We start from the raw sequence: 144,179 nt of genomic DNA, 5'->3' as shown, positions 1-144,179 counted from the left end.
AAATGTTGCCGTGAAGTCACTTAAAGAGGAGAATAAACTGAGTGTTTGAGGTGAGGAGGTTTAAACTGTGCTTTAACCTGGATCGCTGTGATTGGCTGATTCTGAACCAATCAGCGGCCGCCGCTCAGAGCCTTCCGTACATTCACTCTGTGTGATTTAGCGCACACACATAGCGGAACACGGTAAGTGTCCTGACAAGCTTCACCCGTCTGTTAAATTAGCAATTTTACAGCTAATTACCCATCATGTGACTTTATTTCTTCAACGATAAATCCGTAAACAGTTTAGTGTCTCCGATGTGACACTAAAACGACTTCCGGCTCCACTGTGGCGAATTATTTCTAATGAGTAAAATAGCTTTAGCTTACAGGCTAGTTGCCTGGGTTGAGCCGCTAACGTCAGCTAATGACTAACTACTGAGATCTCGACACAAACATGGTTTGTGGTTCAAGTAGATTTATGTCAAACTGTATCTCGCTCGCTTTCATGTGTGTAGTAGTTTATCCGCGTGTTAGTGGGAAACCAGGCTACCGCCCGAAAACTCAAATATTTGCTAGATAAAGTAAAAAAAGAGATATGAGAGTTCAGCTTGATGCTAACTGGCTAGCTAACTTACTTAGCTAGCGGCGTTAGCCAAACAGTTTTGTGAACCGTAAGGCGACTTTAAAATGGAGTTTAATGTTTGTTAGACAAAAGCTACCGATAAACTGTAAACTCAACTTGTTTCTTCTGCCGAGCCAGCGTTAGTCCACGCCGAGTTTGTGAGACACAGCTCGCTATGTCTTTTTCCAGGCTAACACCCATTAACGCTAGCTAACGTTTACCAAATGTTGCTAGCTGAATGCTAACAGTTGACCAGTCGTAATCGAGCGACTTTTTCATGATCGATTACGACTTCTCAAACTTGACGTTAAATTCATATTTAAGTCGTGTTGAGTCCTTAACGCTGTCGATTTTGTGTGCTCATTGTAAACGGTGTTTACGATCACAGTGTGTTGCATTGGGAAACTAATAGCCACACCCTTCCTTTCGAAACCAACTACGCGATAAGTTGTCACGAAGTAACTTTATATTTGTTTATTATTTCAAACTCCAACATAACATTACTCGACTTCTAAAGTTATGCTTTTACAAGATAGACTTTTATAAAAGTTTATTTGAAGTGTGTTGGTGCAGTTATGCTAAGTTAAAATACATTTGCCCCCTTCTGGCTCATACAAGATCGAAGAAGTTTGACAAACTTAGTCCAGTTAGCCTTAAATTAACCCTAAAAGAACAAAATCCACCAGATTAGTGATGATTTTATCAGAAAAACGTGTGTATTTTGTTGTTGTGTAATGATCAGCAACAGGTCTCTCAATGAAAACGGTTTGTTTGTTATGTAACATGTGACAACTCACCTCCTGACTCTATAAAGTAGACACCTACAGCACTTAAATTAACATTTTAAGTCCTCCTGTTAAACGCAGCGTCATTATCGTGTGACTGAGCCAACACTGAGCAGCAGATGATTTTGTTGGCTGTTTTTACAGTGTACTCTGGTGCAAAGTTTGCCTGTTAAAATGTTATTCTTACTTTTTCTTCTTAATATGAATTTCAATTATAAAAGCAAGTTTTTGAGTTGCGTAGCAAATTAATCCAGTTTAATTCAAACCAGTGATCTGAATGTAAAAACTTAAATATTTGTTTTATCCGGGGCCAGCTTCCCGCCTTAACAGTTTAGTGAAGCCTAGTTTTCTGGGTCATAATCAAGCAAATTTTTGAATATCGGTTATGACTTCTCAAACTTGATATTAAATTCACATGTAAGATATGATGACATATTGTGAGTGCTAACTTTGTGTGGTCATTTCAGATGGTGTTCACGGTCTCTTTGGGAAACTAATAGCCACACCCTTCTGTTTTAAGCCAACTACACTTTTTGCAAATTAAGTTAATATTTCATTTAATTTTCCAAATGCTAACATAGCACTGCTTGTTTTACTTATAGAGTCGGAGTTTTACAAGATAAACTTTTATTTAAAGCATAGGCGTGTTTGTGCTCTTCTGCTGAGGTAAAAATTAATTTGCCCCCTTCTGACGCTGACTTTGTCAATCTTATATGATGTGTGTCAAAGAACGTAAGCCCAATTCGCTTTAAATTAACCCCCAAAAAAGCAAAATCTACCAGATTTGTTATGAATGTATTAGATCAACTTGTATTTTTATTGAATTTTCATTTTCATTTTATTAATCTGCCTGTATGAACATGTAAGCAAAACTTAAAAGTTGTGTAGTACATTAATCCAGTTTAATCCAGAGCAATGATCTGAATGTAAACACTCCAATATTTGTTTTAATTCAGGGCCAGCTTCCTGTCTAAACAGTTTGGTGTAGCCTAGTTTTCTGGCTCCCAACTGACGCTCAGCACCTGCCCGCTGACATCAGTGCACCTGAGGATCTGCCGGCGCCCCCCTCCCCAGATGTAGAGGGAGTTGTCATCTGCAGCAGCCGTGTACACAGTAGGTTAGGCTGTTTTCTCAGCATGAATGTGCTTCTTGTGTCACTGCACATATTTTTGTGCAGAATACTCTCTTGTGTAAGGCATTGTGCACTTGTTTCACATTTTATTTCTTGATCAGGAATGTGAGCGTTCATTGGTTAGCAACAAGGAGGCACTGTCATCAGAAAAGCGATCAAAAATTCATGGGTAGGTTTGGTGAAGGTTGTCAGCTCAAGTGTTTTACACTTGAACTGTTTGAGCCCGGACTCATATCTTATCGGGGAAGGCTTGGATTTCTTATCTGATGTCACGGCTTTGAAGCATGTTTTGTGACACCCACATAAATTTCCATTAATAAACCGTAATAAACCGACATATTTGCGGCCAACAGATGCATAAGGTACATGTTGGCATCACCCTTAGGTGCTCCCCCCTCACCCCGCTAATGATCTCAGTGCAGTGGTCACGCACGCTTTCTCTGATCTCCATTTTCTGTTTGTATGGTGTACTTGAGTAGAGGAGGGTCATTACAATGGCGCTTTGTGGAGTGCCTCGTGTGCCTGTCTCACACTGTGGGTTTCTGGTGGTGCTTCATACGTCCTAGTTAGAATTGCAAATGCCAGTCGAGTGTGACAGAGTGGTTTTTGTATTGTTTGTCTCAATGTTTGACAAATGTCCCACGGATCTTTGTATGATTATTGGATTCAAAGAGGTTCGTAAATGAGATTTTAGCGTGCACCACCCCCTCTTTGACATTTGAACATCAAATGACGATTACATTTGCATTTAAAACAACAAAAAAACAATACTTAAAAACTTCACAGCATATATACCTCTGTACTTGTTTGAGAACAGTATTGTTATGTGATTACTTTCTGCCCCAGATAAATGCAATTTTTTGTGTTGCTCATTTTCTCTGAACATAACCTTAAAATCAGATTTAATTTAATATTTTAGAGTTCACCTTAGTATGAAAATTCTCCCCATTAAGTCAAATCTATCAAAACACACAGCAAATTTGGCAGATCAACTCATGTTTTCTCTGAAACAATAACAATGACAAGTTTGATTATCAGTTGTAGGTTTGTGGCTTTCTGAGCGTTCACAGTTGCACATTTTCCATGTTTACATACAACAAAACATGAACAATAAATACAACTAATGATGGAAAATGATACCACAGAAGAAAATCTTTTTGTGTGACTCAAGGGCTTTATAATGCATCTGTAATTTTTATTATTGTTAAAATTGATGCAGTTGTCAAAGATTTTCTCTTTTTATTTATTGATTGATTACTTGATGTTAACAGATTGCTTTAAAAAAGTGTCTTCATCCTAAACATTTCCATGCCTGTGACGGTTCCCCTGACTGATAATATTTTCTGGGCCACATGCCGTCTAAACTGTGTCAGCGTGATGGAGGTGATGAGAGGTTATTCTCTGTGGCCTTTCTTTCTCATATTGTAATGAGATTAAGTTATTTGCAGCACTGGGACTTTTTACCTACTGACTCTTTATGCTGCCATTTTCAGGATCTATTGCACTTTTTTACATCCATGGCTCCACATTTCATATTATGGGTCAGATGTTACAAGTTTGTACTAAAAAGGTGCTTAATTATGCTTTGATGCCAGTGTTACTACTGAGAGGTTTGAATCTCTGGAGTTACTGTAAGAAGCATGTCTCTGATTTCCGTCAGCTCTTCTTGATTTTATTTTTATTTTTAAAGGCGACGCCCCCCGTCGTCATGACAGCTGAAGTCCCATGGTAGTGGGTGGGAGAGAGAGCTCATTTTTTGGCAGAGGAACTGCGTTTCACTGTGCTGATGTCAGCGGTGATTTTTCATTGTTAGACACTGTACTGACAGGGTGTTCACACTGACATCAGTTTACTCGATTGCTTCATTACTGTGGTTACTGTACATCATGATCAATGCTGAAGGTTCTGGTTTTGGTTTGCAAAAAAAGTCTTTGATTGCAAACAGAATCAGCCTTTATTGGCCAAGTGTGTGTACAGGAACAAGGAATTTGATTAATGTCAAACAATGTACTTTAGATCTGCAACTCACAGTAATTTTTATTTTCCATTAAACTGCCGTATATTTTCATGATTAATTGATTAATCGTTTAGTCTGTAAAATTATGGGGAAAAAAGCTCATCACAATTTCCAGAGCCCAAAGTGACAAATTCACTTTGCTTCTTTTGTCCAGCCAGCAGTCTAAAAGACTTTTCATTTTCTATCATAAATGACAGTGTTTTGAAAATGATCACTTTTAAGAAACGTGAAACAGCAGATGTTAGACATTTTTGCTTAAAAAATAATTGAATTGATTAATCGATTGTCAAAATTCTGTAAATCGACTAATCACTTATGTATTATGTTCTTATGTAATCAGAGAGTGTTAGTACAATAAAGAAATAGACATGCAGCTATAAACAAGGACAACAAGCTGGACAAAGACAGGTAAAAATGAATAAAGAACTGCACAGGGTTTCCCACACGCTTATTTATTTGTGGCAGTCCGCTATGATAACTACATCTGCTGCCACATACTGACCGCCTATTTTTGGCGCGGGACTGATGGTTGTTTTGCATAATCTAGACACAGACAGACAGACAGACAGACAGGCAGAACAGCAGGCACAGTGAAAGTGAAACCTCACTGTTAATCGCGCTCTGTCTGTTTGATTAAACTCACCTCTGCAGTAGCTGCTCCTCTCATGCATCAACATAAACTGATCAGCCCTGATCGGATTGACTGATCAATTATCAGCCTCAACTCAAACCCCACAAACTTCTGTTGAAAAATGAACTCAAAGAGTCCCACCTGCGCTGCGTTCAAGGACCCGCAAACATGTCTGAATTTAGAAAGGGAACACAGAGCGATACAAAGGGACATGCATAAGAATACGCACAAAAAGCAACATTGACCAACAAAAATAATAGAAAAGATTTCCAGTGAGTTGCCTTTGAGGACAGTTTAAAGGCATTGTTAGGGAGATTTTTCTGTCAACACCTCGATTCAAATGAAATATTGTAATAGATTATTGTAGAATATTATGGATGTGGAATAAATTCATTTCAGGTTATTACAGTTATTCTTGATCCTTGTCCCTCTGTCTCATCCTGTCCTCTCTCAGACCCCTGTGCTGTCCAGTGAAGTTGCCCACCATGCGTGAGTACAAGCTAGTGGTGCTGGGATCAGGAGGCGTGGGAAAATCTGCACTGGTGAGTAAAGGCTGCTGCAGCACCAACAACTGGAACAACTGAGTCAATATGTTTATCACAGTTATGTAGTAACGTGTTATTGGCATGGTTATAATGTCATTTATAATCACTTAAGAGTGCTTTAAATGAGAGACAAATACATATTTATAAGATTCTTCGTGCTACATAAACTGCATTGTGGTACAAAGCTTTATTCTGTACATAATGTATTCTGGGATGTAATATTTCAAAGGACACAATAAATAAAAGAGACTAGTAGGCAAGAATACGTGTGAGTCATGGGCTGTGCCGCCTCGAGAATATAAATTATCCTTGTTAAGAAATTAAATTGGCTTCATCAACATTCAGAGATGAATGTTGAAGATGAATCATAATATTTGAAGTGTGTTTTTTTAAAAAAATATTTTTGATGAATAGATTTGGATGAAGTAATGCAAAAAGTGTTCCAGTTTTTGATTAATACTGATGTTTTCCTTTGATTCATTTGTAATTCCAGACAGTCCAATTTGTGCAAGGCATTTTTGTGGAGAAGTACGACCCCACAATAGAAGACTCCTACAGAAAGGTGAGCTCAGAAACACACTTTGAACACTTCATTTAACCTCAGAGTGTCCGGCTGTTTTAATGTCGCCACTTGTTTTCTAACAAATGTTTGTTTTACTCCGACAGCAAGTCGAGGTCGACGGGCAGCAATGTATGCTTGAAATCCTGGACACCGCTGGAACAGTAAGTCAAGTCAGACATGGACACCAGATGTGTGAGTCTTACAAGACAAATGTGGACAGGCTGCTGATGGCTCCTCTTCTCTGTTATCGATCTGTAGGAACAGTTCACAGCTATGAGGGACCTGTACATGAAGAATGGCCAAGGTTTTGCTTTGGTGTACTCCATCACAGCGCAGTCGACGTTTAATGACCTACAGGACCTCCGGGAACAGATCCTGCGAGTAAAGGACACAGAGGACGTGAGTGTTACACTCTTTCAAAACATTATAATTTTTATTTCCACGTGTCTTTTTTCAGTCACATTTACTGATCAGTCAACTTATCAATGAATGAGTAAATATTTTTTTAAGACAAAAGATTCCCAACAAGACAAAAACATCGTAGAACATTACATATAGAAGTTGCAGCGGTGTGAACTAGCGGGTTTCAGCTCCCACAACTCAGTTCGCAAGTCGTCAGTGGCTGGTTTTAGTATGTAAGGCGCCTTACCTGCTTCAACAGCCAATGAGCTTGTAGCTAAGTCAACTGGCCAAGTCACAGCGGCCACAGACGGCGTGTTTGCTCGCTGCGGCGTTCTCTGACAACAGCTCTCCGTCCTCGGGTGTGTCGGTGTCAGACGGTGGATCTCTCCTGCTGCTTTCTGCATGTGCTCATGTTACAAGCACACAGCCTACTCATTGACTGATTAAAACGTGCCGGTTATTTAAATTATTTTGTCATATTTATTATGAATATTGTCCATCTGAAGCTCAGTTTATTTTGTTATGTTTTTGCCGTTTCGTCACTAATTAAAATGCAACTGTGGCTAGTATCTCACTATCACAGTCTTCACTCATTTTTTAAGAAGCTGCAAATTTTGTTCAGTGCTGACATAAGCCTTAAAAAAAACTGGAAATCATAACGGTAGGGCATTTTGTTACTATGTAGCCGATACATTGTCTTGTCGAGTTGCGTGTATGTAAATCGGCGGGCTTTTAGAATGTTACAGACAGGTCCGTGCAAGTAAGTGCATGTTTAAACCCGTCTTGTTGCAAATCTCCGGTTTGAAGTGGACTTTACAGTAATTGTAAGCATGGCAACAAAGCATTATCCCCTTAAAATACCACTGCATTCATGTAGTTAAATATAAAGAACAAATATTGACCAGTAAATGTTGATATCATTTATATATTTTTTTCATAAGATTTTGCACTTAGTTGCTATCCTGTGTAAACCACATATTTCTAAAACATTATTTTGATTATTTCCATTAAGGATTTTTTTTTCATTAGTTGTCGGACGATATAACATCAAAGTTGGACTTAGAAGGTATCAAAGTATTACATTGTTCTGGAGTATGTGGAATTGTCAAAGGTATGATAACCAAGACGCTGTATTTCGGGGATGTGCTTTAGTGCACAGCACGCACCACTAGATCTCAGTCTCTGTTTGTGGAGCAAGCAGCTTAGCTGAAAAAGATAACAACTGTGAATGATAAAAATAAAGTTACAGGATTAGTGGAGAAAAAAAAGCCTGTGTGTAGGAGTATTGCCAGACACAACTTCTTCCAACAACTAATGCTGTTTATTAGCCACATGATTTTATTTGACACAACATCTCCGTTCAGCCCACCGATTTGTCGGCATCCGCTGTGTCATCGTCCAGAAAGAAGAGCACTTGCAGAGTGCCCCAGGAATGAATCCTAAAACCCGAAAATGAGTTGGCATCTCAGCACTTACAGTTCTCTTGTCTCAAAGTCTGTGGGTTTTTTTGTTTAGACGTGTAACTTAAAGTCTGTGGTTAACACAAGCTGAAGAGACTTTCACATTTTGTTCTACCACATAAAGTACATAATTTATTACCCCACTCTTGAATTTTGAAGCTTTTATGTTTCTTAAAAAAGGTTGCAAACAAGGGGCTTAATGAGATTAGAGACAATCGTAGAGCTGAACGCGGCTTTACAGCCTCGTTGTGGTGGTGACGTTAAGTCATGCGACAGTAGTGTACTTTTTTAATAGCAGTGGTTCCCAACTGGCCCAGTCTTGGGGTCCAGATGTTTCCCCAGTCATCATTTCAAGGTCCACTCTTAAGATAAAATACAATACAATACAGTTTTATTTCATAAGCTATAAACAACATGTTGGCTTAGAACAAAAAAAATAAAACATCTTGCAAAATTAAAAAACAGTAATAGCTCTTCAAAATAAAAGCTCTGTGCTGATAATGTACCGTACTTCAATACTTCAAAATTAAGTATTTTTTTTACAAACTTGACATGTTGTTTAGTCATTAAGAATGGCCCTGCGACCCAGTTTTGGACTGCGACCCATCAGTTTGGAACCACTGGTTCAGAGCACAGTGTTAGCTTGGTAATGCTCATTTTTGAAGATTATCTCACTGAACAAACCTTGTAAGTATTATAAACATTTGTCTTTCCACAGAGCTTATTTTCTGTCGTTATCCAAAATCCCATGGAGAAATCTCATAGGCTTTTTGACGAGAGAACCAGGGCAAAGCTAACTCCTGCGTGAACCTAAAGAAAACAACAGTATGGAAGTAGATTATGCCTTATGTATCTGTATTGAAATTGAAGTGACTTTTTTTCACCTGCTCCTGTAATTCTATAAGGCACCTCCTCAGAGTGTGGAGCGTTTCTCCTCAGCGATAACCTTTCATCGGTGTCTTCTCTGTAATCTGCCTGGTGTCACCTCTCAGGCTCATCACTCCCTCATTAGACTCGACTCTGTGGGAGAGAGGGCAGAGCGAAGGGGGGGCAGGAACTTTGACAGGGTGGAAATGTCAGAGCTGTTGTTAGATGCTATCTACCACTTTAGTGTCTTCATTTCAATTTTGAGAGAGGATGTGCTGCATGCTGAGTGTCTGCTTTATTTATTCATAGCAGGTTGCTTGATTGGTCTTGTGCTCTTGGTTAAAGGCTCACTCAACATTTTGCGTGTGCGCTAACCGAACACAAGACCATAAACCAACTGAATCATTCATACTTGGCTGTGTGAAAATGAAAATGCTGTACCAAGTTAGACGTTGCGTTGCAGTGTGACCTTTTTTCTGTTGATCAATCAGGTTCCAATGATCCTGGTGGGAAACAAATGTGACTTGGATGACGAGCGTGTGGTTGGCAAGGAGCAGGGTCAGAATCTGGCCCGTCAGTGGTGCAACTGTGCCTTTTTAGAGACTTCAGCTAAATCAAAGATCAACGTTAATGAGGTAAGGACTACTACTATGCTACATACACTACTTCTACTAGTTAGTTTACTAGCATATAAGCCTGGGGATACCTGAAAAATGTTACATTTACGACAATAAAAACTAGAGGTTGACTGATTTATCAGTTCAGACTGTGTTGATACGACGTTTTACAAGATTATTGTCAACTATGGTCCGGTGGTTGCCAATCACTGCCCAGAGCTGAAAAGGGGAGGGTTGTATTAAATGATCAGTGGGAACAGCTCCAGAGAAAGCAGGTCCTTTTTACAGTGTGAGTGTGTCTAGGTCTTCATTTGAGCATGCATTTACATAAATTAATCATCAGCTGATTAATGGGCTGTCTGCTTTTTCCTGTTTCAAACTAGCATTATTTTAACCACCTTTAAAAATCCTTTGGTCGACCTTAACTAAAAGCATAGTTTGGGGACTCAAAACTATTCATAAATGGAGAATGTGAAGTTGATGTTATGTGCTGTTAAATGTTTCAAACGGGTACGCCATCTTCAGAGGATTCACTGCCATACCTGTGCCTGCTGCGGAGGGTTGTGCAACAGTATTTGGACAAACTACAGTAATCACAATAAACAGCATAGATCTGTATGATGTGGTGCAGGACTACAGACCCTGATACACGGCCTTCACTGATATACCCAGGCACCGTAAACTATCGAGTCTTTGGTCTGCGTGCATACGTATGTTAACAGAGTGCATACCAAAAAAATGGTGCCCCCATCCCACACAGCGTGACCTACCTTCACATTCTCTATAATTTGACATGAACCTTCACCCATCCTCCTGCATCTCTTTTTAATATCTGCACCACATTTAGTGTCTCATATTTGCACTCTATTTTATCTTTGTTTTGTAAATTGTATTTTGGATATTTATTATATTAAGCAGGATGACAAAGCATCCCACTGCACAATGTAGACATGCTGTATATTGAGTATGCAACAAAAAAACATAAAAAAAATAGTTGCAGATTAATTTTCTGGTGATCAATTGATCCATTAATCAAGAAATTGTTGCATTGTTATGTCCTTCTGACTATACTATACATACATTTCTGCTTAAAAAATGTCAATAAAAGACAAAATATTTATTTTTACAAGATATGTGTTGATAAGAAAATAAATCAAAGTGATTTCGTTGCTTATTTAGAGCTACAAACCGTCTGTATTCCCTATCAGGTCCTCTACTTCTGTTTTAGGAAAAAATGGCAAAATGGCATTATTGACTTTTAAGACACTGTTTTTTTGTGATCGCTGAAGCATCATTGAACTTTCTTTTGTTGTAGATTTTCTATGATCTGGTGAGACAGATCAACAGGAAAACACCGATGGAAAAGAAGAAGACAAAAAAGAAGTCGAGTTGCACGCTGCTCTAAAATGCCCTCCCACAGCAGCTCCAGGCCAGGTGAGTGGGTGTCCAATCTAAATTTATTCCAGACATGAGCAGGGCTCCTCACAGAGCTCTGGGTTGCTTATTTAGCAGTAATAAATAAGGAATTCATTTCATAAATTTTGACTGCAGGCAAGCTTGTATTGTGTTGCAGGATAAACTCGATAAATGAGGTTCAAAGAATCGCTGGTGTCTTCTGAAACGATGATGACGGATAAAGTGTTTCTGTGGGTTAAAGAGTTAATCCTCTGTGGTACCCTTTTGCCTCGTGGTGCCATCAGTTACACCTCCATCTTTTTTTATTTGAAATGATGAAAGGAGGGCTGTTTTGTCATAAAAACCTTGATCTAATGTCTTGTGTCAGCCACGTAACTGAAACCTAAATGTGTGAAAATTCATATCAGGGCTTCACCTTTTACTTTAATCAAAGATGACTAATAATGTTTTATGTAAATGTCTCAAGGTGTAAGTTTTTGATGAATGTTGTGGCTCCACCTGCTGTTGGAGCGTTGTACTTCAGTATACCAGCGTCACTGCAGGTTCTGGCCCATTATCTTCAAATAATTTATTTTTCTCATGTGCTAGACTCTGCTAATAGCAGCCACTGTTTCCCAAAAGCCTGTAATTTCTCACTGGATTTATGAATGTAAATCATTTGTTTACAGCCCTCTCACTTGAAACTCAACTTCTGGTTTTTAGATTTTAAAAAATTTCATCACGGGAAAAATCTGCATTTGTTGCTGTTAAAAGCGTTGTTCGCACAGGACTAGTATCCCCTAGAGACCATATCCAGAATTTGTCAACTGAAAAATACACCACAGATTACCTAAATTATTTTGCCAAACACACAGGTAATGTGATAATATAGTCCTGTGCAAAGCTGTATCTCTGTGATTTGGGGTCCTATTTAGTTTTTTGTTTTTGTTTTTTTCGTGCATCATTTTAGCCTTTTTCCAGGTTGAGAATTTTGTAGGCTGCCTTGGCATTCAGGAATATTTTGACAGCATTTTGAAGGGTGCATACAGGTCCTTAAAAGTCTTAAAATATCTTCCTAAATCCTACATTTAAATATCTTCAAACCTTTTATCCATTCTTATTAATCAATAATTCATTTTTTTCAAATTGAGTCTAGTCCACATTTCTAATGTTACAAGTCTTTAAACCTACCGCTGAACCACGTACGGTCTTCCTGCTTTATACTTGTGCCGAACTGTTGGCAAAATGTAGATTAACCTAACTTACTCGAGTACCCATAAACCCACATAAAGCCTACCTCTTTACTGGAGCACATATATACACTATGCTACTATATATTTAACCACAATTCTTGGACAAACAGTCAATCATTTTCTGTAACCGCTTGTCCTCGTAAGGGTCGCGGGGGGGCTGGAGCCAATCCCAGCTGTCATTGGGCGGAAGGCGGGGTCACCCGGGACAGTTCGCCAGACCATTGCAGGGCCGACACATATAGACAAACAACCATACACACTCACAGTCACACCTAAGGGCAATTTAGAGTCACCAATTGACCTGAGCTGCATGTCTTTGAACCGTGGGAGGAAGCCGGAGACCCCAGAGAGAACCCACGCAGACACGGGGAGAACATGCAAACTCCGCACAGAAGGGCCCCCGCCCGGACCGAACCCCGTTCCGCTTGGACAAACGTTGTAGTAAATTTTGTATTAAATTTTGGAAAAAGAAAAAATAATTAAAATAAGCATGCAAAAACTCAAATCTGTCAGAGCATTGAGCGTTACAGCTCGTGGTGTTGTGCTGTGTTTCTGCCCATCATATCTGGGGGATCCCGTCTTCACTTATCCCATGTGGATGTGTTGTTTGGAAAACAGATGTCGGGGGGGTGTCATTTCTAAATCACACGAGCTCCCTTGGTAATACTAGTCCTATATCAATATGGCTTAAAGTTATTTTTTCAGAGTGTTTCAAGGCAGAGTAGTTTCATTTGAAATGTTTGCACAACAACAAACACTGTAATACTCAACCACATTTCAATATTTTTAAAGTCTGTCTTGAACAGTAATCGGGTGCACGGCTGCCTGTACTACAACAGGTCTAACTTCCTGTAATTTTCCTCTCTCTTCACACCACAATTTCAGTCTTTCAATTAAAAAATCCCCCTTTGGCTTACCATTCCTCCACTGCAGCTGAACAACAAGCACTGAAACACACACGAGGGATGTACTAAAGAGACTGCAACTTTGGGGAAAAAATCTGATTTGTCTAACTCAGACTGCCTTTACATTGTGGCTCCGACTTAAAACATTTTAGCACAATACAAATACTGAGGATTTAGTCCCCACACGGGTTATTCATTCTTGACCATCCATCCTCTCCTCTCTGTGATATGTTCAGTGAACTTGTAGAAACTACTGGAGCCACTGATGATCTATTCTGCCCTCTGCAAAGTCCCCAAACCTGCCCAGTTAAAGCAGATTACGGCCTCTGTGTCTGAATTCAGCCCGCAGCAGTTTTTTAATGTTCCCCACACTTGTGTTTGTTGTTGCATCCGGCATCCCCAACCAAGTGTTAAAACAGCGAGAACAATGTGATCGACCCAGCTGAGTTTGAGTCTACGTTTCTGTGAAACTGAGGCTCCTTTGTGTCCTTCATTATGTTTAATATGTACTGACACTATTTTTTTCTTGCTTGCAGAAACATGTAATGATTAACTGTTTCCCAGTGGATCGTGCCAGCATTCCAAGTCCTCTCCCGAGCATTTTGAAAAAGGCCGACAGATAAATCACCACTCGCAAAATGGCAGGAGACGGCACATATTCTCAAGATGCTCTTCTCTGCTCTTTAATGGCAAAGAAATCCACCTTTTTTGTATTGTCAGCCTGATGACAACTCTGTTTTTTGTTGTTTTTTTTCTTCTTCTTCAAGGTGTCTTTCTTTTGGAAATATCAGTGTAAAAGAAGAGACCTTGGGTTTAAATCCATATATGGGAACTAAAATGTTTTATTAAAAGTAACATCAATCTTTGGCATATTGTGACAATACGTTTGCAAAAGAAACCATGTGAAATGTTGGCCTTCTCATACATTTCTGCACTAACAGTGTCAACGAAGATGCATCATTGTCCATAAGTTACTCGCTCCTACTTACAAGGATGTGTATTGATGAGATAACATCTTTCCTAAGTGACTTTGTTTTTTATTGAGAGCTGAAAGCCTTCCATATTTCCCATAATATATTCTACTTCCATTTTTGCATAATAAAGCTAAGGAAATTAGTATTTTATAGACTGATGGGGGAAAATGGTGCGTTCTGATTTGTGTCTTGAGGCTGAAAATATATTGTACTAAACCAACTCTAATATTGCTGTCACAGATGATTTTCCAGCTTTTATGAATGATTAAATTTTAGTACATTTTCATTATTTTTGTCTTGTTTTTTCCTCAATGTATGTAAGTGTTGGTAAATGTTTTTATTATTGTTTGTTAATTACAGGGTTTGTACACTCAAGAAAAACTTGAGAAAGTTTGTGATTTGCAAAAGGCAGTTTCCAGCCCTGGTAATGTTTTGGAAAACTAAATATACCCTAAATTTCTTTCTTAAAAAAAAAAATCACAAAAATCTCCAGTTTATTTTTATTTAATTGCCAAAAACATTTAAGGAAAAATGTTTTTTCCGCATTTAAGAATCACTGAAAAATCTAGAAAAAAATGTACACATTTGTTGCTATAAAATTGACAGAAAAAGAAATTGCCAAAAACTTTCCCATTTAAAAATCACCAATTTTTTAAAGAATAAAGAAAAGGCAAAAAAAAAATCTCCAATGCTTAACAACAGCTAGGGAGTATCAATGGTCATTTGCCAGAATATGTGATCTTGAAACTTTGCATCAAAGTCATTGTAAAAAAATGGACATTTATTGGTAAAAACATGTGTGAAAAGATTTGTAAAAGTACTTTATGATGAGCTAAACTTCAAATGCACTTTCTCCACAGCACACAGCAGCTGGAGCTGGTAAAGTATTGCTCAGGACACACAGTACTAAGAGGATCAATACCTTTAAAGAGAGCTTTGAGAAGCTGAAAGTCTAACCAATGTTTCCTGTTGGCAGAATGAACGCCTCACCCCAAGTCACCAGGGCTTTAGCCGAGGAGCTGATTGAGCCGACCCGCAGGAGCGGAGAAAGAGGAACCCTCCGAGGTGGAGGCAGCAAAGCAGAAGAGAAACTGATCAGAGGGGGAGTCTGGCTCAGTCAGCTGATCCAGAATGACGGTGAGACACAAAGGTCTCTTTAAGAAGTCATAACATTTAACTGCAGATATAACCTCGTGACTGGATGTATAATGTTTTATATGAGAGCACTCTGGTGCAAATGTCAATTCAGTCATGTAACAAAGTACATTTACTGCAATTTTGAAGCACAAATATTTAAAGAGACAGTTCACCCCAAATCAAAAACATATTTTTCCTCTTCGCTGTAGTGCTGTTTATTAGTTTAGACTGTTTTGGTGTGAGCTGCAGAGCATTTGAGATATCAGCGTAAAGATGTCTGCTGTCTCTCCACTATGATGGAAGTAGATGGCACTCGGCTTGCTGGGCTCAAAGTGCTAAAAATAAATTTGTAAAACTCACCAGAAATGTCTCTTTTCAGAAATCATGACTCTGTTACTCAAGATCATCCAAAGACCTTGTTGTGAGCAGTTTCATGTAGGAACTATTTTCCTTCAACCAGTCTCATCCACCAACTACATCACCCTAAAGAAGGAAGTGTTCACTTCCTGCCAGCTCACCTGAAACCTCTGAAGTATGAATTAGAGGTACTTGTACTTTATTTTCATGCTACTTTATACTTTTAATACATTTCAGAGGGAAATATTGTAGTTGTTACTTCATTACACTTATATGGCTGCTTTAGTTACTTTACAAATTAATATTTTTTGCATGACAGACATAAGGGTTTTTAAAATATGATGTTAGTTATAAATTAAACAGTTTATATAGAGGTACAGCTGCAAAAATTAGAATCAGTCGATTCACAGAAAATTCATGGCTAACTATTCTGATAAACATTGAAGTCTTTCTAATTAAAAAAAATAATAATTTTGCGTGTTGGGGGGTGCTATTTAGTTTATAGTTTTGAGGGTTTTTTTAAAAAATATTTTTTGGTAATTTTGTTTGTTTTATAATTTTGATTTGGTGGTTGGTCTTTTTTTTTTCCAACTTTGTAAATTATTTTTTTGGGGGGGGCTTCAAAATTTTTTCATTTTTGAGGGGTTTTTTTTTTTGAGGATTTGTTTATGGTTTTGAGTTGGTTTTACATGTTCTTTGGGTAATTTTTTTTAAAAAATAATTTGGAGTTCTGGGATGTTCCATTTGCTATATTGGTGTTATGTTTACTTTTCAAAGATTTGTGAGTTTTGGGGGTGTTTTTCTTTTTATATAATTTTGAGGTTTGTTTCGTCCACTTTTTATAATAAATATTGGTTTGGGGGTGTGTTTTTTTTTCAATTTTTTAAAATAATTTTGAGCTTTTTTTTGGAAGAATTCTCTGCGTTGAGTACTTTTACTTCATACTTTAAGAACATTTTTACTGATTACACTTAATTTCACTTCAGTACCATTTTCAGTCCATGACTTTTTACTAAAAACATAGTATTTTTGACATAGTGGTCTCAGTACTTTTCGGCTACCAAAGTAAAGGATACACCGCTGATGGGGGCGCGTGTCGACGTGCTGTGTCAGTAGAGCTCGTGCTACCTGTGCGGGAATATGAACGATAATAACCTCAGGTACGATAATAACCTCAGGTAGCAGCTGCAGAGAAATCCTTGTTATTATTATTTCTAAAAGCATCAGACGGTCGCAATTAAAATCCTATTTCTCTCCATTATCTCTGCTGATTGATGAGCGGCGGTGCCTCCCCATCTCTCTCACCTCCCCTGGTCCTCCTCCCTGCCCCCTCTCCCCTCCCTCTCTCCCACACGCGCACACAGACCGACAGGCTACGCGACCCCCTCCCCCCCTCCATCATTTTCCCATCTCTTACTCACTCTCTTCCCTACAACAAACATGGCCGCGAAATCTGATGGTGCACCCGTCTCTCAGCGAAACGAAATCCCACCCGAGTGTCCCTCCAGGTCGGACCCGCGGCGTCCCCAGCGCCGTCCCGCTGAGCAGCGCTACTCCCTCCCGGACTGCTGCTGGACGCTGTGCGCCCTTTTGGTGTTCTTCTCGGACGGGGCCTCAGACCTGTGGCTGGCCGCGGACTACTACCTAAGGAGTGAATACTGGTGCTTTGCACTGACTCTGGTCTTTGTGATAGTCCCGTCCGTGGTCGTGCAAGTGCTGAGCTTCCGATGGTTCGCCTACGATTTCGCGGAGACCGTCGAGAGCGGCACGGCTGCGGCAGCCGTGGTGGCGGCGTCAGGAGCGGAGGAGAGCGACTTCAGCATCAAGGACAGCGGCGAGCGGGGCGCTGGCCGCTCCGCCGCCACCGGGATGCTGCCGGGGCCGGGCACCGGGGGTGGAGCCCGGGGCTGCTGCAGAGCCTTCATGTGGCTCTTCCAGGCCATCATTCACATCTTTCAGCTTGCACAGGTCTGGAGGTAAGAATAAACATAACCAGGTCTGAGAAGTGGGGAAACTACACATTCTGCCTTTGTGTGTGTTGTGTGTTGTGTGTGTGTGTGTGTGTGTATGTGTGTGTGTGTGTGTGCGCGCGTGTACGTGCACATGCATTCTCCAAAGCCCAGCATCACTCCCTGTAGCTAAACGCTTATGAAACGTAATCATTCAGGGAGGAGTGTGCCCAAAATGCCAGAATGTCTTTTTGTATTGTTTGACGTTTCTCTCCAGCACTGAAAGGGAGACTCAGACTCCACCCACCCCACACCCCCCAGCCCCCTCACGCGCTTTTAGGTCAATCATCAAATCATCAACTCATCCACACCAATCGCCTTATATAGGAAAAATAAAAAAATAAATCCCTTTGTCTTTAGGGTTTTGGGGCAAGAAGCAGCCTGAGTGCTGAAGAAAATGAATAAATGTCATGGGAGTTGTTCCCTGTTTACACTGTAAAATCTGATAGGTTGATTTTGTATATATTTATTTATATAGATAGATAGATACATATATACTCAAAGTGCGTTACATAGACAACAGATGACAGAAAATTTGAGGACATAAGTAGCATATACATACAGTTGACAAGAGCAGTTATTATCAGCATCAACATAATAACAAAGCACAGAAACATCAACACAATCAAGTGTGATCTAATGAGTACACACACACACACACACACACACACCACAAGCCTGGGAGAACAAGACAGTTTTAATTTTGTTCTTAAATGTGGACACGGTTGTGCTGGACCTGGTGTCTTCAGGCAGCTTGCTCCAGCAAGCAGGACCACAGTAACTGAAGACACCTTCACCAGTACTGGATCTAATGCTGGGAACAGATTTTTTTCTAAAACCTGATGACCTGAGAGGCCTCACAGTTTTATAATCAGTGATCTCCTAAATTCATCATAGCCAAAATCCTCTTTGTCAGACAAACTTGGTTTACTGAAGTTAGAAACAACACAGTGATTTCACTTCCACTTTCAATTTCAAGTGAATTTTACAATTAGATATAAAGTAAACATAAATAAAGATTGATTGTTATATTTACTCATTTTTTAAACCGATTTCCAAGATTATTTTCAGTGAGATCAACTTGTCAGATTTTACAGTGTGCGATCTCGCCTCCCTTTCACTGTTTATTGTATTTTCAGTTCTTATAGCTCGAGGCCGCTGCTCTTATGTTTGCAAAAATCCATAATCTCAAATCTCCCAGCAGTTTTTAGATTCAGTCTGTTGCTCTCAGCTGAGCCCAAACATGTTTAATTACCAGGCTCGCTCTGAGACTCAAAACAAACCAGTGTACACTTTACTCTCACACGGATTGTAGTAGGTCTGTAGGTCAGCTACTCAGTCAGCGATGGTGAGGCGGCGCTCAAGCTTAGAGTGCTCTGATTGGGTTTGACAGGCTTGAAGTGCTGCCAGCCAGGAGGAGGCATCCAGCTGAACTGTGGTGGGAGGACGGTTAGACCAAACATGATGATATTTAAAGATAACTTTAATAGACATACCTTAATCCTTTTAAACCTGGATCAGCATCAGTTTTCTTAATTTAGATGCCGTTCACAAGCTATTTGACCCCTTTGAAACCTTAACAAATTGGTTTTATTGCTTTTGAAAACATGGAAAAAGGTGATGACCAATGTGGCAAGAAATGTCCCACAAATTGCTAAAAATGACCTTAAAATTAGTTTTAAAAAAGGGGGATTATTAGAAAATGATCACAAAAAGGGGAAAAATGTCCACAAAACTATTCTTATAATAGTTTTATATTTAAATGTATGTTAAAGATGTTTTTTAACACTTTATAGTCATTTTTTGGGCCATGTGTTGTCAAGTTGATGTTGCCTTCTCCCCGTATTTTTTGAAACAAATCAAACCAGTTTGCACAAGTTTGAAAGGGTTTTGGGACAAATGATCTTGAATGATGAAATCAGATGCAAATCAATTGTTAGATTCATCTGCAGGCCTGTAATCTCCCTGTCTGTGTCTCTCTTTGTGGTCTCTCTCTTCCTGCCTCTTTAGACAGCTGTATGAGTAATATATATTGATTCCTTACTTCCTCCTAGAGACTTCTATGTGTGTGTGTGTGTGTGTGTGTGTGTGTGTGTGTGTGTGTGTGTGTGTGTGTGTGTGTGTGTGAAAGAGAGAGAGTGTCCAGGAGCACATTAAAACATTGTGGCGGCACAGAATTACCGGTAATGCCATTAAAGCTGTTGTGTGTGCTCCGCTCATTGCCGCTGCTCTCAGGCCAGCGTGTCTGCACATTAAGAGGATTACCGCTGTGTGTTTTACCCTCAGCTGTTAACTCAGGAATGATCCGTCACTGATACACTGTTAGTCAGGTGAACCGGGATCAATTTGGGCCAGCTACCAGAATTAAATGTCAGCGCACAAGAGATGGGATGTGGCGTTGTGTTACAGAGCGAGCGATGAAACTCTGCCTTTGTGTGTGCGTGTGCATGTGCGTGTCCTCCTATGAGTCTTTGACCCTCATTACTGCACATATGCTCTATTTTCTCAGTGTGTTACATCCCAAGGCACACTTTGTGTAGCAGGAAGCAGAACAAAAAAGGGTTACACAAACTCCCTTGTGGTTCACCGGGCTTGTTGACATAGGGCTCCTCTGACCCTTCTCCCCAAGGCAATTACTGACATATTTATAGCTTCAGTCCTACGTGATAACCACTTACATTTTTCAAACAGTTAACCCTTTGAAACCTGAGCAAAACGGTGGATGTCTTTCAAAAACATGGGAAAAAGGCAATAAGTAACTTATCTTACAAGAAATGTCCCAAAAATAGAAATAAATTGGTAAAAAGTTATAAAAAAGAAAAGAAAGAAAGAACAAGACCTGAAGATAGTGCTAAAAATAAAGTATTGATTGTTTTTTTTTTTTAATTATTATTTGTATTTTTTTTCTGTAACATAATTTTAAATATATTATTATGGGTTTCTGGACATTTTTCCCTGTTTTATTTTTTTACATCTAATATTCCCCACAGCTAATTTTCAGGTAATTTCTTGTCCCCTTTTACAATTTAATTTAATTTTTTTTTAAATCTTGTATTGGTCTTTTGTTTTTTTTTTTTTTTGGGTTTTTGGGGGGGGGGTCCAAAGGTGTAAATAGATGTGAAAGTTATCTGAACGCAGCACAAGTACACTGATGTCGTACATGTGTTAAAGGGTTAAGTGCTGTGTAATGATAAAGTTAATGGCGTACACATTGTGTGTTTGCATGGTACAAATATGTGTCCACACATTTGTGCAGAAACATGTTTACACAGCACATGCATGTGAACCGGTGTGTCTACAAAATAATGTGTGTTGGTTATACAAGGTCATTATAGAACAAGCTGAGATGGGGGTTGGACTGAATTTCAGCAAAGCTCAGGAGTTCAACGAGGGATTTATAGTGAGCTCTTTCTCCCCTCTAACCTTCACCTAGATTGAGAGCATTTATTTGGATTTCTTTTATCATATTTCTCCGCAGCCCTCTTGACTTATTTTATTTGAAGAGAGATTGCAGACATGCTCTACATTCACCCCCTCCGACGCCTGTTAAAACCACAGAGCTTCTTAGTTCCGTTTGAGTCTCGTCGAAATCCCGGAGGAGCAAGCAACCAGCTTTTTGGCAAGAACTTCTGACAGCTCCCAGAGTTTGGAATAATGAGTTATGACTTCTGAGAGTCTGTGTTTGATGTCCAAAAGTTTTTGAAGCGCAGTATTTAAGACCTAAAATTCTCTTCAGTCTCACTTTTTTCCCCACAAAACCTGATTCACTGAATTGTGTCTTGTCTCTGACGCACAGGTATGTCCATGCCCTGTATCTGGGCGTGCAGAGCCGCTGGCACAGAGACCCAGAGCGCCGTCACTACTACTGGCGCATGATGTTCGAGAGCGCTGATATCAGCATGCTGCGTCTGCTCGAGTCCTTCCTGAAGAGTGCCCCTCAGCTCGTGCTGCAGCTCAGCATCATGATCCAGGCCAGCGAGGTGCTGCCCCTTCAGGGTGAGTGTCCCAAAACGACCAGTCAGTCAGTCACACGTCTGCAGCCCACGCTGTGCATGATGAGTCACTTGTGCTCGCCTCAATCAGGCCCCCACAGAGCAGAGTAATGTATATTCTCGCTGTGCTAAATGGCGAGACACCTCAGAGGCATTTCCATCCTGTCATTTCTTTTTGCCTTCATTTAAGCAGGTTTGTCCCATTGAAATAAAATATCTCTTTCATAAGGGAGACCAGACCAAGAATAGCAGCAACACAGAGTTTCAACAACAAATAAAATTCACATAAAAGAACACAGATATGAGTAACACAGAACAATCAGATAAAACAGTTCCACACAGACAGCCTGGACTCAGTAGATTTCATGCTTTTAAACTCATTCAAGGTCACCATGTGTTGAATTTTAAGATCATGTTGCAGATTGTTCCATGCTGTAGGTGCAGAGAACCTGAAAGCTTTTTTTTCCTAATTCAGCTCTGACTTTTGGCAAACAAGATGCAAAAAGTGCTGCGAATGGATATTATAATTCCCATATTTCATATTCAAAAGTGAAGATAAGTAGGTAGGAATTTTACCAAGAATAGCATTGTAAATAAAAATTATACCAGCGCCTGAGGCGGCGTGTACATAAAGCAGGCGAATTCTCTTTTGAGTACAAGTCACGATGGTGAGTAAGAGATCCACAGTTAGTAATGAATATCAGAGCCCCATTATAAACACTGTCCAGCATTTGAAGACAGTGAGCAGCAGCATTCAGATACAGCCCATCATCATAACCCTTAACAATTTCACAGTTCCTTTTCCCACAAAAAGAAAATCAAGACTTTTTACTGAAATAAAAGCCAAGTGAAAGCTTCAGCTTTTTCACACTATACTGAATATGTGCCTTAAAAGACGGGGGGTCATTCATTTATAACCCAGGGAATTTGAAGTAGATACCGGCTCAATATGTCGACAACATCTGGTTACACTTTTCTCAGACAATTTTGAATTTCCTGATTTTGACTATCAGACACGGAAGTAAACTGTAAGCGCAGCTTGACAGGTGCACAGAGACACACAACCGAATGGTCGTCATTCTGGTTTCTGCATTTAGGACAGTAGCTCAGTCTCTCTCCTCCCTCTGTCTCCTCAGGGCTCTCAGCTTCTGCCTCGCTGATGTCCCTCGCCTGGATGGTCGCCTCCTACCAGAAAGTCCTGAGGGACTCCCGAGACGATAAGCTCCCCATGACCTACAAGGCCGTCATCGTTCAGATTCTCTGGCACCTGTTCACCATCGGTGCTCGCACTCTGGCCTTCGCCCTGTTCGCCTCCGTGTTCCAGCTTTACTTTGGCATCTTCATCGTGGCCCACTGGTGCATCATGACGTTTTGGATAATTCAAGGAGAGACGGACTTCTGCATGTCCAAATGGGAGGAGATCATCTACAACATGATGGTGGGCATTGTGTACGTTTTCTGCTGGTTCAGTGTGCGAGAGGGACACACTCGCTGCAGGATGCTCATCTACAGCCTGACTGTGTTCATTGAGAACGTGGCGCTCACCACCGCCTGGTACCTGTACCGCGGCTCTCGTACCTCAGACTTCTACGCCGTCATCATGGTGTGCATTGTGGCCAGCAGCTACGCTCTGGGCACCTTCTTCATGTTTGTGTATTACTGTCTGCTGCACCCAGACGGCCCCGTCTCAGGGTGGGCTCATATTGTAGAGAAGGAGGTGCCTGTGGAGTCACTGGCCTCCCCGGCGACCAGCCTCCCGCCTGACCTCGTCAGCAGCCCCCCCAGGACCCTTCAGAGAACTAAAGGGTCAGAAAGAGAGCAGGGGTCTGCGGTAGACGGAGATGTATTTCAGGTACGACCACCTCGGGGAGCTCAAGCCCCGGTGCCCAACCTCACACCCAGGACAGAGGGGCCTGTCATCCGCATTGACCTGCCCAGGAAGAAGTACCCGGCCTGGGACGCTCACTTCATCGACCGACGGCTGCGTAAAACCATCCTGGTGCTTGAAAGCGCCGCCCCGGTCACGCCAAGGATTCAATACCGCTGTCTGGGCACACCCAAAGAAGTGATGGAGTATGAGACCACCGTGTGATGTGCTGAAGGGGCTGTGACTCAGCTCGCTGCCGTGTGGACGCCCTGCCCGTAATAAAACGGCAGGTGGATGACTCTCTCTGAGCAGTCTGTTTCAGCTCCACGCCCACTTGGTTGCTCTCTGTACTGTGAGGCGGTGAAGACGAACAGCCGCAGGACGGAGCGTGGCGTCTTTATTTTCTACAAAGGCAAAGTGCTGTGATGTTGTCTAATGATGGTGCATATTTGGGTTTCTGTATCATTTCTCAGGGCAGGGTGTGGTACAGGAAGAGGGTAGCAGCAAAGCTCGCTGTGCGCTGAAGTTAGAGAGAAGCACAGGTTGGCAGAGAAGTGGAGGTGATTATCAATCAGAGGCAGAGTCCTCCTCAGTGAAGGTGCTTCAGCACATCCTCTCAAGGCGGTCGACACAGAGACGAGCCTTCAACATGCATGATTATTTATGGCAGCTACAACTTCAACATCACTGAACAGGATGTAGAGGAGTGAGAGGCGTTTAAAGACGGCGAACTCGCACTGTCATTTTAAACACAATCTACAATAAATCCAACACGGGCACTGATGACCATGATTTTCCATAACTACTCACTCATGTTGAAGGAGTCTCTGAGACGCTGCTTCGTATCTGAAGGGCAGTTTAAAGCAACATTTGAGTTGAATGTAAAAAAACTGTTGAAAATGTGATTATTTGTGAAAAGGCTTTGAGCATTTTCATGCTGTTAGTGGGATTTACAACATTCCTGTGGTACTATATTTGTTTTTCGAGGTAAGCTAGAACAAAAAAAAGAGATTTGTGTGTGTTTACAAGCAATCTGTTGTTTATGGGACATGCCATCACTATTATTCTAATAAGACGCACCTTCATTCAGAATGTGTATGTGCTGAACAATATGATTTACATTTACAGGATGTATTCTACTGATAGGACTCTCAACAGTTGTATTTTCATACTGCATCCATCTCACACAGCAAAGGAAACAGGACATTCATTTCCATGTAAATTAAACTGTATAATGAAGAGGACATTACAGAGGGACAGCACTGTCTGTAAATGTACTGTATCCATACTTTGTTGTCTGAATAATGTAGGGGAAAAATAGCTGCAGACTCCAGACTCGAAATAGCTTTGATATTATTGATGGTACAGGCATGTGGTACTTGTTGTAGCACTTTATTTTGCAGGTCCGTCATTTCCGTATAATTTGTTTAAAACTATCCTAGGAGGAAACGTTTAATTTGGTACATAAGACGGTTGAGTAATTGATTTCAAGAGAAGTTTACTCAAAAAGGACCTGTTTAAACCCAAAAATAATTAATTCATCATCCATTAATTATTGGAAGATTTACTTTATTTCATTTATTTCATGTGACTCAGCACCATGATCACATAGTATAGAGCACAAACGTAACATATAATAACAAAACAATGGCACACGACATGGCTAAAGTGCAACAAATGTTACTTAATTGTACATTAAAACAAAATACGATATTCATGTCCCGCACAATTGTCATTACCGAGGTTGCAGATTATCTGGTTTCTATCAAGCCATTTATACCCTCCAGTAACTTCAGGAATTCTGGTGTTGTTCACTCTAAAATTTAAAATATCTGTCTTTACTTTTGGTTTTCATACAACAGATATTTTCCCACTTTGGGCTCTTTGTTTAAATTCTACATTTAATGTCAACCAGTTGTTTCACTTCTGTGTGAGCCAGATGTACGACAAACCGTCGTCCAGCATCGGTATCTCTAAATTTTCTCCACTGCACACAAATTTCAGTCAGCTATTGTCAGCTTTTCTGCACCCGAAACCTTTTTTTAAAATCACCATTAATCTTTAAATTCTATTTCTCACAGAAATTGAACAAATGGTCCATTGCTTTCTTCTTTTGTTGTAGACATATGAATTGCTTCACCTGCGTGCATCAGTACCATAACCTACATACAACCAACGTGAAAACATTAGAAGAGTACACAATTAAAACAACCAAAGAGCTAACATAACAAAGGCCAGCTCACCGAATTAGTAAAAAAAGAAGACTGTGACGTATGTATGATGTTAAAAATGAAAGGAACTGACAAAATTGTATCCAGATTGCTAAAAATAACAGGAAAACTCCCATCAATGTAATTTTTACAGGAAATAATCTGTTAAAAATGTATCAAAAATGCTAATTTTACATAAGCTCACTGCAGTTATGTATTCACAGTCAATTTTCCATAAATGTTATTGTTATGGATTGAATATAGTGTAAAATAACCATAAATATGTCACTTGAGGGGACGTCAGTTTACTCAATGACAGAAAAGGGGTCCCTTCAGGAAAAAGGTTGTGAACTGCTGCTCTAGGTCATTGATGAAAAATGAAAAACTACACTGGTGATAATTTTTCATGCTGTCAAACTTCTGCAAGGCTTGCAAAACACTCAGATTTAGTCCCTCTGACAATTACATATCATATATTCTTCATGTATAACGAATGGCATACTCACCAAATTAAACATTTTTGACCTGCTGAACACTGAAGAAATCAAGGCTACATTTGCTTAGCATTTAATTTGAATTGATTATTGTGTATTTATTTAAATGTAGTAAGTGAGAAATAACAAAGTTCTTTCCAGGATGCTTTTTTTTATGAAATTACTAAGAATTTGTGGACCTGTAAAATGAAGCGTTACCGTACGTTCTTTTATCAGGGTTGTTTTTCTATAGCGTAGTCACAAAAGGGACATTTCTGATCTGTGTGTGTGTTTGTGTGTATGTGTGTGTAAGCTCACATACCAGCATGTGTATGAGTGTATGTGGGAGGAGGCGGAGTCCTGCCATGTGCATTTAAATTAATTTGAAAAATGTGTCACTGAGATAAGACAGTTTTGTTGTAAACACTGTCCAGTCAGCTCAGTTCTCCAGATGACACTGAAGTGAACAAATAGCCCACAGAACACCTTTACCACCCCTGTTACAGTAAAAAAAAAAAAAAAAGCCAGAGAGGCTGCAATTATGGTGCTAACTGTTTGAGTCCATCACGTGACAACCACACGGTGTACCATAAAATGAGCTCGTTGTGGCAGGAGTCGGGCGGGGCTGTACCTCAAAATACAAAGCTAGAATCAAAAAGCCTTAAACTGGTCATGCCAGACTGTTGCTGTTCAAAGCAAGAAAAAAATTAAGAAGGTGAAGACAATTTCATTGTTGTTGTTGCTAAAATAAAGAGCAATGTGTTTACCTGACTTTTCCGGTTAGTGACTTTTTACACAGAAAAACAAAAGATTGATAAATTGATTGATTGTTGTGATTACACCGATACTAAATCCCATCTCTGTGTTGCAGTGAATCGATGGATCAGTGGATCAATGGATTGGCGGCACTGGACTTCACCACTGCCTCCTGTACATCCACAAAGGTCAGTAGCCTCTCAACAGACGAACCTAAATACACTCTCTGTCCGGCTGTTATCATTGTAATTAAACTGAACTGAAGGATTTCCATCGTCTAATTCTATTGATCGCTTCCACTCAGACGATGGAAAAGCTTTCGTTTCTGTCTGAGAGACTCGAGCTTCATGTTTGCAAGTCAATGGGGTGTGACAGGAAATAATCTAAATCCTATGCAAACTGTCCCACTAAATCCTACTGCTGCGGTAAAATGAGAGAACAAGTAGCTCACCTGTGATCCCACATCGCTGTTTCACTGACGTGTTCACAAATGCAAAATAGAGAGCTGGTTCAGTTTTCTCAGAACAGAAACACAATGTAAAACATTTCTTGCCTGCCTGTTTTTTCCCTTAAATCCATCAGAAAGACACTTAAAATGGACTGTTAGATCATCCAATAGGGGAAGTTATTGGGGCATCTGGACCAAAATCTATTTTTGACAACTTATTATCACTGACAGCAGCTGACTGGATGGGTTATTGCAAAGGCAATGTAGTGACGTAGGTGATTTAATAACAAAAAAAAAAACAGAGTTGATGGTTTATTACAATGTGCATGATCATTTTTACCAAATTTATTCATAACTGCATCGTTATCAACAGGGTCATTGCAATACCAGTATTAATGATATCCATTATATTTAAAGATGAAATGTTGGTATCATGTCGATAATACATTTATTGATTTATTATTTAGGATAATTATTTACACAATATGACATCATGTAAATAATGATAAGGGGGATGTGTGGGACAGATTTAGCAGCTTTCAGACCTTAATTTGAATTTGGAATAATTTCAAGAAATAGTAATAATAACAATTTAAGTAAGTAAGAAATAATAACAATAACAAATAATAACACAATAACATAAATAATAATAATAATAATAATAATAATAATTATTAGAAACTTTATTTATAGAACACTTTTCAAGCAAAACACAAAGCGCTGTCTAAAAACCAAAGGCAATAATTATAGAACATATGCATATACATACACCTACATATACACATAAAGACATACAAATACATACAAATATGCATGAACACTTACACAGATACATATCTGCAGATGCATATTAATGCGCAACTCAATAACTCAATTAGAAGCAGTAATACTAAGTAAGTGAAATAGAACAATAAAATAAGGTAAGGTAATAAGTTTCTTTTACAATATATTTGAGTTTTCATTTTCCAGAGATAGAGGGCAATCAGTACAATACAAGTATCATCAAATATAACAGCCCTCCCCACCACCATACACCCCCCCTCCGGCACCCCAAATAGTAAAATACACTTTATAACATAATAGCAAACTTATAATAGTAACAGTATTGAGGATGACAGTAATAAAATCGATAGATACACAATTAAATATATACACAATATATAAATATACACAAAAATAAATAAATAAATAACAATAATACATATATACAATTGTACAATTGTAACAGATACAAAAAGGAAGGACACACATACTCAACAAAAGAATAAAAAATAATACAGAGAAAGACAACACACACCAGGAAAATAAAAATAAATAAATAAAGGAAAAGCTAAATGTTAATTATTGTAACTACAAGAGATTGTTGTGCTATGTGCATAGATTATAGTATTATAGATAATAGATTTGTATGGAGTTGCAGTGCACCCGGCCATATAAGGTTCATGTCTGACCCTGGACGTCATTATTAACAGGTGCAGTGATTTCATCAGTTAGCATGAATATGAATTCATAATTTTAATTTAATTGTGGAATTTGGGGAATACTTTCTTTGTTTCAAGACCATCGCCCACTATTCTACTACACCCAATCAACTGCGAGTAAAATACATAATTATCAAAACATCCAATCAGCGCACAGGGGGGCGGGGCTAATACGGTCTCTCGTTGCCGTCGCTTTGAATGACCACATTTCAAACTAGAATGGCGACCGCTGTCTGCGGTCTGCAGTCCACCGGCAGCAACAGTAAACCGGCCAAAACACACCGAGAGCACCGGAGGAAAGCGAAGGACTCCAGGAGGAGACAGGCGGCTTTGTTGTTCCTCAGTAATATCTCACTCGACGGACGGCCCCATTGTCAAAACAGCGATGAAAACGTCGACCAAAAAGCCGCCGAGGAGCAGCGACTCGGGGACAGAGACGGCGGCTCTACTGTGGTCCCCCAGCCGGCGGACGGCCAAGAACCGGTCCTCCAGGTGACAGAGCCCACCACGGCCGGCAGCGGCTCATCCTCCAGTTTCCCCGGGGTACTCAGTCCCATCGGACCTTCTTTGGTAATGTCTCCGGGACCTGCCGGGGCAGCTGTTGTGGGAGCAAACGAGGTATTTTTGGAGGGTGGCAGTGCGGCCGAAACGCTAACCCCGGACACCCCTCTGTCTCCTGTGCCCACCGGGCACCAAGCCTGCTCCCGTGTCAGGTCTACGCCCGCCGCCCTGAGCCCGGTCCCGGCCGGCAGCTCACTGGATTCACGGCAGAGGTGAGCACTGTGTTGTTCGTTGGTTGGGCCTCTAAATACGCTATTCGCTTCCGCATAAAATGAAACCAGCAGGTGTTTATGAGTGAAAGGCAATGTTATTGTCATTGAGTTTTTGTTCCAGTAACTGTAGTTTTAACCTATAAGGTGTATGACATGTCAAATGAAAATAACGTGGGATAAGGGACTGTTCTTTATTTATCATGATGATGATAACATGACAATTTTAAGCTAATATTTGTTGTTTTTGTTTCCTTTTTTCTGACGAAAGCCATCCTTGCACATGATGTGTCCAAGAACCGTTAAAATGTGAAAATTCAACACTGACTTTTGCTTGTACAGTTTCTGGCTATGATAAATGGTGTTATTTTGGCGATTCTTTGAGAAAACATGCGACTTATAAAGACCACATGACAGGCATGTTTTCATTAAAAATCGTCTGTAAAATAAGTACAAAAGTACAGCAATTTAAAAATGTATGTCCATCCCGAAACCAAAATAAAAAGCATGAGTCTCTTCCCAGTGCTTAAAAAATTTTGACACGCCTCCCCCTTTTTGCACCACCACCTCCCCTCTCATAAATAACAAACAGCCCCTAACATCTACAAAGAAATATCTGATCTGGTCAGTATTATCATAATTTGGAGTAAATGTCACATTCATTCATGTAAAAGCAAAAATCAGAAACCCTCATTAACGTGGTTTGGTGATGTAATAGATAGGTAATAGCTCCAACAATAATTTCTGTTTTCAAAGTTTCTGGCTAAGATTAATGGTGTCAATATGGTCATTTTTAAAAACAAAAAATGGCTTCTTTAAAAATCTGCAGTAAAATAAATACAAAATACAGCCATTAAAAGTGATATTTCCCTCCACTAAGCCAAAATGAAAACAAAAATCTCTCACCAGTGTTAAAAAAAATATTTGACATGCCTTCCCGTTTTTGCACCACTGCCGCCCCTCTCATAAATAAAAACAGTCCCTAGGCTGGAATACATAGGTGTACAATAGTGTGGTTTAACTGTATTCTCTGATGTTGAACACGGTTGCCTGGTGTCTGGTATTATTAGTGTCTTACATATAAATCACAGTGACTCGCCCGCTTTAAACCAAGACATAACTCGTGTATCAGTGGTCAGGTTAATGACGTGAGGTGTTGTTTGGAGAAAACATCTAATAAATCATGTCTCTCTTGTAAAAAGATGGTTGAAATTGACCTTTTACCTTTGCTTTACCTCCAAATCTGTGATGTTAATGAGGTTTACATCATAAATTACTGATTGAGCCACATCATGTTAAGGCCCTTTACTTTGTTTTGTGCATTAATTCGGTGTTTGTTTTATTTCTACTCAGGTTGAGGAATGTCTCTGGTTCTCCTGGACCCAAAGTGCCAAAGAAAGTCCACTTCATCAAGAGTATGAGGCAGTATGATACCAGGGGATGTAGGTGAGTCTCAAATTTACACACACAAATACATTTACATACAGTAAACACAACAGAGGAACCCACGAGGAATGCTGCTACACTATGCTTCCTGTCAGAGAAATGAAAACCCCCACAAATGCTTCTTTATTCTGGACTCTGAAACATGCCTTTAACTCACAAGCAGTGTTATACTCCCCCTGCAAGTATTGTAATAAGCTGCTTAACTCTGGCACAGAGACTTAGTTTGGCCTGCAGAGGAATAACAGCAGCACAGCTGCTGCGTGGCGACTGCTACAGTAAATTTAATCACCCCTGGAAGCTTTGCAAAAGCCAAAAGAGGTGCAGTGTAGAAAGTGGAAATGTAACACCCCACTGCAGCAACAGTGAGGTAACCCCGATGCGAGGGAGGACTGAAATATCACACTGTTGTCGGGCTGCTTGACCCGCGTTAGAAAACAAAAGTATAATATTTGTTTGGATTTCGGATAATTCCTGCAGTGTTTTTCTTGCTCTGTCTGTAGACACTGAAAATGACATCATATTGTGTTTTTTTCCCCACCAAACAAATCACATGTTTTTGACTCCATTTCATTTTTTACATTTTTCCTTCTCCTTACCTACATTTCATGCCAACATACACAATCATGCGTTTTCTGCGGGTGTGTGCCAAACAGTGATGGAGCAATCCTTGACTGCCACGCAGGTCTGACTTTCTGTTCCTGTTTGAGGAGGTGCATGTTACTCACTGAGCTGAAGAAAAGCTATCTAGATTATATAACTAAGCTAATTAAAACAAGAAGATTTATGTGTTGCGATATTGTCCCCTGTAAGAGATTTGATACGTCTCCCTGAGACCCAGAGACTGCTGACTGTCTGGTACTGATCTGCGTGTTGTGAGGAGCTGAACCTCCTGGTGTTTGCAGTTTAGCTGCCAAAAGCACAGTTGTGTCCAGTGGTTGCAGACCGATTGGTTTGTCCACATTTTTGTCAGAACAATAGAGTTTTAGTGAATGTGTGCTGTGTTTGTTTGTTACTTCTCCCTGGTTTCAGTCACTCAGGCTCTCAGCACCAGTTTACACCTCTGATCTCACAGAGTTGCAGAGACAAGCATCAGATTTTTCTAAATATATTTAACCCACAAACTTAAAAAAACCAAGAAGATTGTCTAATAACCATTTCTGATGCAAGATATTTTCACAACACAAAGTGTGTTCCTGCTGCAGACCTGCAAGAGTAAGTTGATCAGCAGGATATTCATTTGCTAATTTACATTATAGCAATCTGGTCATGTTTGAGTTTGGACCATTGATCTAACAACAAAAGCAATTTGAAGACATCACTCTGAGCTCTTGGACATTTATAGTATCCAATGTTGTAATGCAACCAAGAAAAGACAACATTAACTGTGTCACAATGTCCAAAATAGAAGACGATATCAGGTCTTATAACATGATATCACTATAATATCAGTATATTGCCAGCCCGATGCACATTAATTAAAATAATGTGCAGCTGCTGCCTAAATCTGCTTTATGGTTTAAATAACTTTAAACCCATTTAAGTTTAGCCAGATATGATATTAATTAGATGTCACAATATTTTTGAACAAATACTACGATAACGATATAGTCCATATTGTAGCATTGGCTATTGGTACTTCAATAGAATATTTACACAGTGGATTTTTAATAAATTTGGAAAATGTTGCAGACTAATTTAAAGCAACACCCCATTAAAATCTTTTAAATCCAGAATAAAATAATTCGAGGTAGATTCCTTAAGATGGCAATTGTTTTAACTCACCTGGATAAGAAACACGTTTTTTATCAAACCTCAATTTTAAGTTATGTCTTTCTTTTGCTTAACTTTCTTTTTAATAAGTCTATTTCTGTGTTTTTTTTCTCCTTTGAAAACAAAATTATTAGTCTTAGTGGGACTCTCCTGTTGAAATAAATGTTAAATGTTTTTTTTCTGATTAATTCTCTTTTTAACGACTAATCAATCAACAATCTACCTATTTCTGTGACTGGAATGCAATGATAATACACGAGAGGCACAAACTGGGACTTGTCGTCCTGCTTTGAGCTTTTAATAGTTGTTGATAGCTGTTCAGCTTCGGCAGTGACTCAGACCGACACAGCAGTGGCTCTGTGACAGATTCCTCTGTCCGTGCAGCTCCGGCGACGATGAACATCGTGAGTACAGTAGCAGTGACTGTAGCTGTTGCCTGTAGACTGACACACCATCTGTTCTGTCTGCCTGTACTTGATGTGTCCTGCAGGATCGTGCTGATTTGTGCCAAGCGGTCGCTATACGCTGCTTTCTCAGTGCTGCCCTATGGAGAGAGTGCTCACCTCAGGTACAAAGAAAGCACCATCCCAAGCAGAGAGCACCCACTCATCACCACTTTTATGTTTTCATCAATCATCATCATCCTCAGAAAGGGGCAGTGGGAGTTCATCGTGTGTTGAAAATGACATAAATGTGACTCTTTCCAAACAGCGATCCTAAGCTGGAGGCTCAGAGACAAAGGCTGTCCTCTGTAGTGGCTGCTGACCTGCTTCCTTCCTTGGAGGGGATGGAGTTTGGAGACTATGGCAAGGTAAATGTTTATTTGAGTACTACATGTGTGATGAGCAGGATTACCACGGATCCTTAAAAAAAGTCTTCAATGCATTGAATTTATTTATCTAAAAATAAGGCCTTCATTGGTATTTTCAAAAGAGTTAAAAGACATTGAAACTAGGAAAACTAGGATGTTATGAATGGCTTTTCTCTGACATTGCGTTGTAAAATCACAAAATAATTGGTTCCATTTAAAAAAATTAACATTTTTTTTTAACTGAATTCCTCTTTTTAACTCTTTATAATGGGAATCAAAGCAGTGGAATAATACCATATACAGAGTGAAGCACACGTAATCAGTAATAAAGATCACTAAGAAATGCCAGGTATTAATTATAACCAGATCAGACTTTTTCACTGGACCAAAATGTAATTTTTTATGTTACAATAAATGTTTGGGCAAAATGTGTTCTTAACTCTGTAAAAAAGGTTTGTTCTTTTTTTTTTTTTGCAGTTTAGGTTATTGTAAAATTGGTCGTAAATTTTATCCTTAAATTTAATTAGTCTTAAGCTGTAGGAACCCTGATAATGAGGAATAGAAAAACTGTTGTTTGATACATCTGCCTGATTTGAAGGTTGCCGTCTGTCTCATTTTCCCTCCTCAGACGGTGTCATACGCTCAGTTCCTTTATCCGACCAATGCCTTGGTGAGACAGAAGAGCGGTGCACCAGAAACCGGCACGACTCAGACCCCTCTGTCACGTTTCCGTGGCAACGGGCAGAGGAGCTTCACCCCAGCTCGTCTGAACAACAGTGTGACACAGGACCCATGTATGTCTCCAATTTAGACCAACAGACCAACACTTGCTTTTTCACCATTAAACTGACAGCATTATTAGTAGTTGAGACTGATATTTGGAACCGATCATTAAGATAAAATGCCAATACAGATAACCGGCAAAATCCAGAATATTGGCCCCAATAATCGTCCTGGCAGATAATCCGTAGGCCCCTACATCAGGTGTTGTTAAACAGTTTTTTGTGTTTTTTAGGCATAGAGGAGGTGGTGGAGTACGATCCTAACCTGCTCAGTGACCCTCAGTGGCCCTGTGGAAGACACAAGAGGGTTCTGATATTTGCATCATATGTGGTGAGAATTTGCTCTTCTTGTCCAGTGTGTTTACATGCAGTCAAATATTTGAGACAAGGCAGTCTTTCTCCAGTAAAGCCATTTCTTAAAGGTAAAAAGAAAAACATGATGTGATTATACATTTAGGCAATATCGTTCCAACACGTTTTCGATCGTACAATCTGCATGATCGTGAATCAGGCATTAAACATTCCATATGGTATTAAAAGGGTCCTTAAAAAGTGATCAATTTCACTGAACACAAAGTAGGCTCCAGAGGTCTACAGGTAGACTATTTTGCACCTGCGAGCTCTGTCTGTCTTTTTTCAGCGTTTTCTGTCACTACCACAAGTGAAATAAGAAACCAATGCTGTTTTTTTAGTGCGGTCATGTTCAAAGTCCGGTCGGGCGCCAGGTGGGGGCCTCAGATCAATTTTAAACAGCCCTCGGCTTGTCCTTTAAAGTATACTATATAATTAAGACAATATTGGCTAATAAAGCAAGATAATGTTGGATTTATTACCTTTTATCTCATGGTGGCAGGACAATCATTCAACAGTTTGTTGAAATGCATCAAATAGGAACTGCGTAGGTGAAACTAATGTGTTTTCATAAAGATAGTCAATAAGCAAAACTAACAGTTACCCAACACCAGATATTTCCTATAAGGCAGTAGACATGGCCACGGCAAAGAAGCACCAAGTTACTCAGTCACTTAAAGATAAAACTGTAGCATTTGTGTCATTTGTACGTAATTTTTTTAAATAACCTGTATGATGCGAGAAGCAGCTGGCTCCTCTAATCTGTCCCCAATGCAAAAAGAGTCTGGACATCCCTTCTTTAGTGCACACATATTGTTTCATACGGACTGTATTTGTATTGTATTTGCTTCAGAAATCACTGACAGGGATGTTCAATTTGACCTGTAGATTGCTCTGGTGAACTTAAAATTAAGCAGATCTCTACTTCTGAACCAATCTCCAGCCCTGTCAGAGAATAAAATACTTCCATTATGTGGCATCCACATGACTTTATTGTTGCTGAGTAGATCACATCACAAGACTGTAACCTCTAGCATGAGTGTGTATAAAACAGTTTGTATTGAGAAAGCAAAACTGAACTTTATTGCAGCTGTAATTCATGCTGAAATAAGTCACCTCTGTGCTGACACAAATGTTTGTTTTTCATCTCTGTAGACGACTGTTGTTGAGTATGTGAAACCATCTGACCTAAAGAAGGACATGAATGAGACTTTCAAAGAGAAGTTTCCTCACATCAAGCTGACTCTCAGCAAGATAAGAAGGTACAGATAGAGTACGGTTTTAAAATGTCCTCTGAGGCTGAACCTTGTTGTGCCTCCTCACATTTCTACTGTCTTAGAAAACTGATCAGTAATTGTGACCCCTCCTCTCCACCAGCCTAAAGAGGGAGATGCGCGCCATGAGCGAGGACTGCAGCCTACAGCCCGTCACTATAGCGATGGCTTTTGTTTACTTTGAGAAACTGGTGCTGCAGGGTCGCCTCAACAAGCAGAACAGGAAGCTGGTGGCGGCGACGTGCGTGCTGCTGGCTGCAAAGATCAGCAGCGATCTGCGGAAGCCAGATGTCAGCCAACTCATTGACGTGAGTAAAGTTTCCACTGAAACAGACTTCAGTGTAGAATCTTAAAATGAAGCACAGCATGTTTACTCTTAACCTGTAACAACCCTACACTAATAAGAGAAAAGTTAACAAAGTAGACAAACCTGTAATGCATGTAGTGCTTTAGATATAGTATTGTTAACAGTGTACACCAGAATAATGTACATGATGAAGTAATGATAGTCTTTCTTAAAATTTAGAAACATAGTGTATAATGTAATAAAAAAGTATGACATGTCGAAATATATAATGTCATATAGAATAATGTGGACTACATTATTTTTTTAATTCCCCATAACAGGAAACAAGTGCTTCAGAAAGACAGTAGATAAAAGCTGAATTATGAAAACTAGTTAATATTGTAGAAACAAGTCTGAAGAATTGCATCTTCTCTAATTCAACTGCTGCTGAGCAAAGTAAAAGTGTAAGAAAACGCGTTCCTGAATGCAGCGCTCAATCAGTTTACCTGTTGCCTCGCCTGCCTGCCTCCAACTCACTTATCTTGTCAAATCCCTGCGAAATGCCACAGCCTTCCGTCCCTGACTGCGAGTTCTGCCTTTGTCCCTTGTGGTTTCTGGTTGCCTGCTTCTGTGGCCGGTTGGCGGGCCATTTTGTGTCCCATTGTCCAGCAAGGCTGTGCTCATCAGTAGATAGGGAGTTATTGGTGAACTGAACCTCTTTTCCATCCTTCTCATTCAAAAGACCTCTGCTTCACACCAAGCTTCTCCTGCCTGAAACCTCACTTGTCCTTTCCCCCTTCATTGACTCTGGGGCTGACGCTATCATCGATGAGGAACTGGCTTGTCAGCTGGGTGTCGGCCGAGTGCTTCTTCGTAGCCCTGTCCCTGCTCAGGCTCTTGATGGTTATCTCTTGGGTATGGTAATACATCAGACCGTCACAGTTGTCCTCCTAATGTCCAGTAATCAAGAGTCCATCCAGTTCAACATCTTGCCATTCCTCTGATTTTGGGGTACTTTTGGCTTCGGTGTCACAATCCATACATCGACTGGTCGGCTGGGGTTATCTGTGGTTGGAGTGCGGCTTGTCATCAGGTCTGTTTGAAGCAAGCTTTTGCTCCTCTTCACTCACCACCACACAGTGTTCAGCCTGATGTCACATGGGCACCGCCTGAGTACTATGACTTTAAAGAGGTATTCAGCAAAGCCAAAACCACATTGCTACCTCCTCACCAGCCCTACGACTGTGCCATTGACCTCCAGCCTGGCATGTCACCACCCAAGGGTCACCTGTACTCTTTGTCTGTTCCCAAAAGAGAAGCTATGGAGACCTACATCAATGACTCCCTGGCTGCTGGCATCAACCATCATCGACTACAGGGGCCTCAACGACATCACCATCAAAAACTGGTATCCTCTTCCCCCCATTTCCACTACTTTTGAGCTGCCTCAAGAGGCCACCATCCTTTACTAAGCTCGATCTCTGCAACGCCTACCACTTAGTTCGCGTCAGAGAGGGAGATGAATGGAATACCACATTCAACACCCCCACCAGCCACTACAAGAATTTGGTATTCCCTTTGAGTTGATGAGCACTCCTGCTGTCTTCCAAGCTCTGGTTAATGACATGCTCGGTGACATGCTCAACCCCTTTGTCTTTGTCTACTTAGTTGACATCCTTACATTCTCTGAGTCATGAGAGGACCTCGTCCACCATGTCCAGTCCATCTTACAACGCTTGCTTGAAAAAGTGCAAATTCCATTCAACATCAGCATCCTTCTTGGGCTTCATTGTGCCTGCTGGTAGCATGAAGAAGGATCCAACCAAGGTTGCAGCTGTCTCGTCCTGTCCCTGACTCTCGCAAACAGCTGCAAAGTTTCGTGGGGTTTGCCAACCTTTACCACTGTTTCATCTGAAACTCGAGAGCTGCTTGCTGTCAAGTTGGCCCTGGAGAAATGGTGTCACTGCCTGGAAGGAACCAAGACCCCCTTCCTTGTATGGACAGATCACAAAAACCTTGAGTAAATCAGAACTGCTAAATGACTGAACTCCCTATAGGCACGATGGTCATTGTTCTTCACCTGTTTTAATTTCACCCTCTCTTACCAACTCGGCTCACGCAACATCGAACCAGACGCCCTGTCCTGCCAGTTTTTAGTAGAGGATTTTCCTGCCAAGCCCACTTCTATTCTGCCTGCTCCCTGCCTGGTTGTCACACTTACCTGGGAGGTCAAAGAGAGGGTAAAAGCTGCCATTGAGGGACAGCCTGGTCCCAGTGCCTGTCCTGCTGATGGTCTGTTTGTCCCTCCACATCTATGCTCTGACTCCAATGGGCCCGTGCTTCCAAACTCTCCTGCCATCCTGGCATTCAGCGCACCAAGGATGTCTTGCTGCAACGTTTCTGGTAGTCCATGCTCGATGAGCATGAATTTGTCAATGCCTGCCCCATCTGCAACCAACGAAAATCATCACATCAAACCCCTCCTGGTTTCCTTCAACCTCTTCCAGTCCTTCATTGTCCATGGTCCCACATTTCCCTGGACTTTGTTACTTGCCTCCCTCCGTCTGACGGCAACACTGCCATTCTCACTGTCGTGGACAGGTTCAGCAAAATGGCTCACTTCATTCCTCTGACCAAAATCCCCTCTGCCAAAGAAACTGCTGAGATGGTGTCTATCCACACCTTCATTGGATCCCTGTTGATGTGGCCTCTGATCGGGGGTTCCAGTTCACCTCCATCTTCTGGAGAGAGTTTTGTTCCCTCCTTTGGGCCACCGTCAGTCTGTCTTCCGGCTTCCACCCTCAATTTAACAGGCAGACTGAAGGTAAAAACCAACAGATGGGGAGTGCTCTCTGATGCCTGGTCTTACAGAATCCTTCATCCTGGTCCAAGCAGCTTGTGTGGTTGGAATATGCCTACAACACACTAACCAGCTCTGCCACAGGCCTCTCATCTTTCCACTGCGCATATGAGTTTCAGCCTCAGCTCTTTCCAGCCCTTGAAAAGGAAGTCTCCTGTCCCTCAGTTCAAGCTTTCATCCAGTGTTGCCACTGTACCTGGGCCCAGGCCTGCAACTCACTCCTCAGTTCTGCTGACCGGTATTCCTCTGTCGCCAACTGATGCCGCTCTCAGGTTATAGCCTTTCAAGTTGGCCAAAGGGTCTGGCTCTCCTCCAAAGACCGAGCCCTCCAAGTGGAATCCAACAAGCTGGCTCTTATGTTCATCAGTCCATTCCCCATCCAACAAATCCATTGACCCCACTACTGTGGGGCTGAAACTCCCCAGGTCTATGTGCATCCATCCCACCTTCCATGTCTCCAAGATTGCTGCTTGGCATTACCCTGCCTCGATGTTTGTGCGTGAGTTCACCTGTTTCGTTACCTGTTGGATTCCCCTTGTGAAAGATTGCCATGCTTTCACTTGCACCAATCCTCTGTGTGGGTGTCCCTGTTTCCTTGGTGGTTGGACTTGTGGATTTGAAGATTCCTCTGTGATTAATTGCTTTCCTGCAGTGACCCCACATTGTTCCCAAGCCCCAGAGACTTTATTCAACATTTTTAACTGTGCTGATTTTCACCTGCCTAAACTGCGCAATAAAGGTCATTACCAACTTTATCTTTTGTCAGTTGAGCTGCTCTTGGGTCCTAAACACACCCGTTTTAGTACAATCTGGCCAGTCATGGACCCAGCGCACAGGTTTTCCCCCCTCAACCGTTTTGAGAGGATCGAGGGAGTCCTCCAACAGCATGAAGCCCTTATGGCTTCCGCTGCTACTGGAGCTACTCATAAACAGGCGCTCTCAACATTTTGAACTATGCTGACTTATGCTGACTTTCACCTACCCAAACTACGCAGGAAAGGTCATTATCAAATGTATATTTGTCCACCAAGCTGTCTACCATAGAGAACATTTCCAAAGTATTCACAGTTGTAATCCTTAACATTAGGGGAAGGGAAGGTCCGTTTGAATCATAAGATGGTATGTCATGAAAAATGTAAGATGAAAAGTCAAAGCAAAGTTAAGCATCGTTCAACATGCTATATTATGATGTTTTTGCATGCTATTCTATGTGGTCTTATGTGGTTTTCTGCTGTTTTTTGGACATGCCATATTTTCAAATTTTTCCCATACTATAGTCTTGCTTTTTCTGTCATTTTTTCAGTATTCCATATTATGGTGTTTTAGATCGTTTTTGCAAAATCTTTTGCTATGGCATGTCTTGGCATGCGATTTTATGTGGTTTCATGTGGTTTTCAGCAGTTTTCGGGAAATGTCCTTTTATGACATTTTTGCTACACGATAGCCTTGCTTTTTCAGTGATTTTTTCAACATGCTATATTATAGTGTTTATGGCTGTTTTGCACCATGCTTTGCTATGTCGTGTCTCGGCATGCTATTATATTTGTTTTTAAGTGGTTTTAAGCTGTTTTTTGGACATGTCATGTTTCAACATTTTTTGCCATGCTATAAGCCTTAACTTTTTCGGTCATTTTTTCAACATGCTATTTTATGGTGTTTTGGGCCATTTTTGCAAAATCCTTTCCTATGGCGTGTTTTAGTATGATATTTTGTGTGGTTTTATGTGGTTTTCAGCAGTTTTCTGGAAGGGTCATTTTTTGACATTTTTGCCTAGCTTTTTCGGTCTTTTTATCAGTATGCTATATCATGGTGTTTTTGGCCATTTTTGCAAAATCCTTTGCTATGGCGTGTTTCGGCATGCTGTTTAACGTGGTTTCATGTGGTTTTTAGCAATTTTTTGGAGGGGTCATATTTTGACACTTTTGCCATACTATAGCCTTGCTTTTCCTGTCATTTTTTCAACATGCTATTTTACGGTGTTTTATGCCATTTTTGCAAAATCCTTTGCTATGGCGTGTTTCGGCATGGTATTTAATGTGGTTTCATGTGGTTTTTAGCAGTTTTTTGGAAGGGTCACATTTTGACATTTTTGCCATACTATAGCCTTGCTTCTTCGGTCATTTTTTCAACATGCTGTTTTATGGTATTCTTGGCTCTTTTTGCAAAATCCTTTGCTATGGCGTGTTTCAGCATGCTATTTAATGTGGTTTCATGTTGTTTTTAGCAGTTTTTTAGTGGGGTCATATTTTGACATTTTTGCCATGCTATAGCCTTGCTTCTTCTGTCATTTTTTCAACGTGCTGTTTTATGGTGTTTTTGGCCATTTTTGCAAAATCCTTTGCTATGGCGTGTTTCGGCATGCTATTTAATGTGGTTTCATGTGGTTTTTAGCAGTTTTTTGGAAGGGTCACATTTTGACATTTTTGCCATACTATAGCCTTGTTTCTTTCGGTCATTTTTTCAACATGCTGTTTTCATGGTGTTTTTGGCCATTTTTGCAAAATCCTTTGCTATGGCGTGTTTCGGCATGCTATTTATGTGGTTTCATGTGGTTTTTAGCAGTTTTTTGGTGGGGTCACATTTTGACATTTTTGCCATACTATAGCCTTGCTTTTCTTCGGTCATTTTTTCAACATGCTGTTTTATGGGTGTTTTTGGCCATTTTTGCAAAATCCTTTGCTATGGCGTGTTTCGGCATGCTATTTAATGTGGTTTCATGTGGTTTTTAGCAGTTTTTTTGGAAGGGTCACATTTTGACATTTTTGCCATACTATAGCCTTGCTTCTTCGGTCATTTTTTCAACATGCTGTTTTTTGGTGTTTTTTTGCCATTTTTGCAAAATCCTTTGCTATGGCGTGTTTCGGCATGCTATTTAATGTGGTTTCATGTGGTTTTTAGCAGTTTTTTGGAGGGTCACATTTTGACATTTTTGCCATACTATAGCCTTGCTTCTTCGGTCATTTTTTCAACATGCTGTTTTATGGTGTTTTTGGCCATTTTTGCAAAATCCTTTGCTAATATGGCGTGTTTCGGCATGCTATTTAATGTGGTTTCATGTGGTTTTTTAGCAGTTTTTTGGAAGGGGTCATATTTTGACATTTTTGCCATACTATAGCCTTGCTTCTTCGGTCATTTTTTCAACATGCTATTTTATGGTGTTTTTGGCCATTTTTGCAAAATCCTTTGCTATGGTGTGTTTCAGCATGCTATTTAATGTGGTTTCATGTGGTTTTTAGCAGTTTTTTGGAAGGGGTCACATTTTGACATTTTTGCCATACTATAGCCTTGCTTCTTCGGTCATTTTTTTTTCAACATTTTCATGGTGTTTTTGGCCATTTTTGCAAAATCCTTTGCTATGGCGTGTTTCGGCATGCTATTTAATGTGGTTTCATGTGGTTTTTAGCAGTTTTTTTTGGAGGGGTCACATTTTGACATTTTTGCCATACTATAGCCTTGCTTCTTCGGTCATTTTTTCAACATGCTATTTTATGGTGTTTTTGGCCATTTTTGCAAAATCCTTTGCTATGGCGTGTTTCGGCATGCTATTTAATGTGGTTTCATGTGGTTTTTAGCAGTTTTTTGGAAGGGGTCACATTTTGACATTTTTGCCATACTATAGCCTTGCTTTTTCGGTCATTTTTTCAACATGCTGTTTTATGGTGTTTTTGGCCTATTTTTGCAAAATCCTTTGCTATGGCGTGTTTCAGCATGCTATTTAATGTGGTTTCATGTGGTTTTTAGCAGTTTTTTGGAAGGGTCACATTTTGACATTTTTGCCATACTATAGCCTTGCTTCTTCGGTCATTTTTTCAACATGCTGTATTATGGTGTTTTGTTTTTGGCATTTTTTGCAAAATCCTTTGCTATGGCGTGTTTAGCATGCTATTTTATGTGGGTTTCATGTGGTTTTTAGCAGTTTTTGGAAGGGTCACATTTTGACATTTTTGCCATACTATAGCCTTGCTTCTTCGGTCATTTTTTCAACATGCTATTTATGGTGTTTTTGGCCATTTTTGCAAAATCCTTTGCTATGGCGTGTTTCGGCATGCTATATTTTAATGTGGTTTCATGTGGTTTTTAGCAGTTTTTTGGAGGGTCACATTTTGACATTTTTGCCATACTATAGCCTTGCTTCTTCGGTCATTTTTTCAACATGCTATTTTATGGTGTTTTTGGCCATTTTTGCAAAATCCTTTGCTATGGCGTGTTTCGGCATGCTATTTAATGTGGTTTTCATGTGGTTTTTAGCAGTTTTTTGAAGGGGTCACATTTTGACATTTTTGCCATACTATAGCCTTGCTTCTTCGGTCATTTTTTCAACATGCTGTTTTATGGTGTTTTTTGGCCATTTTTGCAAAATCCTTTGCTATGGCGTGTTTCGGCATGCTATTTAATGTGGTTTAATGTGGTTTTTAGCAGTTTTTTGGAGGGGTCACATTTTGACATTTTTGCCATACTATAGCCTTGCTTCTTCGGTCATTTTTTCAACATGCTATGCTGTTTTATGGTGTTTTGGCCATTTTTGCAAAATCCTTTGCTATGGCGTGTTTCGGCATGCTATTTAATGTGGTTTAATGTGGTTTTTTAGCAGTTTTTTTGGAAGGGTCACATTTTGACATTTTTGCCATACTATAGCCTTGCTTCTTCGGTCATTTTTTCAACATGCTGTTTTATGGTGTTTTTTGGCCATTTTTGCAAAATCCTTTGCTATGGCGTGTTTCGGCATGCTATTTATGTGGTTTCATGTGGTTTTTAGCAGTTTTTTGGAAGGGTCACATTTTGACATTTTTGCCATACTATAGCCTTGCTTCTTCGGTCATTTTTTCAACATGCTGTTTTTGTGGTGTTTTTGGCCATTTTTGCAAAATCCTTTGCTATGGCGTGTTTCGGCATGCTATTTAATGTGGTTTCATGTGTTGGTTTTTAGCAGTTTTTTGGAAGGGGTCACATTTTGACATTTTTGCCATACTATAGCCTTGCTTCTTCGGTCATTTTTTCAACATGCTGTTTTATGGTGTTTTTGGCCATTTTTGCAAAATCCTTTGCTATGGCGTGTTTCAGCATGCTATTTAATTATGTGGTTTAATGGGCAAAAATGTGGTTTTTAGCAGTTTTTTGGAAGGTCACATTTTGACATTTTTGCCATACTATAGCCTTGCTTCTTCGGTCATTTTTTCAACATGCTGTTTTATGGTGTTTTTGGCCATTTTTGCAAAAAATCCTTTGCTATGGCGTGTTTCGGCATGCTATTTAATGTGGTTTCATGTGGTTTTTAGCAGTTTTTTTGGAGGGTCATATTTTGACACTTTTTTGCCATACTATAGCCTTGCTTCTTCGGTCATTTTTTCAACATGCTGTTTTATGGTGTTTTTGGCCATTTTTGCAAAATCCTTTGCTATGGCGTGTTTCCTACATGCTATTTATTGGTTTAATGTGGTTTTTAGCAGTTTTTTGGAAGGGTCACATTTTGACATTTTTGCCATACTATAGCCTTGCTTCTTCGGTCATTTTTTCAACATGCTGTTTTATGGTGTTTTTGGCTTTTTTTTGCAAAAATCCTTTGCTATGGCGTGTTTCGGCATGCTATTTTAATGTGGTTTCATGTGGTTTTTAGCAGTTTTTTGGAGGGTCACATTTTGACATTTTTGCCATACTATAGCCTTGCTTCTTCGGTCATTTTTTCAACATGCTGTTTTATGGTGTTTTTGGCCATTTTTTTGCAAAATCCTTTGCTATGGCGTGTTTCGGCATGCTATTAATGTGGTTTAATGTGGTTTTTAGCATTTTTTTTTGGAAGGGTCACATTTTGACATTTTTGCCATACTATAGCCTTGCTTCTTCGGTCATTTTTTCAACATGCTGTATCATGGTGTTTTTGGCCATTTTTGCAAAATCCTTTGCTATGGCGTGTTTCGGCATGCTATTTATTGTGGTTTAATGTGGTTTTTAGCAGTTTTTTGGAAGGGTCATATTTTGACATTTTTGCCATACTATAGCCTTGCTTCTTTCGGTCATTTTTTCAACATGCTGTTTTATGGTGTTTTTGGCCATTTTTGCAAAATCCTTTGCTATGGTGTTTCGGCATGCTTATTTAATGTGGTTTCATGTGGTTTTTAGCAGTTTTTTGGAGGGGTCATATTTTGACATTTTTGCCATACTATAGCCTTGCTTCTTCGGTCATTTTTTCAACATGCTGTTTTATGGTGTTTTTGCCATTTTTGCAAAATCTTTGCTATAGCGTGTTTCGGCATGCTATTTAATGTGGTTTCATGTGTTTTTAGCAGTTTTTTGGAAGGGTCACATTTTGACATTTTTGCCATACTATAGCCTTGCTTCTTCGGTCATTTTTTCAACATGCTGTTTTATGGTGTTTTTGCCATTTTTGCAAAATCCTTTGCTATGGCGTGTTTCGGCATGCTATTTTAATGTGGTTTCATGTGGTTTTTAGCAGTTTTTTGGAGGGGTCACATTTTGACATTTTTGCCATACTATAGCCTTGCTTCTTCGGTCATTTTTTCAACATGCTGTTTTATGGTGTTTTTGGCCATTTTTTGCAAAATCCTTTGCTATGGCGTGTTTTTTTCTACATGCTATTTATTGTAGTTTAATAATGTGGTTTTTAGCAGTTTTTTGAAGGGGTCACATTTTGACATTTTTGCCATACTATAGCCTTGCTTCTTCGGTCATTTTTTCAACATGCTATTTCATGGTGTTTTTGGCCATTTTTGCAAAATCCTTTGCTATGGCGTGTTTCGGCATGCTATTTAATGTGGTTTCATGTGGTTTTTAGCAGTTTTTTGGAGGGGTCATATTTTGACATTTTTGCCATACTATAGCCTTGCTTCTTCGGTCATTTTTTCAACATGCTGTTTTATGGTGTTTTTGGCCATTTTTGCAAAATCCTTTGCTATGGCGTGTTTCAGCATGCTATTGAATGTGGTTTCATGTGGTTTTTAGCAGTTTTTTTGGAGGGGTCACATTTTGACATTTTTGCCATACTATAGCCTTGCTTCTTCGGTCATTTTTTCAACATGCTTTTTTGGTGTTTTTGGCCATTTTTTGCAAAATCCTTTGCTAAAAATGTTTCTACATGCTATTTTATTGTAGTTTAATGTGGTTTTTTAGCAGTTTTTGGAAGGGTCACATTTTGACATTTTTGCCATACTATAGCCTTGCTTCTTCGGTCATTTTTTCAACATGCTATTTCATGGTGTTTTTGGCCATTTTTGCAAAATCCTTTGCCAATGGCGTGTTTCGGCATGCTATTTAATGTGGTTTCATGTGGTTTTTATTGCAGTTTTTTTGGAAAGTGGGGTCACATTTTGACATTTTTGCCATACTATAGCCTTGCTTCTTTCGGTCATTTTTTCAACATGCTATTTTATGGTGTTTTTGGCCATTTTTGCAAAAATCCTTTGTATATAGTGTTTCGGCATGCTATTTAATGTGGTTTCATGTGGTTTTTAGCAGTTTTTTGGAGGGTCATATTTTGACATTTTTGCATACTATAGCCTTGCTTCTTCGGTCATTTTTTCAACATGCTATTTTTATGGTGTTTTTGCCATTTTTTGCAAAATCCTTTGCTATAGCGTGTTTCAGCATGCTATTTAATGTGGTTTCATGTTTTTTTAGCAGTTTTTTGGAAGGTCAATTTTGACATTTTTGCCATACTATAGCCTTGCTTCTTCGGTCATTTTTTCAACATGCTAAAACCACATGGTAAATGGCCATTTTTGCAAAATCCTTTGCTATGGCGTGTTTCAGCATGCTAAAAAATGTGGTTTCATGTGGTTTTTTAGCAGTTTTTTGGAAGGGTCATTTTTGACATTTTTGCCATACTATAGCCTTGCTTCTTTCGGTCATTTTTTTCAATCTATATGCTGTTTTATGTGTTTTTGGCCATTTTTGCAAAATCCTTTGCTATGGCGTGTTTAAAGCATGCTATTTAATGTGGTTTCAATGTGGTTTTTTTAGCAAAAATTTTTTGGAAGGGTCACATTTTGACAATTTTTGCCATACTATAGCCTTGCTTCTTCGGTCATTTTTTCAACATGCTGTTTTTATGGTGTTTTTGGCCATTTTTGCAAAATCCATTTTGCTATGGCGCGTTTCTACATGCTATTTTAATTGTGGTTTAATGTGGTTTTTAGCAGTTTTTTGGAAGGGGTCACATTTTGACATTTTTGCCATACTATAGCCTTGCTTCTTCGGTCATTTTTTCAACATGCTGTTTTATGATGTTTTTGGCCTTTTTTGCAAAAATCCTTTGCTATAGCGTGTTTCGGCATGCATATTTTAATTAAATGGTTTAATGTGGTTTTTAGCAGTTTTTTGGTGGGGTCATATTTTGACATTTTTGCCATACTATAGCCTTGCTTCTTCGGTCATTTTTTCAAGTTTTATAGTTTATGGTGTTTTTGGCCATTTTTGCAAAATCCTTTGCTATGGCGTGTTTCGGCATGCTATTTTAATGTGGTTTCATGTGTTTTTAGCAGTTTTTTGGAAGGGTCATATTTTGACATTTTTGCCATACTATAGCCTTGCTTCTTCGGTCATTTTTTTTCAACATGCTATATATTATGGTGTTTTTGGTGGTTTTTTGCAAAAATCCTTTGCTATGGTGTGTTTTCGGCATGCTAAAAATTGTAGAAGCATGTGGTTTTTAGCAGTTTTTTTGGAAGGGTCACATTTTGACATTTTTGCCATACTATAGCCTTGCTTTTTCGGTCATTTTTTCAACATGCTATTTCAAATGGTGTTTTTGGCCATTTTTGCAAAAATCCTTTGCTACCAGCATGTTTCGGCATGCAATTTAATGTGTTTAATGTGGTTTTTTAGCAGTTTTTTTGGGGGTCATATTTTGACATTTTTGCCATTACTATAGCCTTGCTTCTTCGGTCATTTTTTCAAAACATGCTGTTTTATGGTGTTTTTGGCCATTTTTGCAAAATCCTTTGCTATGGCGTGTTTCGGCATGCTATTTAAGTGGTTTCAAGTGGTTTTTAGCAGTTTTTTGGAAGGGTCAATTTTGACATTTTTGCCATACTATAGCCTTGCTTCTTCGGTCATTTTTTCAACATGCTGTTTTTTATGGTGTTTTTTTGGCCATTTTTTAAATCCTTGCCAAACATGTTTTAGCATGCTATTTTATGTGGTTTCATGTGGTTTTTAGCAGTTTTTTGGAAGGGTCACATTTTGACATTTTTGCCATACTATAGCCTTGCTTCTTTCGGTCATTTTTTCAACATGCTGTTTTATGGTGTTTCCAAAAAAACTTTTTGCAAAAATCCTTTGCTATGGCATTCCGTTTTCGGCATGCTATTTAATGTGGCCATGTGGTTTTTAGCAGTTTTTTTGAAGGGGTCATATTTTGACATTTTTGCCATACTATAGCCTTGCTTTTCGGTCGGTCATTTTTTCAACATGCTGTTAAATGGTGTTTTTGGCTCTTTTTTGCTAAATCCCTTTGCTATGGCAGCTGGATTTTGTGTTTCGGCATGCTATTTAATGTGGTTTCATGTGGTTTTTAGCAGTTTTTTGAAAATGTCACATTTTGACATTTTTGCCATACTATAGCCTTGCTTTTCGGTCATTTTTTCAACATGCTGTTTTTATAGGTGTTTTGGCCATTTTTGCAAAATCCTTTGCTAATATAGTGTTCAAAAAACACATGCTATTTAAAATGTGTTGAAAATGTGTAAGAAAGCAGTTTTTTTGGGAAATGTCACATTTTGACATTTTTGCCATACTATAGCCTTGCTTCTTCGGTCATTTTTTCAACATGCTGTTTTATGGTGTTTTTGGCCATTTTTGCAAAATCCTTTGCTAATGGCGTGTCACGGCATGCTAAAAATGTGAAAAAATGTGGTTTTCAAGCAGTTTTTTGGAAAATGTCATATTTTGACATTTTTGCCATACTATAGCCTTGCTTCTTCGGTCATTTTTCAACATGCTGTTTTTATGGTGTTTTTGCCCTTTTTTGCTAAATCCTTTGCTATATAGCGTGTTTTCGGCATGCTATTTTAATGTGTTTCATGTGACCGAAGAAGCAAGTTTTATGGAGGGGGTCATATTTTGACATTTTTGCCATACTATAGCCTTGCTTCTTCGGTCATTTTTTCAACATGCTGTTTTATGCCATAGCAAAGGTTTTTGCCATTTTTTGCAAAATCCTTTGCTATGGCGCATGTGTCAGCATGCTAAAATGTGGTTTCATGTGGTTTTTCAGCAGTTTTTTGGAATGTCACATTTTGACATTTTTGCCATACTATAGCCTTGCTTCTTCGGTCATTTTTTCAACATGCTGTTTAAATGGTGTTTTTTGCCATTTTTGCAAAATCATTTGCTAAATTTGTTTCGGCAAATTTAATGTGGTTTAATGAGGGTTTTTAGCAATTTTAAAAAGGGTCACATTTTGACATTTTTGCCATACTATAGCCTTGCTTTTTCGGGTCATTTTTTGTATGCTGTTGAAAAAATTCCGAAGAAGCAAGGCTATAATGGTGTTTTTGGCTATTTTTCCAAAAAAAACTGCTAAAAACCACATGAAAACCACATTAAATAGCATGCCGAAACATGCCATAGCAAAGGATTTTGCAAAAATGGCCAAAAACACCATAAAACAGCATGTTGAAAAAATGACCGAAGAAGCAAGGCTATAGTATGGCAAAAATGTCAAAATATGACCCTTCCAAAAAACTGCTAAAAACCACATAAAACCACATTAAATGGCATGCCGAAACACGCCAATAGCAAAGGATTTTGCAAAAATGGCCAAAAACACCATAAAACAGCATGTTGAAAAAATGACCGAAGAAGCAAGGCTATAGTATGGCAAAAATGTCAAAATATGACCCCACTAAAAAACTGCTAAAAAACCACATGAAACCACATTAAATTGCATGCTGAAACACGCCATAGCAAAGGATTTTTGCAAAAATGGCCAAAAACACCATAAAACAGCATGTTGAAAAAAAATGACCGAAGAAGCAAGGCTATAGTTTGGCAAAAATGTCAAAATATGACCCCCTCAAAAAAACTGCTAAAAAACCACATGAAACCACATTAAATTGCATGCCGAAACACGCCATAGCAAAGGATTTTGCAAAAATGGCCAAAAACACCATAAAACAGCATGTTGAAAAAATGACCGAAGAAGCAAGGCTATAGTATGGCAAAAATGTCAAAATATGACCCTTCCAAAAAACTGCTAAAAACCACATAAAACCACATTAAATTGCATGCCGAAACACGCTATAGCAAAGGATTTTGCAAAAATGGCCAAAAACACCATAAAACAGCATGTTGAAAAAATGACCGAAGAAGCAAGGCTATAGTATGGCAAAAAAATGTCAAAATATGACCCACAAAAAACTGCTAAAAACCACATTAAACCACATTAAATTGCATGCCGAAACACGCTATATAGCAAAGGATTTTGCAAAAATGGCCAAAAACACCATAAAACAGCATGTTGAAAAAATGAAAAAAAAGAAGCAAGGCTATAGTATGGCAAAAATGTCAAAATGTGACCCCTCCAAAAAACTGCTATGAAAAAAAAAAAAAAACCACATTAAACACATAAATAGCATGTAGAACATGCGCCATAGCAAAGGATTTTGCAAAAATGGCCAAAAACACCATGAAATAGCATATGTTGAAAAAATGACGAAGAAGCAAGGCTATAGTATGGCAAAAATGTCAAAATGTGACATTCCAAAAAACTGCTAAAAACCACACAAAAACCACATAAAATAGCATGCTAAAACATGCCATAGCAAAGGATTTAGCAAAAAATGGCCAAAAACACCATAAAACAGCATGTTGAAAAAATGACCGAAGAAGCAAGGCTATAGTATGGCAAAAAATTTCAAAATATATGACATGCCCTCCAAAAAACTGCTAAAAAACCACATGAAACCACATTAAATAGCATGCCGAAACACGCCCATAACAAAGGATTTTGCAAAAATGGCCAAAAACACCATAAAACAGCATGTTGAAAAAAATGACCGAAGAAGCAAGGCTATAGTATGGCAAAAATGTCAAAATATGACCCCTCCAAAAAAACTGCTAAAAACCACATTAAACCACATTAAATTGCATGCCGAAACACGCTATAGCAAAGGATTTTGCAAAAAATGGCCAAAAACACCATAAAACAGCATGTTGAAAAAATGACCGAAGAAGCAAGGCTATAGTATGGCAAAAATGTCAAAATATGACCCTTCCAAAAAAAACTGCTAAAAACCACATGAAACCACATTAAATAGCATGCCGAAACACGCCATAGCAAAGGATTTTGCAAAAATGGCCAAAAACACCATAAAACAGCATGTTGAAAAAATGACCGAAAAGAAGCAAGGCTATAGTATGGCAAAAATGTCAAAATATGACCCCTCCAAAAAACTGCTAAAAACCACATAAAACCACATTAAATAGCATGCCGAAACACGCCATAGCAGTAGTAAAGGATTTTGCAAAAATGGCCAAAAACACCATGATATAGCATACTGAAAAAATGACCAAAGAAGCAAGGCTATAGTATGGCAAAAATGTCAAAATATGACCCCTCCAAAAAACTGCTGAAAACCACATAAAAACCACATTAAATGGCATGCCGAAACACGTTATAGCAAAGGATTTTGCAAAAATGGCCAAAAACACACCATAAAACAGCATGTTGAAAATATGACCGAAGAAGCAAGGCTATAGTATGGTAAAAAATTCAAAATATTGACTCCTCCAAAAAACTGCTAAAAACCACATGAAACCCACATTAAATAGCATGCCGAAACACGCCATAAGCAAAGGATTTTGCAAAAATGGCCAAAAACACCATAAAACAGCATGTTGAAAAAATGACCGAAGAAGCAAGGCTATAGTATGGCAAAAATGTCAAAATATTGACTCCTCCAAAAAACTGCTAAAAACCACATGAAACCACATTAAATAGCATGCCGAAACACGCCATAGCAAAGGATTTGCAAAAATGGCAAAAACACCATAAAACAGCATGTTGAAAAAATGACCGAAGAAGCAAGGCTATAGTATGGCAAAAATGTCAAAATATGACCCTTCCAAAAAACTGCTGAAAAAACCACATAAAACCACATAAATAGCATGCCGAAACACGCCATAGCAAAGGATTTTGCAAAAATGGCCAAAAACACCATAAAACAGCATGTTGAAAAAAATGACCGAAGAAGCAAGGCTATAGTATGGCAAAAATGTCAAAATATGACCCCTCCAAAAAAACTGCTAAAAAACCACATGAAACCACATTAAATAGCATGCGAAACATGCCATAGCAAAGGATTTTGCAAAAATGGGCAAAAACACCATAAAACAGCATGTTGAAAAAATGACCGAAGAAGCAAGGCTATAGTATGGCAAAAATGTCAAAATATGACCCTTCCAAAAAACTGCTAAAAACCACATAAAAACACATTAAATGGCATTGCCGAAACACGCTATAGCAAAGGATTTTGCAAAAAAATGGCCAAAAACACCATAAAACAGCATGTTGAAAAAATGACCGAAGAAGCAAGGCTATAGTATGGCAAAAATGTCAAAATATGACCCTTCCAAAAAACTGCTAAAAACCACATTAAACCACATTAAAATAGCATGCCGAAACACACCATAGCAAAGGATTTTGCAAAAATGGCCAAAAACACCATGATATAGCATGTTGAAAAAATGACCGAAGAAGCAAGGCTATAGTATGGCAAAAAATGTCAAAATATGACCCCACTAAAAAACTGCTGAAAACCACATGAAACCACATAAAATAGCATGCCGAAACATGCCATAGCAAAGGATTTAGCAAAAATGGCCAAAAAAACACCATAAAACAGCATGTTGAAAAAATGACCGAAGAAGCAAGGCTATAGTATGGCAAAAATGTCAAAATGTGACCCTTCCAAAAAACTGCTAAAAACCACATAAAACCACATAAAATAGCCATGCTGAAACTCGCCATAGCAAAGGATTTTGCAAAAACAGTCAAAAACACCATGAAATATAGCTTGTTGAAAAAATTACCGAAGAAGCAAGGCTATAGTATGGCAAAAATGTCCAAAATGTGAAATGTTGAAAACCATGTTAAACCACCACAAAATCGTAAAATAGCAAAACGCGCCATAGCAAAGGATTTTGCAAGGTCTGACCGGCGTCTTAACCATCTGACCCAAAACCACCAGGTGGTGAAAAAATGACCGAAAAAGCAAGGCTATAGTATGGCAAAAAATGTCAACAAATACGACCCTCCAAACTAAAAGCTCGAAATCAAACTGCGGCCTAGGGTGTCCTGATGCCAAGTGCACACTTGGACACCCTTTTGCCTGAACATGGTGTTCGTTATGGAAATCTGTGACCAAAACAAGTCTATAATAACAAAACACAAAATGTTGAAAAAAACATGGGGGCCATTCCTTCCAATCACGCCCCTCCAGGTCTCACTGTTGTTGCCAACATGAGTGTTTAAGTCCCCCAGCAAATAAGGGAATCCCCAGAAGAAGCACTCCCCAGCACCCCCCCAAGGACTCCAAAATGGGTGTCCTCCAAAAATACTAAATGAGCTGCTGTTTGGACCATAGGCACAAACAAAAGTCAGGATCCATCCCCCCACCCCAAGGCGGAAAAACCCTCTCGTCCATGTTGAAAAAACTCCAACATACAGCAATTGGCTATAGTGGCAAAAATGTCAAAGCGGACCCTTCCCAAAAACAGCTTCCAACCTCTCTTGAGAAGACTGGTTCAGGAAATGCATGTGTCGAGGTGATGCCCATAGCAAAGGATTTTGACTATAACTACTCGGAACTTGAAAACCTCACGAACCAGCTCAGGCTCCTTTCCCATGGCAGAGAGATGACATTGCATGTCCATAGAGCTAGCTTCTGCAGCCGAGGATCGGACCGCCAAGGTCCCCGCCTTCGGCTGCCACCAAAAACTTACATTGCAGTCGGCCCCTTTGGGAAGGAGGTCCCACGTTACCAAACTTTGAGCTGTGCCCAGCCAGGCCCCATGGGTAAAAGCCTGGCCACCAGGCGCTCCACATTGAGCCCCACCCCCAGGCCTGGCTCAAAGGGGGGGGACGCGTCCGGAAAAAATGAAACAAAAACAAGGCTATGTATGGCAAAAAGGGCTACAATTTGACTGGTCCCTAAAAAAACCCCTAAAACCTGTTTGCCATGGGTGACCGAAAACCAGGGGCATAAAGCCCCCGAAATGAGCCAAAAACACCTAAATCATGTTGAAAAAAACCCCTCCACCACGAAAAGCAAGGCTAGGTAAGGCAAAAATGTCATAATATGAGATTTCCAAAAAACCTGAAAACCAAAGAAAACTATGTAAAATAGCATGCCGAAAACACGCCATAGCAAAGGATTTTGCAAAAATGGCCAAAAACACCATAAAACAGCATGTTGAAAAAATGACCGAAGAAGCAAGGCTATAGTATGGCAAAAATGTCAAAATATGACATTTCAAAAAATGCTAAAAAACCACGTGAAAACCACATAAACTGCATGCCGAAACACGCCATAGCAAAGGATGTTGCAAAAAAAGCTAAAAACACCATGAAATAGCATGTTGAAAAAAATGACCGAAGAAGCAAGGCTATAGTATGGCAAAAATGTCAAAATATGACATTTCCGAAAAAATGCTGAAATCCACCTTAAACCACATAAAACTGCATGCCGAAACACGCCATAGCAAAGGATTTTGCAAAAATGGCCAAAAACACCATGAAATAGCATACTGAAAAAATGACCCAAAGAAGCAAGGCTATAGTATGGCAAAAATGTCAAAATGTGACCTTCCAAAAAACTGCTAAAAACCACATAAAAACCTCATAAAATAGCATGCTGAAACACATGCCATAGCAAAGGATGTTGCAAAAATTGCAAAAAACACCATGATATAGCATGTTGAAAAAATGACCAAAGAAGCAAGGCTATAGTATGGCAAAAATGTCAAAATGTGACCCTTCCAAAAAACTGCTGAAAACCACATAAAACCTCATAAAATAGCATGCTGAAACACGCCATAGCAAAGGATTTTGCAAAAATGGCCAAAAACACCATGATATAGCATACTGAAAAAATGACCAAAGAAGCAAGGCTATAGTATGGCAAAAATGTCAAAATATGACATTTCCGAGAAAATGCTGAAATCCACGTTTAAACCACATAGAACTGCATGCCGAAACACGCCATAGCAAAGGATTTTGCAAAAAAAGCTAAAAACACCATAAATATAGCATGTTGAAAAAATGACCGAAGAAGCAAGGCTATAGTATGGCAAAAATGTCAAAATATGACCCTTCCAAAAAACTGCTAAAAACCACATAAAACCTCATAAAATAGCATGCCGAAACACGCCATAGCAAAGGATTTTGCAAAAATGGCCAAAAACACCATAAAACAGCATGTTGAAAAAATGACCAAAGAAGCAAGGCTATAGTATGGCAAAAATGTCAAAATATGACATTTCCAGAAAATGCTGAAATCCACATTAAACCACATAGAATAGCATGCCGAACACGCCTATATTACAAAGGATTTTGCAAAAATGGCCAAAAACACCATAAAAACAGCATGTTGAAAAAATGACCGAAAAAGCAAGGCTATAGTATGGCAAAAATGTCAAAATATGACCCTTCCAAAAAATTGCTAAAAAACCACATTGAACCACATTAAATAGCATGCCGAAACACTATATTACAAAGGATTTTGCAAAAATGGCCAAAAAAACACCATAAAACAGCATGTTGAAAAAATGACCGAAGAAGCAAGGCTATAGTATGGCAAAAATGTCAAAATATGACCCTTCCAAAAAACTGCTAAAAACCACATAAAACCTCATAAAATAGCATGCCGAACACGCCATAGCAAAGGATTTTGCAAAAATGGCCAAAAACACCATAAAACAGCATGTTGAAAAAATGACAGAAGAAGCAAGGCTATAGTATGGCAAAAATGTCAAAATATGACCCTTCCAGAAAACTGCTAAAAACCACATAAAACCTCATAAAATAGCATGCCGAAACAACGCCATAGCAAAGGATTTTGCAAAAAAAATGGCCAAAAACACCATAAAACAGCATGTTGAAAAAATGACCAAAGAAGCAAGGCTATAGTATGGCAAAAATGTCAAAATGTGACCCTTCTAAAAAACTGCTAAAAACCACATAAAACCTCATAAAATAGCATGCTGAAACACGCCATAGCAAAGGATTTTGCAAAAATGGCCAAAAACACCATAAAACAGCATGTTGAAAAAATGACAGAAGATGCAAGGCTATAGTATGGCAAAAATGTCAAAATATGACATTTCCGAAAAATGCTGAAATCCATGTTAAACCACATAGAAACTGCATGCCGAAACATGCCATAGCAAAGGATTTTGCAAAAAATGGCCAAAAACACCATAAAACAGCATGTTGAAAAAATGACTGAAGAAGCAAGGCTATAGTATGGCAAAAATGTCAAAATATGACATTTCCAAAAAACTGCTGAAAAACCACGTTAAACCACATAGAATAGCATGCCGAAACACGCCATAGCAAAGGATGTTGCAAAAAAAGCCAAAAAACACCATAAAACAGCATGTTGAAAAAATGACCGAAGAAGCAAGGCTATAGTATGGCAAAAATGTCAAAATATGACATTTCCCAGAAAACTGCTGAAATCCACATAAAACCACATATAAAGTAGCATGCCGAAACACGCCATAGCAAAGGATTTTGCAAAAAAATGGCCAAAAACACCATAAAACAGCATGTTGAAAAAATGACCGAAAAAGCAAGGCTATAGTAAGGCAAAAATGTCAAAATATGACCTTTCCAGAAAACTGCTAAAAACCACATAAAACCTCATAAAACAGCATGCCGAAACACGCCATAGCAAAGGATTTTGCAAAAATGGCAAAAACACCATGATATAGCATACTGAAAAAATGACGAAGAAGCAAGGCTATAGTATGGCAAAAATGTCAAAATATGACCCCTTCCAAAAAATTGCTAAAAACCACATTGAACCACATTAAATAGCATGCCGAAACACTATATTACAAAGGATTTTGCAAAAATGGCCAAAAACACCATAAAACAGCATGTTGAAAAAAATGACTGAAGAAGCAAGGCTATAGTATGGCAAAAATGTCAAATATGACATTTCCGAGAAAATGCTGAAAACCACACGTTAAACCACATAGAACTGCATGCCGAAACACGCCATAGCAAAGGATGTTGCAAAAAAAAGCTAAAAACACCATGATATAGCATACTGAAAAAATGACCGAAGAAGCAAGGCTATAGTATGGCAAAAATGTCAAAATATGACCCTTCCAGAAAACTGCTAAAACCACATAAAACCTCATAAAATAGCATGCCGAAACACGCCATAGCAAAGGATTTTGCAAAAATGGCCAAAAACACCATAAAACAGCATGTTGAAAAAATGACCAAAGAAGCAAGGCTATAGTATGGCAAAAATGTCAAAATGTGACCCTTCCAAAAAACTGCTAAAAACCACATAAAACCTCATAAAATAGCATGCTGAAACATGCCATAGCAAAGGATTTTGCAAAAATGGCCAAAAACACCATAAAACAGCATGTTGAAAAAATGACCGAAGATGCAAGGCTATAGTATGGCAAAAATGTCAAAATATGACATTTCCGAGAAAATGCTGAAATCCACGTTAAACCACATATAGAAGTGTATGCCGAAACACGCCATAGTAAAGGATTTTGCAAAAATGGCCAAAAACACCATAAAACAGCATGTTGAAAAAATGACCGAAAAAGCAAGGCTATAGTAAGGCAAAAATGTCAAAATATGACCTTTCCAGAAAACTGCTAAAAACCACATAAAACCTCATAAAACAGCATGCCGAAACACGCCATAGCAAAGGATTTTGCAAAAATGGCATAAAACACCATGATATAGCATACTGAAAAAATGAACGAAGAAGCAAGGCTATAGTATGGCAAAAATGTCAAAATATGACACGTCCAAAAAACAGCTGACAGCAACATAAAACAAGATAAAACAGCATGCCGAGACATGCCATAGCATAGGATTTTGCAAAAACAGCCAAAAATACCATAATAAAGCGTGTTGAAAAAATGACAGAAAAAGCAAGGCTATAGTATGGGAAAAATATCAAAATATGACATTTCCAAAAAACAGCTCAGAACCACATAGTAAAGCATGTTGAGACACATCATAATATAGAATGTTGAAAAAACGTCCAAAAACAGTTATATAACTTGTCAAAAAAAACAAGCGAAAAAATGCCATACTACAGTACAGCGAAGAATGTGAAAATATGACATGTTCAAAAACAACTACAGCTAAAAACCCCATAAAATAGCATGTCAACACAAGTCATAATATTTAATGTTGAAAAAAAAGCCAAAAACATCATAATATAGCATGTCCAGAAATTGACCTAAAACGTCATATTATAGTATGTCGAAAAAAGTCAAAATATGACATGTCCAAAAAACATCTGAAAACCACATAGTTTAGGATGTCGAGACGCGTCTAAGTATACAATGTTGAAAAATCATCCAAAAACAACATAACATGTCAAAAAAACCGACCGAAAATACTACTAATACTATGGTATAGCGAAAAATGTCAAAGATTGACATGTTCAAAAAACAGCTGAAACGCACATAGAATAGCATGTCGAGACACGTCAAAGTATAGAATGCTGAAAAAACATCCACTAACGTCACAATTTAGCTTGTTGAGAAAACGCCATACTATAGTGTGGTGAAAATTGTCAAAATATGACATGTCTGAAAAACAATGAAAAGCACATAGAATAGCATGCCAAGACATATCATAGTATAGGATGTTGAAAAAAACGTCCAAAAACATCATAATGTAGCAAGTCCAAAAAACGACAGAAAACGCCATACTATAGTATGGTGAAAAATGTCAAAATATAGAATGTTTGAAAAATGTCCAATAATATCATAATTTAGCATGTCGGAAAAAAACAACCTAAAACAGCATACTACAGTATAGCGAAAAATATAATAATATAAAGAGTGACATGCAAGAAACAGCTGAAAACCACATAGTGTAGCATGTCGAGACACGTCATAGTACAGAATTTTGAAAAAAAAAACATCGAAATATATCATGTTTGATTGCTCTATCCATTCCAAGGAAATATCAGCTAATTTATTGGCCTGACCCAGCTGTCATGTGTTTTGACAGACGTCTCTGCCAATATTGAATTTACCCTACCACAGTGATTTATCAGCCTGGATTGGCTCTGAGGGCTAAGGTGTTTGCTTTGTGACTCCAAGGTCGTGAGTTCAAATCTTGCGTGGCACAGGTATATTTGGAATGCTGTTGTTTTAAGTACAGAGCCAAAGGAAACTTCGAAAACAGTTGAAGTACCGGTAGGATTACCTCTGAGGGCTAAGGTGTTTGCTTTGTGACTCGGAGGTCGTGAGTTCAAATCTTGCGTGGCACAGGTATATTTGGAATGCTATTGTTTTAAGTACAGAGCCAAATGAAACTTCGAAAACAGTTGAAGTGTCGGGAGGATAAACTCTGAGAGTTAAGGCGCTTGCTTTGTGACCCAAAGGTCTTGAGTTCAAATCCTACCAATCTATACCAGCTGATATATCTGACCGCTCTGTCAATATAAGGGTTATGTGGTGTTGAAACATAAAATTCTGTCAAAAACTCGAATGATATGTGAGTCAGGCGGATCATTGACTAAGTTCTTGGCAGGGAAAAATATTATTAAATTATTATTAAATTCAATTATAAAACAAACAGTTGATTTATCGGGCATAACAATATAACTCTCAACTATAAGTGCCTTTTGTTCTGCAATATCACAATCAGTGTCTAAACTAAATGAATCCATAGCCAAATGACATTTTATGGCATAAATAAAATAAAATATCGGCTGACGTGTCTGTCTGCTCTGCTGATATAAGGGTCATATGGTGTTGAAATGGAAAATTCAGTATCAGCAGTGACGTCTGTCGAAAACTCAGCTGATATATGAGTCAGGCCAATGTCCTGATTTTGATAGACACATCTGCCGATACTGGTTTTACCTGTTTCGGGACCACTTCACCTGATTTATCAGCCAAAATGACACATCACTCAACTTAACGTGCTGTAATTTTTTCTGCAACATCACAATGAGTGTCTAAACTGTATGAATCTACACCCAAATGATATTTTATGGCATAAATAAAAAATTCTGCTGATATAGCCGTCTGCTCTGCTGAAATAAGGGTCATATGGTGTTGAAATGGAAAATTCAGTATTGAAAGCGACGCCCTATTTTTACCTCTTATACTCTTATCCTCTACCTTCACTCAACCTCCTGTCTCTCAACTTCACTTGTCTCTTGACTGTCCTTCCTGTCTCACAACCCAACTGCTCGTAACTTCACTGACTTTCCTGTCTCTCAACTCAACTTCATGTATTCAATGTTCCCTTTAGCTCTGTGCTTTGGACAAAATTCACCTGTCCCAGATAAGACTTGAAAAACCAACTTCAGGCATGCAAACCACCTTGTTTACTCACTGTGCCAAACCTTCAAATGCATTGCATGTTTTTGATGTTCCCTTTAGCTCTGTGCTATGACAGCAGTCTTCAAAAGACATCTGTCCCAGATAAGACTTGAACCAGCAACCTTAGGCATACAAAGCACCTGTTTTACCCACTGAGCCAAACCTCCAGACACTTTGCATTTTTTTGACGTTCCCTTTAGCTCAATATCTGCAGTGATGTTTGTCAAAAACTTGACTGATATTTGAGTCAGGTGGACAATCAACTAAGTTCTTGGCAAGGAAAATTCAGTATTCAGTTTATGCAAATTCAGGAGACGAGACAATTTTATGTTCTTTAACTGTTTTAAGTGTTCGTTGCAAGGTATGTCGTCAGTGTCGGCTGAGCAGACTGATGTATCAGTCGATATTTTATTCATGCCATAAAAGTCAAATGAAACCTGTCCCAGATAAGACTTGAACCAGCAACCTCAGGAACACTAACCACCTGCTTTACCCACTGAGCCAAACCTCCTGACTTACACAAAACATCACAATGTCGTCAAAAATGACTCAAAATGGCACAAAAATATCACAGTATAGTATGTCGTCAAAAACTACCCCAAAACATCATAGTATGTCGTAAAAAAAATGACCAAAAATGACCCAGAATGTCACAAAAATGTCATCATATGTCGTCAAGAATGACTCAAAAACGACATATTAGAGTAAATCGTAAACAATGTGTCAAAAAAAATCATGGTAGAGTATGACGTCAACAATGTGTTAAAATCGTCATAGTGTAGTGTAGTCAAAAATGTGACGAATACGTCATTCGTCAAAAATGTGTCCGAAATATCATAGTATACTATGTTGTCAAAAATGTTGAGAAAATATCACAAAAATGTCTCAATAGTATAATTTGAGTAAACACATCATATTATGTAACAATTTTCACTTTTCTGTTTTTGTTTTTTCTGTTTACGAGCAGAAGCTGGAGGAGCGTTTCCGCATCAACAGACGAGAATTAATTCCTCTGGAGTTCCCTGTGCTGGTTGCCTTGGAGATGGGACTTTACCTTCCCGAGAGCAAGGTCATGCCACACTACCGCAGACTCGTGCAGCAAGGTTAGACCGGATACGGTCATGTCTGACAATCTACTGGTTTCATTGACAACATCAGCAAGTGTGAGTTTTTAGGACTGACAGTGTGTGTATGGATCGACCAGTTTATAAGCTGTGGTATTTTAAACAAATTATTCTGGTACTATTTAATTCCTGTGATGGTCTTGACTTAAGTTACTCACTGTATACAAAGGATAGTTTACACTCACGTATTTTAGACTTTATGGCATGTGTGTCTCCCTGAATGTCTTTTTGTACATGTGACCATCTGTCGATGCAGTCATGAACTCTATGTTAGAGATGTTCAATGAGCACGTTAATTGTGCTTTCATTCTGGTGTCTTGCGACCTTTGTCTTTAGTTACTAGTATTTCTAACCTTGTATTTAAACAAAACGTACGATGTGATGTTTGTGTTTGTGAAAGACTCATCTCATGCACCTTTCTCACTACTATACACAGCCTGTATAGTATTATTACGAATGACAAAGAACCATACTGTTGATTTTGTAAATGCCTCTTTAAACCCACTGTGATACTGAAGCATTTTTAGCTATTAGACTAAAACATGATACTGTAGATTGTTGGTAAAAAAAACATGATTTTAGTTTGTCATTGGGGAAGTAAGTGGCTTTTAAGTTACAGTCTGTTTGAATGTCTGTTTTTTCTTGTGTAAAGAAAAAAAGTAATAGTTCAAACCCCGTTACAGTTGCGAGTCCAGACAGAAACAGAATTACAGAGGCATATTATTTATAGTAAATGTGTTTTTTCATCATTCATGTTATTCAGGGATATGTTTTTATAAAAAAAAAACACACTGCACTGGAATTTATCCCTTGTAAGTTTAGCTCGTTGCATTTTTCAGTTCTCAGGATTTTTACTTTCTCATATCTGTGAATAGCTCATAAAATCTAACCCAAAGAAACATTTTTAAGTTATTTCTGTAGCCTTTGTGACTGAAACCACTTGTGCTCCCATTATAACTGAATTGGAGGTAACTGATTGTAGAGCATTGACTTAAACTACAAGTACCACACAGTATTAACCTGCCTGCAGTGCTTATTGTGTAGTAAATCTTCTGATGTAGGTGTACAAGTATGTTTAAAAAAAGTGCCTAAGACCACAGTGGCAGTGAAATGGTTAACCGTCTTCTAACAAGTGATATTTAATATTAGCGTTTCTGAGTCTTGCTACTGTAGAGATCTTTACATGTTGAGGTTGTTCTTATCTGGGAAAGAAAATCACAAACTTTTTGTCTGCAGTGGTAAAAAATGTGGTAATGATAAACATGCAAATCTGTGTATCTGCAGAAAATGTGCTTTCATGGTTGGTGTCAAAAGGGTGAATATTCATTGTTTTCATACTGTAAAATGAATGTTTTTCAAATATATTTTCAGACACTGAAAAGTCATCAGTTGATTTTTTTAAGTCACCAATTCATATAAAGCTGTTTTAATCTCCTTTGCATGGAATCGAAATTGAGTATAGTCTATGTGATCATTTAGAAAACCATACGAAAAAAAAACCGCACAACAGATGGCCACTTTTTTCAACATTTTACTGTTCGGTTGTGTTAGGACAGCTCAGATTAGTAGCTGACATGCAGGTAGAGTACATCTTCAATCAGTTTATATTAATTAAACACACTGCTGGAGGATGAACGGCACGATCAGCGAGGGAAGGGAGTCTTAGTGACAGTTTAAACATAATCTTTATCCCTAATGTTTAATAGTTACAAAACAGCAGGAGCAGCTAAATAAATACCTTAAATGATAAACTTCAAGAGGTCTTAGTCCAGACTCATGTCTTCATCGTCATCTTTCTTATCTTTGGAGTCTCCTTCCTGGTCTGACTTTGTCTCCGTCTCCATGGCTTTAGCAAAAGCCTCGACATCTGAAGGGATAGAAATGTCCAAAAATTAGTGGTGCGAAAAGTGACGTTTTATTACATGTATAACGGCATAGAAAACTAGAACATGTTCATGGAAATTTTGACGACATACTATACTACTTAAGACGTTTTTGACACATTTTTGAAGACAGACTATACTATGACATTTTTGACACGTTTTTGACGACATATTATTGTATGCAAATAACGTCATACTTTACTATTATGTTATTTGCACATTTTTGAGGACATCGCATAGTATGATGCTTGTGACATTCTTGAGGACATACTGTACTATGACGTTTTTGACTCATTTTTGACACATTTTAGACGACATACTATACAATGACGTTTTTGTTTTCACATACAGAACCTTTAATTGTAGCAACATTTATTTATCAGCTTGTAATAATTTTTAAGACCCCGCGGACACCTTGTGTGTAAACATGACAATTTCATTTCTAGCAGTAAAACAAACAGTTGCAGTTTTCTCTGCTTGATGTGGGCAAAACACTGACCTCCTTTGTTAGCAGCGTCCACAGCCTCTGCCGGCAAACCGAACTGGTTCATCAGAGGCCCCAACTGCCCGGACGCCAGGGCGCTGCTGAACATGCTCATAGCCTGCAGAAAGACAATAATTACCAAGAATGAGGACAAATACTGCAACAAGACGCAAAATACCAGCAAAAGAGAGAGAAAGACCCATGATGACCAGAATATACTGTTTTATCTAACTGCCAAAGGAAAGAAAAATATTAAATGTAAAACTCTGGAAGAGCCAATATGAGTTTGTGAGTTTATCAGATACAAAGGCAACAAAAAAAGAGGGTAACTGTTAAAAAGGTTATTTGACCTTAAATCTAAAACGTGGTCTTTGTATGTCCACATCTCTAAAAACAAAGAATTACCAGGATGGTGTAAAAGGCAAGTGAGGAAACAGAAACACAACATTTTCACAGAATTTACCAGAATTAAACTGAACCTCATCGCGCATCCAGCAGCGAACACGTTACCTGCTGAAACTGCGGCGAGCTGAGTGTGTTGTGCAGCTCCTCCGTGCTCTGCGGCAGGGACTCTCCGGAGGGCAGATAAGGCATCAACCTCTGCTGCACCTCGGGGTTGACGAGGATGGGAGCCATGATCTCGGGTGTCAGGACGCTGGCGAGGTCGACTGCAGGTAACAAACAAAACAACTGACTGAAAACATCCTTCACATTTTCTTACGAGCCCTTCTACACGGCCCAAGCCCTTCTTCATTTTCACATTTTCTCAAATGTGCAGACTCTGTTTTTGTATTTTAGCTTTCATTTTAAACAACGCTTTCTTTGTCCACTTGGGGGCGAGCTATTAACGCAACACTGACACATAATCAACTTTTAGGTTGATTTGGTGAACTGTTCGCAAACAAACGCTTATCACACTAACAGAAGATATCGAGCAACTTTATCGTTCATTTTCGAGTCGTGTTTGTGTCTCTTTTAGTTCTGTTTGTGAAAACAGTGAGCGACTCAAAACAGTAAAGTTGTAAAATGAAAACAATTAGCTCAGCATCACTGTAAGAGCAGTCACGCATGCACAAAATCAACAACATCTACACGAGTAAAAACACAGCACTTTTTTGGAATATTGAGTTTAGCTGCTAAAAAAGCCAAATGCTCCATCTGTAAAGAACTCAATCAATCAATCATTTAGGAAGTTTTTGTAATTGAAGGAATCATTTTTTCAATGAGGCGTCAGGAAACTAAATTTGAAGAATTTTAGAAGAAGTGGAAATTGTATCTTTCCCCGAAACACCCCTTTTGTTTAAATATGATAACTCAACTCTGTGTTTTTACTTCTATTCGTTTATCTTAAATTCTGTACACCTTATGTTCTATTTTTTTAATCGTTGTTGCTTTTAATGTTAAAAAACCCTGAAATGGTCCGCTCTGTAAAATGACTTAATTGAAGACGATTGTATGACGGCTGTTGTGAAGTGAAGATAAATAACCCCACATCAGAGATGCTCCCTTTGTGGCAGTGAGTCTGGAGACATGCATGGAATGCAAAAAGATGGAAAATGTACCAAGAGCATCATATTTTACAGCAGGTACCCGCTCTCCGTGTGAGTCACATGCAGCACCGCCTATGTTCAGCACAGCAGTATAACCTCGGTCACTTGCCTGCGTTTGCTGATGTGTGACTGTGCACTAAAGCTGCAGAGCTGCAGAGTCGGGTGATAATTCTCTGCAGATTTATCACTACAAGCCTCGCCTTTATCATGGCGCTCAGAAAGAGTTAAAAAAATCACTATAGCTGCTTTAACTTAGTTCATAGTACTTATAACACCACATCTAAATTTGATCACCCGTCTTCTTTATTTGTATTCTACAGTTTTTAATGTGAATCTGTCAGTAATGATGATGAGTAAACACGGTGCAGAGTTGTGCCTAATGTAGTGAAACGAAATCAAAACCTGCGTCACACTGCAGTTGGTTTCTGCGTCTGCAGCAAATTAAACGTATTGTTTTAAAAGTGACTCAGTATTACAGACACTGTTGTGTTCACGATGCTAATTATTTCCCACATAATTACTTGTGAAATGACACTTATTGGGCTTAATTATGTATTTTTCCTCTGCGTTCTGAGGAGCGTCGCTGCTGCTCACCTCCCTGACCGCTGGCGGGCACGTTCATGGTGGCCAGGATGCTCTGCAGGTCTCTCAGCTGGATGGGCTGTGTGGGGTTGGCCGCGCCCGCCGCCGCAGAGGACACGGCGGGGGTGGAGGGGGTGGTGGCTGTTGGGGAGGCTGCCGAGGTGGCGGAGGGGGTGATGGGGGTGGTGGGCACCTGGGTGGAGCCGAGCCGACTGGCGGTAGAGGTGGAGGTCGGGGTGACGGCCGTGGACGGACTGAAAGAGAAAAAACATCATTCATTCAAAGATCACTGAGCCATAATTAAAACTTCCAACATGAGGCAGTAATACACACCAGCTTTTGATATTTTATGTAATTTTGAGATGTTTTTCTCTATTGTACCCATTTTTCTTTAAAAAAAAAAAGTAACTCACTTTTCAAATGACCATTTTATGTCAATCAATCAAACTGTGGTACATTCATTTGTGAAGAAATCTTTCTTTTTTCGTATTGAATGTGTCGAACAGCTGAAAATTTCAACCAGAAAACAAATTATTCCACTTACCTGGTGTGACTACTTAGTATTCTGATTTATTAATCTAATTACAACTAAAACAATTAGAATAATGGAGTTAATCAGCAACTGTTTTGGTAAAGTCTATAAAGATGTATGTGACCTTTGATAATAATGTACCGACATTAAAACCTGACACATGGACATGAATACAGAACATGAACTGATTCTGCTCTGCTCTTCTTCCTCCAGTCTCTTATTTTTTCACATTACGCTTTTTTTGTTTGGCAATTTAAAAGAAGAACAACAAAACAACGCTGTTAAACATCTAAGAAACCCCGAAACACACGGTGCACACCAGCAGCTGTTTTAGACGACAGACCGAGTGTTTAAAGGTAGATTTTATTGTGTATTCAACAGGAAGCAGATACCTTGTGGAGGAGTTACTGGCTGCAGGGACGCTGCTGCTGCTGCTGCTGCTGCCCAGGAGGTTCGCCAATCCTGGACCAGCCAGAGCCCCGAGACCACCTGATGTTTGATAAAAAAACAAAAAACCCCGAGTCATTATTCCTCTGAAAGATTTAACTAAATATGACATCTGCTGTGTGATCGGTGCACAGAAACGTACCGATTCCTCCCAGTCCAGTTGGTCCAATGAGCTGCATGAGCTGGTTGTGGCTCATGTTACCCAGAAGGCTCTGCAGGCCGCCCTCACCTTCACATGAGAGAACAACATCCGCCCTCCGAATTAAATTCATATTTAAGATGTTTTCTGACGGCGTGTTTCAGGTTCTTGCACATTACAGGAAAACAACCGTTACCTCCGAGAGCGGACAGATCGTGTCCTCCGCTGCCCCCGCTGCCAAGAGCGCCGGGCATCGGAGGGTTGTTGAGATACTCGTTCACTTTGCGGCAGTGCTCCTCGTCCTTGTCAGTCTTCGGTTCCTGAGATCAGAAAAAACAAAACAGGAACATTTCATCTGGCTCAGATTTACTGAATCACTGGGGATGCATTTCTGAAAAAGAAAGCATTAATTCAATGTTTTTGTGTTTTTTTTATGGGGTTTGTTGACAATAAGAAAAATTCATAATACATCTAGCCTCATCCTTTTATTTCATGACATACACCGGGGAATTGCTGCATGTTTTCAGGTGAATATAACATTTCTGTTTGGATGAAACACTAAAGTCGCTGGTAAAGATGAATGAAACTGCAGCGTATGCATCAGTGTCATTACCTGCATGATCACGGTTTCTTTTAAATGAACCTTCATGATTGATATTAATTGAAAATCAAAGCTGTTGCAGCAGACTGTCGTCCTGTTTTTACCTGCATCCAGAAGAAGAGTCGTTTGGAGCCGGCTTTAAACTTCAGCACGTAGACTCGTCCGGTGGTGCACTGGTTCACCCGTTTGAACTCACAGTCATCGGGGAAGATGATCAGGTCCTAAAACAGGACATGGAGAAGGATTATTATTAAAGACTCAGAGGTGGAGCCAGTTTTACATGCAGACGGTGTCACCTACATCATCCACGTTCCCGGTCGTCCGATCCTTCCAGCAGAAGTGGATGAGGGAGTCATCGGTCTGCTGGATGTAGACTTGACCTTTGCGCTTGTCAGGGGTCACCGTGCTGCCCTTCATGGTCATCTTACCGGCCCGAAACTCCACCAGGTATTTACTGGAGGAGCCGCGGGACCCAGAGACCATGCTGGGGAACAAAGCTCCAGAGGCCATGATGAAAATGAGAGACTGCTGCAGCACAGAGAGGAGGAGGAAAGCCTCAGACAGTTAGAAACACATCATAATGATAATAATAATAAGTAGAATAACTTTATTTGTATAGCATAGTTCATAAAGCAAGTGCAACTCAAAGTACTAAATATGATAAACTTAGAAAATACAGATAAAAGACAATAAGATAAAGTAAATATAGGTACACAGACTCATAAACAAATAAAATAAAAATAAGATTTAGGTTTGATATTAATTAACCCTTTGAAACCTGAGCAAATTTGCTTGATGTCTTTGAAAAACACTGGAAGAAGGTAATGGGCTACAAAAAAAGAACCAAATTTTTTTTTTTTTTTTTTAAAAAGGGAGAAGTGAAATAAAATAAAATAAAATAAAATAAAATAAAATGATACAAAGTTCAGGCTACAAGAAAATTACCTGAAAACATTTTTTCTGTAACATAATTATAATTATAATTGTTAGAAAAATAGTCTTCGTGAGACTTCCTGAATTTATATATTTTTTTTAAATTAATTTAATTTCTAATGATTCTCTCTCTCTTGACTAATTTTCGTCTCATTTTCCTGTCACATTTTACTAATTTCTTGAAAAGAAATCAAACCAATTTGCTCACGTTTCAAAGGTTTAAATACTTGTGAAATGCATCTGAAATTATTTACTCACAAATCAGCACAAGAAAAGTGATGTCACTGCAGGTTTCAAAGGGTTAATATGAAGCTAATATTCAGAGGATGGAAAGGTTTTCCAGGACTGACACTAAAATAACAAACCGAACAGATAACACGATAAAGAAGCACATTTGAAACGGAACACAGGACTGGAACAAAGCTCATCCCAGTGCTCCCATAATAAAGCAGCTACTGGAGCAGCCAGTAGCCACAGATGACTCTGCATCCTGGAGCGAGCCGCCTGTTTCCTGCTCAACGCGGTCACAACTGAGCTGCGCTTTAACATTAAACACACGTGGATTTAAACGCTCACCTGTTACTGTGTCGCTGATTCATAAATATACACGAGAAAAATGATGTTTATACTCACATTCACTCACTGAGATATCGTCCTGCCGGAGAACAGGCAAACACACCGAGGATGATGCTGATTGGCTGAGAGACGCCGGCGCTTCTCTGTGATTGGTCAGATCGTGTGTCAATAATGAGACTTTAAATCTCCGTGCGCATGTTCGGTAGAGATGACACAGCACTGTCTGTTTACTCCACTGAGACTATTTAATAAATCTGATATGTGAAGGAGAGGTTATTTAATAACATTTAAATTAATCAGAGTGACTTCTGAGATTTTGCTGGATTGTCAAAAATCTATTGGATGTTTGCAGATGATTAAAAAAAAAAAAAAGTAAAAACTAAACTTTATAATTATCATGTATTTGTATTTTATGTCACTTTATACTCCTTTGCTGAGGCTGAGCAGTAGGTTGTTCTCCACCACTCTGCAAGATTGTTGATTTCCTCCCAGTATGAATTTATATTTGTTTGTAATGCGGCCGATGACGGTGGTGTCGTCTGCATACTTCACAGTAGAGTTCTCCTGATGTCTGGGAGTGCAGTCGTGGGTGTACAGTGTGAACAGAGGGGGGCTGAGCACACAGCCCTGGGGGGCTCCGGTGTTGAGCACTAATGTAGAGGAGGTGTGACTGCCAGTTCGATCTCTCTGGGTCGGCATGTGAGGAAGTCCAGTGTCCAGTTGCAGACTGTTGTACTGAAGCCCAGAGTGTCAAGTTTTCCAATCAGCTTCATGGGAGAGATTGTGTTGCATGCTGAGCTGAAGTCAACAAACAGCATCCCGATGTAGCTGTTCTTATTCTCCAGGTGAGTGAAGACTGAGTGAAGAGCAGTAGAAATGGCGTCTTCTGTGGATCTGTTGGTTCTGAAAGCGTACTGGTGAAGGTCCAGGCTGGCAGGGATGTTGTCTTTGATGTGCTGGAGAACCAGTTTCTCAAAGAACATCAGGATGGGGGTAAGCGCCACAGGGCGGTAGTCAATAAGACTAGACACTGCAGACTTTTTAGGTACAGGGACGATGATGGCTGTCTTGAGGCAGGAGGGGACAGTCTCTTGTGAGAGTGAGACGTTAAAAATGTCCGTTATAACATTAACAAGCTGATCAGCACAAGTGTTTAGTACACGTCCAGGAATGTTATCGGGGCCGGCAGACTTGTTTATATTCACTTTCAGCAGGAGTTTTCTCACATCTGCTGTGGTCACTGAGAGTGGCTGGTCCTCCGGAGGTGGAGTCAACTTCACAGCTGAGTCCTTCTCGAGGACGTCAAAGCGAGCGTAAAATGTGCAGCTCGTCCGGCAGCATGGCTTCACATATGACGGTAGCTCTCCTGCTCTTGTAGCTGTGACATTTTGAATCGCTTGCCACATATCTTTAGAGCTGTTGCTGTTGAGGTCTCTCTGTCTCTTGAATTATTGCAAAAATAAACAGGCGCAAGACAAAAAAAGCCAAATACTGTTTTTATACTACGCTAAACGACAACACTAAAATGCTGATGTGTAGCAGGTAATGATAGCAAGCTGAAATTTGGTAATTAGCACTGTCCACTGTTGATCACTGTACAAATATATTTATAAGCAATCTGCCATAATTTCATCCATACTGGTGACCTGTTTTTGTAATTGCATACATTATATTAAATGGGATTGAACCTTATTTAAATCTTACTGTCGGCTTTTTATATTTGCTATATATTTACTTTTTCTGCTTCGTCATTTTTTTTTCTCTTTGTATCTGCACTCCTAATGCAACTGCTGCACAACAATGTCCCTCAGGTTAAATATAGTTTTATCTTATCTTATCCAGCTGAAGGTGATATACAGTCTATTTTATCATCAGTTTTGCAGGACATTTAGTCATAAACTGAAGTGTTGAGCAAATTACGACCTGATGATAGCCCTTATTGATCAACAACGTGATTATATTTCGGTTTATCTCCAACCTCTTTGCTCTCTGTGTGAATGTTGTTCAGTATTTCTATGGTTAAATTTTACACGACCATCACAATTACAAAATAATCAGATAAATTTTGTTTTTCCCCACCTATTTATTTATTTGTTCTACTTTATTTTTTATTATCTTTTTATTGGTTTATTTATTCAATTTGTAATTTTACATGATTGAAATGCATATTTGTTCATTCTGTTTTAATTTTTTTCTTTAACTCTTTTATTCAACTACTTTCATTTTTTATGTGACTGACAGGTCTTCATGTTCATGTTTTGTTTTTCTATGTTCACATAAACCAATAAAAAGAGAATTACAAAAAAAAATAAATAAAAATATTAACAGGGGTCTAAAAACTAACTTTCTACTCATTCTCATTGAAGATAGGAGTCCAACATGAGGTATTTAAACACGAGACACTTTAAAGCCTGAATAACATTGGTAAATATTGTGGTTTAGTGGTGCATAAATTATTTTTTATGTTGCATTTGTACTGCGTGTTGCTTGATATTTGTGGTGTGTGACTATTGTGGGCATTTGCTTGTTGTTTTTTGTTGTAACGTTTATGCTGCCCTCTTGAAAAAGAGATTTTTAGTCTCAGTGGGACTTTTATCTGGTTAAATAAAGAAAATATATAGTCCCAAACAAAGTTAGAATTAATAAAATTTCAACAAACCAATTAAACCAATTAGGATAGGACATACCGTGAATTGCAGTTGTTTTTTTACAGTAAAGATCCTGTGGATTTTATAAACTATAATGAATCATTGTTTACAGGTGACCACTTGTCACATATAACATTAAAGTTAGTGAGTTGTGAGTACTTGTTTCTTCTAAGATTGTTTGTTTTGAATCATTTTAAAGGCCGAAAGAGGTAAATGATTGCCAAAAAAAAAAGAGAATACACACTGGTGTCTTAAAATGCCCATAAAGTGACTGTTCAAATGACGACAGGGCTGTTAATTTCAATAGTCCATAATTTATTTCTCAAATATGCCGTGTATGCATACGGTTGTATGTGGATAACAATATGAGGAGAAAAAAACGAGCTCAATGAACATAATGTAAACATTTTCAAATAGATGCTCGGTGAGACATGAGGGTAAAGAGTGTGAGATCAGAGTGAACCTGCAGCTCTGAGAGTCCGCAGGTGTCACAAAGTGCTATGAATTTGTAGTGAAGTGAAGAGCAGCCGAGAAAAGACGTGATGAAGGAGACATTTTCACTGTACAATATGTGCGTTGGACTGTGAGCGTTCAAATGTGCAGTTTATGTGAGGTTAGTGCTCGGAAACTCAAAGGAACATTTAGTATATACTGTCTCTAACATGTGCTGCATGTATGCAAGCGTTATATCATCAGCACACGACATTCATGATCTGCTGCCTCTGTAGTGTCTGAAGCACATGTCGGCTACAAGCTGAAGAGGAGTTACGTGTTTTATTTCTATTCTTCACATTTTTGGAGGGCAGACTGGGGGGGGTTAAGTTTGCATAGGTTCAGGAAGGCTACAGTGTCCTGTCTGTTTTTGCTGCTGCTGCGTGAGTCTAAAAACAGCGTTCACTGATGGAGAAACGTCTCAGGGCATCAAACTCTGCAAACATTCAGAGCTGTCCATGTGTGAAGTCAAACAGCTATAATCAGGAGTCAGTGTGACACAGAGCCTCAGAGGCGGCTGCAGAGGGGGAGCCTCAAATTTTCTCAGTGATAAGAGAAATCTCTCAAAGGGGTCATTTACACGGCTCTCGCATGAAATGTTAAACTTTTGTTGCAATTCGGCCTTTCGTTCACACGACAACAACGTTTAAGGAGGACTGAAAACGCAAACTTTTGAAACCGGGTTCAAAAGTATAATCTTTTGAAAACGCCGCCCCTTCTGTTGCCATGTTAACTGGTAATGCGCGATCCTGAGAGCGGTGATATCACAGCCGCACTTCGTGTTCTTCAGTCTTGTGTCATTACAAAGTTACACCGCCGCCTATTGGCCTGGCATGCACACTACAGCTTTTTTCGGTTGTTTTTGCAGATCCGTGTACCCAAGGATCATTTTTCACAACATTATCATATGAATACTTAGTAGGGCCTTTCTTGTCTTAATGTGGCCAAAGACGCTTCTTATAACTTCAGAATTTGCCTGAAAATCATCCCATTTTTAACTTTTCTTCAGTATTAAAGTCATTTAGTGATAGTTGTCTGTACATTTTATCGGGGCACTGCAGCTAATACGTAATACTGTAAACTCCTAAAGGTCCAGTGTGTGGGATTTACAGGGACATATTTGCAGAAATGGAATATATTCATAACGTATGTTTTCATTAGTTTATAATCACCTAAAACAAATGCTGTCTCACGATTAACATTCTTCCATATTTGCAATTTTGAATGCACAAGTGTAAACGCACTGACGGCAAAGTGCAGTGCACTATGGGTAGCCTCATGGTGCACACATAACGCTGAACGTGTAGAACGCTGGACACGTCTCACCCTACGCAAAGCAGAAGAGAAGTGACCACCAATCTTGTTAAAATGGCGGCACATTTTCTGGCGGATTAAATTTAAGGTCAAATGCTGGTGGTAATGCTGTCTAGTTACAATTTGCTAGGGGTGTAAATTTTCTTCACATTATGTTGGTTTATTGATTCTTTGTGATATCATATATACACATATGGGATTTTCAAAACAAAGGCGCAGCTTAAATGTGAAGATCTGTCTTGATGTTTTCAATTTGCATCGATAATATTGTTAATTGTTGAATTAATCTAAAAACCCAGATTGATGTATCGCTGCATTAAAAAGAAGATAATTTGTGAATCAATAACCAATTCTGGGAAGTGCGTAACAGGCAACATGACTATTTAAATCCATGCATTATGCCGAGTGAGAACGCAGTATACACGGTGTAATACATGGAAGAGTACTAACAGAAGTTTTTTAATTGAGACAGCAGTGTTTTTTTGGTTTCCTCAGGATGAGTTGTTTATATCTACATACAGAGAGGGTCGTCTACCTCCGAATCCTCCATGTTGTTTTCACAGTAGCCCAGGATGGACAAATCAAACACTGGCTCTAGATCGGGGGAATTGCGTTCTGGCATCAGCTGCAGTTGTTCTTCGAAAAAAGTTTCAGTCATGCAACCTCACTCCTCGACGCAACTAAATCCTACACACTGGACCTTTGACGGCACCAATAGGCCAAAATAAACAAATGAGGCTAAAGAAAAAGAAAAATAGCTAACTAAATAACTAACACTAAACTTGTTTACAGTCAAATTGTCTTTAGTAAGACAAAGAATATCAATAGGAGTTACAGAATCTAATAAAATAACTTTCCTTTACATTGTTTTGACTGTATGGCTCAGAATATCCAAACTTTCTTATAGTGTCTGACCGGAAATGTCCTGCTTTAAACCACTGCCTTTAACTTTTTATGTGAATCCATTTACAGTTTTACTATTAGTGCAGAAAAAGGTTTTTATGGCTTTAACTTGTGTAAATAATCCGCTTGGTAATCATGCATGCACCAGTTATTATACACATTATCTATGTTACAGCGGATAACAATATAATGTACCAACAATATGTTTACTGTGACGGTAAACATGGTTAGAAGCAGCTTTCATGTCTACTGTAAGTCTCTATTCACAGAAAATGTATCACACGCGTGACATTTTAGGGATGTTTACAGCTAACTAAAATACACATCTAATATTCAAATTATAGGTTTTATATATATATAAAAAGTAGCAGATGTGTTTAAATAACCCCTGATATTTGAATGCAACTGGACAAGAAGTGTGTGGGACGTCTACGGGTGAGATTACGGTCGAGTACCTGAACTAAAACTGAGAGTATAGTCTCTAAAGTCAGAGCTTTGTGTCCTGCAGCAGCAGCAGCAGCATGGTCACCACACACACACACACACACACACACACACACACACACACACACACACACACACACACACACACACACACACACACACACACACACACACACAAACATTCACACAGGTGACTGATTTAAAACTCTCGACAGGTAAGTAACATACATGTGGACTATTACTGTTATGATTAGGGCGTATTATAAAGATGTGGGATGTCAACATTTACAATTAAGTAAACTCTAAAATTCTCCTTTATATAAGGTTTTCTCACGTGGACAAAGTTCACAGTCAGTAATAATGTGATAAACTGTCTGATAACAATCTGATATCAGCTTCTCATGGACTCAAACAGAGACACGGTACCAGTGAGCGTCTGGACGTCACAAAGACTCAATTCGTAGATGCTGAGAAATAAAGTGAATCCTAACGGAGAGGAGGAGACCTCGACACCGAGCACCTCCTCCTGTGTCAATAAATGTTGGGACAGTCAGTGTAATTCCTGTCAAAGTATCCACCTGTGTACAGCCAGTCCTCCGCTCCTGTGTGAGGGTTTGTTCCCAGCTGAAACCACCTGCAGAGACACAGAAACATGCAGGACGTGTTTGTAATTACTCGTTTAAAGACAACATTACATAACATGAGTGATGTACGATTGTTTGAACATGTTAAAGTTTTGAGCTGAGGAGGTTTTTCTACATTCAGCAGGAAAACAGGCTTTGAAACATCAAGAGACGCGTCTGCTAAAGAGATCATTTTTATTCCTGTTTAAATTGGGATGATGTAAGAAGGATATTTTATTTTTTAAGCTACAGAGTACTTTTAGAACAAGATATCAAATAACAGCCTAAAAGCCTTGAAATCAATCCGACAACATCCCATTCAGACTGAATTGTCGTTGTGACTTTTATGTAAAAGTGACTCTCATGTTACCATCTATGGATGCACGATATTGTATTTTTTTCTCAATATCCAATATGCCGACATGTACCAACTCATTTGTACGCTAATCAATACTGATATGGATATATCATGTATTTTCTGTAGTGGAATTAACATCAGATTATGCATACTCTTATCATGAAGGCCCACCAAATTGAGACATAAAATACAATGCTTTTTAATGTATGTAATAATCACTTATTGCACAAAATGAGAGAAATATTAGGGTTGATGTTTTGTTTACTTTGCAAATAAAAAACAATATATCGGTTGGTGATTTAGGCAGAAATCAGCATGTTGGCCGACTTTGATATTTCATTTTAAAGCCAATTCTGTCGATATGATTGTGCATCCCTCCTGCCTTCACATTTATGTAACAAGGCACCTGTGTGAGAGGGATTTACTATACAAGCTCTTGAAAATACACTTTGAATTTTTTAACAAACACTCACCTGGTTGACCACTCCTCTTCGTCGATGGAGCGTTCCCTGCGTGAAGCTCTTTGTTTTTCCTCTAAGCGCTCTTTCTCTGAACTTGATAAGTCTTTAAAAACACAACAGAAGAAATGAATGAAGGAGCCATTAAAGAATCATATGAGGGTCATGTGCGGAGGGGCCAGTTTATGTGAGGTTGGTGTTACCTATGTCTCCGTTCTCCATGGCTCTGATGTCGGGCCTCAGCCGGCAGTCTGTTGGTGGCAGTAGTCTCTCCATGCCGGGCTCCAGTTCGTTTAGTGTCATGGCAAAGCTGGTGAAGTTATACATCTACACAGAAAGACAAAACAGAGATTAAACGTCTTAGTTCAAAAAGTTATTTGGTGAGCGGTTAAATCAGCTAATTCAATGAATCTTAATACATTTGCTACTTTTAAGACATGAACGATTTTGGTTGAACCTTCTCATCATGGACCAAAAACCTCACGCCATAAAAACATTTTCCTCCATCTTCAACTGGCCTCATGAATAACGCCCAGGACCCCACTGACTTGGACTCTATTTTTAATTTAATTTTCTCTCGCTATGTTAAGGTTACGCACCAATACACCAAAGCAAATTCCTTGTATGAGAAAACCTACCTGGCAATAAACTAGAATCTGCTTATGATGTGCAAAAAAAAAACCTTTATCATTCAGTGCTCTTTATTAATCCCTATATCCCAAAACAAACAGGTATAAATCAGATCAGACACCAGATCAGTGTCTAAGTCGCTGTGGCTAAAAGCAGAAATCTCAGACACATAACTTAAAATCTGGATAAAACCAAAAGTACCTGCACAGCTAGATACCACAAGATCTGATTGGAAAAGTGTGTTTTATTACACACTGGATAAATCAACCTTTAAAGTACAAACCTGTAGTGTGAAGGTGGGCCCTAATTTTTATCCGTATCGTACATGTGTGCAACGATGTGGGCGACACAATACAGCTGCTTTCACGCTACTCTGCTGATATTAGTTGATGGTGGTAACGCACAAAGAAAAATGTGTGATTACTCTCTGTAACTGCATTGTTCCATTTTATACTGTGTGTAGCTTTTATCTGTTGTTTTATTGTATTTGTTTTATCTTTGTAAAGTGTCCTAGAGTGTTGAGAAAGGCACTTATAAATAAAATGTATTATCATTATTATTATTATTAATAGGGCTGCTGCGGTGATGTAATTTCCCCTTAATAGTTGAACCATTAAGTGTGACTCCGCAGAGTGCTATGTGGTTATTACTTACATTTTATTGTTCTTTATTGATGTTAATTTTAGTGCTTTATAAATACACTTATTAGGGTAATATGAGGCATACTGTTTTTTATATGAAAGATGAAAACTTGATGCGTGTTCATTGTTAAATACAGAATAAAGACGGGCCATGAGGTGTGATCAGGGGCGCAGCGTTTTCTCAGCAGAGACGCTTTGGTTGCTATGATACGGAATATCCGCGGAGGTAAACATGATGTCACAAGAGTACCTGCTCTGGATATGAGGAAGGCTAAAACACGTAGAGACAAAGGTAAATATAGAAAGGTTGGCCATTTGTATCTGTATCTGCAGTAGCTTCTCCTGTTTGTTGATGGAATGTGTGTCATGGGTTTTTGTTATTGTTTTGGAAATTACACACTGAAATGAAATAAACCAAATATGAATGAATGGTATTGCAATACTGTGGTTATCACTACAGACCTAATGTGTAATCAAAGTTAGTGAGGAAGTACACTGCAAGCTAGCAAACCCTGACGTTAATTATTCAGGAATTAAAATACCAAACAGTAAAAATTCACCTTGACAAATGTTTTATGCAGAAGGAACTGCGCTTAACTTGTTTGTCAGGACTCAGTGATAAACACAGTGAGGTTTGGTGAGAAACGTTGAATGTAAACACAAACTTTAATCGTTTGTAGAGTCCACAGGGCAGCTTTAACCGTTTAGCATATTATCTGTGTGTCGAAGTGTGTGTTTGTTTGTAACACAGACCTGTGGTGAGTGAGCAGGCCGCGGCGTTATCCTCCACAGTAAGGCACTTCCAGGTATCACAGTCACAGTCTCTTGAACTTCTGGCATCTCATCTGCCTCCTCGCCTTCACTACTATGTTCCTACACACACACACACACACACACAGATAAATAACATTATTTACACCTGCACTAACGAGCTGAAGCTTACAGTACGTACAGTTCATGTGCAAACAGGTGATCACAGAACTACAGTTGCCACAGATTCAACACGTCTCTCAAGCAACAATGCATGTCATTGCAAGACATCATGGATTAGTGCTGGCAATGATCTAATCATACACTACACTTTGAACATAACTCCAACTAGACAACAGCAGTAGCACACTACAGATATCAAATACACTTTTACCTTACCTTCTACTAAAGCCACTGCATGTTATTGTGAAAGGGAAAGATACCATTTGAGAAAAGAGTTCACAGTGATGAGTCACAGGTTACGTCACGTTGTCAGACAGATAAAACATGTCAAAGACAAACGGGAGAACAAACTCTGAGCAGCGTTTCATCTCAGATGTCAGTCAAAGCAGAATCGTGTGTAAATCTGCGCGACACTCACCTGTTTCAGCTTCTTCGACTCTCCTCCAGTCTTCTTTTCTGACTTCTTGTATGCTTCGTAAACCTTGGGGTCGACGCTGTACATGCACTCCGTCCACTTTCCATAGATCACTCGCCGCTTCTTCTTACTGGTTCAACAGCAAAAAGATTCAAATTCAGTTCAAAGAAAATGTTTCACAACCTCTGGCTATAAACAGTGTTGTTGTGCTCACCTTTTGTCCTGGATATGACCTTCGACTTTGTGCAGCTCTTTCCCAAACATGCCACACGCTTTAAAGTTCAACACACACTTATCTCCCGTGCTGATGCATTGAATGCAAAAGAAATATGAAATCAATAATCAGTGGTCTGATCTGGTCTGGTCAGTTTGACCCTTTGAAACCAGAGCAAACTGGGTTCATTTCTTTTCAAATGGGAAGATGACAATCAGCAACGAAAAGAAATGACACAAACATTTGCATGAAAAAAATACAGCATAGGTTTAAAGTACAAGGAAGATTAGTTTAAAAAAAGACATTTAAAAAAATACAAAAATCACCTGGAAAAAGTGATTCAAAAATTACAATCATTTTGTAACATAATTTTAAATATGCTAATAAGATTTTCAAAAAAAATAATATTCAACAAATTTCATTTATTACCAAGTTGCTCTTTTCCCATGTTTTTTGTTTGTTTGTTTTTTTTTTAAAGAAATTGCACCAATTTGCCCAGGGTTCAAAGGGTTTAAATACTTCTGAAAGACATTTGAAAGCAGCATAAGAAAAATGATGTAGCTCCAGGTTTCAAAGGGTTAAATCTTGCAGTTAAGAATCAGTCACTATACCTGTGGTTGACGATCTCTACGGTTCCATATTGCTCAATCCAGAGTTTTCCCAGGATGATGTTATGCACACAACACATTGGGTTTGTCCACGTGTACGCTTCTTTATGTCTGGAAGAAATTCACCAACTCTTAATGGGATTGTTCTGCATTTGGATTAATACCAATAATCTTTGTCTTCTGAGAGTTAGATGTGAAGACGGATACTTAACTAAGTATAAACATTGAAAACAGGTGGAAATAGCTCGCAATTAAATTTCAGTCCAACGAGCATTAATAATTCATGTCCAATCTGTTCATTTCAAACAAAAATGTAGGTGTAAATTAGGATTACTGCCGAACGGTTGTATGCTTGAGTGCACCAGTCAAGTTGCACTGACAGTTTACATCCATGTCTGTGAAAACGTGGACGCTTCACACACAGAAGATCTAAACAATCAGCTCAGTTTCAAGCTGGACACCCAAGATTAGTGTCACAAATTCAGTGTCCGACCAAACGTTTCGCCATCTGTTTCTGAGATATGATGTTGAGTAATGGCCATAAAAGCGTTTTTGCATAACATTATGATGTCACGGTGAAACTCACCTTTGACCTTTTGGATATAAAATGTCATCACTTCCATCTGATTAAACATTTGTGTGAAATTTTAATGACTGAATTCTTAAATTATGTGCAAAAACATGTTTTATTAGTTCACAGTGATCTCTGACCACCAAATTCTAATCAGTTCATACTTAAATCCAAACGTACATTTGTGACAAATTTTAAGAAATTTCCTCAAGGTGTTCTTGAGATATCACGTTCACAACAGTGAGGTCACAAGGTCACAATAACCTTGTCCTTTGACCACCAAAATCCACAGCTATCACAATAACACAATTTGTGGTTTTACATGGGTTATGTGTGACACGTAAAAAATGCTTTGTTTTTTATCTTTGGAGAGAACCAGAACAGCTGTTTCCATTCTTTATTCAAGACTAAACTCACTGTCCACTGACTGTAGCCTCCTAACTTCTCATCTGACACTATGCTAGAAAGCAAAAAGCATGTTCCCTAAAATGTCAAAGCAAAACAACAAGTCACTGCATGTGACATATAGGGCATTAATATAGCAGCAAATCACTGTTTGCTAAGTAAATATACACTCACCGGCCACTTTATTAGGTACACCTTGCTAGTACCGGGTTGGACCCCCTTTTGCCTTCAGAACTGCCTTAATCCTTTGTGTCATAGATTCAACAAGGTACTGTAAACAGTCCTCAGAGAGTTTGGTCCATATTGACATGATAGCATCACGCAGTTGCTGCAGATTTGTCGGCTGCACATTCATGATGCGAATCTCCCGTTCCACCACATCCCAAAGGTGCTCTATTGGATTGAGATCTGGTGACTGTGGAGGCCATTTGAGTACAGTGAACTCATGGTCATGTTCAAGAAACCAGTCTGAGATGATTCGAGCTTTATGACATGGCGCGTTATCCTGCTGGAAGTAGCCATCACAAGATGGGTACACTGTGGTCATAAGGGGATGGACACGGTCAGCAACAATACTCAGGTAGGCTGTGGCGTTGCAACGATACTCAATTGGTACTAAGGGGCCCAAAGTGTGCCAAGAAAATATCCCCCACACCATTACACCACCACCACCAGCCTGAACCGTTGATACTAGGCAGGATGGATCCATGCTTTCATGTTGTTGACGCCAAATTCTGACCCTACCATCCGAATGTCGCAGCAGAAATCGAGACTCATCAGACCAGGCAACGTTTTTCCAATCTTCTACTGTCCCATTTTGGTGAGTCTGTGCGAATTGTAGCCTCAGTTTCCTGTTCTTAGCTGACAGGAGTGGCACCCGGTGTGGTCTTCTGCTGCTGTAGCCCATCTGCCTCAAGGTTCGACGTGTTGTGCGTTCAGAGATGCTCTTCTGCATACCTCGGTTGTAACGAGTGGTTATTTGAGTTACTGTTGCCTTTCTATCAGCTCGAACCAGTCTGGCCATTCTCCTCTGACCTCTGCCGTCAACAAGGCATTTTCGCCCACAGAACTGCCGCTCACTGGATATTTTCTCTTTTTCGGACCATTCTCTGTAAACCCTAGAGATGGTTGTGCTTGAAAATCCTGGTAGATCACCAGTTTCTGAAATACTCAGACCAGCCAATCTGGCACCAACAACCATGCCACGTTCAAAGTCACTTAAATCACCTTTCTTCCCCATTCTGATGTTCGGTTTGAACTGCAGCAGATCGTCCTGACCATATCTACATGCCCAAACGCATTGAGTTGCTGCCATGTGATTGGCTGATTAGAAATTTGCGTTCACCAGCAGTTGGACAGGTGTGCCTAATAAAGTGGCCGGTGAGTGTATAGTAGAGTAATGACGTCATGCTGTCTTTGTGCATGCTGTAATCTGAGTTTCTGCTGACGGTGTTGTCACGAAAGCATAGCGCCACCCCCCCTCCAGTTCTCCCCCGGGGTTAACATTGTCAGCTCTTTCGGCATTGTTACTGCTGTTTATTGAGTTAGCACCATTAGCTGCTAGTTCAGCCACCTCCAGGCTGAGATCAGTGTGCAGACAGTCCCGCCACAGACTCACTGAATCATAGATGTGCTCTGAATGTTGCATACAGCTCGTTTAAAGATTGCTTGGGGCCACGGCTGCTTGAGTTTTCACCTAAAGCTTATCTACAGTTTACTGTGCAAACATAGAGTGAGCAAGAAAAACTTGATTTTAAGAAAAGCCATACACGCGATGCAAACAAAGTAGTACTAGCTACTAGAAAAAAAAAAGGGGTCCTAAAATATCATCAAAGCATTTACATGCAACTAAGAAGCACGACCACAGCAAAGCTAGTCAAAAACAAAACAAAACAAATAAATGACACAAATACTCACTTCAGTAGCTCCAGCGTCATGGTGCCTCTTGGCTCGGCCTCCACACTTTTGCCCCAAAATTTAAGCTTCGGGTAAATGGAGCCGTGAAACTCGAACTCTTGCTTCAGAGACTGGGCATGGAAGGCACTGATAGGGGGATGGTGGCTCACCTGCTCCGAGATCAATCTGTATCCCTCATCCTCTCTTAAAAAAACAAACATTTTAAAACCCACATCAAGTCATAGAAAACTATTTTTATTGAATGCGATTTGAGTTTCTGTAGGCTTCTCCAATACCTTATTAGTTCATATGTCTCCCCCAGTAAAGGATTAAATGGCTTTCCAGTCCGTTCCCATTGAGATGCTACAGCCGAAACAGCAAACGCAGCAACAACCTGATACAGGGACATGAAGTGAATCAAAATAGCGCTGAAAATCAGTTCATCTTCTGACAGAAAAATAACCTTTAAGTTAATATTTAAGCTTGCAGATTTTCTTTGTCTTATAAAATAACGAAACCAAATATATTCCGGTTTTGGACTGTTGGCCGAACAAAATAAGTTATGTGAAGATGTCTAGTTGGTTTATCAGGAACTCTGAGCAATTTTCTGATATTTTAAGAACGAATCAGTCAATAAAAATAAAAAACAAAAAAATGTAAAAAGTATTTTAAAAAACAATTGTTAGCTGCAGCCTTAAATCAAAGTAAGATCTGTTATTTTCATCTCCCCATGTATGTTCCTTCAAAGACGCAGCAGCTTTGCTATCTCTTGCAGAGATGCCACCTTAAGTTTTGTCGCATTTTGTACAATAACAATAAATTCTAATCTGATTGTGAGGTGCGTTTAAAACAATGCAGAAATAGAAAAAATATATATTAAAAAGAGGAATAAAAAACAAGTTAAAAATAAAACCAAAAGATAACATCAGCATCATCTGTGATCTGTACCTGCATGCGATCTATTGAGTCAGACAAACTGCAGGCCTTGTGGATGAGGTGAGTGTGCTCCATGTACTCCGAGATTCTCTGGAGGAAGCTCAGCGGCTCGTTAAACTCAACTGGCATCGCTATTTTGGACAGTTCCTGTAAAAGCACATGAAAACATCAAAGAACAGACTGCATAAATAAGCAGGCCAGCTTTCAAAGTGTGACACAAAATATTCATGCATCATTTTATTTAACTTTCATGAAACAAATATGCTTTGCCTTTTAAGTGTTGGACATGTGTTTCATATCTATTGTATTCCAATGTTCATTTAAGCTATTTTGGTCCCTTCAGGTGGCTGCACAACAAATGACATTTCAAAGCCAAGGAGGAGAAAGCGTTCAGACATGACTAATCTTGTAGCAATGAAAGCTGACACATGCCTGTGTTTAACCCTTTGAAACCTGGATGGACATAATTTTTCTTGTGTTGCATTAAAATGCCTTTCACAAGTATTTAAACCTTTAAACTAGAGCAAAGGGTTTAATTCTCTTCAAAATCACAGGAAAAGTGAGCAAACTGTAAGAAATTGATAAAAGGTGACAAGAAAACATAAATTAATTAATTAATTAATTTATTATTACTTTTTTTTTTAAAACAAATTTCTTGCTTATTTTTAGGCCATTTCTTGTTAATTTGCTCTTTGCCTTCCTTCCATGTTTTTGAAAGAAATCAAGCCAATTTGCTCAAGTTTCAAAGCCTTAATTATATAGAAAAAAACATGTTACACTAGGCCCAGCAACAGTATGTTTGTGGCAGATTTGATGACAGAAATTCAGATTTTAATTGGAAGCAGGTAGGACTCACCATGCCGATGCATTTTTTCAGTATACTCCACACACTGAAGTTGCTTTTGGAGATCATTTCAGCCGGCAGGGTTTTCCTGGTACACATTTGGACCAAATATAATGTGAAATCAGACAAAATTTTTGACAGTGGATCTATTAGCAGCTGACAGCATATACCCACAGCAGAACACAATGTACTGCATTAAAATCCAGATGTTTTTTTAAGGTTAAAAGTTTGAAGAAGAAATAACTGGTTTTAGCACGAGTGGCTAGCCTAAAAGCATAAAAATGTGGCCGCACTGGCCTTCTCCGCTTCCACATGTGAGTTCATGCATAAAGAGCCCCTGTAGCCCCTGACCCAAAGACAAATGTGGTCATGTGGTAACATGCACACAAACACAGCACGCTTCTTCTGCATGATAACTCACCTTCGCTCCCAGACTCCATTCTCCTGAGTGGCGCTGCCGTCAGTCCCCTGCTTACTGTCAAACACCAGGGCATCTTTAAAACTGACCTCACAGGAATCATCTGACTCCAGCCCTGATGGAGACAACAGCAGAAAGTCCATACATTTAGACACAACCAGCAAGTATATTTAACCACAAGAGACATCTGTCCAGCGTGTCTCACCTGTCTCAGCGTCGTAAAACTCTTCCTCGCTGTTCATACTGAGCAGAGAAAGTAACTGTGCGTTACTCAGAAGTCATGTTTCCACCGTCGGCCTGTCCCTGCAGCCCAGCCTCGCTCCAAGCATCACAGACAGCCACACACACTACCTGCAACAGCACCGACTCGTTACACAAAGCAGCCAAACACGATCTAGTGCATGCTATGAATAAAACAAATACAGCTTTCTAGCTCGCTGTCAGCAGCTCTGCTCCCCAAAGAGCCTCAGCTATGAGTTAGCTATCTCACTAGCTAGCTAGTTAGCCGTTAGCATCGCTGCTGCTACGTTAAACCGTTAGCTGGAGGTTTGGGCAGCAGAGAGAAGCTAACGTTATCAGCGCAGACACTGACACGAAGGTTTAAACACGGTTATGTTAGATGTACCTGTGAATTAAGGTCAAATTAAGGCTCAGCTGACATAAACAATCGAGCAGAGAAACTGCCTCTCAAACAGGGCGGAAGTGGGCGGCAAGGACACAGTGACTGACAGTTGCGGCAGCCAATCAGAGCGCAGCCAGGAGAGGTCTAGAAATAGAAGCCACAGAGCAGCTGTTTTCACCTCAGAGTCAATAATGTGACATTAAATCAAAACCATACACAGACTTTAATAAAGGCTGAGTGGACGTGACTCTCCAAATTAAAGCTAAATCAATGGTTAAATAAAGAATTTAAAAAAACATCACATGACCATACACAGACTTTAATAAAGGCTGAGTGGCTGTGACTCCCCAAATTAAAGCTAAATCAATGGTTAAATAGAGAATTAAAAAAAAAAAACATCGACAAACAAACAAGTTTTTGTATTTGGTACATAAACTGGCACTTCTCAAAACAAAATGGCAAAGTACTTTACATGAACCAGCATCATAAAATCAGAAATCATACAAAAACAAAATGGTATGAAATCCCCAATAGTATAATATAAAAGTAATATCAATAATAAAACAGGAAAGATATGTTGGAAATTGCTCACCACAATAAAGAGCTTTTTCAAAATTTAGAGAATTTGTTTTTAATGCTTACAATTTTGCAAGAAAGGATATTATTATATAGTATGTTTGTTTTATTTTCAACAGATTTCCTTAAAATTACCATATATTTTCAATTCAAGTGCAAATACAAGGATTCATCCAAAACATGGAAATAATGCATAACTTCATATAATAATGCAGTACTTCAAATTGAGTACAGCAGTTTTAATTTTGCTCATTTAAAGGATTTTTTTTTCAAAATTGACAAAATAAGCCAACAAAAAAAACCCCACCCATGACAACTATCTCAGAATCGCATATGCATAATGCATTAAAAATACTGTAATTCCATTTATAACATCCCATTATATATGCCTTATATCCGTCTGTCAGTATAAAGACAGATGTGTTAATAAATTGTTGGTAAATGCATTTTGATCCAGATGTTGTGGTCATTTTCTTAATGAACTGAAGAGCAAAAAAATACAACAAAAACATCTTTCAGGATGAGAATACATCAATCATCATCATTCATCATTTATCATTAATAAAACCATTTGTACTCCTACCCACATGTTCTCTCTTTATGTTTCTTATCTTTACTATTTTTCTATGGTGGGTGTCTTCACTGACAAGACGTTGCACAATCATACGTCTCCGTGTTTGTGGACACACCTTCTGTGGTGTCCAATGAGCGGACAGGATCTTAATACAACAGTGATGACGAGGAACAACGAAGAGCCTGAATAAAGATATTTGAATGAACCAGAAATGATGGATGCCGTTAAAAATAAACATTAAAAATAATTGTTGAACATTTTAGATCTGTGTGATGTAACCTGTGATGCATCACATATAAGAGAGACCTCGCAGATTGAGTAAGGGTTGTCTGTTTGAGCTTGTCGTTGGCTAAATTGCAAATAGCTGCAGGCTTCAATGACTGATGGATGAGCCGAAACCATGAAATCATTCACCCACAAGGTGGCAGCTTTGTGCCTGTGTTAAAGTAACCCTAAAATTAACCAAAGAATTACAGATTTGTTTAAATATAATAGTCTGTATAAGGAAAATATGTAAAAACTCCATACACGTTGTCTCTCTGATGAGCTTAAATAGTTTTTGACTCTTTTTATATTAGCAGAAACAGGTTAGAGCATCTTTAATATTAATTTGGAAATATTTAATCAAGCTGCTGATTGCGTAAATTAGTTGAACATGCAGAGGAAAGTCTAATTATGTAATTATTATTATCTGATTTCCAAATGGGAAAAGTGAAAATTGCGAGTAGCAACATTAATTTCGAGAGATGCTACAGTATAACCGGAAACGCTGTTTTTCCAAAATAAAACCTTGAATTATGTGTTCGTCCTCTTCAACGAGGAGCTGGGTGTACTGTACTGGGTGTAACAGTAGAAATCAGAAATCAAATCTAAATTAGCTTTATCATTATGCTATTTAGCCTAATTACAATAACAAATAAACCTCTGGTACCAGTCGAGCTTGTGTCATAGGAGACTCCAAAATTTTTAACAGTCAGATGTCTGAGAGGTTTTTCATGCTTTCATGTGGTAGGCAGACCTCTTTGTAGGGTTAAGAACAGGTTTCTCTTTGAAGTCATATGCACAGTAATGCCTATAACAAGCTACAATTTACAGGCAATGTGTTTAGTAAAGTTATTCTTTAGACTTCACAATAGATATTGATGATTACTCTGCTTAAAATAACTTTACATGAAGTTTGGCTCTTGAGAAACTAACTTATACAGTTAAAAAGAAAGTCTCAGAGTTTAATAACATTTGGAAAAGGTTTTTGAAATTTGTTAGACATGGTGATATTAAAGGGGCATTAGAGTAGTGAGGTAACGCTGGAAATGTCATTTTATTGTGAGGAATGTACATAACATAATGCATTGATGCTATATTTATATACTTTTTAAATTTTATTTATTGCAAATTTTTCTTTTAAATTATTTAATTTTTGTTAAACTTCCTGTAGTTTGTTGTTGTTATTGTAATTTATTTCGACACTACCATATATTTCCTTAGGGGGGAAAGTTTATACATCGTCGTATTTTTAAATGTATAACTGCATAAAAGTAATAAATATATGTTTGTTTGTTTTTAATGTTTCTTGAATCATCAAAGGTGAACGAAAGGGTTTTATTTTGGAAATGATGACAGGAAGTCACTTCCAATCAGTGTTAGACACTGCTGGTCACTTTCTGCCCTCTTTCTCTGCGCGCATTTTGGCAAAGTTTCAGTCCTGAGGATGAAGAGCAACCAGTCTAATCTCTCCAGTGAGCTGTGAGGACTGAAGACTTTACAACAAATTTGTTCCAACAACATGATCATTTTGAACTAAAGAAGCAGCTATTTTTTCTCCTAAAATAAGAAGAGAAAGAGTCATGATGAACAGAGACGGAGACAAGAGCGCAAAGTCTGCGCTCCGGAGCCAGAAACAGCCCAGAGCGCAGCAGCAAGTTTCTGCCCAGAAAAAAAGGAAAGATCCGGGTGGTAAAGATGCTCAGAGCGGCTCTCAATCAGGTCAGTGCGACTCTGAGAAAGACGTGAAATCAGCGGGGCAGCTGGGAAAACGACCGGGGAAACTGTCATTAGGTGTCACGGTGGAGTGTCCCGGCGCGCAGAGGAAACTGTCCGATGCCAGCAACACATCAGAGGACCTGAGCAAAGACTCCGGCTGCCTGTCCGGGAAAGTGTCCTCCTCAGACAGCAGCTCAGAAATATCAGACTGCCCCTCGGAGGGCAACAATAAGCAGGACTCTCCGAGCAGCGACAATGATTTAAGCTGGATAGACGCGGGAGCTTATTTGAGCTCGGACAGTGAGGGGAAAGACGACGGCACACCGTGCGTAAAGGTGCCGATGGACACCTGCGCTCTGCAGTCGGATGCTGCCGGAGCGGGTCTCGGTTTGTTTAACTCCTCGGGGGCGTTTATGGATCTCATGATGGGAGAGACGACCGACGACCTGGTGAGGGAGGTGGAAGATCTGAGATCAGAGAACGAGTACTTGAAAGTAAGTTTAATTTTAATCTAATTTCCTTAATTTAGTCTCCGGGAGGTTTGCGTTTAATTTCCCACATATTAGTACTAATATGTTGTATGTTGCTTCTTTGTGAGATCTATAAGAAGCCCTCTGTCTCTGAACATCAGAGCTGATTTTCTGTAAATCCTCTTGACAGTCTTCGTTAGAGACTTGAGGACAAGTGAAGGGAAGCTCTCATGCAAGAATCAACAGTCTCAAGGGACACGACTTATCTCTGGCACCATCAGAAGTATTTTCCATGTTTTGTGGGAGTAAAATAGCTATATGGAAGACAAAGTCTGATATGAAAACCAGAGAAAAAGCCAAGACAAACAAACATAAACACTGATCTTCTACTGATGTAATTGAAATGTAGGAAATGTAGGAATTAAGAATTCAAAGCTGCGACTTTCATCTGTTTGTTGACATTTATTTAAGCAATAATTAAAGGTTTGTCACCTACTGTGTGTCACTGAGATGATGTGTCTCCAAGTTTGATGTGTAAGCCCCATAGGTCACCAGGCCTATATCACTTAACCATTACATCAATGTTTTTACAGTAAAAAAAGTGAATTCGGATATTTAAAAAGTGAAAACTAAACCAATCAGAAGGTACAGTGGGCAGGTGAATTTGATTTAATTTTGCATTTAAAGGGGCACTCAAATTATGAGTTGATTTTTTTAGGAGAGATATTTCAGAAAAAACAAGTTCAAAATCAAAACCGCAGTGGCTGGAAAACCTGGCTTTTACTCCAAAGCGCTGGATACTTCATTTCCCATAATGCAACTGGACAGCACTTTTAACTAGGCCCCCTCGCCTCCTAATTTTCCTCTTCTTTTAAACTCTACACCAACAGTTTGTTAGACTGACAGCCTTTTTAAAAAAAAACTTAAAGCCCAAACTGAGATTGACCTTGATGAAATCATTATGAAGTCAAGGTTACTTGACATAATCAAAACCAGATTCCCTGATAGCTGTATTTCTGTGCTGTTTGTCTCAGGATGAGGTGGAGGAGCTTCGCTGTGAGATGTTGGAAATGCGTGACATGTTCCAGGAGGAGGAGGTATACCAGCTGCAGGAGCTGCGGCTGCAGCTGGAGCAGGCCAACAAGACCTGTCGCATCCTGCAGTACCGCCTCCGCAAGGCCGAGCGCCGCAGTATCCGGGTGGCTCAGACGGGACAAGTAGACGGGGAGCTGGTCCGGAGCCTGGAGCATGATATCAAGGTCAGAGGTCATGACAGTTTCTCCTCTTCTTTTGACATGGTATGGTTTTGTTGAAACTTGCTCACCGCCAACGAAGAGTAAATTCTCCGAAATTGGCTTTTGACTGAATCACTGCTTTTCCAGTTGGAGTGTAATCTGTTGACAGCAGCTTGAGTCACGACTGTTCACTGCGCTGTAAAATACTTCCTGATGTTTGACAGCACCACAAAAATTTCATTAGTTGGAAATGTCTTCATCATGCATCCTGTTTATATTTTTGTCATACCACGGTGTAATTATGTGGTGAGTTGTTCTCCGTGAGTAGGAAACATAAGAGAGTAATCTCCATCAGAACCACGGCAGGTCAAACACTCTGTTGTTAAATGAGACTTTGTGGTGGCAGCCAGACTCGGTTTCTGTGAGCCGAGCTGTGCATGATGGTGGTGGTGGTGTAGGATTCCCAACAGCCTCGCCCTCTAACACACGCATGCACTCATATGGTGAATTCCTGTCAAAGCATTTCCACTTTTACAACTCTGGGAAGGAGGTGAAATCAGGGCCAGAAGATTTATTCACAGCACTGTGCCTGAGCTCATGAGCCTCTGTTTGGAACAACTGTTAACATTCGCTGTTGGAAAGTCATTCAAAAGGCTACAAAGAGGCTAAAAATTAGACGCACGACGAGATGAAAAAACAAGATGCACAATGACAACAAATAGATGCAAAATGAGAAGCAAAACTACCAAAAGAGACAAAAAACTATCTGGAAAAATCACATAACTGTCACAGAAACACAAAACTATCACCAAATGAATTGTTAAAAAAAAAAACAAAACACAAAGAAAGACAGAACTATTACCAAAAGACACAAAACAACCAAAAAGAGACACATAATCACCAAAAAAGGGCAAAACTATCAAATACACAAAACCATCTCCAAAAGATACAAAACTACCACAGAGATGCAAAACTATTACCAAAGATGCAAAACCACCACAAAGAAATGCAAAACAGTCACCAAAAGATGCAAAACTATCACCAGAAGATACAAACCTACTACAAAAGGAAGGCAAAACCATCATCAAAAACTTAACTGCCACAGAGAAACGCTTAACAATCACCAAAAGATGCAAACACCATCACATGGAAACACAAAACTATCACAAAGAGATGCAAAACTATCACTGAAAGATGCAAAAAGACACAAAACTGCCTCTAAAAGATGCAAAACTATTACAAATACATTAAACTATCATCAAAAAACGCACAACTACTACAAGGACATAAAACTGTCCCCAGAGGATGCAAAACTACCACAAAGAGATGCAAAACTATTACCAAAAGATGCTAGATGACCACAAAGAGATTCTTTGAGGGTCATTCTGTCTTTGAGTCTTGCTATTGTGTAGGAGGGGTGGGGGCCCTTCTGTATATCGGTTCCCCAGGGCCTATCCTCTCTTTGTTGAGTCCATGATTGGATCTACACTAACCTCCTGATGGCTTTGTTTGCAGGTTGCAAAGAGCGTGTCCCTCCGGCTGTACAACGAGCTGGAGGTGGTGCAGAAGAAGAAATCCCAGTTGGAGTGGGAAAATGAGGCACTACGTGAGAAGACTCAGGAACTGGAGGTGGCCAAGCAGGTCTTACAGGCTGAGGTGGAGAAAGTCAAAGAGGTGTGACATTAAAAAACAAAAAAAATAACATTAAAACCCCCCTCCTCCAGTCAAAAAAATGTTACTTATGTTACTTTACTGTGATGTCTTAGCCTCACTGTGCAGGATGATGGAGGTCACAGAGTATTTTTAAATGTCCTAAACAAGTCTGAAGGGGATCTTAAATAAATGTGTATATTGGGTCAAGACATTCAGGCTAAATCTTGACAGAAACATAAGCTGCTGCCACCGACAGCCTTCACGAACCTCCATCCCTCTAGTCAGGAATCCTCTCCATTTCTGCCGCTACACAGCTGCACCCATCCCGGCCAGTTGTCACCCTCATCCCTCAGTCACCCTGATGTCGGTCGACACATGACCCGGGTGCAGATCAATGATATGAGAGGCGGGCCAGCAGCTGCCTGGTGCCTGGGCCGGGTGAAGCAGCCTGGTATGCTGAAGCCTGAACTCCAGGCACAGCTGATCTCCTCACAGAGAAAAGGGAGAGAGAGATTACAAAAATAGACTTGCTTTCTCTCTTTCTGCCCCTATTAAGCCAAGCTAAATCTGGATCAGCGTGCATTATGGCATTCAAATTGGTGTTTGTGCGCTGACATACTGACCTACAACCGTCCCAAAACATGCTTTTATCATACGGTGGCTACCACACCCTGAAAGTGTTTGAATTTCCAGTCCACCTTTTATTCATGCAGCCACTCCTGCCTCGATGGTTCCTGCGATAACGGTCGTGCAATTCAGTGACACGTGTTTGGTTTAATCCAGGATTCGGTGCTTTGGCAGGAGCTCAGTCTGGCCCAGTCATCGGAGGCAGCTGCTAGTCTCTTTGATCCCAGCAGGGAAATCCACTTAGATTACCTAATCTAAGGGTTCAAAACATAGTCTAGAGGGACGTGAAGGAGGATGAACATTTCAGAGACTCACACTGCAACTGGACTGTCTGTGACCCTGTTTGTCGGACGCTGAATAGTAATTTAATACTGTAAGGTCACCATGTAGCTGCAGATGCCCGAAGAATAACGAAACCATGAGTAAGGACTAAAACTGTACTTTCATTTTGAAATGAAACACAAATTAGGGCAATTTTCCATTTCAAGAAAAATGCTGAAGTTTATCTCCATCATTTCAGGTCACTAACAGTATCGACTCAGCCTCCAAACCCACTGACCTTGAACTGAAAACACTGAGACCCACTCCTTCTGTTTGCCACTTGTGGCCCATAGAAGAATAACTATTATTAACACGGTGACATCCTGTCTAGTGTCTCAGAGCGACACAAAGCTCCCAGACAGAAACTTACATTCCTCTCATGCTCAGACTTACAAATGCACTCAGTCATGTAGAAAAGCGAAGGAGTCTGAGGTGAGAAAAAGGTTGGAGCCAATCAGACCATGGGCACTTTTTGCATTTTAGGCATCTATGAATGTAGCACAATGGCATAATGAACTGTTTAAATTATATTTATCTAAAGAAACAGTTTGGCTTGATATTTTGATTTGGGGAAATACATCATGTCCTTGGTTGCAAAGAGTTAGAGGAGAGGATACTAGGGTTTAGCTGAAAGCTCAGATGAAACTAGTGCCTGGTATAGATAATGTACTTTTATGGAGTATTATCCAAATATAATGTGTCAATGTCCACACTCGAGATGAAGGAAAATCCTCATTTTGCGAGCTGTGTTCAATTTATTCTTGTGATTAAAAAATGATCTGACGCTCAGTTTTGGGGCTGCTCTGTAAATAGTTGTCGATTAAATAGTAAATATAGCAACTTCTGATTAATCTATATAAATTTCAGGCATAAAATAACAACTTCCGGTTAGTCCCCACCCACTTTTTAAATTCAAACTCTGCAAATTTTGAGTACGAATATAGATGATAGTCAATTATGGATAGTTACTCTGATAAATATAGATACAGAAAATAATAGTGTACTTGCTCATCCCTAGAAGATACCACTCTCATGTTTGTCAAATTGCCATCCGCCACGTATTGATTTTATATTTTTGGAGCTGGACTGTTCTTTAGGAGTGCTTTTGGAATATCTAGTATATACACACTGTTTTATTTCACCACATTCTTGGAGCACAGAGCATACTCTGGGCACAGATGGAGCAGCAGAGGCTCAGTGAGAGTGAAACTTTACAGGCCATTGCACTGCGAAATATTGCCAAATTAATGACATTTTGCTAATCGATAATGTTGCAATATTAACCATAAATAAGTTCTTCACTGCTCTAAAACAGTAGCTACTAGTGGTTGCATGGTGCAGCTTGCTGCTTAGGCTACTGTTTAGAGCAATGAAGAATCGATTTCTGGGAAAACTGCCATTTTTGAAATACTTACAGTTATAATTAAGTTTGTTAATGAATGACATGGTATTGGATTGGTGCACAGACTTGAGTACTCGCAAATACCCGATCCAGTATTAAGTAGTGTTGGGAGGGATCTCTGTTACTAATATCAGTTTCGAAACAACTCTCCAAACAAGATTTATGTCTTAATTAGTGGACTTTAGAGGTTCTGGCAGGAAACAGAGCCAAGCTGACCATCTCTGCGCTTCATATTGAACAGACAGATATGAGCGTGGTATCCATCTTCTCATTACACTCTTTACCCAAAATGTAGAACTGTTCCTTTTACTGTATTTGTATGCACACGTATCTCTTTGAGTTTTGGACTTCACTGAGGTCTCTATACAGTATATCACATTTTTGGAAGGCAGATAAGAAAAAACATCTCAGAAGGTGTAGCCAAGTCAGCATGTCATTTAACTTTACATAATTGAGATATTTGAAGTAATTCACATAGCTTATCTGTGAGAAGTTTCTCAGATAGATCTGTTTTTGTGTGTATTGCACCCTTCATAAACCTCTTTGTTGTGTTATTATCTTTCAGGGCACGCTAAAAAAAAAAAAGCATCCGATCATCAGCCAGTAGAGCTGAGAGGAGGCTCTCTCAGCAGATCGAGGTTTGCAATAATTCAAGTCTGATTTCAAATGTGGCTGTACTGATAAAGAATTGCATAGTAAAGCTTATGTTATTTATCATCTTTGTCAGAATCAAATTCATTGTTGTTTGTTTGTCTAAAAGGATGACAGCGCTGATCTCAGGTGCCAACTCCACTTTGCCAAAGAAGAATTATCTCTCATGTGCAAGAAGCTCACCAAGTTGGTATCAGAGAGCGAGGGCATGCGTGAGGAGCTGGCCAAGTACCACTCGGCCTATGGCGACATTGACGCCACCCAATCGCCTGAGGGCAAGCAAAACTCTTCCCACGGCAGGCAGTCAGAGGTCAAAGTTCACCTGAAGCTGGTGGAAGAGGAGGCCACGCTCCTGAGCCGGCGCATCGTCGAACTGGAGGGTGGAGAACCGCGGACTGCGAGCAGAAATGGGCGACCTGAGAGAGAAAATGGGAAGAGGAGGAGCAGAGGAGGAAGAAGAAGAGAGTCGGGATGTTGTGGAGGGAAATCAGTCAGTGTCCACGCCTGTGAAGGACAGAGAGGGAAGTTTGAATATAGGATGCACATCGTACGCGCAGGGTCACGACAAGGTGGCAGAGAAAGGTCAAAGTGATGTTGGGACTTCATCGCAGACTGATGGGACGATTACTGCATGTCATATTACTCGAGAGGGTCCTGTGGGTGGTGAGTGGGACCCTTCAGACAGTCATGAGAGTGATAACAACAAAAAACCTGAAAGAGGTCTTCAAGGAATGACGGTGAAAGACTATGAAACTCTTCTAGCTCTCAGAGATCATTCCTGTGTTTTGAGTTCAGCCATCCAGCTCCTGACAATGCCACCAAAAAAACGGCCACCGCTCATCTACCTCATGTGCTTTTACCTCTCCGACAGAGGGAGACTTGAACGGCAAGGCACAGAAGATATTCCCACCAGGGCCAGAGGCTTTGGAGCTTCTACAGGCCATGCTTTTGGCTTTCATCGGGAGGGTGGAGACACTTCTAAAAGGGAGAAGATTTAGGAAAAGTCTCCAATCACAAAGACGGACATGTTCAGGATTCCTGCACTTTCCCGTCTCTGTCTGGAGCCTATAATCTCAAAGAGGTCATCAAGTAAAAGGGAGCGTGGAGAAGACCTCTGCACCTCGGAGGAGATAGAAAAACAAATGAGGCAACCAATGTCATTGCAATCTGACCTCATCCACAACTGTAGGGACCCCAAAATGCGACTGTCGCTGCAGATTCTGTGGATCCTTCATCAGTGGTGTCAAGTGAAAGGACCCATGCTGGGGGAAAAAGAGGTAAAATTTAAGCTGCTGATACTGAACCCTTTTACACCTGGATCAACATCAGCCATCTTGTGCCATATTCAGACACCTCTCACTAGCATTTAAACCTCTGAAACTCTAGAAAATTGGTTTCAACTCTTTCAGAAACATAAAAAAACCTAACGATGAGCATCTTGGCTAAAAAATATCCTAAAAAACTGAAAAAAAAAAGTAAGAGGTGGCAAGTAAATGATCCATAAAATTCTATATATATACATATACACACACACATATATACAGTGTGTATATATATATATATACATACACATATACACACACACACACATATATGCAGTGTATATATATATATATTATATATATATATATATATATATATATATATATATATATATATATACTTTGTACATACATAAACATAAATGCACTATATATAACTTTTTACAAATTTCTGGCTCAGTATGGGGCCATTTTTTGTTAAGCTGCTCATCTTATTCTCCCATGTATTAAGAGAAAGAAATGAGAGTTAAAGAAGAAAAAAGTTTTTATATATGTAAATATTTTTTTTTTATTCAGGGTAAAGACAAAAACATGTCCGTGCTGCGGGGGTTGTTGCAAGACCTGGTTGCAGAGCTTCGGGATGAGGGAATTGAAACTGACAGTGAAGTCAAGGCCACGCAGGGCAAAGCAGCTGAGGTAAGGACGGTGTTTACCCTTCAGGCATGTGTTTCTCCTGCTGTGTGCGAGGCTGTGCGATACAGCGGGAAGTCCTGCCGTTGATCCGTCTCCTTGGTCGCACGTCCTCCTGACACAACAGGCATCATGAAAAAGACCGATGCCAGAGTATTTAGGCTAATCTCTTGTAAGGGGCTGCAGCCAAATGGGACAGGCATGTTCAAATCTGCTGCATGAAAACACTCAACTGATTCTCTGCATTGTGTCCAGACCTGATGCATCAATGTAAAATCCTCAGTTGTACGACTCCTTAACTGCTTTTTCCACGTTTGGTAAAAATGCAAATAGAAAGTTTTAGTATACATCTGATAAGAAATGTAATCTAACATTTGAGCTGTTGCCACTGAACTGTTGATGTGCCTTTTGCACAGCATGGCTCAAGATCTGCTTTGAAGGACCGGATTTATTTCTTTAATGGTTGTTTTTCCGTCTTATTCCTCTGGCCAGACTGTAATCCCTCCTTTCCTCTGAGGAATGTTTCATATGCCATGGCAAAACAAGAATAAGAGTTTGCAGCTGTGCTAGCAGCCCTCTTAGGCTATACTTGAACTAAATGCAAACATTAGCATGATAACACCAAAATGACAGAGCTAACATGCTGATGCGGCGTTCATTTCATACCAGAGCTGTAATTATGAGTTTCCAACTTGAAAATAGCATTGACATCAACATCCAAATCGTCTGAGCCTCCAGTTTTTGGAAAACACCAATGTATGGCACTTAAAGATACAGTTGGTAACTTTTATTTATGTAGCTTTTTTGTCATATTTGCTGATACTGTCATTCCATACGCATAGTATTACACGAGACAGATCAGTCGAAAAATCAGGTTCCTCCTTCCGATCAGTGTTACTGATGGCATTTTCTGTATCTCGATGAAAATGTGTAGTTATTCGCACAGCATGTAGGTGCAAGGTTAACAAAAAACAGCAAACATGAGGAAAAAGAAAAAAATCTTTCAAAAGTCTTAAAAATGCTCAGATATGGGAAGTGGGATTTCATAAATCTGTTTTTTTCTGACGTTGCATTGTGAAATCTCAGAATAAAATAATTGTTTTTTTTTCATCTTTTTTTGTGTTGTTAAATAATTTAATTATTCTTAAACTCGCAATGATGGTAATTCAAGCAGAGGAATCTCACATGTAGATTGAGAAACACATAAATTGTCCAAAAAAACAGGCCAGAACTGCCAGATATTTCCCTCTTCTGTTGGTAAACTAAACAGATACATATAAGATAATATAAAATGTTAATTGTTGTCGCTGTGCTCCACCCTAAAAGTTATATATTACAAAATTTGATGTTGATAAATTAACTTTTTCACTGGACAAAAAAAGTCACATTTTTGTTAAAATAAAACCTGTTAAAATAAAATCGCCCTTGTTCAATTTTGGTTATGAGAAAATGGGTCTTAAACTTAATTTTGAGTCACATTAAAAAAGTCTTTAAAAGCTCTGAATCTAACTCGCCCTAAGCTGCAGGAACCCTGCATAAATGTTTGTACAAGATGTAAATCCATCCAGTAGTTTTTGAGATAATTCAGTCTGGACCACAGGTGTGCATCCAGGGGCCGACACTGACGTAAATCAATTTACAAGAAACCATTATTTGGCTAATATGTGTTTTTGTCTCTTTTCTCAGAGTGCCATTAGTCGTCTCTTTTATGATGAAGCTGACAGGTGAGTGTTTTTCCAGCTTTCACATCTTGTCCATTGTGTTCATAAAGTCACTGAGGTCATAATTCAGGTATATCACCTGCTGTTTTCACAGAGCGTGCAGCCCGAAAGTGACAAGACTCAGGCGACTGTTTTCTCCACATGGCTGTAAGAGGAAGAACTGGTGCTACGTGAGCCAGGAGGCTGCCCAGCTGGACCGAGAGGACCCCGTTAAGACGTGGGACCATCTAATCATGCCGCTTAGCTTCCCTGATCTCGACTTGGAGCAGATGTCCATGGAGAAGAGCCACACCGCACCAGAGAAGTCTGCCTACCGCATCTACTACAGCCCCCCGTCTGCTCGCAGAGTCCAGCTGGCTCAGCTAAAGCAAAGCCCCGTCGCAGACAGAGAGTCTGTCAACTCTGGCTCTCCGTGGTGCACACCGCCGACCTCCTTCTCTCCGCTCTGTCTGGGCTCAGCTGCCAACCTCAGCGACGACATGAAGGAAATGACGGCCAGCTGGAGGCAGGCGGTGCACGGCAGTTCACAGGACAGGAGAGGCAGGTTCCAGCAGCGGTGGGTCGACGTGGCCTGTTCAGGCACTCAGACTCACATGAGGCCACAGATGGTGAGTGTTGGTCTGCAGACAGATGGGTCGGTCAATGTGAGAAACAGTCCATCCAGAGTCCTGAGCTCCTCCCTGCTCTCCGCCCGCTCACACATCTCCACCTCACTGGACGGGGTCCCCAGCAGAGTCGAGAGGTCCAGAGCCTCCACCTCCTCGCCTAAACTGTACCGGAGACACTCTGCATCCGGCATATCCTCTCCCCCCTCATCCACCACTCTGACCCCTTCCTCCTCCTCCTCCTCGTCGTCATCCACCTCTAGAGATCGAGCACTGTGGAACCTGAACCACCAAAACCACAGCGGCCTCGCATGGACCCGACAAACCAGCCAAAGAGTCAATGCAGGACAGAACCACAGCTCCCTGAGCGGCGCCAAGCCTCCCAGCAAACCTGCGGGCAACAACCGTTACGGCATGGTCACAGAGTTCCTGCGCAGGGTGAGCGGCCGCGCAGAGAAACCAGTAACGGTACAGGGGTCAGGCCAGAAGACGAAGAGCGGTCTGAAGAGCCTGGAACGCGTTCCAACGAGGCCTCCTGCCGCTCCGCTGCACAGGACTGACAGCGTGACGAGGATCGTCAACCAGAGGTTCATGAAGCAGAGAGAGGAGGCCGGCCGGGCTCAGAGGGAGGAGAAGGGGAGCACGCTGAACCACAGTGTCCGACACAGTCCGAGCACCGTCACGACAGAGGTGAGCGTAACAAACAATATGTCTGATATCTGATAAAATACACCTGCTGCCGAGTCATCATGAATATTAAAATCTGGACAAAATAACAGAAACATCATCAGGGCCAATTTCACAAAGATCTTTAATTATTTTTCACTTATTGCCATTTCTGTATTTGACTTTTCCATAAATGGGCTTGCAGAGGTGAGATGCTCTGACTATCAAATTAGGCAATAATAAAAATTCAACATGAGCTCTAGAGCTGCAATAACTTGTATAGTTGATAAATTAGTTAATCTATTCAACAGAAATTTCAATCAAGCATAAATATCAAATGTTTTCTGTTTTTTCTTCTCAATTATGAGGATTTGTGGCTTTATTTCCTTTTTTATTGGGGGGTTTTGACTGTTGGTCAGACAAAACAACCAATTTGAAGACATCACATTCAGGATTCAAAAATTGCAAGGGGGCATTTTTCATTATTTTTGACATTTTCTAGACTTTCTGTTTGCTGCTGCCTTTTATGAAATCATATAATAATTTCTTTCTTCCATTGCACTGTAACTTTTCTGAGAACATTCAGAATTTTGCAGGTTTTCCTGGGATTTTTGCACTGTTTGCTGACTTAACATCTCCTTTTGTCAAAAAAAATCCATGCATATTGCAATGTTTATAGGCATCTTTTTGCGGTAAAATTGCAGAAGCAAGTGAAAATTGCTAAAATATTTTTTTTCCAATGATGTGGATGCAGCAGCCTCTATTGTGGTGATGTGTTTTGTCCTTTGTGTGTTTAAGCCATTCTCCAGGTGTGATTCTCGGTATAAAAGTGTACGTCATTTGTGTTCCACCATAACACTGCATGTGGTGCAAAATGGTTTACTCCTGCTTTCTTGCACTGAAGCATTTCTATTATTTCTGTTCTCTCTCTTTTCTTTCTCTGCACAGGATGGAAACTATGACTGCAGCTCCAGCAGCACTTTGACCTTCTGCTTCGCCCGCTCATCTCGCTCCGCCCAGAGACAAACACCAAACCAGAGCAAACTCCACCGACACAGATACTCGCCTCCAGCGAGCGTGGTCACTGACTCCAACTGTGAGTGAACGGGCGGAGAAACACTGATACTTCTGGACAGCTGAGAGCGGTCAGAGCGACGGGGAAGGGAATTTAAAGTGTAATTCTAAGATGTAAAGCCTGCTTTACTGCAGGATGGTTAAACTGGGAGAACTGGTAGACTGTATGTGGGATGTTTAGGGTTTATAGTATGGCCCTTAAGTTTTCTTTTGGTGCAATTTTTAATTCTCATCTCCTTTTACAGATAAGTTTTATCTTTATTATAATCACAAGAAGCTACAGTGTTGCAAAGTTTAATTCATACTTACTATTTTAAACTTTATGTGAACCTGATTTTGCACTTATAATGTAAACTGAAAGTTAACTTTATATAATCTTTTTAGTATTTTGTAGAGCATAACCTCAATGTTTTATGGAATAAAAACCTAAGATCTGAGCAACAGGATGTATTGTGATCTTATTTATCGACATTTATGTCTAGGCTTCACACCTCACCCTGAAATCTGAATTTATTTAAGATGCAGAAATGTGTTTACTCAAAGAGGCTGCAGGCTGTTACGTCACATGCTCAAAAAAGAAAGAGTAACTGCTAAGTAGTTAATGAGATAAGATTTCCTTGTCTGTCAGGAGCATGATCCTTCTCTCTCGCTCTCCGATTGTGACTCTTCACTTTCACTGTCACTGAAAACCTGTAGCCAGCACATTAAAGTGTAGCGCTTTATTTTGAAACTGTATTGTATACCTGGAATGAGATGTTGATTTGCAGCATGAGCTCAGATTTTCTTGTAGCAGATAAGCTGAAATTCTTTGTCTCCTGTTGGTGGTGGCTGGCAGCTGGCCCACGGTGGTCAAGGACGGAGTCACAATCACATGGTGTCACGTTCCCGGTCAACACACGTGGTCAGCATCTACTGTTACACACACACACACACACAAAACAATGTGGGTTACCTCCCAGTGGAGAGGCTTCAATTCATCATAACCCAGTTTCACAAGATTTGTGAAAAGGTGGCAAAAAAAACCAAAGAAAATAGGGCAGTAAACAACTTTTCAAACAAAGGTATAAAATGATTAGACAAATGTAACATTCGTAAATAATCCTTCCTCATTCACATGCTGCAGTTCACAGTGCTTTCACAGGAATGCAACAAGTGGGCATAATCATAATTTCAAATAATGAGCATGGAAATCTTTAAAAAGAAAAAATAGGGGGAAGCATTTTGTGTGCACTTTTGATATATTCATACTGCAAGTCTGCAGTTATATGGAAAATGGATTTGAGCCAATGCTGGATTATTTACCATACAAGCAAAGCGAGCAACCATCCCACACTGTAAGGTTATTTGACTGATTGTAATTTTCTTCAGGGAATTTTGACAACTTTGTTACTCTAGCTTTTGCTAGAGCTGGGCGATATAAAGACATAACATTGTATCGAGATATGACACTATATTTTATCTTAGATTTTGGATATTGCAGGTTTCCCTCATTTTAAGGCAAGTGGGATTTCAGACTTTTTAAAGACTTTTTCAGTGACACTCGGAATTTTTAGTTTTACCCAAATATTTACTGTAACATAAAACTTGACCTTTTGGTGACATTAATTCAGGTGGCATTCAGTGAAAAAAAAAAGATTCATAAAATCCGACTTCACTTCTTTGCATTTTTAAGACTAAGATTAAAATAAGACATTTTAATAACAATAAAGACCTTATTTTAATATTGATAAAATCAATGTCTTTTAGGACTTTTTTAAGGTCCTTGGGAGCTCTATATTGTTATATTGTGATTGCATTACAGAAAAGTGACATTCTTTTCACAGTTCAACTTGTTTTCATACTTGTCTTTACCCACTAAGTCTTTGTATCTACATTATGACACATTTTTTCCATTAATATTAATATAAACTGTTTTTACTTAAACTCTGTCACCTATGGTCAATAAATGACATGACGCATACATAAAAACATTAAACAATAAATCACTAAATAGAATAATAATGATAAAAAAATACATTAAAAAATGCACAAGCAATTAAAGAAAACAAACAAACAAACAAACAAAATATATTGTCCATATTCCCACACTACTGATTATTGATCAGATATGGAATTGTGTACATTATTGTCACATTAAAGAGGGAATTTAGTAAAAAGAAAAAAGAAAGAAAAAAACTTGTACTCTTCAATTGTGTCTCCCACTTCTAGCATTATGACATGCTTTAAAGAGATTTAAAAATATATTGTGTGTGGTGATATAGCCGAAGAATATTGCAATATAAGCCCATAGCTTATGAGTTTTTGTTTTGTTTTTACCCTCAAATTCTGATTCAAACTTATAACAGAGTATGTTTTCACACACACACACACACACACACATATATATATATATATACTTTATCTGGATCTAAATTCTGCCCCCACATCTTCCTACAGTATGACATGAACCCAGCGATGCATTGCAGTAGCAGAAGTGCCCTGAGGGGGGCGCTACAGATGTAGCTCTGCTCTTTCTGTCAGCTGTTTGCCTTCTTTAACAACATTTGTTGGTGCAAACTAAAAACAATGCAGGAAGTGCTCCTGTGCTCTCATATGCTGCTCTCTAAATTTTCGTGTGTAAGATGAGATGATAGGGTTAAATAAAACCTAAATCAGAGCTGAGATGGAGGCTGTTTTCTTAAGGTTTGATTCTTATGACTTTGAGGCTGATAGGCGGTTTCAGGACGGTCTGAAGGACTTAAAGTGCAGCAGCAGCAGGGAGGAAAACAAACTGCTGGATCTGAAACTCTTCTTTTATAACAGGTATGAAACATCTGTGCAGCCAGCGGTGGACTGTAGCCCGACTGAGTACATTCACTCAAATACTCTGCTCAACAGATTTAAAACTATGTTCTTGTACTCCACTCGAAAGGGAAATATTGCACTTCTTTTTTACTTTACTACATTAATCTGACTGAATACAAAGAAAGATTTTTACATACAGGACGTTTAAGATAAGACAAGAAAATCATTTAGTAATCGCACAATGGGGACATTTTCATTGTTACAGCAGCAAGGTGTGTAAAAACTAAGCAAGCACAAACAGCAATATAAATAGTAAAAAAAAGTGCCAAACTCAACAGTTAAACAATATTTACACATGCACGTGGAAGATCAAGAGCTTATAAAATATGCTATCTTATGAATTAAACTACTACTATTTGTACAGTATTTACAAATAAGTTACAACTGACACTGTGGGTCAAATAATCAGTCAGTTGGCTGACACAATATAAACTGGTTTGATAATAGTTTTAGTCATTTTTCATGCAATAATATTATTCTTTTCCTTTGAATAATTAAAAAAACAATTTCATTTTTTATTTGTTTCAGGGTTCCTGCATACCCTAAAAAAGTCTTAAGAGGCATTTAATTTATTAATATAAAAAAGGCCTTACTTGTTATTACAAATTACTTAAATGTATCTCTCAAAAGTCCTTAACATGCTCAGACACGACGTTGCGCCGTAAAATCTCAAAATAATTGGAGATATATACTTTTTTTTTCAATAAATAAAAAAAAAAAATCCCTTTTTTAAAGTTATTATGATGGGAATCCAAGCAGCTGAATCTCACAGTGGAAAACAAAAAATCACCAAGAAAAGAGAAGTGTCAGATATTTCCCTCTTTTGTTGGTAAACCAAAAAGATTATTTTATGATAATATAATATTTTCATTGTCCATCATGTTTCACTCACAATTTTTTTTTTCTCTCCAACATTTGACATAAATTACTGAACTTCTTCGTGTTTTATGCCATACTAAACATTTGGGCAATATAAATGGTCCTTCAGTTTTGTTTTGTATAAAAAAGTGTCTTAAACTTCATTCCGAGTGGCATTTTAAAAAAAAGTCTTAAATCTAATTTGCCTTAAGCTGCAGGACAAATGTGTTTACTGTGAAAGTGTCACTTTAGACTTCAGGTATTTTTTCCCCTATTAGCAGAATATTTACAAACCCAAACTATCAATTTATTTATGGACAAAATAATCTGCATTAAAAATAAAGCCATTAGTTACAGTCCCAGTGGTGTATTTTAGGTGGAAAATGCAACTACATTAGACAGACTAACAATAAATTTGCACTATTTTATGTCAAATTATCCACACAGGTGATATCACGGCTGAGCACATACCTGTTCTCCTCAGTTTGTAGTTTGGGTTGCTATGTTTGTCCAATTTCCCCAGATTGTCTTTGCCACTTTAATATTTGGTAATCCTCTCAGAAAAATGCCTTTTCTTGATCTGGAATCATCTCTGAGCAACACAGAGAGCAAAGACGCGTTTTTCTGACAAGCTAGCAGTTAGCCATTTCCCCCCGGAGTACCATTTCGGGTTAAATCCGGTTATTTTAAGCAAAAGTTTGGTTTATAACATCATCCCCCGGCCTTTTGGCACCCGCGTGTTTAATCTCATGTTTTCACTCAACAGTCAGACTTTTGCATTTGTGCGGTAGACGATAGTAAACTTAATTCATGACGGCAACAGCTGAGCTATGTCGAAATAAACTAACGCTCAAAATCCAACGGCTGCCGACTTCAAACAAGTGACGTCACCAGTCAGCCAATCACATTAAAGTGGGTCAACGGGCATGCGCATTGTTGTTATCCCGCGAGCAGCGCGCTCACGCGAGATAGTTATTCCAATACATCCATGAGTTTTTCTGTCCAGACACTTTATAATGATATACAACAGCTGCAATCGAAGATTTTTTTTAAAAAAAATGTAATCCATTATTAAATAATTAAATTTCTCAGTATTAATAACTTTTTTTTGTTTCCAGCAGGTGGCGCTTTGCCCGGTTTTATTCATATGACTTGTTGCTCTAGTAGCTTTACCCTTGCTACAGTGTTGGGAAAGTTACTTTTGAAATGTAATAGGTTTAAGATTACAAAATAACCTGATAAAATATTATGTTACAAAACTAATTTAATTACTTCATTAAAGTAATGTAACTTATTACATCTGATTAGTTTTTGTTTACTTTTCTAACAAATGTTTTAAACTGAGCAATGAAGCTGAAAAGACTGAAAACAAATGTTGCCCTCAAATTTGTCTGAATGGTTTTGCTGACCCACTTTGTCGAAAAATATGCCAAAAAGAAGGCATTCGTGCACGGCGTAAAGATGTGGAGAGACACAATAAATGTTTATCCAGCATATACATTTTTTGCTAAAAAGTTTCTTTTTTTCATGTGTAAGCCCTTTGTAATTTAATAACTGCAGCTTGTGGAGTAAAAAGAATAATAATTATCGCTGAACTACAGTGGAGTGGAGGTACAAGGGACTGTACTTTGTTTTTAAGAGGAGTGGGTGTTGCTGGAGTGTGACCTTTTTTATTATTATTTATCTTCCCCGAAGCTACAAATATTTTTCCTTGAGCCTCACTGAGTGACTAGGGAAAAATGCATGAGCCTCCCTTCACCATAAACAACCACATTTCTTTATATTCACACCAAATGTAGGTAGTATTGGAGCCCAAACAACAGGCAAACAGCACAGGAGTTAGAACCAAAACACCAAAACAAACAGCTAATTTCTTACGCAAAATGTAAAGCCTCCCTAAAAATGACATGTTAAAAGACAGAAATCAGAAAGTTCAACAATAATTTCAGTTTTAACAGCTTCTGGCCAGGATAAAGGTGTGATTTTAAAGAAAACATGCCTTTTAAAGTCAATCCTCAACAGGTTTAGAGTTTTTTTTTGTTTTGTTTTTTACACAGTTGTAAACCACTACCCTAAGCAATGTTACGATTTCACAGAAAATGAATACTTGCCTGTCGTCTCCAGGTTTGTGGAGCCCATAGATCGGACCAACTACAAGCAGTGGAGCTCTGCCTCTCCCCGCGTGACTCCAGTGGACTGTGGCGTTGAGCAGCTGGACCAGAGGAAACATCCAGACTCTGAAATCAGTAGAAACCAGACAGCAGCAACATCTGCAGAGACAGAAGTGAAGCAGCTTTCCTTTGCAGAGGTGATGCGACTGGTTCAGGAGGGAAAAGAAGTACCTGGAGCGAAAACAATAGATGTAAAACCAACCAACCAGAGTCCCACTCCGTCTCAGATGGAGAGGAGGCTGAAACCCTGGGAAACCGCTCACTCTCAATAGCAACTGTGGACATGAAATAAATCAATATTTTTAAAATAAAGAGCAAAAATTCCAACTACATGACATTTCATTATTATCATCACAAGAACAGACAGAGATTTTAAAGACAAAGTAGAAGACTCATAAATTCCACCTTAAAATAAGTTACTTATAGTTTACTTGAGTATTTCCAGTTTATGCAGTTTTTTTTTTACTTCTAAACTACAATAATTAAGAGGGAAATATTGTACTTAATACTAAAACACCTTTAACCCTTAAAAACACAGCAAATTGGCTTAATTCCTTTCAGAAACATGGGAAGAAGCCCATAAGCAACTTGAAATTACCCAAAATTTAGCAAGAAATGAGTGAGGAGTTACAAGAAAATTAGCTGAAAAAAAGCAAAAAAGGGAGAAAAGAGTATATATAGGACCGATGTTGGTTAAAAAATTAACGATTAATGAAAGTAGAAACAAGTGCGATACAAGTGTGTGTAATATTAAAGTGGGCCATTAGGGTTAATATTGGCTTATTTATCCTGGTCGGATAAATAAACTATTGTTGCCGCAATATCTACACTTTTATCTCAAACAGCTGGAGGGTGAAGCACCACAGCAAGCTATTCTCTCCCAGCACGTCCCAAATGATTTACTGCAGCATTATAAAGAACAATGTTGACCTCTTGTGGTGAAATAAAGGTGTTTTCAATTGTAGCATGTAAAATAACTTGACATTTAAAACAAAAAAGCAGAAGTAACGCAGCTCAGATTTTACTCCACTTGCTGATTTTGAAGCACAACTTAACTCCAGGTGACTCTTAATTTCCTAATAACTACGTGATAGGAATAATATATTTCTTTATTACTCCATCCTAACAATTATGTGTTTAATTAATCATGAATAAGGCAATCAAACAAGTCAAGTTACATGTTTCATCTCAGGAAATTGTTTTTTTTTTAAGAAAAATTTAGGACCTGGAAAATTTGAAGAAAAAAACATGATGCCCCAAAAAACAGACAAGACCTGTTCAATTGTGCCCGAGTATAAAATCCCACTTACAATTTTATTAATTGTGTCCTAACATGCCATTTGTTTTCACCAGGTAGAAGATCACATCACACTAATATTTGACTACATTATTTTTTCCATTTCACAAAAAACAATCAACACACAGCACAACAAGAGCCTAAGAAATCTTCATGTTTAGCTGCTGCCAGTAAAAAGCAGAGGTAAAAAAAACCCAACGAAACAAATAAACAAAACAAAAATCATAACTGTACAAGCAAAGTTAGCACCATTAGCGAAGCACCGTCAGGCATCAAAAGTCCCAAACAATCGCTGAGGTAAAGATGTCGACCACATCCATCATGCAAACTGCACGACAAGCAGTGAACAGATACAGTACAGTGATGTGTGGTCAACAAAAGGGGAACCAACGGTAGGCGGGTTTCCATTAAACCTCAAATTGCGCAAATTAAAATTGGAAATATAAAAAACACCCAATGGAAACACATCAATTTAAAAAAAACCTCCCAATTATCGCAGAAAAGTTTTTACGCTCACATGAGGTGGTATTTCAGGAGATTCGACAAAGCCTTATTTTGCAAAACTGCAACAGAAACACTTTTTTTTTGCTTTTATAGGTCACATGGTGCTATGGTTATGTGCTTGAGGGTAGGAACTGGCTCCTTTGGGCATGATGCAGCAGGAGCTACAAGAGGTGTTATTGCATCACATAACGCTTCAAAAGTTGATCGGATCAACCGCAAGTTATGAATCCACAATTCCTCTGTGAAATCGTGGACTATCACCTCCCAGAAATCCCTCATACGTGGCCGCTTCCACGTATAACGGGCTCGCCTTTCCATTATCGCTCACATAACAGGACTACGCCGCATTCAATTGAAAATAATGATGGCGATTGCGCTGGCTGCAATGGAAATAAACCTGCTAATGTTTCAAACATCCATCGCCATGCTTCTTGAAATGTTAACTCCGAGAGGAGAAGTCGCAGAACATCACTCAATGAAAACGCAGTCATCTCACAATTGTGTTTTATCGACATTTCGAAAATATTGCTTAAAGTTTAACACAAATCTGTTATGGAAACCCGCCTAGTGAAGGCAGCACCAACAACTTAAAGGAGCTGTATACGACATTCAGAGCTTAAATATAGCAGCAAACTACTCGTAAGTATGTGAAGACGAGTGGAGTAATTGCATCCAGTGAATAAAGTTGCGATACGTGTCTGTGGTTTGATATGGCAGCAGTCCAGCCGCACATGCATGTCAGTGCAAACAAAAGTTTTGTGTGTGTATTCCACTGGCTGGCTAATTGCAGTCGCTCTACATTGTGATCGTACAGCAGTTAGCATTGATATCGGGACAGCATCGTAGTGGGGGAGTAGTGCCCATCTGCTGGTTCCCGCTCAGGTTAACACTGTTAGCACTTAAAGCACTACTGCCATTGTTAGCACTGTTTATGATGTGAGCAGCATTCATGCTGCTAGCACCATTAGCTGTTAGCAGTCAGCTGAGCCACCTCCCTGGTGAGAGCCGTGTGCAGACAATCTCTGATGCATGTTGAATATTGTATAGAGCTCCTTTAACTTTCAGTAAAGGTAACATGATCCATTTGAACAATAAAAACACAGATGAGCACAGGATTGTAGTGTACGGACACCTCAACAGTGCTGTCAACGTTTTAAAGGAATTTTTAAAAAAGTTTTAATAAAAAAAAAAAAAAATCAAATATTCTGAAAATAAAAGCACTCATGCAAACTAATGGTTCATGTCTCGCTGAGATTTAAAGGACCATATTAGTGTTTTTTTAGCGTGTATGCTACATAAACATTTCTGCTGTTAGCAAAACACTAATTCTTCTTTCGCATGTAATGATTTCTTTCCATCATAAGGTGACTGTTTTTGTACAAACAACAGTCAAAAATCCAAATCCAGAATCCAAGATTAAAGTGAAACATTTAAGGAAGCACCGGTTGGATCTGACAGTGATGAAACACAGAGCAGGTGCTTCTGACACTCAGGTGGACTTCTGTCCAGTTTGAGGCTCACTGCTTTGTTTAAATGAAAAGTTCAAGGGCTGTCATCACCACTGAAACGTGATCGAAAAAATGGTCATGTGGGGAAAGGTGTGGTCATTGATGTTGTTAAACCGCCCTCTTTGTTTTTACATGATTTTTTTTTTTTTTGCATTTTTTTCCCTTTTAATTAAAAGAAAATATTATATTATTTAATTGTCTTTATCATTGTTATTGACTTAGATTTTTGTAATTTCTATTTAATTTTTTGGCTTTCTTTCTTTCTTTGTTTTTATTTATTTATTTTTTTTACATTCTGCCCTCTTCATTGGGGCTTTTTTGATTTGTCATATGTTGCTTATAAAACTAACTAATAAAAGAAAAATAATTCCTGTGTGTACAGGATTACTAATTAGTATCTTGTTCTTCCAGTATTCACTGTTTGACCCTCAGGAAGATACATGTAGGTCTTTTTTTGTTTTTAAATAAAAGGCCAATAAAAGCTGTTAAACTTTAGTACTTAAACAAAGCAGCGTGCGTTGGCTGTAAGTTAGAGTACGCTGTTAGGTACACTTAATCTTTTTTGTTTTTATAGTGTACACACTGTTTTAGAAGGAAATGTGCAAAACCATTGTAATGATCCTTTAAGGTAGACATCTAGAAGACATCTGCCGTCTCTTCCTTATTACAGTAATATTGAAGACACTGAAATATTAAAAACAATCATGTTTGTTCTCAGTGAGCAGACAGAACATATTTTTTGGTATAAATAGCAGTGTAAAACAGATAAAAATGTTAGCACCAATGCAAAACCAGTGAAGTAATTTTGGACAAAATCACTGGTGCACTACAGTCAGCTGAATGTATTTGGATAAAAAACCTATTAAAAACGCAGATTAAAAAAATCACCTAGGAAAAACATTATTAAAATTAATCACAACTAAAGAGGAAGACAAATAGATCAGACTTAAAACCCTTGGTAAGATTATGCAATAAAACAATAGAAAATACAGATCATGTAGCAAGATTTCATATTCATAAATTAAACATGGGATAAAAAAGTGTAACTGCAAATTTTTAACCAGTAAAATCGGTGTTGAGGTAGAGACTTGAGGCCTGAACCATGAAGCAAGTTGGACGGCTCTCAATGGGTTGCTAACATGGTGATCCTGAATGACCAGTATCATGAGGCTGGTTATCAATATAAAAATATTCATGTATCATTATTAAACAAAAAGAATCAAGTAAGAAATTATAGAAATATTAGTAATTATATCCAAATATGAAAAGCATAAATAAGTTTAGGTATAAGTATAAAGGTATTCTGTCTAATGATAAACAAACTATTTTCGATCAATGATCTAATTAAAAAGAGTTAAAGTGAAACACTTCCTACCGCTTAGATAAATTGTTATTGATCATTGTAATAATTATGATAGGCAGTGATTCTACTTATCTATAAAAACGTCTCTATTGCAACTTTATAGTTTTATTGAAACGCAGTCGGCCCCTTTTCACTGCCTGTTCAAAGCAGGAATGTCACGCAGAAAGTCCTGTGTAAAAGGTAAGATTGTACAATTTGGAGGCAGAGTTGTCCCGCCTTTAAACTGGCAACAGAGGTAGTAACAGCGGCAAATTGACGTCCATGTAAAAGGATGGAATGGGTGTGACATGTTGACGGCGTTGGTGTTAAGTGTGCAACACCGATTGAAAATGCAGCTAGCAGGAGTTACCAGCTAACTCAAAGAAGAAGAACTGCGGCCAAAAATCTCTGCAAACTGGGGAGACAATCAGGTCCAGGAGCTACTTACGCTGCAAACAGCTTGAGATCAGCCACCGTGTAACAGGTCAGTAAATAACTGTCATTACCACGTTATGCTATTGCTTTTGTTTATAGAGCACTGCCGACACATGTTATGAGTCGCACAAGAGACTGACCCTGTTTGCTTCTAGAACGCCAACATGCGGTCTAAAATCACTCACCGGGGCGGCACTTTGCTGTCGTTTGGCTCTGTGTAAAAAAAGCAAAGCTAACAAAATCATGGGACGTTGCTGCAGTCCCATCACGGGATCTCTATTGTGAAAAGAACTTGAGTGTCATGTCAGGAATCTGTAGGTATTACTCATTTTTTCCACTGAGCTGACTGTTCAGTAATGACGCAGTTAGCAGGATAACATGGTGATGTACTCTGATTTAAGGTGAAACAGTTTCATGATACTGGAAAACCTGAGTCGAGCCCAAAGACAGCTGGCTAACCGTCTAATCTCGCGTCGTGATTCAGGCCCATGTTCTGAGCAACATTACTGTTTGATCACAGCACCATTATTTATCAGAGGAAATCTAGAAAAAAACAAATTGAAAAGTGCCTGCTGGTGATAGTGGATCAGAGATGACTGACGACTCACAGGATTAAAATAGCTCATGAGTAAACACTTCTAAAAGTCAAAGTAGTTAATTAAGTCTTTGAAAAAAGACAAGAGAGTTTGAACTACCTAGGAATGCAGGGTGGGATGAGGCAGTAGGTTTACCGCTGCTGCTCAGTTCACAGTTTTTCACATTCAAAATAATCCTTCAGCGGAGCGAAGAGGTGACGGATAACAGGGACGCTCCAGGAGCGACCCAGGACTTTCTGCCTCTGATTCCGGCCCATGTTGTTCACATCTGTGTAGTGTTTGGGGAAGCCAAAGATCCTGAAAGAGTCCACCATGAAAAATGATGTTAGTTACAAAGTACGTATGTGGTCATAACCCAGAAGTGTCCTGCAAAAACATAATTTCCAGAATTGCTTACTGTTCCATTTCGGTGCACCACAGGTAGTCCTCCTTGCCGTTCATGGTGACAGGAAGTGGCCCAGACTTCCCCTGTCTTATCGAGTTGCTCTTTGTTGTGATGGTGCGGACTTTTTCAAACTGCAGGAAGAGACGACAATACAGAATCAGGGTGTTTCTGCAGGGCTCTCCAAAACTTTTTTAGATCCTTTTAATACCACAAAGAATGCAATTTAATACCTGTTTCAAACTGGACAATGTATGAAAACCAGTTGGGGTAATGTGGCCTAAAACAATTTATCATACTACATCTAGAGATGAGCGATGATATCTGCACGTCATCTGTATCAGCAGATATTGGCTTTAAAATGAAATATCGGAATCAGCCAACATGCTGATTTCTACTGAAATCAGAAACCTATATTTATACCTTATATATAGTACACTATTATGTTGCCACATAATAGCAACATAACAGTGTACTACTATGGACATTACTGCCCGTAGTAGAAAATATCTAAGACTTATGTTATGTATATTTAAAAACACCTTCTCATGCCCGTTGTTGATGAAATTTTATTATTTCAAAGACTTTTCAATACTTGCAGATACCTTGCTCTCCAGGTTATGTTGCTGCTTCAACAACAGCAAACATCAACAGAGTATAGTCACTTCAGGTTAAATGGACTGCACTTAGATGCCACGAGTAAATTCACTCACCCGTCCACTCATCAAAGTGTCCTTGGACACTTTGATGAGTGGACTGGATGAGTCAGAGCATGAACCACCAACTCTGCGATTAATGGACGACCAGCTCTACCTCCTGAGCCGTCGTCATCGATCTTAGACTGAATAAACTAAATGCTTCTACCTTTGCCACACGTCCAAGTTCCAAACAGTCCTGAAGACCCACTTTATCATCCAGAGACGAGGCGAGAGGTCTAAAGAGAAACGCAGACAGGCATGGAAACTCAACACTTTGTTTTGAGGAGAACATTTTTGGTGTTAAGAGTGAGAATATGCATTATAAAAAGGAATATTATAGTGGATTAGTATGAACCTGTTCATGCCAGGAACGTTCCCCCAAAAGTAGCGCGCTCTGTGAGCAGGACTGACTTTCACTGCGTCGATGAGAATCGGATTACACTGAAGAAGAAGAAAGAGGACACAAATCATGAGCAATATGACTTTTTCCTGCCATTGGACTGACAGGAGACTTTCACAGATAATCGAATATAATCACCTCAAGGAATCTGCAGATATCTGACTTGTCGTGAGCACTCATGAAAACCACATTCTCAAACAACCAGAAGAATGGACGGTCATCATCCTCCTTCGGCTTCAACAGGGTCAGAAGGCGGTAGAACTCAAAAAAGAGCCTTCCAGTGCCCTCTGCAGGACAGACAGAGAAACAGAGGTTTATGAAGGATGAAGAGTGAACATGTGTAAAGGATGCTGAAATCTTAATATTGCCAGTATTTTATCAGGAACTGCTTGTTTATCATTCAGCATGAACAGCTAACAAAATGCCTTTGAAAGACGTTTGGAGGCTGCATACCAAATAATCCCTTTCGAAGAGGGTTGACCATTGACAGGTCGTTACAGGGACTGCCTCCAATCAGAAGATCAATTGGACCCCACTCAGCCAACTGCAACACACAACCACAGAGTTCAAGTTTGTATTTTTCACAACGTTTTTTTCCTCTTTGGTTTGACACAAGCTTCATGAACTAAATGAGTCAAAGGTTGGATCCAGATTGGTTTCAGTGTTCGGTGCAGCAAACACGGATAAACTGTAGCAGTAATCATACAACTTGTACTCACATGTTTCCTTGTGATGGTACGAACATCGTTGACATATTCAATCTTTCCCGCGTGCTTGACCATCCCCACAGCAATCGAATCGTCACAAATCTCTGAGGCAATGTAGCGCTCAATCTTGAAGCCCAGGTCTTTGAGTACCAGGTATCCTGTCATGATTCAACAGTGGACAGAACCAGGTTACTGATAAGAACCGTACACATATTTCATGCTGTGTAAACTCAATTTAAATGGAACACATTGTTCAGGTAACTGTCTGCAGCTTTCAAAGGCCCCTCCTCAGTAGTATGTATACACTACAGACTGTATAAAAAAGTGGACATACCACTGTGACATCAATAGGGATGTATTATTATATTATAGCTGAAAGCGCCAGACAAAGAGAGGGAGGAGAGCCAGCATCAGGGTGAGGCTGACCTGACTTGGGCCGGGAGCTGTTCTTCTACCAAACCTTCTTGTGACTAATAATGGTCGCAGGAGAGTGAAGTGGATGAGATGCGATTGAGGCTCACTCAGCAGCAGGAAATCAGAGACTGCTCTGCGTATCTTCACAGAGACATGGTTAACCCCTAACATCCTGGATCAAGTTAGAGTATTGCAGTGGATGGGCTGACCTTGATGGGAGCCATAAGGACACAAGACTGATGCAAATTCAAAAAATGTCCTACAGGAATTGAATGATGCCATCAGCAGCAACATGCACAAGTAACCGGCTGGATTCTTCATAGTAACTGTTGATTTTAATCAACTCATACTTCAACTAAAGAAGATGTAACAGGAATAAGGACAAATTAAGTCCGGATACAACCATGGAGACAAGCCCCAGTTCATTCCTATGAGAAGTTCTCATTGGTGACTGACTTCCAGTTTTGCACTTCGCTAGCTTAAATGGCAGTTTAAAAAATTTAATCATGCTGGTCTTTTAAACTTTCCAAATTTTATCAAACTGGACATCTTAAACCTGGATATTTCGCAAAGGTTTTTACGCTCACATTTTTTTAAAAACTCATTTACAGATGTCTCTTTCCTGATGTAAGTCAATGGGGAAAAGTCTTCTGGGCCAGTGGGCATCATGTGACTGTCCCAGACGGTGTAATTCCACTTTTGACCACTATATAAAATTCACATCAGAGCCTAGCACACTTCCTGGGGGCTTGGACGTCACCCATTGTGGCCTCATGTTTAACATTTTAGTCATTACCATCTTATTTATTTATTTTTTGAGCCAGAGGTGATGATATTCTGTCGAGAGAGTGAAACCACTTTGTTACCCTCTTTTATACAAGCTATGGACAAAATCTTACAGAGACTGGATTAGTTTGTCTAAATCACAAGATTGTCACATAAAATAATGAACCAACCTGTTGCAATGCCATCAAAAAGCGAAAGCACCCTGATTGGTCTGCGCTGGTCAGCAGGAATGGAGGGGTAAACTCTGTGAGGCTCCTGTGATTAAAAAAAAAAAAACAAAACACAACTTTGAGTACAGGTGCACCAATTATATTACAGCATATTTTGCAACAGACAACTATCACAAAGCTGTTTCTTTATGTATTTACAATGTGGAGAAACACAGCAAATCACCAGATGTGATGTTTTGCCCTTTCGTTGCAATTCAGATGAATAATTTTAATAGCTGCAACAATTTTGAATCAATTATTCGATCAACATAACTACATGTTACATGCTATTTATCAAACACATATACTTTAAATTCCCTGATTTAGGAGAATATATACAGTATATGTAGATACATGAAAAAAATACATTGCTTTTTGCAGATTTTTTTATTAACCTTGATGGCAATAACCTTCATAACTTTACGCTAAGAACATAACTTTGCAAAAGGTACTTAACAAGATTTGTGGGGCACTACTTTGTAGGATATCATACAAACCATTGTATAGGCACATGCTGCACAGTCAATATCTCAAGTCTCATAACCCAATATCATGCCTTTTACGTTCCCTTGATACCCGTTACATAACCATTTCTTGATTGAATCAGAATTCTTTTGGTGGTTGAGTATGGAATTAGTTCCTACTTCACATCCAGAAAGGAAGCTCTATTAATCCATTTTGAATCGAGTCTGGAAACGCATCTTTTTTCAATATACTACGATCTCTTCTTTATTCAACAGCTGGAAACCCAAATCACTGATGGTTTTAACTCACTGGTAAGTAGGCTAGCTATGCCAATCCTGCCATGGTTATACTTTAAGATCTCTGTTTTTAAAATACTACCCTTAGCCTTGTCATATTAACATCAATATGTATGTGTGTTTACTTTTGTGCACTTAGAAAATTAAGTGTGGTACGTACAAACTCCATGGCGCTGTTGTTGGCAAAGAAGTCCTGAACCTTGACGCTCCAGTCTGGTCTGAGTTTGAGGTTTCCCTTACACAGTGACGGCTGGCACATGTAGCAGCTCCAGGGATCAACATCTTTCAGCTTGTCAAAGGTTCCCGTTCCCACCAGGATTTCCAGACAGTCCTTACAGAAACATCTGGAAGAGACAGAAAACACCAGGGAATGTTCATCCAAATGAGACAATGAAACTGTGCAGAAACAATAATGAAGTAGAGCAAACTCTTTCTCAGAGTCGTACCTACAGATACAAAACACAGTATTTTTATATTGGATGACTTACACTCACCGAAGATCATTATTTCTGTTGTTCAAAAACAACATTCCTTATGCCACTTATGAAAACAAATAAAATACTTTTTATAACTCAATAACCTGCCAGAGAATCATCAGATTTGTACGTTTTCTTCAGTATCACAGTCGTCCGGTGAAAGTTGTCTGTACATTTTATTGGTACACTGCAAACAGAAACTGCTAGCAGCCAATCCAGGATGCTTTTAATGGTGCCAATTTGCCAAACTATAATAATTCACTGGCTTGATAAAAAAACAGGGTTAAAGTTGTAACCATAGCATAAATCACTGAATTGATAACCACAATACACTTTCTGTTGACTTCCTCAAAGCATTATTGAAACCACAGGAACTTTAGGGAGATGCAACTGTTTTGATCTTATTTAAGGGCTCTGACAATCCAAGCCGACGTTTGGCCGTCAGTCGATGTCAGGCCGTTGGTAAGCATGTGTCGCCCTGGTTTGTGTGGAGTGTCCTGCACTGTTGACACTAGTCAGACCTTGTTGGTTTTTTTTGGCTGAGACAACATACTGAATCGGTGTTACCAGGCGGAACCCACTGGTGAATGAAATCACTTCGATTGATGGGTCAACAAGGTGAGAAGAGAATCAAGACGTGAGGAAAATAAACAAACAGCTACAGTCAAGAAGGCGTGAGATTAAAACAACTATTTTTAACCGTTGAGCTCTTCAGCATTGTTTGCTATTTGTTGCTAACTGTTTGCTGGCTCATCATAAATTTTCCTCGTTTTTTCAACATCGGGTTGTGTTGTTACTGTGCAAGACCGACCTCTACCTCACCTGGTAGATTGTGCCCGCTACATAGGCTGAGCTCAACTGAGGTTTTGTTAATGTGCTAACTGGCTAACTTGCATCTTGAATCCTTCCTGTTAGTCTCCCTGTTTCCCTTTTAAAGGACTAACACAGACTACCACCACTGGCTGGTGTGGAGTTTTTTCCTCTCATTCAGGTGCAGAGCATAGGTGATATTTGGCCATTACACCAAAACATTTTGGCCAAGTCAGCGCAAAAATTTCATCATCATTGCCAGATTCTTTGATGTTGGTTCGTTGTGTCTGGGTCCTTAAAGGGGCTACAGTGTCTGCCTTGATCTACCTGGTGCTATTCACACGAGTCTGTATGGTGATGGGCAGTCAAAGTCAAACATTTTCAGCAAGTTTTCTCAAGTGTTTAAGAAATCTGCCTCAATAATTGCTCGTAATTTTATTCTGTTCTGCATCTCTTACGTCTTCGCTAAATGACAATAAAAGGAATCTTGAATGACGTGCTAATTGAGTTTTGCGTATCACTATTCAAAATACTAAAAAAAAACGCAGATGCTGTTACAGTGACAAAAAATAAACATTGTTATAATGAGTGAGCAGCGTTTACCTGCAGCAGCTGGAGTTTCCACACAAAATGACCTCTAAGCCGGCGCAGCATATGGTGCAATATGACTGGTAGCCGTCTTCGTCGTAGCGATACAGGGTCTCTGTGAAGTTCTCCTGCAAACAGTGACAAGGTCGTTTTGTAGCATTTAGGATGTTAATAGCAGCTGTGTTTCAGATGGAGGTTAGACATTAAGAAACTGGGCTGGGATGGAGGGAAGCAGACCATGTACAGCAGACAGAGATAGATTGTTGGATTATTAGGTTACCTTGCATTTCAGACAAAGACCACCTTCAAACAACGGGTGCTGCACTTCAATCTCAGTCGATCCACAAGACAAACAATAATCTGAAATAACAAACCGTTGCCTCAAAATTACAAATTTCAAAGATTTTAAATCACAAACCTCTTCAATACTCTCACAACAAGACCTACCTTCAATAGTTTTGCCTTTCCCTTTGATCTTTTCTCTCATTATTTCTGTAAAGTAAAATAAAATACAACAAATCACAAACAGGGAAAAATAATGATGAAAGTAGCATAAAAACTATGATTGAATCTAGGGGGTTTCTTTTATTTTCACGCTGCTTTGACATCATGTTTGCGGACTAAATGTGGACAAAAATAACACAAACCTCTGTTGTAGGTGACGGCAGATGCAACTGCCTTGTTTTTAAAAACATATTTCCTTTTCGCTGGAGGGTGGTAGTCAGATACGGCAGAGTCAGAATCTTGATGCACACTAGACTCTTGAAGACCTGAAAAAATGGAATCGAGAAATTCTATAAAGCAACGCAGCCTGAACAAGCCACTCCCTGAGGCGTTCTGTAAATCTAGTGATTAACAAATAAGTAAATGTCTATAATTGTGAACTTACCAGGAGGTGCGAATCCTTCAGGTCCTGTTGGCAGAAATCCTTCAGAAGCCCATTCCATCATCAGCTTCAGCTCTTTTTCTTTATTTCCTTCTGCCTCAGCAAAAGACTTCCCACATCGCTCACCTGCCAACTGCAGATTACAAACATTTCCTGGCACTGAGTTCACACATTCACAGAGTTTCTGAGCTATCAGCCTAACACCACGTTGCATGAAACATCTTTGTGGTTGACCGATTACTGGCAAGATATTCATAGTCTGTACATATATATATATATATTTTTATTTATTTTTTATCCAATAGCCAATAAAATAAATGAGTTGAAAAATGAGCTAATTTAACTGCAGTCACATTAATGTCTCAGAGCTCTTTCTGATTGGGTACACATAATGCCAATTAACACTGAAGGCAGCTGTGACTCTGATGGGCAAAGACAAACGCAGACTTACCTCGATGATTTGGTAGATGGCTTGTTTGTAGACAGACAAGCTGGCAAAGGAATTTTTGCAGAAGCACTTAGTGAAGGCACGAAACGGCATTAGACCCTCCGTATGGATCTGAAACAGGAAGGAAGGATTATGTAGAAATCCAGTTCAAGACGTGACGTGTTTGTGCAGCTGAGCACATTTACTAACCTCTGAGAACATCCCGTCTCCGAACCACTCCACCCTCCGCATTGCCGGGGGAGCTGACTTGGTTTTCCAAGGCATCACCATCCCAGGCCACCAGGAGAAACCCTTTAATTTCCCCCACACAAGCTCTCCTGTTGGATACCCTTTCCCATCCTGCATTAAAAAAGACAAGACAGAAAAGCACTGATATTTGAAACTGCATTTTCATCTAATAAAATATCATCTGACGTCTGATTTGCACAAATTATTATGAGCTTCCTCCTACAACTGTTCCTTTACCTGGTAGGCCTGTTTCCGTCGTCCTCTTGGCGTGAGTTTACTCGATGGTGATGTCTCTTCTGCCTTAGAGTCAAACAAATTTAAAACAGAGTCAAACATTTAAGTCAAAATAACAAGTAGTTGAGGTTAAATTACTGCATTTAATACTATGCAGTTCCAAATTTCTCAATCACTTAAGAAATTGTTGTCAAGTGATTTGGAGGAGCGAATATGTTAAAAACAAGAAGCAGGTGAGTCCTTCATTCTGTGAAGACATGAATATTCACTTTGTTCAAAGCAGTTTAGTAAACTGAAATATAATGACTGATCCGAAACATCTTTTCAAGAAAGAGCATCTAAATTGATTTAAAAAATGAGAGCCAGCATTATTAGGATTTTTTGACTTGGCACCACATGGACAAAGCGAATGATGAATCTGAAATGATGGTGTGTTAAACTCAAAGTTAAAATAGCAGTCCACGCAGGAAATGCTTCTTGCAGACATGCTTTCATTTTGTGTTAAAGAAATTCAGTGCTGGAACCAGGATTTCTTCAAAAAATAAGCCATTTATGCAGCAGAGATGCAAATAATTTTAAAATTGGTTCTTCATGACCAAAGAAAACAGAAAGGGGGCTGAAAATTTGTGTTTGCTTAAGAGGTAAAATCCACAACTACATGAAAGCACTGCGCCGCACCAGAACAGTCAACGCTCCCGCTGGTGGGTGATGTACTATGAGTTTGTTGTCCGAATAACAATTTCGAAGCCAGCCGGTAACAAACAATCCTGTATCAAAGTTAAACAGCAAAACAAAATTTATTTCTGAAAACATTTTTTGGCTAAAAGTAGGAAACCTATTAAACAGGATCTTGGTTTGTATTTGACCACCACTGCTAAGTTTGACATTTGATCTCATTTTAAGAGGGAGAGAGAGAGAGAGAGAGAGAGAGAGCGAGAGAGAGAGAGAGAGAGAGAGAGAGAGCGAGAGAGAGAGAGAGAGAGAGAGAGAGAGACAGCTCTATCTTTTGATCAACTTCTGTAATCTTTGTGTTTGTGGTCATAGCGGCCATACAAAAATAGAAGCACAATCTGTAGTTTGTGCAACTGCCCAAAAGTCAGTGAAAATCTTTTGGATGGATTTTCGCCGGCAAATGAGCGGGGAGATCTCAGCGCTGGTTGGGTGTTTTGATACAAGACTTTATCAAAATATAATATCCCTATTAGTGTAACATAATAAATGAATCAAAGTTCATTTAAAGGGTTCCTTCGGTGCTTTAGACCTTATTCAAAAGGATTCCGACTTGATCAAATGCTATTCTGTTTTGTTCCAGTATTTCAGAGGGCAGAGAGGTCGGTCATAGCCATGTGGTATTCTGGTAGTACTCTTAAGTATACCTACCACCTCATCTGGGGACTCCCGTCTCTTAACATCACCTACAGGGCTGGACCAGGTGCTAGCACCAGCCTGAAACACTGTACGGGCTTGTGGCTTCTGGCGCAAGCTGCTCTCCCAGCCATAACCTCCCCTAATCTGAGAGACAACACACTCATATATTATGCACATGCAAATGTATGCCAAAACAAACACACATACATGCCTTCATGTGGGGGAAAACTGCACCTTATCACATCAGTGATCATGTTAGAATAAAGATCATAATGAATAAAGCGGTGAATAAAGAGGAAAGGGACTGTTTAGTCGATGAGAGGGAACAAAAAGAGCAAAATATGATGCAGCAAAAATATGTGTCTGTGTTTTCAGTCTAGTTCTGTGTGTAGCTGATTGTATTTCTGGGCAAATAACAGACATGAAAGCAGCATTTGAATTCAGAAAAGGCAACTGCAATTTTTCATTAAAAGCCTTTGTTTTTAACGTTGCTTCTTTTCTGAACATCTTTTACCTCATTCCACGGGATGCCATTCTCCACAGCGTGTTCTTTGGAAGAAAAATGAAAGCATTTTAGTAAGTTCTTGTGTTGAGATCAGAGATATGATAACTGTATTCTGACATGTTAATTAAAACTGGCAAACTGGAAAATGTTAAAACTCAGTCTTAAAAAATTACAAAAGTAAAATTACACTGTCATGATGATATGACAGATTTTTTTAAAAAATAGTGTAAATTCTGCAAATAAAAAGTACAAAAATCAGGGATGCCCAATAGGATTGTGAGAAGAGGTTTTTTTTAAAAAGTACAAAAATTGTTACTTACCACTGATCTTTGTGAGACGGACTTCACATGGCTTCACATTGAAGCCGTTCAACCGTTCTAGAAAATAGCATTTAAGAGTGACTAACATGTAAGAGAATGCACTAATTTCTTGTGAACATAATTTACTTGTTTGAGTTAACTAATGAACTTTCTTTCTTCTTACCATCAAAGTGGACTGGGGTGCTGCTGGGGTTGTCAGAGAGAACACTGTCGGATGTGATGTCCAACTCGCTCTCTGTAAAGGCCTCATTCTCAGAGAACAGTGCATCGTCTTCACTCTCCAGAGCCTGAGACAGGAAATACAGCAAGTGCAGAGAAAGAATTAAAGACGCAAAATCTCAACACAGCCAAATTCGTACACCTCCTCCATTTACATACCTTACAAACCTGCTGAGCGTCGAGCGGACGACAGGGGAGCGACAACAGGGTCAGAACAAGCTTTCTGAAGATTGAGTTTGGCTTGGTGTCCTTCAATACACCGGCCCAGTGTTTCTCAAGTGAAATCTTGGCTGAGTTTTCCTTGTCTTCCTCCTCAGCCTTCTGATACTCAAGGAATTCACTTGTGAGCTGGCTGACCTCCTCAGGGGAGCTGCAGATTTTCAGCTTGGTCCCAAGCTCCCCGACCACTTCCCTGGTCACCTTCACTCTGCTCTGAGGGCTCAACAGCTGAGCTATGCTCCTTAGCACCTCATCACTTAGAGGCAGCTTCTCTGCAATGCAACCTGTGAGTGCGGCGTAGAAAGACAACACCTCCTCTTTAAACAGCGGCAGAGCCTCTGCCGCCTCAGACTCGCTCAGGAAGTCTTCCACAGCTTTTCCACCCAGACTGAGTTCAGGACTGGACAGGTGGAAATTCTTGTCCTTCAGGATTTCTGCATCTCTTTCTTTCAGGAAGCGAACAGCAGCTTCAGGCTGAAGGAAGTAGGAGGTATAAGTGCTCAACAGGCTACTGGCTTCTTCCAGGATGAGCAGCATATCAGCTCGGGCAGCTCCCTCCTTCGTCTGCAGGTGATTTTGGAAACTGTGCAGAGGCTTTAAGGCTTGTTCAAGGAACATATATGTTGCCCTGACTTTGGGATCCAGCAGCTTGGAGCAGATTAACTTGGCTTTGTCGTCGTCTTTGTCACAAGACTTAAAATACGTTACGAGATCTCTCCATTTTTCCAAAATATTTGTGACTAATGGGCAGAGCTTAAGGCAGCTGGTGTTGAGATGAAATGATGAACTGTCCACAGTGTCTGAGCCAAAAAGAGCCTTGAGGTTGTCATTCTTGGTGGAGCAGGAGGAGTAGTAGGCATGGATATCTACCATCAACTCTTGAGCCTGACTTGAGAGCTCCTTAACCCCAGCATGACAAGCTGCATCTGCGATGGCGTACAGCCCTCCTAAGGCGACTATGTTCGGGTTGAGTTCCCTGAGCTGCGAGCAGATCTGCTCTGAGGCTGCAACATTATCGTCAGAATAAACGGTGGCAAGATTATCTGTGTGTAACCCGAATTTCTTTAAGGTTTCTGCCACTGCTGGTGCTGTTTGATCCCCTGCACCATCCACTGACTGAAGAGCATCCAGAAATCGGATACAGTGCCTGGAGGCTTCGACATCAAAATACCCGACAAGGACCACAGAGGCAGTATCATCCTTTCCGAGGGTTTTCCCTCCATAAATGTACACGCAGTAAGGAGTGTGCTGGCAAACAGATTTGATGTCTTTGGAGTATTGCAATGAGCGTTTACAGCGTGCATAACGTCTAGTCACATGGTCACCGTTAACAGAGGGTTTGCTCTCCGGGCAAACACCGTTGGAAATTTGTGCCCTTTTCTTGTGTTTGTTGGTTTCCACATGTCGCCTGAGTTCAAAAAGGCCTTTCTGAAATGTCTTCAGGTTTCTATCGCAAGGGCGGCAGAAGGTATATTGCTCTCCAAGAGGACTCTGGTCAACCCAATCAAAAATGTCCTTCCACTTTTCAGAGAAAGGGAATTCTCTAGCAGGTGCAGTGCTGACCACCTTATCTGTCTCCATGTCTGATACCAGTTTAGGTTCCCCTGACAAAGTAAGAGAAAACAATTATTACTGCACAGTTACTGTAAATGTGATAAGCAAAACAAAACATGCAGCCCTACTTTATTTTCACAGAGACAGAAAATATTGAGATACCTTCACATGATTTGGGAAGCACAAAAGTAGGGCTGATTTCCTGGCTGTCCCGAGCTTTCACAGGGTCGTATTCTTCACTTTTTCCATTTGCGTTGTAGAAAGCTTTGAACCACTTCAGGATCTCAAAGTTGCTTTTAGAATCCCCTTTTATTATCTCATCGACTGGAATCGTCTAAACCAAGACAAAGAAGACATGAAAAAATTTGAAAGTAAATATGACTTCCACACTGAATATAAGGATAGGGATATAGTGTAACTTTTTGAGAAGTAAACATCTTTTTGTGTTGAGCAGATCGAGACCCCTCTCACACCTCTACACTAAATAAGAACAGTCCCTCCAGGACTTCACAGGCTGTTTTGAGAATGTTGCAACCTGAAATGCCTGATTTCATGGCAGCTTTTTTAAAAACAATTGCGATGCAAGTTGCAATAGTTTGGGGCATTTTCTTCTAGAGAGTTAATTTTTTAAGTTAGAATGAGACGGGATGCACATTATGATATGATGCATTTTCAGAGCCAAAATTGCCATAAAAAAGGGTTTTTTTTAAAAATCTTAGATGGTTCAACGTTTTCTTTGTCATATTCCTCAGACAGTCAGGAAGATTTAGAAACTGTGTGATCAATAAGGATGAAACAGGCCGGATTGTAAGGACAGTAGTCTACAGGAAGAAATAGGCTACTTTACAGATAAGGCAGACACTGAAGAGAGAGACCACCGTGCACCGGCTGAGCTGAGGGAGAGCCAGGTGTGCTTTTCACGGCTTGACAGCGGTTGTGAAACTTTATAGTTTGTTAAGTCAAAAAGCTTAAACAATTATGAAATACAATAATCTGTGTCCGGAGTGCTAAAGTGATCTGTTAAATTTGGTTGTGTTTTTAAAATGATGCATGTCCACACTATGAAAGATGCTCTTGACACCAAAATAGCTCAATAAATGTTGGGTGACGTGTGCTGTGTGCGGCTGTAAAATGAAATGAGTCAAAATTGTGGCGACTGGACAAAATTTCAAGGTTGTGCAGAATTCAGACTGGCTGAATTTGGATTTATTGTTCGAATAGCATCATCACAAAATCGAGGTGGGAGTGTATAATGCTCCAGAGCCCATTTTAGAATCAGAGATACTTTAATGATCCCCAGGGATAAACTGTGGTTCGTTACCGGTCGCTCTGATGCCAGCACAGAGAATTATCGCAAGTCGAAATAAGTACAAGCACATGATATATAAATAGAAATGTAAAATATAGAAATACATTAATAGTAACCAATTTGTGCAGTATGTAAATATATTTAAATATAAAATATAATGTATGTATATAGTATGTTAAATATGTTAGTGCAAAATATAAATGCGATCTACAATAATGGACACTTAGCACTAATATGTGAATATTTCAATTATAATGTGGATAACTTGCTGACTGTGTAATGTGTATAAATATATATATATATATAAATATGTGCACAGCTACAACACTAAAGAACAGAGATATACATAAGCAAGAATAACTCTAATGTTATATGCAATAAATACATTGTGTAACATGTTAAATATAGCCTATATTCAAGAGATGGAAGAATATTGCACATTTGAATAATTGCACAGAAGATGGCTGTAGCTGAAATATTGCACAAAATATTGCAGTTAAGACAGTGATATAAAGAACTATTGTGCCTTAAAAACCCTATTGCACAGTTGAAGTATAATAAATAAATTATGGAATTTTAATTGTAGATGATTGTAGCTTAGCTTAGCATGAAGACTGAGAACAGGAGGCTGACTCCATCCAAAGGTGCAGAGATATCCCTATGAGAAACTGTAATGCTTCTGTACAAGAAAAAAGGTACATACCTTTGTGATGCCGCTCTTGCTGAAGGCCTCACTGAGGAGACTGAAGTTGTGCTTAAAGTCGTCCTCACCTTGTGCATCAAACTTCACCTTGGTCATGTCAACAGAGCCAGGAATAACCCAGTCCATGATCTGACAGTGACATGCCCCTACAGGATCATCATCATCATCATCATCATCATCATCAAAAAAAAAAAAAAAAACAGTTCAGAAAGTGATGTCTGTGCAAATAGATGGGAGAACACACTTGTGCTGCTTTTCAGTAGCAGAGAAGATATTACATGGAGCTCAGCAGTGAGTAGCTATGACCAATAAAACAGTGCTGGTGTGGTGCAGCCATTTTTCCACGCGGCTTCATTTAACAGCTCACTGTTTCTGCTTTTGCTATTCTTTCCAGAAATATTTAAGCTCCCCGACTGACTCTCTGACAGTGAAATTAAGCGAGAGATAAACTGCATTTCCTATAGCTGCTTCAAAATAAAAGCCTCCTGCTAGTTTGCCAGTGTAAAACTTTCAATGTGAGGGAGCTGCATCAAAATAGCAGTTACTTAGCACAGCTCAAATACAGGCTAAGTTACGTACAGTAAAAATAAAGCTGATATCTGAAAATATGAACATACATGTCAAGTATCAAAAGTTTGTACTACAGTATGCAGTGTTTACCCAGCGTTGACGCTGCTAAATGCATACAGTGGAAACACCAATATCCACTAAACAGGTGCTACATAAATAAAGTTATTGTTATTATCAATCACCTGAACCCATCTGCCGCACATCTTTGAAGTTGGTCTTCAGCAGGTTGTTGATCCAGGTCACCACATAAAAGCGGCTGCTTTTATCATGGTAGGAGTCTGGAGTCACAACCTCTGGGTTTGCCATCTTGCAGCTCTCTAAGGAAAAAGGGAACTTAAATTAATGATTTGACGAACAACAGCATTATTATCATAGTAAACCCATGTTAACATCTTCATTTTTTTTACATTTCCATCTATATCAAATATAAAATCTCAACATTTTGTACATTTTTTTCTGTTGGATGGCTTTGGCTTCGGAGGAAGAGCGGATTGTCCACTGGTCACAGCGTTGGCAATTTGATCCCAAATACTATAATTACATCACAATGCGCTGTGATTGGTTTTACCTTATACCACCACACCCTGTCCACGCACTTCAATTACTTTCATTGTTTCAAAATCTGTCAATTATTTTCTTGATTATTTGATTTTTTATCTATAAAATATCATAAAGAAGAAAGACCAATCAGTATATCCCAAAGCCCAAGATGACATCCTCAAATGTCTGCCCACACACCAAAGATATTAAGTTTATTGTCATAGAGGTATAAACAAACCATAAAATATACATATATAAGAAGCTGGAATCTGATCATTTTCCTTTCTTCCCCTAAAAAATACTCAAACGGATGGAGCAAGATAGTTGGTGAATAATTTAATAGCTAATAACTGATAAATTAATAAATTAAACGTTGCCGCTTTAACCCAGAATGCCAAAAATATGGACTTTAACCCTTATAATCTTATTATATTTGATTAAGTATTCAATTATTTGTTGGGTGTTGCATTTATGTTTAGTAAAACCAGGACTGCCTCAATGACAAGAGTGTGGATGCAGTTATGAGTAAAAAAAAAAGACCTTATTAACTTCATAATTCAATAACTTGTTAACCACTAGGGTAGTTTTTTGTATAATTCCGTTTATCTGTTATACATCCTTGTTAGATCCTATGTTTAAAGTTGCACCCCCCACACCAGATGTTGTATGAGCCAACATCTCCACCAACTATATCATTCATGCAACACTGGCAGACAGATGTTAATCTACACCTTAACACTTTCTGTGAAGCATGCCCTTCCCAAACCTCAAAAGCTAGCCCTCGCATTGTTATTCATTAGAAAACATGGCTGTAAGTATGGCCAAAGCTAGTATTTACCCCTACCCCATGGCTGACTTCCAGGGTGGGGGTAGGGGGGGTGAGACTGGGCCAGTGGGTGGGTTTTAATCCCCTATTGTTAGACAGTGAAGAATAAAGAATGAGTGCTCTCTGACAAATAGTCTTTAACATTTACGTCTTTCGGTTGCATCTGACTGTTTTCTTTTCATGTGTACATTTAGACACCGAGCTGAGCTGTAGCTGAGTGCTACGAGACACATGAGCCATGCTGCTGCCGCTGTATCTCCTCCCCTTCCTCCTCAATGTATAGAAAGCATAATGAAATCTCGCGTTGCGGAGTATTTTGCCGCGAACCTCTCCTGGTCCACAACTTTCACTGAAAAGGAAACTTGAGCTTAAGCAATCGTGTAACTTTGCTTGCAATAAAAATAAATACAATACACCACAAGTGGCACAGTTACTGCCACGCCGACCGGCGTTACAATTTCTGTTTTTTCCTGTAACATTTCATGCATGGTGCAGAGGCTACAGCCTGGTTTCACTTGAGGGGAGCGATCTTTATGTTTTAATATTATATTGAAGCAAGTAGTGAAAAGTGATGCATGCAAACACCCGTTTAATGAGGTGTAATTACAGCTGATTATCCACACACACGAGTCTTATTACAACAACCGGAACGAATAAAGTAATTGAAGTCAACAGCAGTCATTATTAGTAAGTCGAAACCTCCCCGGCTCACGATCCAATCTGCTTTTATCGCGGTGGGTTTGTATGAGCCGGTCTTTGTGTTGTGAGGGTTGGATTTACAACAAACCAGGACAATAAAACTGTAACAACGTGATCATGCGCGTATCATTCGCACACTGCATTTGCAGGGGAAAGTCTCAATATATTATAAGCGTTTGGTTTTGTGTATAGCATTACATAATAGATCGATCGTGCATAACTTACCTCGCCGGGTCCCTTATAGATGTAGATGCTCCCCCTGACTCTGGTGCTTCGTCCTACAGCACATTTTCCGGCCCTTGTGACGTCCGCGTCGGTACGAAGTGCTCCATTGGACGGCCGGTGCAGGAGGCTGTCCCGTAGTGGGACTGCTAGCTATTCTGCCACGGGATTAAAAACCTTTCAACCCCGAAGGAAAGAGCACAGCGTGTCCAAAAAGTCCAAGTTAATGCGAGCGCCGCATCACAGCAAAAGAAATACACAACACGATGGTTTTTATTGTGCGAAAATAAAATTCTGCTAACCAAGCTGAATTTTCGGCTTATTGTCTAAATTGACAACTATCACCAAACCCACTGATGATAATCAGTTTGATCGTTAGTAATCGATAATACCATACTAGCGCCGCACAATAGACAAAACATTAATATCTCACTGAGTGTTGCTTTGTCAACAAATAATAACATGCTAACATTAGCTAGTTAGCTTCCGGTGTAACTGCTGACCGCCATGATGGTTTTCGTAAACGAAACGAATAGCGCATAAATTCGGAAACTTATAGTGATAAGAATTGATTGATAAATGTAAGGGTATCGTCTAAATACCTTCAACTGGAACAGGAGTATCGTTAAGTTAGTTAGCACAAACTGACATTATAGCCGCACAAAGTCATAAGAGCTAGCCCGATCATCCGGGAGTTTTTGTTTCTGTTATATGAGCTAACGATCAAAACGGTCGCTATTGAAACATTAAAAATGACAACTCGTCATTGTGTAATGTTCGCACGCTGTAAGGATACAAAAGATACCGTTTCGCAAACATGGCGGCTGTGTCGCAATTTTAAATACTTGTCTGTTTATCTGTTTATCAGTCCGTTTCCTCCGGCCTGTTCACAGTGTGTGCTGTGGTGACAGTGTCATGGCGCTCTATCGGCTAACAGGTGGACGGAATTTTAACGGTCACAGCACTGAGCGACTCACGCGGCGACTTCATCAACGTCAACCGTTAACGGTCGACGGGCCTCGCGACACAAACTGACCGGGATACCCAACAACAACAACCCCGCGCACCCAATATGGCGGCGACAGGGCCATTTTGTGATATCGCAGTTCAAGAGTGGAGCCATTACACCCTCTGAACCACATATGCTGAGCCACTCAAAATGACACCGAAGCTTTACATTTCAGTTTAGGCTTAACTTATACACTTATACTATTTGTTTCAAAATAAAAATGACCGTGAAGCACTTTTGTAATTTTGTTTTGAAATGTAATCCCTAAATAGTCACATTATTATTAGTAGTAGTAGGCCTAGTAGTAGTAGTATTGTTATTATTATTAAAAATAATTAGTTTTAAAACCATAACACTGGAGCAAAGGTTTTCAGTACCCCCCTCATAAACAAACAAAAAACAATATGGAAATTGATTTACAGCTGTGTTGGCCTAAACCAAAATGGGCCATTTAGTGAATGGAGCAGAATATCTATTCCATTTTTCAATATAGTTATAAAGCCCATTATCGCATATCTTATTTTGGCAGGTTTACAACATAGCTACAACATCCCTCTGTTCTTGGACCCTCATAGGGACTAAGGAAAAACTCCCTCAAAACCCCTATAATGGCGAGAAAAAAAGGCAAACCCGAGGAAGAGTGACTGAGGAGGTATCCCTCTTCCAGGATGGACAGACGTGTAATAGGCTAGATGTTATAAAGAACAATAAGATTACAATATATGACAAATTGATACAAAGAAGAGAAAGAAAGGGAGGGGTAGAGATGTATTTCAGCAATAATTGTAACAATAACAACATATAACAATAGCAATAGACATAAAAATGAATTAATGTAACTTATGATGGCATGTAATATGCCTACTACATACACTGATCTTAGTATAACTAAGGAATAAGGACGATCCAAGTACGAGCATGTACCTGCTTTGGTGTAGTGGATGGGCATACGCAGGTACATAGGGTACACCCACCTCTTTACTGGCTATTCACAGTAGGCTATACCCACCTATCAGATAAAAAGCCATTGTTAGAGTATACCCACTTCCTCTTCTGTAACTTACCCATCTACCTACCCATTTCATCAACTACTACACCTCTGTGTGCCCTACTTTGGATTTGGTCTTACTTGGGCTTTGACTTACATGGAATGTAGCAAAATCTTATCCTCCAGGTTTTTTATGTAGTATTTTCCTGTAACTGAAGTCATTGCTGGAAATGTGAGGGTAAAATCAGGGTTTTTAGGCCGTTTAAAAGATGGGTGGCAAACTTTAGGCTACTGAAGTAACTGCTTAAGGTCTGGGAGACACTGTACAAACTGGCCTGTAGTGTTGATGAGGTGGGTGTATGAGGCCCACTAGTTACACTACCCTATATATTCCAATGCCTTTTTTGGCTGGTGGGTAATAGCCAGAAAACAGGTATGCCTGTATACACCCTCCACTACACCACTAAAACACGCCTAAACAAAGAAACATATAATTGGCTGATGTGGGCCATCGCACATGTTTCTGAGTGGTTTGAAGAAAGCATCATCTGATGGTGACACCCTGAATGAAATAGGCTAAATGGCACTAAGGCAGGTGACAAGAGGAAGGGTCCAAGTGTCTTTAATACCTTGAAACAAGATCCCAACAATCTGGCAGCCAGAGAGCCTTCAGCCAAGTGATTGCAAATGTAGCAGCCTACTCCAGCTAGTATAACCAGGTCTCTCAAAACCAGAGTAAGGGCTTATCTGGGTCTCTGAAACCAGGATAAGATGTTAACAGGCAACAATACTAGAATTCAAAAAACCTGAATAACCCTTTAGAAGCTGGATCGACAACAGTTTTCTTGTGCTACATTCAGATGAAAAAGGTAATGAGCAACTTGACAAGAAATGTCTGTCAAACTGCAAAAAAATAGTAAAAGTTGAAAATGTCTTGAAAATTAACTGTGGGGACATTATTAGCTATTATTAAAGGAAAAAAGAAAATGTCGAGAAAACTATATGTTTATTTCTAATAATTATATATTTAAAAATTAGCTATAAAGCACTTTGAACAAGGTCATTTTCTTGTTTCTTTTTTTTTGACTTCTTTGATTGTTTTTGCTAATTTTTATGTAATTTACTTGGATTATTTAAAAAAAAAAATCCTGCAAATTTTTGACCATTTCTTGTAAAGTTGCTCATTGTTTTTCTTCCACGTTTTTGAAAGAAATCAAGCCAATTTTCTCAGGTTTCAAAGGGTTAACAAGTGTGTGTATATAAATGTGTAAGTATAGCTGAGGATTTAAATTCTAATGTCTTTGGGTAAACAACTGTACCAGTTCATACACTGTTACAACATTTAAATGTCATTCATTAGTAACAGTAAAAACACTGAGAAAGTAGCTGGTTGTGAGAATTGTACTGAGTTGCCAGTCAACACAGAGACAGTCAGACAAGATTGAGCAGGTCTCACTATTTTGCCGACAGCAGTTTGAATCGGTTGAACACTCTGTTGCTCGTAGCAACCACTGCTAGAAGAGTTTCAAAACTGTTCCTGCACAATGTTACACCCACCACTGTGTCAAACAACCAAACAAATACTGGCAGATATCTTACTCCACCAATATCTCTTGTTGATGCATTTGTTAAAATTACTTTTTTTAATTGCAGATTTGTTGATTTGCAATTTATGAACTCTTTTGTCAGCAGCTGAGTGCTAAACAAACTAGGCTGCTATCACTCTGAGGCTAATGTGTTGCTAATATAACATGCAGGGGAAAAAAACAACAAAATAACACAGGTTGACTAGCTTGTTTGACCATTTTCAGGTATGTTTTTTCATAATTTTGATGGTAGACCTATAGCACGTCATACCAGCTTTTGATGGTCACTGTAGCTGGTTTATCTTTTAAAGTTCCTGTGAATTGGTTACCAACCAGATTGGTTACCAACCGGATTTTGATACCAACCAGACTGACAGGATGGCCACACCAGCATTTCAAACCATCAAGGACCAGCAAGACCTGGGACATCTGAAACCAGCTAAAACCAGCTACCAGCACAGGCTGATTATTTGCCTTTTTTTCCAGCAGGGAAGTTAGGCCTATTTATACTTTAAGTTTACTTTCATTGTACATTTACTAAATTGATGAATCATTTTTAAATATTATTTTAGGTGGTTTTTTTTTTTCATTTTTCAAATTGGATAGGAAAGGCTTTAGAGAGAAATGGGGAGAGCAAAAGGCCATGGTCGGACTCAAACCAGCAGCCACTACAAGGACATAACCTTTGTATATGGGGTGCCTACTCTACCAATTGAGCTACAGAGCACCCCTAGATTAATTATTTTTACTGAATAGAAAATATTAACTTGATGTTACACTGTGTTAAATTTATGGGACAGGGGTGCTATCTTGTGACAACTGGGCTTTGTCATCCTGCCTGCTACAGTGGTTAAGCAATAGTATTTGGAAAAAAAAGTAATCATGATAAACATCAAAGATCCATGTGACTTGGCAGTCCAAAACTGGATTACACACCCCGGTGCACCATCTCCACTCACATACTTTGACATTATAAACAGTTGCATTTTTGGAGCGAGTGCATACACTTTGTTAATAGAGCGCTGTATGTCAAAGATGACGCCTCTGTCTCACACGGTGTGACACACCATCACATTCTCTAATGGGAATTAATGCTTATTATTCATGAAATAGCATCGGGTGCTCATGGAAGACAGGAAACAACAGGACAAAACGAGAGGGAAATCCAGGCACTCCAAGAGTATGAAAACGTGAAAAACAAGGAGTAATTACTTTAAAAAGCCTTTATTATAGTGGCCAAATCATTAAAAAAGCCAACATGTTTCGACCAAACAATGGTCTTCGTCAGGGTTTCAAAAACATGTTTTAATAGTTTCACAGTTTCTTCTAGCGCAAAAACCTCAAAAAGTTAATTACTGCCTACAGTGTGTTTTTCTCACTTCATAGCTCAACGTATAGTGAGGGCAAAATAATTTTTAGTTATAAAGTTGACAAATCTTTCAGTTTCTTATTGTATATGGGGCATAAACATATTATAGCACAGTTTTATTGTGTAAACACATAGAAAGGCAACTGCTAAAGCACTGTAAGTGACTGGATAGTTGAGATATGGGCCTAATGGAGATGTTCATACTTTAATCAGTGACATAACTGTCATAAAATATACCTTAGTAAATGTTGTTGTCAAGGGTCAAAGTAACATTTTGTCCCTTGAAACTTGGTTTGCATGACTAAAATGAGTTACGGCCTTTTTCAGTCATATATGTGCTATAGAAAGGATGGTACAGAGAGTCACCAAGGAGGTCCAGGGGTTAATGCATGTGTCTGAATTTATGTTCAAGCTAAGAAATAAGAGAATGGTTAGAGACGGGACCACAAAGGCTGAACTCTGTCGGCTGTGTGTCCACGGGGGGAGCTGATGTTCACAGTATCACAGTATTTACAGACTGATCCTGAGGTGAACAACCGCTGATGTGAAAATGCTCTTACAGTGTGAAATATTGCTTTAATACTCAACACAACAAATTGTGCCCGAATGTCTTTTATGATGTCATTATGAAGATAACTCTGGGCCTTTGTGACACCATCTGTGGTGAGTGTAGATCCACTCTGGTCGTAGCCTAAAGCCAGGTCACAGGGGTGAGGGTAGGCTTTGTTTGTCTGACCACCTCTTCACTGCCCATCCTCCCAAAGGCCTAATCAAAATGTTCACTTTTCTCCCCGTGGGTGATGATAAGTGACAGTGTAGTGCTGGAGAACATGTTAATATATGTGCTTTTCCTTTAAAGAGTTAAAACATCTAAAAAGATATTGATAACTTGCAGTTTTCTTTATCATTTGTTGGGTTAAAAGGTCAGACAAAGGAATTCAGGGGTCTCAATTGTGACTACAAAAGGAGGAAAGAAACCCACCATAAATTCAAGTCAAAAGCTTGAATGACTGGTGTAACAAAGTCTAATGTGTCGAGAAAGCACTTGTTCAAGTGGGATAAATACCAAGAGCGTATACATTTGTTAGCAAGTCCTAATTATTTCCTCTGTATCAAATATTCAGCTAATCTCATCATGGATAGCAGCTCTGGCATTAGTTGTAAACTCTTGGGCCTCGATGATAAGATTACTCAGTGAGACAGACATGGTTTAGCCATTTCTGCGACTGATTAACTCTGGGGTAGAGAACGCATAACCCCAAACTCAAAACAACACAGCACTTTCATTTTCATATGCCATTTGATCTCATATGAATGTCTGAAATTATGATTCACTCCCTAATTATTCGCTCTGGCCCCCAGAGATGCTACTGCTGCACCTGCCTCAATTGGATGGAAAACTTAAAAATAGCAGCAGAGTATTGCACATATCATGTAATATCAAGGTGTATGAAGAAAAATCTTGACTTTCATGAGAGTCAATGAGGTGTGAGCAAAGAAGGAGGAATAACAAGTGGTGTGAGAACGAGGAGTCTGAAAAAGGGAAGAAAACAGAGACAAAGGTTCTTGGGAGGCGATTTGGCTGACGGTTTTATGAATGAGTATCATTTCTGAAAACATCGACTGCTAGAGGCTTTTCAGAACAATTTAACTGCTCAGCCCTCGGCCTGTACAGTCTGCAGCTTTGTTTCAGTTTAGTTTAAAGTCTTAAAATGTATTTTTTACTGTAAAAGTGGTCGGAGGTGAACAAATCTCACGAGAAGACCAAAAATGATCGCTCCCTTCCTCCAGAATATCCATTAGCAAATGTCATTATTATTAATCATTTAAAAAATCAACAAGTTTCCAATATTATTGGTATCTCCTCTAGCATCTGCTGTGTACTGCAGATCTGCATGTCGCTAGTCCAAGTGGTGCTGCTTTTTTTGTCATATTTGTCAGATAGACCTCATAAAGTCGTAGTCAGCCAGTTATGTGTCACTGCATGTGCAATTAAGACAATCGTGGCTTTCATTTATTGTATATTTGTATAGTATACTCTAGAGTAGTACTTGGCTATGATGAATGCCAAAAAACGTCAGATAAAAGCCACGTCCCAATTAAACACCCAGTCCCTTTTACTAGCCTGGTGTGGTGACACATTTTTAAAAATAAAGGCATGTCTCTATAAGAAGCCCGGTCTAGGTGCCATGCAGTTCATTTTTATCGAAGTTCTTTGAATGTATAAAACCAGGTTGTTGGCTAACTGCTGGAAATAACACAAGTTAGCTGCTTAGGTCACGCAAACAAATATGTATATATGTTTAAACTTTTGTCAATATGGCCATACGACTCACAATGTGACATTGGTAAGACTGTACACAATTCAATAATTCAGTTAATTTTACTGACACCATGAGCACCAAAGAAGACAGTATTACCAGCACAGTCAATAACAGAGACTAGAATACTATTTTTTAAAAAGTGAAGTTATAATGTCCAGTGAACGATGCTCATAATTATATATTTAAAATTATTTTACAAAATTAATAAAAAAATGTTTTATTCTCTCACTTTGTAATTTTTTGGTTTTACATTTTTCTTTTTTTGTTTGTATTTTTTTGGGGTGAATTTTCAGGTAATTCTTTTTTTATAATCTCTTTTTATAATCTTTTGCTGCTCATTACCTTCTTCCCTTGTTTATGACAATAAAAGCCAATTTGCCCATTTTTCAAAGGTATAAATAAATAATAGTATCAAAGGGTTACAAAAATAAAAACTAATTTGTCCAGGTTTTAAAGTCTTAAATAAACAATGTGCATTTCCCATCTTTGCAGAGCAACAGTTTTGTGTGAAAGGAATTAAAAGCCCGTCCCATATATTTACTTGATGAATGCCAGTCCAATATTCACTCTTTTAGCTTTTGTTTTTGGTCTCTGCAAACTCCTGAGGGAAATATCAGGCTCTTAAGCTGCTAGATGCTCCATTATGCCCCAGCTAGTTACTAATTTTGTGTCTATTGTTTATTTATTGGTTTATTAAACAGCTGTGTGCTCCATCTGGAGACTAAACAAAACAAAAGCCACTGAGAGAAGAACTGACACACTGTTGGTTTTGGTCGTGGGATTTGTTGACTGTAAGAAGGCCAGCGTTATGCTGTTACTGAATATAACTCCACAGTGGGATTTGAATGGCATTTCAGCCGTCATACTGTGAAGATATTGTTGTCTGCAAACTCCTGTAGGTTTGTTAATAAAATGATACCAACAGGAGGCACAAACTATTACAAGCAATCTATAATTATTACAATATTTTTCAGTAAATGTGATATCAATTTATATGGGGCCAGTGGTGGAATGTAACTTTGTACATTTACTCAAGAACTGTGCTTAAGTACAAATTGAAGGTTCTTGTACTTTTACTCCACTACATTTTCAGAGTGAAATATTGTGCGTTTTACTTCAATACATATATCAACTATTTTGATTAAAAAAGTCTTTTTCTATTGTGTTTAGCAAGAAATTAGAAAAAAGTTTAAATTAAAGAAGAAAGGTAAAAAAAAACAAAACAAAACCCCAAACAAAAAAACAAGAAAATGACCCACAAAAATTTAATATAATAAATATAGTTTTATCTAGTTTTGTGGACATTTTCCCTCATTTTGTGATAATATCTAATGCCTCCCTGCCCCCCAGATTTTCAGGTCAGTTTCCTGTCACCTTTCACCATTTCTTTCTTTTTCTTTTGTGGGACATTTCTTGCCAAATTGTGTTTTTTCCTGTGTTTTTTAAAAATATTTTTGTTTTTTTTTTTTAGGTTTAAGAGCCTTAAATGCATTTCAAAGGCATCAAAATGCAGCTCAAGAAAACAGATGTCAAATCCAGGTGTTAAAATGTTATGTACATTTTCCCGATTCTACTTTTTTTACTTTCACGTAACATTTTTAATGCAGAACATTCATTTGTTAAACAGTGTTTTCACAGTTTGGTATTTGTACTTTTACCTCAGTTAAGTAACTGCATACTTCCATCTCTTTTTGGGGCTCACAGGGTTTTATTCTGTCATGTGGTGTGGGCAGAGAAGGAGGAATAACACGTGGTCTGAAAACAAGGAAGAAAAGCCTGAAAAGGGGAAGAAAACAGAGACAAAGGTCAGCGGGAGCGTTTAAAGGATAAGGCTTAAAGGACAGAGCCTGACAGGTGCAATCAGATGTCTCATACAGCCGTGACAAAGTGGATGTCAGAGCAGCGGTGGGGGGTCACTACAAGCATGTCACAGCCAATCAGGGGGGCTGAATGAGAGCTGTAGAGTGTTTGGGCAGCGGGGAGTGTTTGTGTCTCTCTGCAGTGAGCCCAGTTGTCGAGGCCGAGTATATTGGTATGATGGAGGCTGCAAACAGGTGGCACAGGCAGATCCATGCATGCGAGACGGAGCGGGTGATCAATTATGCAGATTTTGTGGATGGACAGATCAGGTGTGAGGTCATGTTTGGGTATGCTGATGACAGCAGTGGGCTGTCTTGGCTTAACTTGTGGAATTTGTTGCCACTTAACTTGTTGGTGCCTGCGGGTTCATAAGCAGATGTTGTGTCAGAGATAAAGCTTTAGTTATGAGCAGTGGTTAGGTCACCGGGGTCACACATAAAATCTGCCTTTGTGTGGAGGTGGCAGGCTTCCTCTGGGCCCCTCGGAGCCTCTAAGACCACAGAGGGCGTTCACACAGACATGCAACGTCTCTGAGATAGTTGTGCAGAAATCTGATCATAAAACCTCTATGCATTGACTTTTAGTTTAGTGTATTTTTCACAATTACATTTAAGATATTTCAATTTTGTCAAACACAGCTGAACAAAATAATCTCCAGATCAGTAACAATTTCGTTGTGCTGCATTTAGATGGCTTTCACAAGTGTTTAAATCTTTAAATCTTGAGCGAATTGTTTCGCTTTCTTAAAAAAAAAAAAAAGAAATATGCTGCAAATTGCAGGAAATCAGTAGATTTAGAAAATTAATTTTTGAAAAGCGAGGGATTTTTTTTCCAGAGAACTACACTTCTAATTATCATAATTATACATTTAATTTTTGTTTTTATGGAATCTTTTTAAATTTCTTTTTGTTTTGTTTAGGGTCATTTCCCTATTTTGTTTTTTGTTTTTTAAATTGTACCAATACGTTTATATTAAGTTAGTATTAATAAGTACTAAAGACAACCATTTAAAGTTGTATGCCCCTCTCCAGTGTTTTAAAAATGATCTGACGTGTCTCCCCCTTTTTGCACCACCTCCTTCCCTTTCTTAAATAACAAACAGTCCCTCAGGCAATAAGGTAAAATATTAACACTCTCTTATAAGTTTATCCATTATTTAACTTCAAACTTGCATCTCAATTGAATGATCTGTGTCCACTAAGGTGCAAATTACGGTGTAGATACTCATGTTATTTTCCATATTTTAAAATACGTTACATCCATTTTAATTAAGGTGAATGTTTCTGGTTTTAAAAGATTAAAAAGAAACACTAAAATCATGTAGATGATCCTTTAAATACATAATACGGTTTACTTAAGGTTTATTGAATAAAACATAATATGCAGGTGAAGGTCACAAGATGAGCTCCTCCATCACCTGCAGTCAGTGAAACAGCCTGCAGACTGAAACTGCAGATCATTTAAACTGATTTAGAAAGATAATGCAGCCAAACCCATTACTTTTCTTGCGCTTGCTGTCCTCCTTGTTGGTTGATGATGAAATTTGGAAATTTGCAAGTTGAAATCGCAATGCAAGGTTTGAAAGTTTTAGTGTTTGTTGTTTTGACCTTTTTTTTTTAAACCCCATACACACTCACTGCTGTGTTGCATACCTCAGGTGGGCCTTGAACCCACGTCTCTTTGCGTTGAGAATCGACATTTTTAACCGTCGGACAATCTTCAGCTCTGATCAACACAGAGAATCAGAGAGAGGAAGAAGATCAGACTGAAGCTGCAGAAACTTCACCTTCATCAGCCTGCAGAAAAAGAAAGTTTACAGACTCAAACACCTTCAAAATAAAACAGATTCACACTGAAACATGTTGACACCGACAAAATGACAAAGTCTAATACCTGAGTGTGTGAGAATGAGGTTGTTTAAGCTGTTGATAGCTCAGATGGTAAGTAAAATGTTTAAAAGACAGAAAGTTATGAGGTCAAGTCTCAATTGAGATTTTATGTTTTCCTTCAGCTAACCCGCGGAGGACTGTTTCATAAAATTATTGATTATTGACAAAAACAAAAAACAAACATGTTCACAATTAAACAGATTACACTAAAATGGATTCAAACTGAAACATTTTCATACTGACAAATTGACAAAGTTCAATCTTTCTTGTGTGATATTCACAACACATTTACCTGATAGCTCAGTTGGTAAAGAAGAAATGTTGCAGTCTGAAGGTTTTGTGTTCAAATCCCATTTGTGCTGCTTCTGTTTTCCTTCAGTCAGCCTCAGAAGGCTGTTTCACGCAGGTGTGTCTAATTAATGAAAAGTCTGTGTTGGATCAGACAAACAAGCTGAACCAGGATCAGTCCATTTACTGAAGACACTCAGAGCTCATCAGAGCCGAAATTCATCTAAAGGTTTCAGAAAAGGAATTCAGTGTAAACTGGACAAAAGTTCTCACAGTGACACATTTCTGGTTCTTCTTTTAGGCGAAAGAGTTTTCTTGACATGTGAAGTGACTCATATTTTAGCTGAAATGTAAAACTTTCATCAGAAAAAAATAAATAAATAATCAAAGCATATGACATTTCATCACTTCATTCTTTTCACGTCACTCAGGGAGGCTCGAGGGAAAAAATGAGAAGCTTCAGGGTGGTTCAAAAAACCCAGTCACACCCTCCTCTGATAAATAAAGAACAGTCCCTAAACATCACTGCAGGTTAACCATGGCATTGTTAAAACATAAAATATAATAATATCTCCTGGGCTACAAATGTTACATGTTTGCAGAAACATAAAATGCCAAACATTTATTCTGGTGTTTGGGTTGTGTGGAGGATGTTTTAGAGCTTTTTGGCTGAAAATGGTTATAAATGCGGTGAGAGTGAATCAAAACAGTCTAGTTGTGGCGTCACAGATAAACAAAGAGCTGAAACTCACTACCTGTAAATTTAGATGAGAATTCTCTGTATCTTCATCACTACGAGCAGCACATTTCACATTGCCATTTGATGCACTGTTATTGTAAAAATATTGATCATAGCTGCTTTAATATCAGCATGTAGGGTACACACACAAAAGATGAGTTTAACCCTTTGAAACCTGTACCAACATCAGTTTTCTTGTACAGCGTCCTGACGCCTTTCACAAGCATTTAAACCTCTGAAACGTGAGCAAACTGATCACTTTCAATAACACTGGAAAAAAAAGGCAATCAGCAAATTGGTATGAAATGCTCTGCAAAGTGCAAAAAAAAAAAAAAAAAGTTAAAAGTAAGAAAATGGCCTGAAAATTTGCTTTAAAAAAATCAGAAGAATCATTAGAAAATGATCTCACCACAAAGAAAAAATATCAAGAAAACTGTATTTGTAATTATTATTATATTTATCACAAATGTATGTTATTTATATTTATTACTTTTATTTAGGCCTTAGCACTTTTTTTCTGGTAATTTCTTGTTTTCATTCTTCTTATCACCATCGTTGTTATTATTAATATATTATTAATATGTTTGGCTCATTTTAGATCATTTTTCACTAATTTCTTTGTTTGTTTTTTGTTCGAACAAAACAAAAGAAAGAAAAGAAGAAAAAAACAACATGGTTGAAATAGAAATAAAAGTAAACATAGTTTACAAATCTGTCTGTCAAAACTGCAGTACTGTCCTGTGTTCAAAAGGGAGTAGGAAGAAGCTCCTAGTCCTACCCCCTGCTTATTTTTGGGTCATTTCTTAAATTGTTTATTGCCTGCTTTCTGTGTTTTCAAAGAAGTCAAGCCAATTTGCTCAGGTTTCAAAGGGTTAAGGGCTGCTCTCCGGCTCCTTGTGTGCTCATTTACACCCCCTCATGGATTTCTAAAGGAAATGATGGTGAAATGAAGGGTGGAGGCTCACTGACACTAATCCAGTGTCAGTCTGGTGCACGTGAGGAGGGCCTGAGCTCTGAGGAGGACAGAGGGGTCCGCACTGAGCCACAACTGTGGCCCTTATCTCCCTGTCATTGTCCCTGCTCCCCCTCTCTCTCTCCTCATGATTAACCAGACTCATCGCCCTCTATGGTCCATCGTTTCCTGTTACTTAGTTACCAGCTGCCATGATTTGCCTGGGCCGCTTGTGTTTCCATGGCGACTGTGCCCATTCTGTCGTCTCCTGGCTCGCCTCTTGGCTGTGCTGTCCCAATGGCCTGTAGCCACCTCAGGGCCTGACCCCACAGCTCTGGTGCCTCACGGCCCCATAAGGCTGTCAGTGTGTGTTCACGTCGCGCCGCAGCCCCCATCACCATCAGCAGACTGGTGAACACAACTTCTGGCTGGTCGCTGTTGTGGCTGACTGAGCTGACAAAGACACAGAGTTGATTTGATAGATGATAAATATGCAGCCGGCACGCTCCCTCTCTGTTAAACACAAAAACACCTCATCAAACATCAGCGCACGAAGACAACAAAACACTGAGAGGATGACTTCACACAAATCACATAAAGAACAACACATGTCCACAGTGAAAAATTACTATCTGTTTTTCATCTTTTCCAATAAGATCCTTTGGATTTCTTTAAATCTGGTCATATCGCCTGTATGAGCAAAGTTTCTAGTTCTTTGGGGATTTTTCTAGATCGTTGCTTCCTAACCTTGAGGTCCTGACCCCCGACAGTGGTCACCAAAGCTTTACAGGTCACAAGGCCTCGCTTTAATAAAATTTTTATAGACATAAATTTGGCCTATATGTCAACATTATATTAATTACTTGAATTAAAAAAAAACATAAATGAAATTGTTATTTTTCAAAGTATTGATTATTATTAAATATATAAACCACTGTTCCAGATGTCCTGGAGACCTATTTTTCTCTCTCTCTCTCTTTAAAATATTATATGTTTTAAAAGTCATATATATA

The 144,179-nt window shown here is 39.1% G+C and overlaps 7 protein-coding genes and 1 long non-coding RNA gene across 11 annotated transcripts; 4 read left to right on the top strand and 4 right to left on the bottom strand.

Moving 5' to 3' along the window:
* Positions 1-117: 117 nt before the first annotated feature.
* On the top strand, positions 118-14,437 carry LOC121946624 (ras-related protein Rap-1A). 2 transcript variants are annotated; one of them, XM_042491275.1, is made up of 9 exons: positions 118-182; positions 2,345-2,501; positions 5,623-5,710; positions 6,207-6,275; positions 6,380-6,436; positions 6,534-6,674; positions 9,496-9,639; positions 10,937-11,055; positions 13,711-14,437. In XM_042491275.1, exons 3-8 carry the CDS (start codon positions 5,654-5,656, stop codon positions 11,024-11,026), a joined length of 558 nt encoding a protein of 185 aa, XP_042347209.1. In that variant the 5' UTR covers positions 118-182; positions 2,345-2,501; positions 5,623-5,653; the 3' UTR covers positions 11,027-11,055; positions 13,711-14,437. The 2 variants fall into 2 exon arrangements, with proteins under 2 accessions (XP_042347209.1, XP_042347210.1); XM_042491276.1 differs by having other exon boundaries at positions 2,345-2,505.
* Positions 14,438-17,065: 2,628 nt separating this feature from the next.
* On the top strand, positions 17,066-24,769 carry xkr5l (XK related 5-like). Its single transcript, XM_042491828.1, has 3 exons — positions 17,066-17,618; positions 21,448-21,647; positions 22,780-24,769. Exons 1-3 carry the CDS (start codon positions 17,083-17,085, stop codon positions 23,733-23,735), a joined length of 1,692 nt encoding a protein of 563 aa, XP_042347762.1. The 5' UTR covers positions 17,066-17,082; the 3' UTR covers positions 23,736-24,769.
* A 4,230-nt stretch (positions 24,770-28,999) lies between these two features.
* Positions 29,000-63,300, top strand: LOC121947017 (CDK5 and ABL1 enzyme substrate 2-like). 2 transcript variants are annotated; one of them, XM_042491881.1, is made up of 9 exons: positions 29,000-29,651; positions 31,002-31,094; positions 33,355-33,432; positions 33,576-33,675; positions 34,304-34,469; positions 34,691-34,788; positions 35,964-36,070; positions 36,186-36,390; positions 61,763-63,300. In XM_042491881.1, exons 1-9 carry the CDS (start codon positions 29,077-29,079, stop codon positions 61,901-61,903), a joined length of 1,563 nt encoding a protein of 520 aa, XP_042347815.1. In that variant the 5' UTR covers positions 29,000-29,076; the 3' UTR covers positions 61,904-63,300. The 2 variants fall into 2 exon arrangements, with proteins under 2 accessions (XP_042347815.1, XP_042347816.1); XM_042491882.1 differs by lacking the exon at positions 61,763-63,300 and adding an exon at positions 37,111-37,157.
* A 135-nt stretch (positions 63,301-63,435) lies between these two features.
* Positions 63,436-69,772, bottom strand: LOC121947143 (proteasomal ubiquitin receptor ADRM1-like). Of its 2 annotated transcripts, none has more exons than XM_042492060.1 (10): positions 69,704-69,772; positions 68,438-68,665; positions 68,242-68,358; positions 67,733-67,856; positions 67,540-67,626; positions 67,343-67,439; positions 66,431-66,672; positions 64,797-64,954; positions 64,302-64,404; positions 63,436-63,786 (listed from the first exon to the last, which is right to left on the bottom strand). In XM_042492060.1, exons 2-10 carry the CDS (start codon positions 68,645-68,647, stop codon positions 63,683-63,685), a joined length of 1,242 nt encoding a protein of 413 aa, XP_042347994.1. In that variant the 5' UTR covers positions 68,648-68,665; positions 69,704-69,772; the 3' UTR covers positions 63,436-63,682. The 2 variants fall into 2 exon arrangements, with proteins under 2 accessions (XP_042347994.1, XP_042347995.1); XM_042492061.1 differs by having other exon boundaries at positions 68,438-68,662; positions 69,704-69,763.
* Positions 69,773-75,743: 5,971 nt separating this feature from the next.
* Positions 75,744-86,108, bottom strand: LOC121946842 (oxysterol-binding protein-related protein 2-like). Its single transcript, XM_042491628.1, has 14 exons — positions 86,023-86,108; positions 85,603-85,748; positions 85,401-85,512; positions 84,992-85,067; positions 84,148-84,282; positions 83,496-83,593; positions 83,221-83,403; positions 80,331-80,438; positions 79,720-79,809; positions 79,509-79,635; positions 78,911-79,030; positions 77,090-77,213; positions 76,902-76,992; positions 75,744-76,081 (listed from the first exon to the last, which is right to left on the bottom strand). The coding sequence occupies exons 2-14, from the start codon at positions 85,637-85,639 to the stop codon at positions 75,979-75,981; spliced, it is 1,404 nt and encodes a 467-aa protein (XP_042347562.1). The 5' UTR covers positions 85,640-85,748; positions 86,023-86,108; the 3' UTR covers positions 75,744-75,978.
* Positions 86,109-88,893: 2,785 nt separating this feature from the next.
* LOC121946488 lies at positions 88,894-101,822 on the top strand. Its single transcript, XM_042491069.1, is given in 12 exon segments — positions 88,894-89,643; positions 90,654-90,878; positions 92,370-92,528; positions 92,739-92,958; positions 95,458-95,495; positions 95,618-95,887; positions 95,889-96,485; positions 96,573-96,785; positions 97,347-97,466; positions 99,147-99,184; positions 99,276-100,476; positions 101,401-101,822. Coding segments are annotated over 12 exon segments (3,867 nt in total). The 5' UTR covers positions 88,894-89,013; the 3' UTR covers positions 101,557-101,822.
* An 11,238-nt stretch (positions 101,823-113,060) lies between these two features.
* Positions 113,061-130,234, bottom strand: dnmt3ba (DNA (cytosine-5-)-methyltransferase 3 beta, duplicate a). The gene is made up of 26 exons (XM_042491827.1): positions 130,166-130,234; positions 128,058-128,192; positions 127,306-127,451; positions 125,462-125,627; positions 123,680-125,343; positions 123,465-123,588; positions 123,302-123,358; positions 122,991-123,025; positions 122,489-122,620; positions 121,112-121,174; positions 120,836-120,985; positions 120,650-120,757; positions 120,202-120,331; positions 119,960-120,082; positions 119,760-119,804; positions 119,593-119,672; positions 119,328-119,440; positions 117,599-117,782; positions 116,639-116,723; positions 115,281-115,426; positions 115,015-115,105; positions 114,700-114,848; positions 114,517-114,602; positions 114,328-114,397; positions 113,479-113,597; positions 113,061-113,378 (listed from the first exon to the last, which is right to left on the bottom strand). The coding sequence occupies exons 2-26, from the start codon at positions 128,179-128,181 to the stop codon at positions 113,231-113,233; spliced, it is 4,338 nt and encodes a 1,445-aa protein (XP_042347761.1). The 5' UTR covers positions 128,182-128,192; positions 130,166-130,234; the 3' UTR covers positions 113,061-113,230.
* An 8,910-nt stretch (positions 130,235-139,144) lies between these two features.
* On the bottom strand, positions 139,145-141,548 carry LOC121946655. Its single transcript, XR_006106036.1, has 3 exons — positions 141,480-141,548; positions 140,951-141,094; positions 139,145-139,214 (listed from the first exon to the last, which is right to left on the bottom strand). It is a non-coding gene; the product is annotated as an uncharacterized LOC121946655 (long non-coding RNA).
* Between the last annotated feature and the right edge of the window lie 2,631 nt (positions 141,549-144,179).

Source organism: Plectropomus leopardus, chromosome 8 (assembly GCF_008729295.1).
Source record: "Plectropomus leopardus isolate mb chromosome 8, YSFRI_Pleo_2.0, whole genome shotgun sequence".
NCBI lineage: Eukaryota > Metazoa > Chordata > Actinopteri > Perciformes > Serranidae > Plectropomus > Plectropomus leopardus.
This window is presented reverse-complemented; position numbering and strand designations above follow the sequence as displayed.

Bases quoted from the DNA above. Each gene is read 5' to 3' on its own strand.
- LOC121946624 (XM_042491275.1), top strand. From the start codon at position 5,654: ATGCGTGAGTACAAGCTAGTGGTGCTGGGATCAGGAGGCGTGGGAAAA. The intron at 5,711-6,206 runs GTGAGTAAAGGC...TTGTAATTCCAG, and splicing joins GCGTGGGAAAATCTGCACTG to ACAGTCCAATTTGTGCAAGG. The intron at 6,276-6,379 runs GTGAGCTCAGAA...TTACTCCGACAG, and splicing joins TAGAAGACTCCTACAGAAAG to CAAGTCGAGGTCGACGGGCA.
- xkr5l (XM_042491828.1), top strand. From the start codon at position 17,083: ATGGCCGCGAAATCTGATGGTGCACCCGTCTCTCAGCGAAACGAAATC. The intron at 17,619-21,447 runs GTAAGAATAAAC...TCTGACGCACAG, and splicing joins CAGCTTGCACAGGTCTGGAG to GTATGTCCATGCCCTGTATC. The intron at 21,648-22,779 runs GTGAGTGTCCCA...CTGTCTCCTCAG, and splicing joins CGAGGTGCTGCCCCTTCAGG to GGCTCTCAGCTTCTGCCTCG.
- LOC121947017 (XM_042491881.1), top strand. From the start codon at position 29,077: ATGACCACATTTCAAACTAGAATGGCGACCGCTGTCTGCGGTCTGCAG. The intron at 31,095-33,354 runs GTGAGTCTCAAA...TGTGTCCTGCAG, and splicing joins TATGATACCAGGGGATGTAG to GATCGTGCTGATTTGTGCCA. The intron at 36,391-61,762 runs GTGAGTAAAGTT...GTTTACGAGCAG, and splicing joins ATGTCAGCCAACTCATTGAC to AAGCTGGAGGAGCGTTTCCG.
- LOC121947143 (XM_042492060.1), bottom strand. From the start codon at position 68,647: ATGGCCTCTGGAGCTTTGTTCCCCAGCATGGTCTCTGGGTCCCGCGGC. The intron at 68,359-68,437 runs GTAGGTGACACC...GTCCTGTTTTAG, and splicing joins CGACCGGGAACGTGGATGAT to GACCTGATCATCTTCCCCGA. The intron at 67,440-67,539 runs GTACGTTTCTGT...ATCAAACATCAG, and splicing joins AACTGGACTGGGAGGAATCG to GTGGTCTCGGGGCTCTGGCT.
- LOC121946842 (XM_042491628.1), bottom strand. From the start codon at position 85,639: ATGAACAGCGAGGAAGAGTTTTACGACGCTGAGACAG. The intron at 83,404-83,495 runs GTATTGGAGAAG...TGTTTTTTTAAG, and splicing joins GAGACATATGAACTAATAAG to AGAGGATGAGGGATACAGAT. The intron at 80,439-83,220 runs GTGAGTATTTGT...AATTTCTTCCAG, and splicing joins ATGACGCTGGAGCTACTGAA to ACATAAAGAAGCGTACACGT.
- dnmt3ba (XM_042491827.1), bottom strand. From the start codon at position 128,181: ATGGCAAACCCAGAGGTTGTGACTCCAGACTCCTACCATGATAAAAGC. The intron at 123,589-123,679 runs GTATGTAAATGG...TTCCTGTCTCAG, and splicing joins ACGCTCAGCAGGTTTGTAAG to GCTCTGGAGAGTGAAGACGA. The intron at 116,724-117,598 runs GTACGTACCACA...TTTTAATCACAG, and splicing joins ACAACAGCGCCATGGAGTTT to GAGCCTCACAGAGTTTACCC.